The sequence below is a fragment of the Brugia malayi genome, assembly GCF_000002995.4.
Source record: "Brugia malayi strain FR3 genome assembly, contig: Bm_v4_Chr4_scaffold_001, whole genome shotgun sequence".
Taxonomy (NCBI): domain Eukaryota; kingdom Metazoa; phylum Nematoda; class Chromadorea; order Rhabditida; family Onchocercidae; genus Brugia; species Brugia malayi.
The window spans coordinates 2,492,479-2,624,540 of NW_025062478.1; the positions used below are offsets into that span (position 1 = coordinate 2,492,479).

The 132,062-nt window shown below is 24.9% G+C and overlaps 16 protein-coding genes across 16 annotated transcripts; 7 read left to right on the forward strand and 9 right to left on the reverse strand.

Moving 5' to 3' along the window:
- Window positions 1–13,987: 13,987 nt before the first annotated feature.
- On the forward strand, window positions 13,988–35,878 carry Bma-mig-6 (protein C37C3.6a, putative; the record flags this gene model as incomplete). Its single annotated transcript, XM_043081392.1, has 40 exons — window positions 13,988–14,080; window positions 14,619–14,842; window positions 15,176–15,392; window positions 15,708–15,801; window positions 15,951–16,124; window positions 16,375–16,574; window positions 17,087–17,189; window positions 17,478–17,610; window positions 18,274–18,438; window positions 18,747–18,972; window positions 19,475–19,615; window positions 20,017–20,130; window positions 20,925–21,043; window positions 21,210–21,337; window positions 21,537–21,750; window positions 22,069–22,331; window positions 22,668–22,823; window positions 23,005–23,175; window positions 23,473–23,628; window positions 23,817–23,916; window positions 24,005–24,120; window positions 24,274–24,456; window positions 24,708–24,916; window positions 25,085–25,304; window positions 25,728–25,925; window positions 26,500–26,592; window positions 26,851–27,108; window positions 27,288–27,482; window positions 28,091–28,264; window positions 30,455–30,524; window positions 30,649–30,790; window positions 31,246–31,308; window positions 31,412–31,619; window positions 31,732–31,908; window positions 32,189–32,380; window positions 33,091–33,300; window positions 34,216–34,372; window positions 34,569–34,752; window positions 35,410–35,530; window positions 35,739–35,878. 40 exons carry the CDS (start codon window positions 13,988–13,990, stop codon window positions 35,876–35,878), a joined length of 6,501 nt encoding a protein of 2,166 aa, XP_042937326.1.
- Window positions 35,879–37,934: 2,056 nt separating this feature from the next.
- Window positions 37,935–41,554, reverse strand: Bm3912 (PH domain containing protein; the record flags this gene model as incomplete). Its single annotated transcript, XM_001893356.2, has 7 exons — window positions 37,935–38,243; window positions 38,503–38,733; window positions 39,426–39,586; window positions 40,271–40,389; window positions 40,500–40,614; window positions 40,962–41,046; window positions 41,423–41,554. The coding sequence occupies 7 exons, from the start codon at window positions 41,552–41,554 to the stop codon at window positions 37,935–37,937; spliced, it is 1,152 nt and encodes a 383-aa protein (XP_001893391.2).
- Window positions 41,555–45,553: 3,999 nt separating this feature from the next.
- Window positions 45,554–45,750, forward strand: Bm13345 (Uncharacterized protein; the record flags this gene model as incomplete). Its single annotated transcript, XM_043081393.1, has 2 exons — window positions 45,554–45,584; window positions 45,662–45,750. 2 exons carry the CDS (start codon window positions 45,554–45,556, stop codon window positions 45,748–45,750), a joined length of 120 nt encoding a protein of 39 aa, XP_042937327.1.
- A 5,836-nt stretch (window positions 45,751–51,586) lies between these two features.
- Window positions 51,587–52,080, forward strand: Bm17725 (Uncharacterized protein; the record flags this gene model as incomplete). Its single annotated transcript, XM_043081394.1, has 3 exons — window positions 51,587–51,638; window positions 51,716–51,790; window positions 51,968–52,080. 3 exons carry the CDS (start codon window positions 51,587–51,589, stop codon window positions 52,078–52,080), a joined length of 240 nt encoding a protein of 79 aa, XP_042937328.1.
- Window positions 52,081–57,008: 4,928 nt separating this feature from the next.
- On the reverse strand, window positions 57,009–59,109 carry Bm13591 (Uncharacterized protein; the record flags this gene model as incomplete). Its single annotated transcript, XM_043081395.1, has 5 exons — window positions 57,009–57,144; window positions 57,614–57,774; window positions 58,212–58,331; window positions 58,459–58,584; window positions 59,035–59,109. 5 exons carry the CDS (start codon window positions 59,107–59,109, stop codon window positions 57,009–57,011), a joined length of 618 nt encoding a protein of 205 aa, XP_042937329.1.
- A 1,499-nt stretch (window positions 59,110–60,608) lies between these two features.
- Window positions 60,609–64,239, reverse strand: Bm13619 (Uncharacterized protein; the record flags this gene model as incomplete). Its single annotated transcript, XM_043081396.1, has 8 exons — window positions 60,609–60,971; window positions 61,350–61,514; window positions 62,029–62,130; window positions 62,548–62,758; window positions 62,863–63,005; window positions 63,395–63,468; window positions 63,814–63,919; window positions 64,192–64,239. The coding sequence occupies 8 exons, from the start codon at window positions 64,237–64,239 to the stop codon at window positions 60,609–60,611; spliced, it is 1,212 nt and encodes a 403-aa protein (XP_042937330.1).
- A 4,984-nt stretch (window positions 64,240–69,223) lies between these two features.
- On the forward strand, window positions 69,224–77,430 carry Bma-ego-2 (uncharacterized protein; the record flags this gene model as incomplete). Its single annotated transcript, XM_043081397.1, has 25 exons — window positions 69,224–69,316; window positions 69,676–69,750; window positions 69,990–70,117; window positions 70,396–70,528; window positions 70,662–70,799; window positions 70,917–71,075; window positions 71,174–71,274; window positions 71,367–71,486; window positions 71,764–71,842; window positions 72,201–72,382; window positions 72,699–72,844; window positions 72,934–73,016; window positions 73,207–73,277; window positions 73,350–73,468; window positions 73,531–73,685; window positions 73,769–73,920; window positions 74,074–74,222; window positions 74,350–74,511; window positions 74,687–75,576; window positions 75,694–75,792; window positions 75,931–76,020; window positions 76,179–76,308; window positions 76,614–76,834; window positions 77,073–77,175; window positions 77,288–77,430. The coding sequence occupies 25 exons, from the start codon at window positions 69,224–69,226 to the stop codon at window positions 77,428–77,430; spliced, it is 3,921 nt and encodes a 1,306-aa protein (XP_042937331.1).
- Window positions 77,431–78,281: 851 nt separating this feature from the next.
- Bm5885 (enhancer of rudimentary homolog, putative) lies at window positions 78,282–78,834 on the reverse strand (the record flags this gene model as incomplete). Its single annotated transcript, XM_001892990.1, has 2 exons — window positions 78,282–78,496; window positions 78,741–78,834. 2 exons carry the CDS (start codon window positions 78,832–78,834, stop codon window positions 78,282–78,284), a joined length of 309 nt encoding a protein of 102 aa, XP_001893025.1.
- A 2,967-nt stretch (window positions 78,835–81,801) lies between these two features.
- Window positions 81,802–82,754, forward strand: Bm7564 (immunogenic protein 3, putative; the record flags this gene model as incomplete). Its single annotated transcript, XM_043081398.1, has 3 exons — window positions 81,802–81,908; window positions 82,244–82,355; window positions 82,599–82,754. The coding sequence occupies 3 exons, from the start codon at window positions 81,802–81,804 to the stop codon at window positions 82,752–82,754; spliced, it is 375 nt and encodes a 124-aa protein (XP_042937332.1).
- A 1,876-nt stretch (window positions 82,755–84,630) lies between these two features.
- Bm17726 (Uncharacterized protein) lies at window positions 84,631–85,128 on the reverse strand (the record flags this gene model as incomplete). The annotated part of the gene is made up of 2 exons (XM_043081399.1): window positions 84,631–84,659; window positions 85,008–85,128. 2 exons carry the CDS (start codon window positions 85,126–85,128, stop codon window positions 84,631–84,633), a joined length of 150 nt encoding a protein of 49 aa, XP_042937333.1.
- Window positions 85,129–88,521: 3,393 nt separating this feature from the next.
- Window positions 88,522–97,530, reverse strand: Bm3829 (mucin, putative; the record flags this gene model as incomplete). The annotated part of the gene is made up of 14 exons (XM_043081400.1): window positions 88,522–88,642; window positions 89,477–89,622; window positions 90,376–90,449; window positions 90,693–90,855; window positions 91,071–91,219; window positions 91,426–91,500; window positions 91,679–91,841; window positions 92,266–92,408; window positions 92,587–92,631; window positions 93,005–93,167; window positions 93,665–93,813; window positions 95,254–96,366; window positions 96,470–96,485; window positions 97,474–97,530. 14 exons carry the CDS (start codon window positions 97,528–97,530, stop codon window positions 88,522–88,524), a joined length of 2,577 nt encoding a protein of 858 aa, XP_042937334.1.
- Window positions 97,531–100,570: 3,040 nt separating this feature from the next.
- Window positions 100,571–102,536, reverse strand: Bm3091 (EF hand family protein; the record flags this gene model as incomplete). Its single annotated transcript, XM_001897363.2, has 5 exons — window positions 100,571–100,771; window positions 101,137–101,250; window positions 101,384–101,490; window positions 101,701–101,833; window positions 102,426–102,536. The coding sequence occupies 5 exons, from the start codon at window positions 102,534–102,536 to the stop codon at window positions 100,571–100,573; spliced, it is 666 nt and encodes a 221-aa protein (XP_001897398.1).
- Window positions 102,537–106,364: 3,828 nt separating this feature from the next.
- On the reverse strand, window positions 106,365–110,202 carry Bm10465 (F-box domain containing protein; the record flags this gene model as incomplete). The annotated part of the gene is made up of 13 exons (XM_001897362.2): window positions 106,365–106,476; window positions 106,644–106,849; window positions 107,053–107,170; window positions 107,522–107,605; window positions 107,790–107,983; window positions 108,226–108,394; window positions 108,583–108,785; window positions 108,894–108,973; window positions 109,118–109,241; window positions 109,439–109,639; window positions 109,724–109,783; window positions 109,870–109,969; window positions 110,114–110,202. The coding sequence occupies 13 exons, from the start codon at window positions 110,200–110,202 to the stop codon at window positions 106,365–106,367; spliced, it is 1,740 nt and encodes a 579-aa protein (XP_001897397.2).
- A 4,849-nt stretch (window positions 110,203–115,051) lies between these two features.
- Bm17727 (Uncharacterized protein) lies at window positions 115,052–116,746 on the reverse strand (the record flags this gene model as incomplete). The annotated part of the gene is made up of 2 exons (XM_043081401.1): window positions 115,052–116,164; window positions 116,675–116,746. The coding sequence occupies 2 exons, from the start codon at window positions 116,744–116,746 to the stop codon at window positions 115,052–115,054; spliced, it is 1,185 nt and encodes a 394-aa protein (XP_042937335.1).
- A 4,120-nt stretch (window positions 116,747–120,866) lies between these two features.
- On the forward strand, window positions 120,867–121,580 carry Bm579 (Uncharacterized protein; the record flags this gene model as incomplete). The annotated part of the gene is made up of 2 exons (XM_043081402.1): window positions 120,867–120,929; window positions 121,095–121,580. The coding sequence occupies 2 exons, from the start codon at window positions 120,867–120,869 to the stop codon at window positions 121,578–121,580; spliced, it is 549 nt and encodes a 182-aa protein (XP_042937336.1).
- A 5,979-nt stretch (window positions 121,581–127,559) lies between these two features.
- On the forward strand, window positions 127,560–129,518 carry Bm17728 (Uncharacterized protein; the record flags this gene model as incomplete). Its single annotated transcript, XM_043081403.1, has 2 exons — window positions 127,560–127,661; window positions 128,295–129,518. 2 exons carry the CDS (start codon window positions 127,560–127,562, stop codon window positions 129,516–129,518), a joined length of 1,326 nt encoding a protein of 441 aa, XP_042937337.1.
- Between the last annotated feature and the right edge of the window lie 2,544 nt (window positions 129,519–132,062).

Consider the following 132,062-nt stretch of genomic DNA (forward strand, 5'->3'; position numbering starts at 1 on the left):
CGATTGAAATAAAAGCAATGTTTTATTATTTAAATATAATTTTGAAGCAAAAAAAAAAAAGAAAAGCAAAATTGGTTCTGTGAGAATATTTCATTAAATTGATAAAATGTCCTTTTTCAATTGCACTGTAATTTGATTAAACTTTTTAAATTTGAATTTGATTTTTTAAATTTTACAATGAAGGGTAAATTTTAGAAAAATTAATGTATTCATTAATAAGATTGAAATACATAATGATTCTTTATTATTTAACTATAATGGCTAAGCAAGAAAAAAAGTATTATCGTTTGTTTCAAAAAAAAAGCAAAATTGATTCTTTGAGAATATTTCACTAAATTGATATATTCTAACGACAAAGAAGTTATCAATAATCAATACTGATACTTTATCATATAATGATAAATTTAGAGAACTTAAAACTGTTAAAATATTTAGCTATCATTAATTAAATTTTCACAAATCTGTAATTTTTAATTAACACTGAACAATTAATTAAGCATTAAGTGATACAAACTATTGATAGTGTGTGTAAATTATAAGTTTTATTTGATTATTCTTCGATTATTGTTTTATACTTGATACTATCACAAAAAATATAGTAAGTAAAATAATGTAAATATGAATAAAGTAACTACAATTTATTGATATTGTCAATTTAACTGAATGGAATAATGGGCGCATTTCGATAAGTATTTGAAACGTGGACAAATCCGCTTTATTCGTACTGTCAATTTAATTGAATGGAATAATGGGCGCATTTCGATAAATATTTGGAGCGTGGACAAATCCGCCTTTTTTTTATTAGGATTATTTCAGTAATTCATTTTAGCGGCGCTAAATGCACATATATTACATTTTGAAGTGATATATTGATTTCGTGATGTGTTGTGACATTTGGATATTTCATTAATTCTGCGCAATTGTTATAATCTTATAATTGTAAAAGATTTTATCTTTTAATTAATAATGGTCGAATAGTTTTGATTATTATCACTTCAAAAGTACGATGAAAATTTGATTTGGACTTTTTAAACTTTAGCAATACGCAGTCTATATGATAATAAATCAAATATGATAAAATGTAAACGATGAAAATTTTAGTATAGCAATTCATTGTAGTGATAAAATGATGATAAAGTTATCATGAAATTTTGATGAAAGATATACATTCACAGTTTGACATTGAGCAAAAGAAAAAAAGACAAAACCTGATAAATTTGATAAAATGTTTTTAATTTTGATAAAAAGGTTTTTTTTGAAAAAGCTAATCAATCCTTCGCATTTTTTCCTTTTTTTTTTTGATTCTGAACTGATTTGTTAACTTTTAATTTACAATATGTGAATCCTTTCATTAATTAGTCATTCATACCTAAAGAAAAGAAAAGGTATTAAAAAATTTTGATAATAACCATTGAATAGTGATGATAGTAATGATAAGATTGATAAGTATAATGATAGGAACTAAAAGGAATTGAGAAAAATCGATAAAATGATAATTACCATAGGATAGTGATGATAAAAATGATAAGGTAAAGAAAAAAAAAAACAAAAAACAGGAAAGTCTCGGAGACTTGATAATTACCACTGAATGATGATAATGATTATGATATGATAAACTGAAAAAAGAGGTGAAATTGAGAAAAATCTCGAAAACTTGATAATCAACAGTGATTAGTGATGATAACAGTGATAAGATAAACTGAAAGATCAAATAATAAAGAATGAATTGTCGAAGAAAACATTTTTTTGCTTTTAGCTATTAGTGCGACAATTGCTCTCTGTCCCCTAATATATAGACGCAAATATTTCTTGAAATTATCTTTTTTGCAAACTTTATTATTACATTAAATATTTTTCTTCTGACACTGTAAGACAAGCGCAAAAGGAAAATGAACTTTTTCCGCCCAAACAGAAATTGTATTTGTGCAGGGAGAAAAGAAGAATTGTCGCATAGAAATATTTTCATTTTCTAGCATTTTCATCTTAAGTATATTTTATATATATTTAAGTGTATATTTAATTAATTAAACTTTGTTTATTTTAGTTAATTAGTGTAAGTTTTCAAATGTAAAGAAAATTAGTCAATTTTTTCAGAACATTTGATACGTTTTTTAAAATTTCAATCATAAATTTTGCAAAGTTCTCTTTTTATTTAAACGAAACTCAAAGAGAAATGTTATAACACTTTTTTGCGTATTTACTATTATTATTATCAATTATTAATTATTGTCATCATTACCATTATTATTACTGTTATTATTATTATTATTATTATTATTATTATTATTGTTATTATTATTATTATTATTATTATTATTATTATTATTATTATTATTATTGCTATTATTAATTGTTATTATTTTAATCGACATAAGATTGAAATTAAAAATGTTATTCAATTTTTCATTTTCTATATTAATTTTACTTCTACCAGTCAATTTTCTAAAAAAAAAAAGTAGCTATCCATTATAAAATCTTAAAATTCAAAATTGAGAAAATAAAAAAAAGACGAAAGAATGAAATAACTAAAATAAATGGAATATTAGAAATCAATTAATTGGATCAAATTATCAGATTAATTAAATTACATTCTAGAAAAAAGGGCAAAATGCGCAAACTTAAAAATATTTGATATAATTTTAGCGGTAAATGATAGGTAAGCATTAATTCATAGTTGTTTATTATTTTGAAATAATTTATAAAGCATTTAAATTTTAGTATGATTTTGTACAAAAAAATCAAATTACTCTTTATTAAGAATAAAAAAGTATAACAATTAATTTTTATCTTTTATTTTGTTTTTTTTTTTTTTGAAAAAAATTTTAATAAATATTCATTGTATTGCTGAGGTCAATCGATCGATTAAATTGATCAACCAGACAGACTGATTGAAAATCTTTTCAGATTTTAATTTGAGTGTGAATTAATTATAGCATTAAAATGGACAATGAATACCAGAGCTAATTTGCATAATTATTTATAAGTTTGATTATGAGCTTGAAATTATGATTAATTGAGTAATTTAAATATAAATTTTGAAATGGAAGAAATTTGCATCCATTGATTTATCACATATTTTAGAATGTTGAAAATTTTTCATCAAAAATTAAATAAATAACTTAAATAACTGAAATTAAAGGAACTTGCATATGAATTAGATATATAATTTAAGTGCAAAAAAAAAAAGAAAACTTTTACACTAATAGTATTTTAATTACTATAACATATTTATTTAGGGAAATATTTATATTTTGATTTACCCAACAAACAAATAAAATATTTCGATTTACCTGGCAAACAAAATATTTTGATTTACCCAACAAACAAATAAAATATTTCGATTTACCCCACAAACAAATAAAATATTTTGATGTATCTGACAAACAAATAAAATTTGTTATTGTCATCCTATAATTACCCTAATATCTTAATTTACCCAACAAACGTGAAATCTTAACGTGAAATCCGTATCGTAATGAACTGTTTTGCTCATCGTACTTTCACAAATAATAAACGTACTTAACAAACGTTTCCAAATATTCGTTTGAAAATTTGAAAATGTTTACATTTTATTAAACTAATTTAATGCTTAATCAGTATTAGTCTCTTTCTATCATCAAATCTTCAAAAAAAAAAAAAAATGAAATTCAACAAAACTTAGTGTATTATGATGAGAAGATGGAAATGATATTGATCGGAAATTTTCAATCGATCTGTTAAATTAATCAATATCAATCAGTATCTGTTAAGTTAATCAATATCTATTCAATCGATATCTATCAACGTACCGGTCTACTTAATCAATATCAATCAATAAACCAATCAACATTTGTTAAATTAATCAGCATCTGCTCAAACCACTATTGATCAATATACCAATCAACAACTGCTCGAATCAATATCAATTTAAAAACAATGAATGAAATAAAGAATCAATCCTTTGCTTAGTAATTTGATTTATTTATTTGTAAAAGAAAATGTAAACAAAATAGTAAACAACTGTAATAGTTGAAATAAATTAAAACTAATGAAATATGAGAAATTTTTGAATGTTTAATAGTTCAAATAGATCAAACACTCCTCTATTATCATTTTTGTTATCTTTTATCATTTCAGTTGCTATATAGTACTATTATTTATTAATTAGTTGTTTACCTTATTTATTTCTTATATTATTTACTAATTATTTATTTATTATATTATTTACTAATTATTTATTTATTATATTATTTACTAATTATTTAGCACATCAATAATATCAATATGAAAAAAATCATTTATTATTATTTGTTACAACGCATCTATCATTCTTATAATTCACCGTAATGTAATCATAAATCGTTCATCCGGAAGGAAATACACCAAAATAAAACCATGAATCGTTCATCCGGAAGCGAATGCATCGAATACGGAAATCAAATCATTCATTCATGAATATTTCTTCTTTTTTCAGACGATCAAAAATGTCTCGTTATCATGCTGGAACATCATTGATTATCACTATTTCCATTCTCTCTCTCTCTGATAAGATCCTTAAATATTCAACTTTAACAAACATTAATCAATAACTCAATTTTCGAAATTAATAACTCAATGTAAACATTTAAAATTATTACTGTAAATATTAAAAGTAATAAAATTAAGAAAGAATTAAATTAATAATTCGATATGATAATATTTCTTACTACAAATAATTTATATTAATTCATATATACCAGTAACCAAGAGTAAAGAGTAATTTTTTTTAATTAAAAATAAATTTTAATTACTATTATGGCATACAAAACTTACAAAAACTTTTTTTTCATTAATTAATTTCTTTTTATTACAAAGAAATATTTATTAAAAAAAAAAAAAAAATTAATCAATAACTTTAATAATTTCTTTTTTGTTAGAATTTCTTCTTTTTTTAACATTTTTTTTTTATAATTCAAAATTTTTAAATTAATTTTATACATAGCTAAATGATACGGTCATTTTACTGAATAATGCCGGAAATGAGTGATTTATTTGATTGATTACTTTTTTCTTTTAACTAAAATTCAAAATTTAGTTACAAATTTTTTTTTTCTTTTTTTTTGCAAATTAGAGAAAAAGAATAAAATTTGCGATTTTTTTTTTTTTTTTTTGAAAAAAAGCAAGAAAAAAATTAAAGAAAACAGTGTTTCTTATTTGATATATGTAAAAAAAAAAGAAAATTAAATATAAAAAAAAAAATTCGTTTTCGTTTTTTTTTTTTTTTTTCGAAATTAAAAGAAAATATTAAATATATAAAATTTAAATCAAAAGAGCAACTTAACATTTCTTAATATAATGCAAAATTAGTAGATGTGAATCACATTGTTTGTAAATTATTTTCTTTTTTTATGCATATCATGCATGAGCATGCATGCATGCATGCAAGTATGCAAGTATGCATGCTTGAAATGAATGATAAATTGATAGAATATTTTGAATTCAATCTTATCAGTATGATTTATCAATAAATTATTTGATTAATTGATAATTATTTAAGGGAGCTATTAAGTGATATCACTAATAACTTAATAATATATGCAAATAAAAATGATTTATGATTAATCTTTAAAAAAAAAAAGACAAAAAAATTTTTTGTTCACATTGCGCATGCGCAATTGGTTAAGTAAGCGCATAAATTATCAGAGAAAAAGTTATTACTTCAATTTTAATTCTCTTTTTTTTCTAACAAATAAAATTGTAGAAATAGTAATAAGAAAAATATTAAAATGTACTTTTTGAAAAAGACAATTTGAAAAATTAACTAAAATAAAAAGATGGAAAAAATTTTTTTTTCAAATTTTACAAAACAGAAAGCAATTATTTCATTTTTTTTTTTTTTAATTTGATGTATATTAATTAGTATAAAGAAATTTAAACGATCATTTAATTTGTGACATTTAACAACAACTGACTTTTAATCTTATCACAGTAAATTTAAATGAATTTATGATAGCAAACGATTTCATTTCAGATTGATATTTCTAGCTGTCAGCAAATTAACTTTTACTTTTTTCCCATACCAGAAAATGATGAAAACGAAAAAATGATTTATTAATTCTTACATTATCGTTGTAAATGTTATTTTGTAGTATTTCATTTTTTAATATTAAAAAAAAAGAATTAATTATACAAATAATATTTAATTAAAAATATTCTGAATTTAAGGTGCAATTAAACAAAATATTCAGAATTAAATATATAATATTCAGATATTTAAGTAATACAATCATTAATAAATAACTTAGAAAATAGCTTATTATGATATTTTTTTTTTACAATTATTATCACAAATACTAATAATTCATTTAATCATTATAGCTTGCAATTAATTTAATTAAGTATTAATTCAAAACAGTTTTAACAAATTGAAATTTTTTATCAATACTAACTAACTATAATTATTAATTTGATAATAAAGGTAAGTTTTATATGCAACATACAAATTTAGTGTTGAATTTTATATATTATATATTTGAATATATTTTATTTGATTTTGTATTTTTAGGATAATTCCGGAAAAGCATAAAAATTCAGAATCAACCGGATTACATACTACCTATATTAGCTTATCATATATCATCAAATAATCATCATATCATCATTACTTCGTAATTTTATACCAGGAAATGAAAAAAAAAAAAAAAAAAAACAATGTGTTATCAAATAAATCAAATTTTTACATTTTTTAATTTTATTAAGAGAGAAAAGAAAAAAGAGAGGGAGAGAGAGAGAAAGAGAGAGAATGAAAAGAATAGAAATTAAAAAGCTAATTCACTAATAACATAAATATGTATTGTTTGGATTTTAAGTATTTCTATTCTTTTTAAATTATTAATAAATCTTTTTTCTTTTTTTGATTTCTGATTATTTACACAGATTTTATGAAATTATTGACAAATGTTTTATTTTTCCTGATAATTTCTTAATTAATTACATGGAATTTATAAAATTATTAATAAATTTTTTCCGATAATTTACATAAAATTCGTAGAATTATTGATGAATGATTTTTTTTTTTTTTTTTTTTTGATAATTTAAATAGAATTTCAAAAATTATGGATAAATTTTTTTTTGATAATTTAAACAAATTTTATAAAATTATTGATAGTTTTTTTTGGGGGGGGAATTTATACAGAATTTATAAAATTATTGATAACACTTTTTTTGGATAATTTATACAAAATTTATAAAATTATTAACAATTTTTTTTTCTTTCACAATTTAGTACATTTTCTAAAATTATTGTTAACTTTTTTTTCTGATAATTTGTGAAAAATTGATAAAATTATTGATAAATATCATTTCTCTGATAATTTACGCACAATTTATAAAATTATTGATAACTTTTTTTTGGATAGTTTAAATGGAATTTATAAAATTATTAACAATTTTCTTTTTTTTTTCACAGTTTAGTGCAATTTCTAAAATTATTGTTAACTTTTTTTTCTGATAATTTACACAAAATTGATAAAATTATCGATAAATAAATCTGATAATTTAGACAAAATTGATAAAATTATTGATAAATAAATCTGATAATTTAGACAAAATTGATAAAATTATTGATAAATAAATCTGATAATTTATGCAAAATTGATAAAATTATTGATAAATAAATCTGATAATTTTGACAAAATTGATAAAATTATTAATAAATAAATCTGATAATTTAGACAAAATTGATAAAATTATTGATAAATAAAATTTCTTTGATAATTTACAGAGAATTTCTAGAATGGTATTGATTTGCAATTAGAAATAGCATTGAAAGATACTTTACCCGCAACACCAACTAATCAAACTCACAATTTGGTGCTGTAAACAATGCAGCATATGGTTATTTGTTAGTTTATCAATAAATAAATATGTCATAGTGATATTTCATTTTGTTAAATATCACTAAATTTATTATATTGTTTACTTTTCCTTTTAAAAAAATGAAATTAATAAGTAAACAAATTGTTATAATTAATAATCAAATATTGATAATTAAATTTAAAAAAAATAATAAATAAATATGTTAAAATATAAATAAATAAATATGTCATAGTGATATTTCATTTTGTTAAATATCACTAAATTTATTATATTGTTTACTTTTCCTTTTAAAAAAAATGAAATTAATAAGTAAACAAATTGTTATAATTCTTAATCAAATATTAATAATTAAATTTATACATGTGCTTTCTTTATTATTATTAATAAATTTAGTAAAATCAATTAATATAGCATTTGATAAATGACTTTTTTCTTTTTAAGAATTATATTTAAGAATTATTAAGACTTATAATTCTTAAATTAAAAAACATCGACTTTTTTTTTTAATTTAATTGTTTGTTTGATTATATTTTTTTTTAAATTATTATTTACAATAATTTTGAAAATTGTCCATTTTTTTTTTCCATTTTTATTTTTGCTCTTTAAATATATATAAAAGGAAAAAAAAAGTGTTCCATCGTTAAATTTTGATTTCATCAATTTGTTAAATTTTAATATATTTGAAATTACACAGTTATTAAAAATGAAATTGCTAACATTTTAGTTTTAATAATTATCATAACAATTTCATTTCAACATACGAATGAAATATGAATATTTCATAAATTTAAATTGATAAAAAATAAACTGTATTGCAAATTAAAATTTTTTTAAATTAACAAAAAAAATAAATTTGATTTTTAATTTTTTAAAAAATTAAAAAAGATATATTTTACGAATACCAATTTACGAACGATTATTATAAATATAAAAATAGCTGATATAATAATATATTTATCTTTTTTATTTCTTTATCAAACTTTTTTTTTTCTTTTTTCTTTTTTTTGTGTTTCAAAATAGAAAATATTTTATGGTACCAAAAAAAAAAAAAAAAAAAAAGCGATTAAAGAATAAATACTAACAATATAAGGGTCATTTTATTTTGGATTAGTCATAATGGAACATCTGGACGATAAACAAAAAAAAAATATTACTTTTGCCTGAATTACCGTTTAAGAGATTTCCGGAATTATTCTATTGCATAATAATGCAATGTTATTGCAACAAATTTTTTTTATTTTTTTTTTTAAATTTTTAAAATTTAATACAAAATTTAAAAAATAAGAAAAACTAATCTTTAAAACTATCAAAAATATTCTTTCGCTTTTTTTTTTGTTTTGTTTTTCTTTTTTGTTACAAAAATTATGGTCGATTATTGAGTGTGTAAAAATTTAAACTGAATAAAATTTGTTTTTAGTAAGCAAAACCATCTGCTTTCTATTGTTTTTGTATTATTATAATTACATTGTATAATGATTATTGAATAATTAATGGAATGGATAATTGTTATGCAACTAAAAGAATGACATATGTTCAATTGTTTAATTGTTTATTTGTTGAGTAAAATGTTGTATTCAAATAAAATCACTCATAAATTCTGATCGAACACTAAACCATTAGCATAAGTAATGTATTTCGAAGAATTATTTATTTTTGTTTTATTGGTGCTCAGATGTTTATTGATATGATATGATATGATATGATATTATTTCCAAATTTGAATACAGCTAATAAATTAAACCAAAGGCAAGAAATTTTTTAATTTAATTTAGCAAGCTAAAAAGATTAAAATGTAATTATTATTAATTTAAAAAAAAAAAAAATGATATGATATAGTATAATATAATCTCGTATGATGTATAATGATATGATATGATTACCATCTCAAAATAAATATAAATAATAGTTAAATTTTCAACAAAAAATTTCATTTAATTTAGATAACTAAATTATTAATAATGTCAACAAAAAAAAAAAAAAAAGATTTCGTCAAAATTAAAATTAAATTTAAATTTTTCATTTGAATATAAAATTTAATTTTAATATGCTTATATAGAAAGAAAATTGATTGATAGATAGATGAAAGGTTGATTATTTGAGATGGTAGTAGTTGTAAGTAGAATTTAATAGCTAAATGGTCAAAGATCAATCAGGTCATTAACTTTGGTTACTTTTGTTACAAAGTGAAAATGATGAATTAATTCTAGCTATTCCACTTTTAGCTTACAATCACTATAGGATATAACAACCTGTTGCAAACGATCCAAGTTCAAACCGATTCGATCATCCAAACAATTTATCTTTCTTTCCTCTTTCCTTCCTTCTTTCCTTCCTTTCATTCAAAATTTCAATGGGATAATGTTGCTTCCATCTTCTTATCTGTACATTTTAACTTAATTTGAATTTATCACATTCTGATATTTCATTATCAATAAAAGTTATACTTTTATCTTTAATGTTGTTATATTATCAATATCGAATTTATAGTAACTATAAATTTATCACATTCTGATATTTCATTATCAATAAAAGTTATACTTTTATCTTTAATGTTGTTCTATTATCAATATCAAATTTATAGTAACTATGAATTTATCACATTCTGATATTCCATTATCAATAAAACTTATACTTTTATCTTTAATGTTGTTATATTATCAATATCGCTTTAATTGATTATCATTGTATTATTTGATTAATTCTGATATTTCATTATCATTAAAATTTATACTTTTTTAAAAGTTAATAGGTTATCATTGCATTATTTGGTTAATTAATGTGAAATATTAATCAGCACTACTTTCATTATCATTAAAATTTGTACTTTTATCTTATCACAACTTTTTTTCGATGAAATTATTGATGAATAAAAGTATATGCGTTAATATTGTTATATTATCAATATCGCCTTAATTGATTATCTTTTTATTATTTTATTAATTAATGTAAAAGATTAATTGGTGCTACTTACTGTTAAAGTTTATGTGATCCTAAAATTATCACTGTTTTATTTCTCATCTAGTACCTAGCAAAATATTAAATGTGAACTGATATAGTCTGGGAAATTTTGATAAGCTGAAGTAGTTTATCAGATTGGATGCTGTTCTAAACACTTCTATCAATGAGAAAAACTAAAAGAAATAATTTGATGATTTGTTATCACTTTTGACAAAATGATAAGACTACACTTGATGCATTGTCATTATGTGAAGTATTTTGTTGAATTTCTCAAAGAATCTAATAATTATGATAATTTAATTAATTAATTAATTAATTAAATATTTCATTGAATGGAAAGTATTAGAACTATTATTCAATATAGCAATTTAACTTCTCCATTTTCACTTTATCTTTTCATTTTTGCATATTATTATTTTTTTTTCATGATTAGTTTCATTTTAAATTATTGAAATGTTTATTGCAATTATGTGCTACTGATAATGTGATGGAATTTTTGCACCTTATCATATCTATTTGTTTCATTTCATATAAAAAATGATATATGTCGTTTAAATGATAAAAGTAAAAAGTACTGATATCATCCGATTACTGATAACTTTAATTTTTAAAGTGTTAAAGTTTAGCGATTAATAGTTTTGTTAACTGATAGTGTTAAAGATTAGTAGTTATCACTATCAGTAGGTATCATTGATTATCATTGTTAGCAGATATCACTAAAAATGGTAGTCCACTGATATCATCAGATTATTGATAAGTTTAAGGATAGCAATTAGGTCAAAAATTAACAGTTATCATTGTTGGTAGATAACATTAAGATTACCAGTCTACTGGTATCATCAAATTATCAGTAGCTTATTGGAAATAAATAATGTCAAAGGTTAATAATTATCAATACTAGTAGATATGATTGAGATTAGTAGTCTACTGATATCATCAAATTACTGATAACTTTAAGGAGTTTGATAATGTCTAAGATTATTAATTATCATTATTAGTGTATATGTATCATTAAAATTAGTAATTGTATGCAAATTAATTTTTTACATTTAACTAAAAAATTATGGAATTGTTTTTTCTTTTTTTTTTTTTTTTTAAATTTCAATTATTATTATTTTCATTAGTATTGTAGAATGCAGTAGCGTAATTAAATAAAGTTAGTTAATTAGTTTGTTAGTTAGTTAGCTGTTAACGGATGCCATTGGTTTAAAATTACGAAAAGACGATTCTTCCGTTTTAACAGTGCGGCAATTAATCTTCGCACTTTTTCCGGTTGTTAAGCTTTATTTTATTTTATTTTTTTTTTTTTCATTCTCTTTTTTCTTTTTTTTTTTTTCAAACAATTTTCTTCATTTTTTTGTTAACTTTTTGTAATTTTCTATTCTATTGATTTCTTGTTTAAATTCTATGAAAGAGAATTTAGTGTTTAAATTTCAAACATTTTCAGAGTTAAAATAATACAACAATTTGCTTTAATGCATTTCTATACTTTATTCTCCTTTAATTAGTACAATAAGCAAAATTAGTTAGTAAATATTAATAATATCTGTATTCAATGATTAATTTAACAAAATGATAAGCTATCAGTACTACTATATAACTTATAAATTTTAATCATTTATTATATGTAAGCATAAATTTTCGAATTTTTTCTTTTTTCATTAAATTTTATCTCTTAATTATTAATTAAACTTTAACAGATAAATACTTGTCTGTTTAAGTTATTAGTTAAATAATATCACTGATAAATTTATCATTAAAAATTTTTGGAAGCTAAAATTAAAATTATGATTTAAATTACAATTATTTATTAAATTTTTAATACTGAAATTATACAAATAAAAGTAATATGCAACGAAAAAAGAGAATTATTTATCAAATATAAGCTTATTTAGTTGCTTATCAAAACTGATAACATTGTAAATTAGCAAATTTTGTTTACAAATTCTTTTTTTCTTTTTTTTTTTTTTTTTTCATTTTTGCAACTATTTCTATGTTTTGCTTTTTTTCTTTCAGACGAAAAATGAATTTTATTTTTATCAACCAACAAAAGTGAATGATATGTTTAACATTGAAATATTTTTAACTAAACAAAACGAATACATAAACTAATCTTTCTCTCTCTTTCCCTCTCTCTCTCTCTCTCTCTTGTTACCATTTATCATTACAACTATAAATAAATATTAGCTACGATATCATAATCATTTTTCCAGCATCTAAACAAATAATTAATCTATTTTTTACAATTTTTTATCATTTTATTTATAAAATTGATTTCAAAAATTTAAATTATAACAAACATTGATTATAAAAGGAAGAAAAAATCTGTTAAAATTCTCTTTATTTTTCCTATTTCAAAAATTAAACATTTATGCAACTTTAATTAAAATAATTTTGAAAAATTTTCAAATCAAAGCATTTTTTTTTTATTGTTAAATTAACAGGTACTTTTTTCATGTGTTATCGAAAAAAAAAAGTGAAAATGAAACTTTTCATACATAATGAAAAAAAATTTTCATACAACTATTAACAATTTCATTACTACAAAAATTAATTAATTAATTAAAAAGAATTATAAACTAATGAGAATTGAGTAAAACATTTGCTATTAATAATATATTAACTTTTAAAATTTTTTATGATATTAAACTTAATATTTGAGAAAAATTTGCATTTTATAACTAATCAATAATTTCACTCAGAAAAATTCCCGAGTAATCCTTTTAAAAAGTTTTATCTTGTTTAAAAAAATAAGTTGCATCAATATGCTATACTATTTTAAATCAATTATGCATTTAAATGATTTTATAATTTGGTAAATGAATATCGCTGAATTAGGTAACTTAGAAATATCCCACCATCCCATTAATCCGCTATTCCGTTATTCCGCTATTCCGCTATTCCGCTAACTTGACATTCCCGCCATCCTCGTTATACACATGCATTTCCCACCCTTATTTCTTTTTTATTGTTGTATTATTCCTCATTGATTTAACGATTATTAAAATGTTATCAATTTTATCGATTGATCAAAACTGTTGTATCAATGTATTTTACTTTTTTTTTTTTTACCGAATAGATAGATTTCATCGTTAATTCATCATTGCTAAATGAAATATGAAAAGATTTTAAGTTAAATAATTCAATTAATTTTTAATGAAATAATTTATAGTACGAAAAATTAGGAAGAAAAATGCGGCTGCTATATTGGTTAGCAGCCGTTATTTGCTGTATTCCGGTTGGAATTCGAGCATGGAATATATTTACATTCTTTTCTACAAATCAGGTTTACCTCATTAATTAATTTTTTTTGTAAATACTTTTAAAGTGTCAATTATTTATCCAATTAAATCCTACTTCCCTTATTTGTTAGTAGTAAAATGACAGTTTGAATTATTATTTGGCTAAAAAAAAAAGAAAGAATATGTAAATTTATTATTATAAAAAGCTTCGATTTGAACTTCAAAATAATTGATAGTAAAATATAGCTATTCTAGCTTTAATTTTGCTAGTAAATTATTTCTTATTTTATAACTAATTCGCTAAGAATTCATCAAATGTTAAAATAATAAAATTTTTATTTTTTAAAATATAATAAATTTTATTTGAAATGAAATTTTCAAGATATAACAATGATAAATTAAAATAATAAAACTATAAAAAAAAAAAAAATTATATCAGATAAAAATATTTGTCTCAAAGAAGTACAAAAAAAGAAGGGAAAGAAAAGCTAATTAACATTTAATTAATTAATCAAAAATTAAATCTATTTATTTTTTTTGTTATTTTTTTCGTCTAACAATTTAAACTTAACTTTCTTTTAGGAGGCCAATCAAATACAACTCTATCCAGGTTCACCATTAGAAGCAGATCCAGCACTGTTAAGAAATAGACGACAAGCTTATCAAATTTATCAGGGTGGTGATAAATCAATTACAATGGATAAAACAGGACGTATTGAAAGTGGACCATGGGGTCCATGGATAATTGAAAAACAATGCTCTAAAACATGTGGTGGTGGTGTATTAATGGAACGACGAATTTGCAAGTATAATATTTTTTCAAAAAAAATTACCAAAATTTTAAAATATTAAATCTTTTTTTCATAAAAGAGATGAAATTATTTATGTATGTATTTTTTTTAAGTGATAAATGTTTTGTATTATTGTAATGAATAATTTGCAAATGTATTTTAAAAAAAAAAAAAAATACTAAATTTCAAATAAATTTTTTATCATAAAAAAGAAGAAATAATTTATATTTAATATTTAAAGTGATGAATGCACTGTATAATAGAATGAAGAATTTGCAAGTATAATATTTTTTTTTTTTAAAAAAAAAAAATTGCTAAATTTAATTATTTATAATTTATATTTTTAAGCGGTGAATGCATTGGACCGTCAACACGTTACGTGTCCTGTAATATTGATGAATGTATGGGTAATATTAAAGATTTTCGGGCTATTCAATGTTCAAAATATGATGATACACCATTAGACGGACATTACTATAAATGGTTACCGTATCCGGGAAAGAATAAATGTGAGCTAACATGTAAACCGGATAATGCTAATTTCTACTATAAATGGGCTGATAAAGTAATTTCTTTCTTTTTGTTTTTCTCTTTAAGAATTTTTTTGTTTAATAATTTAATAGTTTTAGAAGAGAAAGATTATACATTTATTAATTTTAAAATTAATTAATTAATGATAACGATAAGTTAAATAAATAATTAACGATATAATAAGTTTAACTACTTATTAATGATAAAACATGTTTGATCAATTAATGATTATTTGAGTTAATTAAGTTAAATTACTAATTAATGATAGAGAATAATGATAAATTAATTAATGAAAACATAAAATTTATTAACTTAATTAGTGATAGCTAATTATTCATGTAAATTTTAGGTAATAGATGGTACAAAATGTAATCATCGTAGCAATGATATTTGTGTGGAAGGTGTTTGCTTACCGGTTGGATGTGATAATAAACTTGGATCGGGTTTTGTTAATTTTTAATTATTTTATTATAAATTTTCTCTCCCTTTCTCTTTTTCTCTCTCTCTCTCTTTCTTCCTCTCTCGAAAATATTATATCAATTGAATATGAATATATGAAATATCAATAGTAATTAATTTTAATATATTTTAGCAATGAAAAATGATAAATGTGGCAAATGTGGTGGTGATGGATCAACATGTAAAACTGTCGAAGGATATTTTGATGAACGCAACTTATCACCTGGTTATCATAATATTATTCGATTACCAATTGGTGCTACATCAATTTTGATTGAGGAATTACACTCAACAACTAATTCACTTGGTAAATTTATTTAAATTAAAAATGCAAATATATATAATTATCAGAAATAATCTATCTTATCACTTAATGCAAACATATATATATTATATATATATGTATCAGTAGTAATTTAGCTTATCACCTAATTCAAATATATACATATATAATCATCACAAATAATCTATCTTATCATCTAACTTATTAAAATAACCTATTAATTAAAATATATTAATATTAATTAAATCATACCTTAATATTAGACATTTTTCAGCAATCAAGAATACCACAGGTCATTATTATCTAAATGGCAATTATCAAATTCAGCTGACTGATAAAGATTTGGAAATTGGTGGAACATTATTCGAATATGATACACGCAAAAATTTAGACCATCCTTTTGAGAAATTAACTGCTAAAGGACCAATAACAGAAGAACTTATCATTGCACTACTTTTTCAACGAGGAAATAGGGTTTCTATCTTTTTTTTTTTTTTATTAATTTATTAATGAATTGATAAGAATTCATTTTTTATTTTCTTAATCATAAAAAGTTTTTTTTTTTTTGACAACAAATACGAATACTTCATTTTTTATTTTATTTTCAAATCATGTTTTAAGTTGAAAAAAAATAAAACAGATTAATCGGTGATAAATGATAATAGCTTGCGATAAGAAAGAATAATTAATATGAAATAACTTTAAGAATGTAGAATGATTAATATATGCGAACAAAATTTACTATATAAATTTATTATTGTATTAGCAAATTAACACTGCTAACATTATTTACCAATATGGATAGCACTTGCTAACATTTATTATTGTATTAGCAAATTTACGCTGTTAACAATAGCTATTTATTGCTATTTATTATTGAAAATTATTTTAGTCGTATTTTGTTATTGCATAAAATTATGTCAAACAATATGGAATTACCAAAAAAAAAAAATTTATACTATTTTATGATTTTAAAATATTTCCAGGATAGCGCTATTAAATATGAATTTTCGGTACCATTAGAGGAAGAAATTCCATATGTCTACAAAGCTGACCGGTGGTTACCATGTTCGGTCACATGTGGAAAAGGTAGGCAAACTCTGAAATATCATTTTTTTTCCTCCCTTTTCCTTTTTTTTTTTTGACTATTCAATGTAATTTATAAAATTTAAATTTTACTTTTGCATAAATTCTATAAATAATGTAAATTTATTTATTTAGAGAGAGAGAAAAAAAAAAAAGAAAACAGTATGAAATATTTGAATGTTTTTATTATTCTTTCGACATATTTTTGAGGTGAAAAAAAAAAGTAAATAAAAGACAAACAAATAATATTTAAAAATTTTATTACTCTTTGGTCTTTTTTTTTTTTTATAGGTATTCAAACTCGAATTCCATATTGCATTGAGAACGCATCAGGTCAACGTGTATCAGATGAAATTTGTGAGGAAAATAATGTCACCAAACCTCTCTCTGAGAAAGTTTGCGAGACAGTTGATTGTGATGCACAGTATGCATTTGTTTTTTTTTTTTTAAATTTTAATTATTCATTTAAAATAAAATCAAAATTGAGAAAAAAATTTGCATAATATTAGAGGAAAACATTTGAGGAGCAGAATTGTATTACTTTTAATATCGATGATAATGATAATGATATTAGCTAATCTATTACTAGTATTACTTTTAATATTAATAATAATAACAATAATAATGATAACGATATATACTCTATTATTAGCATTTCTTTTAATATCAATAATAATGGTATAATGATAATAATACCTAATATATTATTAGTAATACTTCTAGTATCAATAATAATAAGGATAGTGATAATAATACCTAGTATTTAATTAGTCTTACTTCCAATATCAACAATAATAATGATGATAATAACACCTAATCTATTGTTAGTAATATTTTTAATGATAGTCATAATAATAATGATAATATTATCTAATCAATTCTGTAACTTTACTTTGATACAATAGCTATATGATAAATGCAAATATACAAATCATTTCTTCTAAATAAACTTATCATATAATAAACAATTATATTTCAAATTAGTTTTATTTCCTAATTTAGTAATTAATTTAACTTAGTAAAAAAAAAAGTTTTTTAAAAAATTTGAAGAAAATTATTTTTACAATTTTACATTTTATACTTATAGATGGTATGAAGGAGAGTGGGAGCCATGTAGTGTCACATGTGGAGAAAGTGGTACACAATATCGTGTCGTCTACTGTCACCAGGTATTCTTGGATGGTAGACGGATGACCATTGATGATAGTAATTGTAGTGTGGAACGTCCATCAGTACAACGACCATGTAATAGGTAATTTATGAAAAAAAAAAAAAAATTATAAATAAGCTGTTAAATTTAATTTTTCAATTTTTTTTTTTAAATTATTTTTTTTTATTTCTATTTTTACATTTTTTATTTGACATTATTTTTATATAACATTTGAAATCATTGTCTAATATATTTCTTATATTTCTTCAATATAAATATTAAATATTATGTAAAAAAAAAAAAAAAAAAATGAAAAGAAAAAAAAAAAACGAATGAAATTTTTTTTAAAGTTATATGTAAAATTCAAAAAAAAAAAGAAAGTGTGATGAAAACATTTTTACAAATATTAGATTTTCGTGTCCGGAATGGCAAGCAGGACCGTGGAGTGCATGTTCGGAAAAATGTGGTGATGCATTCCAGTATCGTTCGGTAACATGCCGAAGTGCAAAAGAAGGTGAAGAAGGTAAATTGCTACCTGCAGAGGCATGCAGTGATGATGAAACGATGGAAATACAACGAAATTGTAATTTGGGTCCATGTCAAGGACTTAATTTTGTTACCACAGATTGGAAATTGGTTAATAAATATTATTTTTTCTTCTCCTTAATTAATTAATTAAGTAATTAATTAATTAATCTATCATGTTAATGCTATGAGAGTTTTATACAGTATGAAAAGAAAAAAAGCTAAGATAAAATTTTAAATTAATCCAAAAATGAATTACTTAGTCATAAATGATTAGAAATATTATACATTACTGTACAAAAACTCTCATAATTATCATTTTTTTTCTTCTCCTTAATTAATCAGTTAATTAATTATCGTTTTTTCTTTTCAATTAATTAACCTGTCATCATTCCAAAAGAAGACATTTCAAACTTTTAATTTCAAAATCTTCTAAGATTCTTATTGTTTCAATTATAAAGTTACAAATAGTTTTAATTCGCTTTTTCAAAAAAAAAAAAAAAAAGCCCAATCTCAACTTGGTTCAAATTTTTGCAAATATTAAAATCTATTCAAAAAATAGAAAAAGAAAATTTGAAATTAAATTTTGTCTGAAATATGAAAATATATTTAGTGTGAAAAATGCAATGACACGGAAGAAAGTCGAAATGTCACATGCGAAGATATTAATGGCCGTGCATATCCATTAGAGAAATGTTTAAATGAAAATTCTACTGGAATTCCCATCGATACTCGGCCATGTTCTTCACCACAGGTAAATAATCTTTAATTACCTGTATTACCTGTAATTATAATTCAAAATAATATCAAAGAGCTTTCCGAAAATTTTTTATTTATATGTTCAAATTATGATAATTAGAGAAAAATAGCTTTTAAAAAAAGTTTTATTTAAATTTTCAAATGATATTAAGTAGTTTAATAAAAATTTATTTATATATTTAAACAATATTAAATATCTTTCAAAAAAAAAAAAAAAAAAAGAACTTTATTTATATATTCAAATAATATTAAGTGGTTTAATAAAAATTTATTTATATATTCAAATAATATCAAATAATTTTAAAAAGATTTATATATATATATTCAAATAATATTAAATAGTTTAAAAAAAAAAATTTTATTTATAAAAAAAATTTTTGCATAAAATAATTTTAGCCTTGTAATTATGAATGGCACACATCGGAATGGTCAAAATGTAGTACAGAATGTGGCCATGGCCATAATACACGACGAGTAGTATGCGCTATTCATCAATTAGATGACCTTATGGTAAATTTAATTTAAAAATTTTTTTTTTTTCTTTAAGTAAATGATAAAATGAAAATTATTAATTAATTTTATTAATTAGTTAAGTGTATTCTAATTGTTTTGTTATAAATTTTTTTTTCTTTCAATAAATGAAATAATAGAAATTATTAATTAGTTAAGCATAATTAGTCTTTTTTCTATGCTAGTTATTCTATTAGAAAATATTAAAGAACGAATTTATTTTTAACTCTTTTAATTATAGCAATCATTTCTTTTTTTTTTTTTGACTAAATTTCTTATAATAATTTTTTGAAAATAAATGAAATTCTTCGTGCTTTTTTAATTCTTATCTTAATTACAGGTAGTTAATGATGAATATTTATAGGTAATTAATGATGTTTACTTACGGGTAGTTAATGATCTATACTTACAGGTAGTTAATGAGGTGTACTTACAGGTAGTTAACGATGTATGCTTACAGGTGGTTAATGAATACAGGTAATGAGACATACTTATAGGTAGTAGTTACATACTTACAGATGGTTAATGATGGATGCTTATAGGTAGTTAATAATATATACTTACTGGTATGCGTAATGATTCATACTTACAAGTAATTAATAACCTACTGGTAATGACTCATACTTACAGGTAATTAATATACTTACTGGTAATGACTCATAGGTGGTTGTAATATATACTTACTGGTAATGACTCATACTTACAGGTAGTTAATAATATATACTTACTGGTATGTTTAATGACTCATACTTACAGGTAATTAATAACCTACTGGTAATGACTCATACTTGCAGGTGGTTAATGATGCACATTGTATTTGGGAGAATAAGCCAGAATCAACTAAAAATTGCACAAATGAAGAGAAATGCAATGGAACCTACTATACAGGTCCATGGAGCAAATGCTCAGCTGAGTTAGTTTTTTAAAAAAAAAAGAATTATGCACAATACCTTATAAATAATAAAATTTCCGGATAAGAGTTTTCGTTTTTTTTTTTTTCAAAAAAATATAATTCACCAAAAATAAATTACTAAATGAATGTTTTTAATATTGTAAATATTCTAAAGCAAATAATTTAGATGTGGTGGTGGAACACAAAATCGGATGATTGTTTGCTTAAATTACGATAAAAAACCTGTTCCGGAATGGTGTGATGAAGCAGAAAAGCCATCGGAAGAACAGGAATGTAATGTAGAAGCTTGTCCAAGTATGATCTTCTTTTTTCTTTCTTTGCTTAATATAATTCCATCTTTAGCGGTTGCAATCATTTATTTAATAGTTATTACCGGAATGTATACTGGATTGTATAAACGAATTGTTTTGCTACCGTCATAATCATAGTTTAAATTATTTAGGTAAACAGAAGTATATTTTATAATTGATATTTTGATTGTAGTAATTTTCAGCATGTGATGACAGTGAATTTGGATGCTGTCCGGATAATGTAACGATTGCAACTGGACCATATCTAGCCGGTTGTTCGAACTGTTCCGGTTCGCCATTTGGCTGTTGTAATGATAATGTAACGGAAGCACAAGGTATTGCCGGAGAAGGTTGTGCCGAATTCATTGCTGCAATGGAAGGAAGTGGTGAAGAAAGCGAACAATCTATCAGTTCCAGGTTTTTCTTTTCCTTCTTTTCGGTTTAATATTCATTCAACCGGATAACATATCCAAAAATTCACTGTAATAAATGCAAATCAAAAATAGTATGCAATTTAAAATTATATAATTTTAATTTCAATCATAATAATAACAAACAAAAAAAAAAGGAATATAAGAAAAAAATGAATTAATTGAAAATATAATTCAACTAAAAATGAATTTATTTACTATAAAATATTTTATGGTATCGTCTGGAAAAAAAAGGTGGAATAAGATAATATAAAATTAAAATTTAATTCTTTTTACTATTAAAATGGAAAAGAAAATGTTACAGTGAGGAAAAGCTTTGTGAAGTGATAAATGATGAAACTGGTGATAAAGCACTGATTGCATGTGGTAATGATACTATCACTGATAACACAAATATCACGATAACAATGTTACTGGATGATGAAGATGATTTATTCCTAAATGGCACTTCCGGCAATGCTACTACGACTACCAAACATTGCTCTAAAACAGAATTTGGTTGTTGTCCTGATTGGATTACAATTGCGAGCGGAAAAAACAATGAAGGCTGTCCGGAATTTGTGCTTGGTGCATATATTAATATCATTTTCTGATATTATGATTAACAATTCGATTGATTTCATAATTAATTAGATATAATTATTTATATGACATTAATAAACACTACTGTTTTTTTCATGTATTTATTTAATTAATATTCTTATAAATAGGAGATATTATAAACTAATTAAATTTTTAAATATTTAATTAATAATTACATCAATAAGATATTTTTTATTTAACTACTTGACAGGATTAATTACCGGAATTGACGAAATAGGATGATAGGAGTAAAAAAGAAATAATATTTACATATATGATGATTAATAGTAATAAAGAAAATAATAATTAATAAATTTGAAGGTGCATGTAATGAAACAAAGTTTGGTTGTTGTCCGGATGAAGTAACTTTGGCTCGAGGCTCAAATTATGAAGGTTGTGGTGAGCCAACTTGCGCCGCATCGTTGTATGGTTGTTGCAAAGATCGCAAAACGATTGCTTTTGGACCGCACTATGCAGGTTAATTAATTTTATTGTTTTGTTTTTGTTTTTTTTTTTTTCAGTTTATATTTCTTTTTCTTTTCAAAAAAATTCGATTGTTATTTATTTATTTTTTATTTTTTTTATTGTTGTAATTAATTAATTAATCACATTTTTCCTGTTTGTGTTATCAGTTATATAAATATTATTTTATTTAAAGGTTGCGAACGATCATCATTTCCGTGTGAACTGTCAACGTATGGTTGTTGTCCGGATGGTGAAACAGCAGCATTAGGCCGGAATGGTACAGGTTGTAGTGAAAATTGTTTGACTACTAAATTTGGTTGTTGTCCAGATGGTAAAACAACTGCAAAAGGGGTGGAAAATGAAGGTAAACCTGAACCGGAATTCACTTATATAAATATGATAAAATTAAATTTTGTAATAGTTAAAAATAGAAAAAACTTTAGCAAACCGATATCCTTTAATTTAATTTAAGCTAAAGAAAGGTGGATAAAATTTTTTTCCGGATTTTTATCTAATCAATGCTATAAAGATTTGTTATATAACACATTAAGGATTTTTTCCTGATTAGTTGAAAATTTTATAAACCGGAATAATTTCTTTTTTTATATAAATATGAGAATAATTAAAATGAAATATTTCATTTCAGTAGAATATTTTTTAGGATGTGGTTGCGAATATGCTCAATATGGATGTTGTCCGGATGGTAAGACAACAGCGAAAGGACTTAAGAATTACGGTTGTCCTGTATCATGTGCTCAAAGTCAGTACGGTTGCTGTCCGGATGGTAAGACAAGTGCTCATGGACTAAACAAAGAAGGTCTGTTTTATTTTTCAGGATAAACCTATTTCAGGATAAGCCTATTTTTTTTCAGGAATAACACAATCATCACCTAAATTTTATTTACTAAAAGTTTATTTGCAAACATTAGCTAAATTAATCGAATTTTTTTAAACTTTTAAAAACAACTAATTAAAAAGAGCAAATTAATTACGTTAATTTTACAGGTTGTCCATGCCAGTATACTCAGTACGGTTGTTGTCCAGATGGTGAGACAAGCGCTCTTGGCCCAAAAAATGAAGGATGCGATGATTGTCGATACTCGAAGTTTGCGCTCTTTTTTTTTTTTTTTTATTTCATAGCCTTTTTTTTTTATTAATTTTATAATCATAAATAAAAAGGTAAAAAAATTAAGGTATGGTTGTTGTCCTGATGGTGAAAATCGCGCTAATGGACCAGAATATGCTGGTTGTCCATCTACCACATTAGCGCCATTCATTATAGGCGGTTCTATAGCACCAGAAAAAATTAGTAATATTTGTTTGATTAATTTATTATCATTAAAAAAATTTATTGATAAACTGATAAAAGTATGATTAAAATGTTGATAAAATGACGCTAAAAGGAATAAATGGTTTTTTTTTTTTTTTTGACAAATGAATTTCTTAAATTTAAAAATTTCAGTTTCATGTTCATTGTCACAGGATCAGGGTACAATATGTCATCCAGGTTATAAACTATTATGGTACTATGACACCTCAGAAGGTCGTTGTAAACAATTTTGGTATGGTGGTTGTGATGGTAATGATAATCGTTTTGCAACTAAAGAACAATGCGAAACGATTTGTGTGAAACCACCAGCAACTGGTTTATTTTTATTTTTTTTTTATTTATTTATTTAATTTATTTGTTCATTTGTTTATTTGTTTATTTATTTTTTATTTAATTTATTTGTTTCTTTATTCATTTTAGTTATTTGTTTATTTATTTACTTAATTAATTTTTTTGTTTATTTTTATTGTTTCTATTGTTATTCTCGTTTTTTCCTAACTAACTAAATTGTATTATTCAATTGATTTTTCTACTTCAAATTATTATTAGTAATACTTTTTTTCCAGGTCGTTGTTATTTACCTAAAGTAGAAGGACCATTACGATGTAATCAATTATCAGCACGTTATTGGTATGATTATACAACCAAACAATGTGGTGCATTTTGGTGGCGTGGTTGTTTGGGTAATGATAATAATTTTGAAAGTTGGGAAGAATGTCAAAACTTTTGCGCTAATATTGGTCCAATCGAAATAGAAACACAATCAATATTAAAGGTATAAATAGATACAATCTAAGATATAATAATTTTTGTAAATTTATCTTTCATTATTTAATTTATTTTTCAAAAAAGAAAAGAGATGAAGAGAGAGAGAGAGAGAGAGAGAAAGAGAGAAGAAAGATGAAATATAAAAGAATTTTAAAGTTAAAATTTGTATTTTTAGGCAAATCAAATTATAACAAGTGTGTCACCATTTCAATATACACCGTTTGGTGCTTCATCTAAACAATCCAACGAAATTGATGACACATTTATTTCAATTGAACGAAAACAACCACTGCCAGTATTTATTCCAAATGATCGACAGTTAGGCTTAGCACAAGAACCTATTCAAGTACCACTACCACAATCACAACAACCTTCCTCATCATCTCAAAAACGAGGTAAATATACGATAGAATCTTTGCCTGTGTTACGTGTATGACACGTTTATACGTGTTTATGCTTATTTATATTGTGATAACGTGTACATAGTGATACACTGATAACGTGTACATACTAATGCTATGATGCATACATACTGACAATAAGATAATGTACTGATACATATGATAATGTATGCATATAGTATGATAACGTGTACATACTGATACTAAATGTATATATTGATATATTGATACTGTAATAATTTATATGCACTGATACTGTGATTGTACGTACTGATACCATGATAATGTATACATACTGTGATAATGTATGCATATACTGTGATAACGTATACATACTGATAATGTGATAACGCATGCGTACTGATACTATGATAACGTATATTCTGTTACTGAGATAAAAAAACGAAAATTTTGCAGTAACAATTGAAGAAATATGTCAATCAACCGCTGATAGTGGGCCATGTGGTAATTACGAGGATATGTACTATTATGATTTATTCTCCGGTAGATGTCATCTTTTCATCTATGGTGGATGTGGTGGTAATTTAAATCGATTTAAAACACGAGAGGAGTGTGAAGCTCGATGTTCACATATTGGTATTGATAGAAGAAATTGTAAGTTGTGTTGTTTGATAATCACTGCTTTTAGTTGTTTTTTTTTTTTTTTTTTTAAATAATTTAATTAATTTGAATCATTTTGAAAAGAGAAATGAATATGATAACACTTTATGTAAATATGAATAGTTAGTAAAATGATTGTAATTTATAACAAGTATAAATGAAATTGTATTAAATAATTAATTATTTATTTTTATGATAAGTGTCATATATTATCGAATGATAACATGTCATTCAAATGGTATTTGTCGAGAATTAAGTTAATATCATATATTATCAAATAATATTGATCGAGAAAACAAATAACTATAAAATTAATTTTTAAGAAATTACCATGCAAAAAAATAATTGTAACATTAGGACTTTTATCATGGTACTGGTTGTAATTCTTATCAGAATGATTAGTATCATATTATATTCTTATCAGAATGATTAGTATCATATAAAAAAAACTCGATAATCTTTTTTTTTGGTGGAATTAAATTTAAATGATGGAATTAAATTGGGATGGTAAATAAACAATGAAATAATTCTCCAATAATGATAATAACTAAGTAAAAATGAATTTCAGTAGGACGAACACAACCACTTTCAACAGTGCAACGAAATGAATTAATACCTATTACATTGCCTAAGACAGGATCATTTGGTATTCCAGTAACAGGTAAATACATTGATAATGACGGGTAAATCATTGATAATGACAGGCAAATATTGATAATAACAGGTAAATCACTGATAATGGCAGTTAAATCATTGATAATAACAAGTAAATCATTAACGACTAGTGAGAGAGAGAGAGGGGGAGAAGAGAGAGAGAGAGAGAGAGAGAGAGAGAGAGAGAGAGGAAATAACAGAAAAGATATTCTGAAATTTAATCTATCATTTATTCATTTTCTAATTTAATTATTAAATTATATAGGTCGTTCTCGTGATGCATGCAATGAACGAATGGATGTTGGTCGTTGTAATGGTGCATTTCAAAGTTATTACTTTGAACGTGCAACTGGTACCTGTGAACCATTCCGTTATTCCGGATGCGGTGGTAATGCTAATCGTTTTCAAACTAAAGAGCAATGTGAAGAATTATGTGTGCAACGTGCTTCCGGTGTTAAATCAGGAACACTTCCATCTTCTATTCCTGATCAAGCATTCAATCAACTTATACCAATATCGGATGGTAAAAAAAAAAAAAAAAATTATCTTATTTATATATATTTTTTTATTACAGTTTTTAAAAATAGGCAAAAAGAAACAGACAAAATTATTTATTACATTTTAATCATAAATTAAATTATAATTATCATTTTAAATATTTTAATTTAATAAATGCATTCTTATATTTCATTTTTTCTGCAGTTTCTGAGAAAACAGAATTAACATCAAAATGTGAACTTCCAAAAGATAGTGGTCCATGTAATCGTTTTGTTACAAAATGGTACTACAATAAAAGTGATGGTACCTGTGCACGATTTCATTATGGTGGTTGTGGTGGCACTGATAATCGTTTTGATAACGAACAACAATGCAAAAATGAATGTGGTAATTTTATTGGTTAGTTTTAATTTTGCCTCTTTGTTTCTTTTTTTTTTGTTAAGTGGAAAAAGTAGAGAAAATTTTAATGTAATAAAAAAAAAGATAGTAAGTAGTTAATAATTTAAAATATATACAAAATATGATAGTTATGAATAAATTAGCATAAGTTCAATTGATTTTTATCATATCATTTCATTTTAATTTTTTGTTTTTTTTTTTCCATTGTTTTCGTTCTTTATTCTCTTTTACTTATCTCAATTATTATTTTTATTTTTTGTTAAAATTATATATGAATTACTGAAATTAACTAAAAGCTTTTTATTTTTTAAAAAAAAAAAAAAAGAAAAGAAAATAGAAAAAAGAAAACAAATAGAATAAACAAAAAGAAGAAAAAAGATGTATAATAAATCTTTTTTCGTTTTTTGTTAATAACTATGTATGAATTACCACTAAAATTAACTAAAAATTTCCTTCTTTAACAAAATGTAAAATTTAAAAATAGAAAAAATAAAATAGATAAAATGAACGAAAAGAAGAAAGAAAGAAAGAAAGCAAATAACGTATGAAATGTAACTTTAAAAAAAAAAAAATTTTTTTTTTTTAAAATTAAAATTACAAATTTATAGATCCATGTAAATTACCGAAAGTAAATGGTCCGTGTTCCGGTCGACATAAGCGATACTATTTCAATGCTAAAACCGGTCAATGTGAACGTTTCGAATATGGTGGATGTTTAGGCAATTCCAATAATTTTTTGCATCTTACTGATTGTGAAGCTAAATGTTTATCATTCGATGAACGTTAGTGATTATAATTATCAATCAATTTTTTCTTTTTTCTTTCTTTTTTTTTTTTTTGTTCTAATAAAATTATATTAGAATTAATTATTATTAATTATTATTTTTCTCTTGTTAATTATATTCATTTCATAATGAATTATCACTGTTATCAATATAAATTTGCTATTATATTATAATAGATATATTAAATATTGTTATTAATTTAATTACATATTTCATAAATTGATAATTTTTCTTTTTTCTTTTTTTTCATTTTAAAATGTGAAATTATCAAAACAACATTACAGATTATGTTAAAATAAAGATGAAAATTATAAATGAATAAATAGTTTTCTTTTTTTTTAAAAAAAATTTTCAAAGTTTTCAACTTTTAAGTTGCATATCAATCAGATTTGTCTGTATTTGTTGTTGTATCTTGTTTTGTTTTCATATTTTTTTCTTTTTTTGATAAAATTAAAATTAATTCTTTTATGAAAAATATATTTTTATCATTTTTTATTTTCTTTTTTCTTTCTTTTCTCTTCAGGAATTTTTTTTTCAATTTAAAAATTCAAAATTTAAAACATTTTACCGTGAAAAGAATTATAAATAACAATTATCAAATCATTAATTTTAATATTTTTTTCATTTTTATCTGTTATTTGTTTTTGATAATAATTATTTCATTACATTACTTTGTCATAATGATTTTTTTTTTTTTTTTTTGCTTTTTTAAAAACTTTTTAAATTCTATTTTTTTCTTTCTTTTTTCATTCTTATAACAAATATTTATTTTTTTTTTCTTTAATTCAATGGAAATATGTTAATTTTGATGCTAGTAAAATAAAAATTTTTTTTTTTTTTTGATTTTTGCTAGTTTAATACTAATAAAAATAATAGAAGAAGTTGGATTCATTTCATCAATGAATCTTTTCTATGAATTTTTTTTTTTCTTTAATTTTTAAAATTTTGACTTTTCTTTATTTCCATAACTTATTTTTTCTTGAAAATTTTCAACTTTTAACTCTAATCACTTTCTTTTCCACTTTCTGATACAATTATAAATGATATGATATTATCATATTCCAATGAATCAACTCTGTATGCCATCTATATTTATTTCTTATGGAATAAAATTCAAAATAATTATTATCTATTATTTATGCAACATTTCGACAACTATTCGGTAAATTTCTTTTTTCTTTTTTCTCTGTTTTTTTTTTTTTCTTTTTCTTACTTAATTTAGTTATTTTATTTGTTAATGTTTGAATTTTGCATCAAATTTAAAAAAATTTTTAAACTAATTGAAATTCTTTTATTCTCTTTTTGCATGGTGTGTTTTCCTTCCTTTTCTTTCCTTTTTTGCATGCTATTATGCATTATTCTTTTATTTTTTCTAATAAAATTTGTTTTCCTTTCTAATTAATTGTTAATTTCTAAAAAAAAAAAAAAAAAAAAAAAAAAAAAAATTGAAAATTGATTATATAAAATAATTATTTATAATTCTTTTAGAAAAATAAAATATATTATAATTTTTGAAATATTTATTTTTTAACAAGCATTCTTGTAACAACAACAACAATTTAGCTGATATTAAAAAATTCACTAATAGATAGCATTGCTTTAAAAATTTTTAATATCAATTGAAATAAATTTTTGTATTCAACAATATTTTAATTAGTATCAGATGAATTAGTTTTTAAAATATTTGTTAGATAACATTGTGATAAAACTTATAATAAACATTAATTCAATTTATTCTATTAATTCATTAGATTTATTTAAGAATTAAAAAAAAATTAGCATATACATATATATTATCCAACTGAAACATCCAAATTTTGTTATGGAAAAAGAAAAATTATAAAGTATTTTCAAAATTTTATTTATACTAAAATATGTCTGCGCAAATGATTATTTTTAATTTTTGATTGAAATGCATTTTGAAGAATTTATAAGCTTATCCTAATTAATATAATAATTTTATAATTGATATGATTAATTTTGTTGCAGTGAATAATATTATTAATATTTTGAAATTAATTAAATTAAAATTAATTACTTTTAACTATTTTTTTTTATCATCAAACCATGCATTTATTTAATGTATAATTAATGTTTTGAAGTGATAATTATTAATTATATTAATTCATTCATTATACAAATGACTGAATGTTATTTGCAGTTGCTAAATTAAATTTTTATTTACAGATTTTAATTGGAAAAATTCATCAATAATACAACAACAATGTTTGTTACCTAAAATTAATGAATTATGCAGGTAAAGTTATGTATAGCAAATGTTTTTTAATGATTTAATTATTATAACTTTGATAAGTTTTTTTTTTTTTATTTTTATTATTAATTTGATTTACTTAATTTTATTATAATATTAGTAATTTTAGATCAACTATAAAACGATATTATTATGATGAATCACTTAATAAATGTTTGTCATTTTTTTATGGTAATTGTATTGGAAATGAAAATGGTTTCGATAATATGAATGATTGCATAAGTAATTGTACTATGCAAACCAACCTTCAAGTATCTTTTTTTTTTTTTTTTTCTAAAATTAATTTAATTTTCTTTTTAAATTTACAAAATTTTTATCGATGAAAAAAATATTAATCAATTTTACTTTATTTTTTCCCCTTTTCTTTTACTTTAAAACACATCATGGTTGCAATTTTTGCAAATTATCAATTAATTAATTAATTAAATATAGAAGAATCGGTAAAGATTAGCTATCTAATCAAAGCGAATAATGATAATATTATCAAAATAGTGCAAAAAATAATACTGATAATAAATACAATAATTAATTAAAGAAGATGCAATTTTGAAATTTAATTTAAAAAAAATTTTTTTTTCTTAAAAATATATGAAATATTAGATAGCAAAACTATTATTCATTAGCATACAGATTAAATTGTGATATATTTTAACAGGATTTTGAAATAAATGCTATATCATTTGATAGATATGTAAATCAATTTTAGAAAAATATTCGACATAATGCTTACGCTGCGCTTAATCTTCACGTTTCAAATGAAAACTATTTGGTATTTTGTTTACGTATGTTTAAGTAAAAATTATTTATTTTATTTTTTTACAATATATTCGTATAAAATAAATAAATGATAATCTACTGTTTTGTTGTTGTAGAGTGATAATTTCGAAAAAATTTCAATGTCTGAAACAAGTAGCGCTATCACAATTACTACTACAATCACAACAACAGTGATAACAAGTGCTGATGCTTCTTCTACTGCAACAAAATTCAACCTGAATAATATATCAAACAAGGAGACTAATGATAAAATGATAATGATTGATAATATTCAAGGAATGGAATCGTTTGTTACTCTACCTGGTATTTTAATCTTTTATAATATTTCTTATTTTTTTTTTTTTTTTGTTTGTTTCATAAAATATAGGATTTAATAATTGGTAATATTAATTAATTGTTATTTAAAAATTTACAGAGCTATGTTTATTACCACAAGATGCTGGGCCATGTTTTGGTGAAATATTAAGATGGTGGTATAATTCCGAGACAAATCATTGTGAAACATTTATTTACACTGGTTGTGGACATAATGCTAATTATTTTACTTCAGAAGAAGCTTGTTTAAGAGCTTGTGGCCAATATCGCAATAGTGGTATTTAATAATTAATTAAATATTTGAATAAAGTAATAAAAATTAGCATAATATCTTTGAAAGTAATTTTCTCATTAACATTTGTAATGTAACTTATGAATCTTTTGAAATGCTATCATTTACTGTAACTTTTGATTAAATGTTCTTATTGTGAGAGGATAAAAAGTAACTTTTTTTCTTTCTTTTTTGAATTTTTTTAAAAATTCTCTTTAATACTTTAATTCTTATTGAAAGCGTTTCTTTTTTGTTATTGATTAGGCGAATACTTTTAATTTTGAAGATGTATGTACGATGAAAATGGACCGCGGTCATTGTGAATTAGGTATAGCTAAGTGGTACTATGATATAAATGCTGGTCAATGTCATATGTTTATCTATACTGGTTGTGGCGGTAATGGTAATCGATTTTCCTCAAAAGCTGAATGTGAACATTTGTGTACCACAGAGATACAATTTTATAGTAATAATGATGGTTAGTTAAAATTTATTATTTATGAAAGGTTTGTCGTTTGATACTCGAATAATTGTAATACAACAGTAAGATTAATAAACCTTTATTTTTACGAAAACGTATTATTAAAAATTTGAGCAATAAAAAGAGAATCAATAAAGAACCGGAGGAAATTGAAGTTGGTTATGAGGACAATAGTTGACAAATAATGACAATGATAATTTTGTTTATTAGGCTTGAATTTATATAAGTGGGAATTGGGCTGTCTATGATAAAAATCACACTTGTTAAGAATTGGAAGTTTTACAAAAAATTGATAAATTACAATTTTATTTAAAATCACGTAATAAATCTTAAAAAACTAGATTTAAGGAGAGATTGTTTATGATATTATGGGATTGTTTATAATTAAAAAATGACTAATTAGTCTTTATTAGCTTTAAATCTTGAGAAACTAGTTTTATGAGGAGTTAGTTTATGATATTATGAAATTAGTTACAATTGAAAAATGATTAAATAGTTTTTATTAATTTTCCTTTTTCTTATTATTTTAGATAGAAGTTTTCGTGAAATTATAATTCGCGACAATTTATAAATGAAATTAAAAAACATATATATATATAAAAACATATAAAAAAAATATATATATATATATATATATGTATATATATGTGATTATGTGATATTTATATAATTTATAATTTTATTTTAAATTATTTTAGTTATTTTAGAGAAAGATATTTGTCAATTAGATCGACAAAGTGGTCCATGCGATGATCCAGTAACGCAGTGGTATTTTGATTCACATATGTCACAGTGTATGCCATTTACATATGGTGGTTGTCGCGGTAATGGTAATCGATTTAATAGTCAAAAACTTTGTGAACAAAGATGTTTACAAAAAATTGGAATAGAAGTAATAACGAATGAACGAACAGAAGGTAAATTTTTAAATAAATAAATTATGAGCAATAATTTGAGTAATTTATCCATATTATCTGCTAGGTTAAAGAAACGAAATTGTTTGATAAAGTAATATTATAAGTTTCTCAATTGGTTTGCAGCTAATTTATTCATTCATTTAATTTCACGCAAAAAGAATTGTTTGAAATAAGTGATTGATATTACTGTTAGCTGATATGATGTGATATGACCCATATGGTGTGATATATGATATGGCACAGTATGATATGATATGATATGACACATATGATATGGTTTGATATATGATATGGCATGGTATGATATGATGTGATATGACAGTTGATATATGATATGATATCATGTAACATGATATTATATGTTGTGGTTTAGTATGATATGGTGATATGATATGATGTGATCATCATTATATAATATCATGATACGATGATTATGATGTGACAAGATATGATATATGATGTATGATATGATATGACATATGATATGATGTAGTATGATGTGATAGGTGATATATGATATGATATCATGTAACATGATATTATATGTTGTGGTTTAGTATGATATGGCGATATGATATGATGTGATCATCATTATATAATATCATGATACGATGATTATGATGTGACAAGATATGATATATGATGTATGATATGATATGACATATGATATGATGTAGTATGATGTGATAGGTGATTATATGATATGTAGTATATGACATGATGATATGGTATGATGACATACATGGTGTGATATACGGTATATATATATAGTGATATGATAATATATGATACGAGACGATATGGTATGATGATATGATATGACATATAGTATACATGATGTGATATAATATGAAATGTGAAAAATTGCTTAACAGTTAAATTTCTTTTTATACTCCAAGTATGTATCAGTTGCAGACAGTTGTTTACTGCCATTCGAAATTGGTCCATGCCAAGATAATCAACAACTATGGTATTTTGATAAATCACTTGGATACTGTAAAACATTTATGTACGGTGGTTGTGAAGGCAATCAAAATCGTTTCTTCACCGAAGATGAATGCATGCATTATTGGTAATTATTACTAATTATAAGATTGTTCTAATGAATGTTTGATAAAATTAGAATAATTTATGAGAAAATGGCATTCTTATTTGATAAGAAAAAAATAAATTTATTTCAAAATATAGTCTTTTTTTTTTTTTTTTATTTTATTTTGTTCTTGTTTTTTCAACTAAACAAATATTATGAAGTATTTATTTGTTTATAGCTCAATTCATGTTTATAAGAAACAAATGGAAATAAGCCATCCAGTGCTTATACTTGTTGGCTATAACCCAGTACCACTAGGATCAACAATAACATTAAGATGTAAAACTAATGGACAGTATCCCATACAATGGCATAAAAATGGTGTATTATTTCAAGTAACCAATGATGATCAAAGAATATATGTAAGTACTATTTTTTTTTTGTTAAATTTTTAAATTTTACAGAATTTTCAAAATTTCCCATTTCATTTCAGACAGTTTATTCTATTTAAGTATCTTATCAATATTGAACACTGTTACACTGTTGTTACTCCTTCATTTGACATTTTTTTTGCATACTTGAAAAAATTTATTCATTTTTATTTGAAATATTAAAATTATACTAGCTAAAAAGTTATTTCCACTATTCAATCTTTTCTGAATTCAATGATTTTAAGGTTTTAAGAATAACAGGAATGATTTCAAAGTTTCAAAATTTTAAGTTATCTAACATAAATGGAAAAATTTTGGCATCCATTTGTAAAATTTATTTGCAAAAAAATTAGTCTTTATGATAATGCTAAGCATCATTAACCATTAATCATACTGACCTTTATTATCATCGTCATCTAAATACTACAAAAAAGTTAAATTACGATGACTTTTTATGTTAAGAATGACCTTCGAATTAGTTTATATAGAAATACTTAGAATGAATATGGGATAGTTTATTATTTATTATGACTTATTAGTTCTAATATTTTTTTTTTAATAAATTTTTTAATAACTTAAAAAAAAAAAAAAAAAAACTTTTAATAAATTTATTTCATTAATGCATATAAATTAATATAAAATTTGCAGATGAATGATGATCATAGTGAGTTACATATTACTAAAATACAACAATCAGATGTTGCTGATTATTTATGTTCGGTTGGATTAAATGCTATTTTATCCAATTCTATTCATTTAAATGTTAAAGGTATTAAATTTGATTTAATCTAAATTATGGTCTACTATTTTTGAAAGGTATGTTTTGATGGAAGAAAAAAAAAATAAAAGAAAATGCTAAATATTTTTTTTTCCATTGATTTATAATATAATCATTTCTAATGTTTGTTTTTTAATTTCTTATTTTTTTTCTAATTTCTTGTTTAATCTGTTAAAATTTAAAAAATGATGCATTTCAGATGTAGAAATGATAGAATCATGCATTGATAAAGGTAATCAGGTAACATGTAAACTGATTAATAAAATTGGATTATGTTCTAATCCACGATATAGTAGTTTTTGTTGTCATACTTGTTTTGTAACCAATAAATTTACCTAGATTAATGCTTACACTCTATAGGTATTCATTGTATCAATATTAAGATAAGTGATAGGAGTAATTTTAATTAATATTAGTAATATATTAATTATAATTACATTTCATTATAATTTTATTATAATTTTAATTTTTTTAATTTTTTTTTTAATTATAATTTTTATTATAATAATTATACTTATGATATGCAAAATTAGTTAGAAAATTACAATTTTTATCACTGAAATTATCATTTATTAACTAAATTATTTTTTGCATTTTGTCATGTTTTATTATTTAAATCATTTTCAGCGTAAATATTTATAAACTTCTAATAATCAAATACACAGTAAATTAATTTTTTTTGCATATCTGATAAAACTATTTATTTACCTACTACTTATTTACCTTCACAATTTGATTAGACCTATGCAATTATTGTTCTCCTTGAAATAAGTTACATTGAAATTTAATTGTTTTAAATACTGCCATCAATCAAAAATTTGTTCCATTATTTCTTTCTTTTCTTTGCTTTATTATTTACAATTTGAATATATCATTTGAAATATTTAATTTTATGATCCAATTATAATATCGTAAATGTAAATGTATATAATTTAATGATTAAAATGAAATGAATTATCCAATATATCAGACAATTCTGATATTTTCAATACGTATAAAAAAAAAAAAAATAAAATGCAAATCCATCTATTATAATTTCTTATTAATATTAGTGTGGATAATTTATTATGAATTGTGAATAAATTATTGAAATTTATTTCAAATAAAATACTATGCTAGCAATATACAACTAATAAGTAAGTAAATTAAGTAAAATTCGCTTTGTTGTTTTGAAATTTATCATCCATCAGTGGATAAAATGTTATGTTTTTGCTTTGGAAACTGGTTGTTAATAAAAGAAATTTTATTTGTTTAAGTATTAAATGGAACATTTCATCTTATCTTATTAAATATATCTTCGGAATCTGAAATTTACAATTCATGAAGCATTAAAGAAAATGAAGCTAACATTGAAAATAAAATAAAATAAAAAACAGAAAAACCTCGTATTCACCAAATTCTTTTTATCAATTCACAGAAAGCAAAAATATCCAGTGAAATTATTTAATTATCATAGACAATTCTTATCATTTACTTACTGATGCATTATTTTTTATCAAATAATTAAAAATACCAAAATGAGTGAGAAATTATCTGCTGGAAAAATTACCAATTGATTTATTTCATTTAATCTAACTGTTAACCAAAATGTCAGGAATAAAATGGAAAAAGCCTATCTAAAATCGTAATTAAATTATTAAAATTTTAGGAAAAAAAATACTCCAATATTTGTACGACGAGATCAATTAATAATTAGTCAATTAATTAGCAGTAATTGAATGAAAGAAGTTGAATAATTTCAAAAGAAGAAAGAAACAACAGACTAATCTAAGAAAATTTGAAGTGATTAAAGGATTAAAAAAAAAAAAAAAATAAAACAACAAAGTTTAGTGTCATCTTATCAATTGATATAAGGAATGAACTTTAGCTTTGCAGCAATTAGTCTTAATTTTTAAAAAAATTAATTTTAATTTCTTTAAAAATAAATTTTATATACAACAATGTTGCATTTTTCATTCTATCCGTTCATTTTTTTTTTCTTTTTTTGTTAAATTTCAAACAAAATATTCATTGTCCTTATAAAGTAGCAATCATTTTACACACAAAAAAAAAAAAAACGAAAACGAAAATCATTGTCACATTTACAAATGACAATATTATATTTCGAGTTCTTCTATTACAGAAACAAAATAATGGTAATGTAAAATGATTACCTATGAGCAAACAATTTCGAATACTTTCAAAAAAAAAAAAAAAAAAAAAAAAAAACGAAGAAATGATAGCAAAATTCAAAAATGACTGAAATGGGTTAAATTAATTAATTTTACAAAGAATTAAATGTACAATTTAATTAAATACATTAGACAGCTTAGAAGATATTAAGTAATGAAAATAAAAATCATTGAAAAAAAAAAAAAATAATATAATTCAATTTTTTTTTTTTTTTTCGCAAGATTTACCAATCTCCTCCACCAAAATCACCACCATCAAAATCACCGCCACCAAAATCGTCACCACCTATATCATAACCACCTGAATCATCATAATCATCTCCTATGTCATAACCGCCACCATCACCGTCATAATTATCACGATTGCCTCCGCTTACATCATAACCACCGTAATAATCTTGCATTGTATCCTGATTATTTGTTGAATTTGTTGTATCAACAACAGTTGATGATTCCGTATTATGTTCACCAATTGCATCTCTATTTCCGGAATCACCGACATAATAATTGTTTGTAATATATGTATCGTTATCCTAAAAATTTTCATCATACAGTCAGTTCATTTTTCTCACAAGTTTTTTAAATTCTTTTCTGCTAGAAATTTTGTTAACAAACATTTCAATAAATTAATTTCGTTTTTTTTTTTTTATATTTCTTTATATAATTCGTCATAATTTTTTTTCTTTGATAAAAACAAAAGTATTATTTTTAATTTTTTGATTTCAAGCAAAAATAGCTCTTCATTTCCTTTTTTTTTTATTAATAAAACAGAATTATGTTTTAATTTTTTACCTGCACATATCCTCCACCAAAACCACTGCCCATTCCTAGATGTGATGGATAGCAATGACCACCAAAACCAAATCCAGAATGTAAACCACCACCCCACATACTTCCTAAGCCAAAGCCCAGTAATGAACCCATTAACATGCCAGTTCCAAGACCAGGACCACTGCTACCACCACCGCCACCGCCACCGCCACCACCACCATATCGTGGTCCATAACCACCTCCATTTCTATCCTATAAAAGAGACAAATGATTGTCGGAAAACCGAAAAAAAAAATTATTATACATTAAATATTTAAAATATTTCTAATGATTCATTACTCTTCACTAATTCGTTATTCATTTATTATTTCCCATTTATGAACCAATGAATCCGCTATCTAAACCTTAGATCGTAAATGTACAGATGCCTAAATGTAAGTGTACATCTATCTTTATGTAAATATACATCCGCTAAGCAAAGCCCACTTTCTACATTTTTTAATTTAAAAAAAAATTTTTAAAAACCCTCTCTCAGAGTTACTGTGTATAGTGTTCCTTTCTCATCTCATTTCGACTATTACCATACATTAATTATCTTAGCGTCTTATTCAGTAATTCAACTTTCATCCCAAAAGAGTAAATGTAAATGTGCCATTCCCGGAGGTAGGTACAATACCGGGTCGACCCGCGGTAGGTGAGGAGCAAGCCCCTTGGCTTGGATTTCTATTGTTCAACTGTATGTTGTGTTGATTCATTATTTGAAAAAAAATAAACGATAATAATTTAAGTTCCAGAACCTTAAAGTAAATCATCATCTAATTCTTCTGATCAAAATAAAATCATCACAATTAGTAAAAAAAGTTCTCACTTCTGAAAAAAACTTTTAAATCTTAAAAAAAGTGTAATAATAAAAGCATACAGATTCATACAATAATTTAACTTACAATAATAACTGTGGTACCACCAGCACCACCACCATAATTTGGAACGGTTGATGGATATATTGGAGGTTGCGCTGCTGGATTTGTTGCTGGATTATAAACCGGTTGACTAGGATACGTATTGGTCATTTGAGGTGGACTACTGGGATATACCGGAGGAGGATCTAAATTTAATGAGTTATAATATATATCAGTAAAGATTATAACTTAACAGTTTTATAATACTAGTTGAAAAAGAAAAAAAAATTAATTTAAAATTAGACAAATTAATTCTAGAAAGAAAGAATTTAGGATTTCCAATATTTTAAATTTATCAAATGATATCATTTTCAACTAATTTCGACAACGGGATTGATAAAAAAAATTGAGTCTTAATTAAATTATAAAAATATTTTGAACTTATTCAGTATTTCGCATTTTGTAATGTTTTCAGGCGATATGATCCCGTTTCCCAGGAAAATTTTTTTATAGTATTATTATAAATTGATTGAAATATCAATTTCAAATGATAAAATAATAATAATAATAATAAAGTGATGTTTTCCAATTTATTTTTTAACCTAATTAAAGCGATAAATCGATGAAATTCCATATAATTCTAATGCAATAATGAAATTTCTTATTAATTTAATTTAGTTTTAGTGATATCATTTAATCTTGATTCACTTGATATCATTTTCAACTAATTTTGACTATTGATGTTAATAGAAATATAAATTTAAGTTAAATTCTTATTAAACTATAAAAATATTTTGAAGTTTGTTCAGCATTTTGTTCAGGATGATATTATCCGTCTAGAAAGTACTCTAAGAAAAAAAAAAAATAACAAAACAAAAAAAAAAACATACTATAAGTGGGTGGCGGTACATTAGGTCCAGCTGTTGGCAATTGTTGAGCATTATTAGCTGGCGGTGGTGGCGGTGGATTTGGTTTCGGTAAAGTTTTCATAATTTCCGTAAACCATGACCTGAAATTGAGAGTAAATATAAAATTATAGATTAAAAATTGAAAAAAAGATTTAAACATTATATATGTAATAAATGAGTTAATATTATAATTTAAATAAATAAAAATTACTCTAAATCGGAATCGGAAGAGAAAAGAAGCCAATGAACTTTGCTTGCTTGTGCATCCATTCCAATACCCACTAAATGATACAACGAATATCGTTGTGGTAATTCTGGTCGACGTACTATAAATTGAAAAATTTAATCAAAAACTTTAAAATTATTTCAATTATCTCAAATATTTGCATTAAAATATTTATGAATTTTGAAGCAAATTAAAGTATACAAAAATTTGCTCAAATTTTTGCTATAAATTATTAAATCTTAAAATACTTAATCAATACATTAATATAAATTCATTTTTCCGTTTAACTTATTTAATCTTCTATTTGTATAATATTCAACTTATAAGTTATTTCTACTCGTTTTTTTTTTTTTTTTTTTTTTTTTTTAATTTATTAATTTATGCTAAATTAAAATGGGATAGCATGATTTGATATGATTGAATAAGGGAAAATTTTAGGGAAAAAACCTGGCATTCGATCACACATTGGTCCGACACAAGTGTATGGTACAACATCCTTCAGGAAAACTGAACCGGAGGGCTTTGAATCACCCTGAAATTAGAAACAAAATATGAGATAAGACAGAAGATTAGTAATTAAACTTATGAAATGAATTTTAAATGCAGAATTGAATGAAATGCCCATATACATTCAGAACTTCCATTTTTTTTTTTCTTTTTTTACTGAAGCAATCGGAAAAAGTTGAAAATAAATTATCTAAAAGGAATACAAATTTATCATCATTATCAATGAAATTATCAATGATTACAGAACCTAAAATAATTATATTATTAACATTCATCTAAATATTGATATCCTTATTTTTTTTTAAATAAAAAAGAAAAAATTCATTCACATAAGAACGTTAAACATTTATATTTCAAGATTAATTAAAAATGAAAATGAAAATATTACCGTAAACACTAACCTTTTTATCATACCATACCAATTCGGAATCACTGTATAACACAGCCCAACATTCTTTCCATTTTTTGCCCAGAAAACCTGATTTATAGCGTAATATTTCGCCTTCTTTTAGTTTACGTTGAAAATCGCCCATTTCTGAATAAAAAAAAAAAAAAAAAAAGAAAACGAATTTTATTTTTGATAAAAAACAAATAGGAATGATTACAAATAATAAAATGAATATAAATGATAAGAAATGATAAAAATGCTAACGTTATAATATTAATTTTTGATCAGAAATTTTAATCATTCAAATATAGTTTTTAAAATTATTGTTTTAATCATTCAAGAAAGAAACGACCATAGATGATAAATTAATGATAACAATGATAATATGAAACATAATAGAAATGATAAAGATAAGATTATATATTGAAAAAGTTTTTTCGTTAATTTTATACAATTAAACAATCTTATAATTTAATCATATTATTTCTTAAAATAATAAAAATATCAAACAGATATGAAAATTAGAAATTTTTCAGATCAAACAAAGTATTCCGGAAAAGAAGCGCTAATAGCAGTAAAAAGGTGTAAAATAAAGTTTTGCAATCAATTGTGTTATGTTTTCAACAAATATTTCTAATGCTTCTTCTACTCACTCTGTCACCATATCCGGTTGCTTGGAGAATCCGATCGATTTTTAAATTTTCCAGCATTTTGCGCTGACTGAAGAGAAACAGAGGGACAGAGAGAGAGAGAAAGGGGGACAGTGGTGGGGAGAGAGGAGAAAGAGAGAGGACAGGAAGAGACATGTCCTAAAATTCTATCCAGCAACATTAGTGATAAGAAGATGAGGAAATTTAATTGATTAATTGATCGATTGACTGATTGACTGATTGATTGATTAAATGATAAGTTAATAATCAATAACTGAATTTGCACTGACAAGGTCTCAACAACAATTCATATTCATGTTACAATTAATAAAATTAAAATTGTTTGTGATCTTTATTGCATAATTAACAGTGCATCAATTAATTAAGTTATTAATGAAATGAAAAAGATTAGTGATATGGGATATGATAAAGATATTTGAAAGAGAAACTTAAGCTTAATTAAGCCTAAGCTAAGCTGTAGCCGTAAACCTAAGCATAAACTCGAAATGAAGAAATTTACATAAATTGAAAAGATAATATGATAATAATAATGATAACACTTACAATATGAATTTTTAAAGTAAAATGAGGTAGAAATTTTGCAATCGTCCGCCAAACGAACGATAAAACGACTGATTATTTTGTAAATATGAGTTGAACAGAAGTAGAAAACAAATGTTGCACTAATCTTTCTCCACTCTCTCTCTCTCTCTCTTTTATTTTCTTTTAATTTTGGATGATTTCATCACAATTCCAGAAATAATTAGTCATCCATTGATAAATGACGATGACTCATCCTTTCAAATATTTATCATCATATGACGTCATCATATTACAACATTCAATAGCTAAAGTTTATTTACTTTTTTTTTTGAATATTATATAAAATTATCAATGATCTGATGAGCATATGCATGATATTGCAGTGCATGCTATCATATGCATGATATTGCAGTGCATGCTATCATATGCATGATATTGCAGTGCATGCTATCATATGCATGATATTGCAGTGCATGCTATCATATGCATGATATTGCAGTGCATGCTATCATATGCATGATATTGCAATGCATGCTATCATATGCATGATATTGCAGTGTATGCTATCATATGCATGATATTGCAGTGCATGCTATCATATGCATGACACTACAGTGCACATCGGAAAACCGAAAAATTTTTATTACACACTAAGTGTTTAGAATAATGTTAACTCATTGCTATAAACCAATTCGTTATTCCTTTGTTGTATCCCATTCTTTTATCTAAACCTCAAATAGTAAATGTACATTTGTCTTCATTGTAAATGTCAATCTGCTAAGCAAGCCCAACCCACTTTCTACCCTTAAAAATCTTCTCCAATCAATTAATAACAAAGAAACGATCAATGACACAGTCTTCTCTTCCTCCTACTCAACAGTACCACTTATTCCTTCGCTGTTTCAATTATTCTCCTAATGTATCGAATAATCATATTTGGGTCGATCTCGCTTGCAAATAAGAAGCAAAAGGTTCAGTTCAAGTTTCCACAAACTTAAAGTAATTCAAGTGAACTTAACTGATCGAAATCAATTACTCTTCTGACCAAAAAGTTGATTCAAATTCATGACAGTGCATGCTATCATAATTTATCATTGTATTTCTTCATGCACAGATTAATTACATGAAGATAAGTTAATTATTGATAGATTTTTACAATAATTAACTGCAATGATTTGCATTAAATCCGCTAAATAATGAATTGATTGATTATCAGAAATTATTAGAAATCGAAGTACAAATAATTGTGAGCAAATTCTTTCATAACTAATATTAATTGTTAAATAGCACAAAGTATTGTTGATTGCTGAACATTTAAAATAAATCTAAGAATGAAATGATATCAGTAATTAAATTACTCATTTAAAAAAAAAAAAAAAAAAAAAATTATTCAAATCTTCCTTCCATTCAATGTCAATCAATGAACAATTCCCTGAATGGATTGTCTCTGCATCTGATTGAAAAAGTTAAATCAAAATAAATAAACAAAAAATTAAAAAATGAATAACTGATAACAAAATCAGATATCACTATAGCTTTTTGTTGTTACAACTGAATGAGATATAACGGAATAAGAAAAAAAAGACATTATCTTCAGCTAAATATTAATCAAAACAAAAATGCGCAATTCTTTGAGAGACAATAACGCCTCATATCAATTTAATTACAAATTTAACAAAAAATCATTGCCTCATTCGTCATATCATCTAATTATTTCAATTTTTCAGTTTTTTTTTTTTTTTCGCAGAAAACAATAAAGGAAATTTCTTTATTTTTTCAATTCTCAAATATTAAAAGTATGATGAATTTTCATATGGAATGTAAACATTTGTGAAGAAATTTGTTACTTTAAAATGCACACCTGCAATCGCTATTATAATTTCATATATTTTTGATTTATGTGTTTTTGAAATTTCTTTTATTCATCCTAATTTGATTTTATTTCTAAATTTTTTATGCAAGCATTTTTTTTTTCCAATTACCTACGTCAAAAGCTAGGAGAAAAAGTTACTGGTTAATAAACCCAATTATATTTTCTTGGAATCTAATACTGATTTGTAAAATCTACAAATTTTATAAAGATTTACAAATTTTCAGTTGTTTAATTGCAAAGTAAAATTCATGTAAAAATGATATTGAGAATTTAAATTTCACCATGAATGAAGAAAAGCTTGGAATTAATTATTTAAAAAAAAAAAAAAAGAAATTATGAAATGAGATGGTAATTAAATTATTTAAGATCTGTTAACATAAAAACGTATTTTTCAATTTTTCAAAATCTCTTTTACAATTTAATAAAGATATCTCAATTTCAGTTCTTCAATATTCATTGCACGTGTTTTTTACTAATTGTAAAATTAAAATATTCACTGAAAACAATTCATTATAAGATTGTTGACAAACAGTTGTCACACGAAAATCAAATCACCCACTTAATGAATCTCGTTTTTTTTTTCCGTATCCGTTTATAATACTTTTCCTTCCACCCTAATTGCCTTTCTGTTATTCCATTATAGGAATGCAGTCAAATAATTAAATTAAAATAAAAAAAAAAAAGCATGAATAGTTCAATATAAAATTTCAGTATAAAAAGGAATGATTTTTAACTGTTTGATATTTTACAAATTTCATTATTTCCATATTCCTTTCATGTTTTATAACATTTCCGGAAACTTCTTCGCCAGATTCCGTTCAGAAATATCCTTTTTGCTCCACTTTTTCTTATGATCCTTTCCTGACCAAATGTTTCTGTACAAACGGAAATTCGTTAAATATATCCTTTAAAACCCGAAGATTCTGTTCAAGGAAAATCGTTAGGAATTATTTTTTTTTACGAATATAATTGATCAAATACTGAATACGAAGCGACTAATCGATGTTGTAAAATGTAATTTCAGAATTCAACAGAATTTCACTTATTGATTTCAAATATGGCTAACGGATTCCTATATATGTTCCTTATATTGTGTGGTGCTGGTGTCGGTATGTTTCTTTTGTTCTTCACTTCAACCCTTTGCAATTTTTGTAGATCAAACAAATTGAATTGGTATTAATTTCAGTTAGAGCCTCTAACGTAGAGTGCAAATTTTCTGATTCAGTTGCAACTGAAATGGCCAAAGCACAAACACACGAATGTATGTTAATATAATGATAAGTTGATTAATTAATAAAGCTTGATTTTAATTAATTACTTACTCAAAAAAATAAATAAAATTGTTAATGTAAAATAGTTTTAAAAATATTTCTTAGCTTTATTTGTGATAAAATTTGATAAAATTATTATCACAATCACATTGCAGCAACACTAACAAATTGTGGCGCAAGCGCAATGTGCAACGAAGGACTAACTACTTTGAAAGAGAATTCGATGCTTTTCATGAGAAACTCTCTTCATTTCATGAAACATATTTAAATATCAGTGATATTTATGTTATCAATTCTAAGGATTGCTAATCATTTTGAATGTGAAATAATAATAAATTTTAATAATTATATTTAATCTTTGTGTAACATTTTTAAATTGTCCATCTAACACTGATAATTTGATAAGTGTTGCTGGATATAGTATTGAAAAGAAGAAATAGTTTTCAGATCAAATGAGCAAATATTAAAAGATTGATTAATTCAAAATATAAAGAGCAAAATCGATTGCATAGTTTTGAAATAGTAATTTAAAAGAAAAAAAATAGTAACTAGAAGTTATTTAAAGTTTTAATAAAGCGTACTTTAGTATTCTGTAAACTATAATTGCTTACAAATTATGCAAATTATCGTTTACAATAAATTTACAATATGCCAATTACAAATTTGATAAATATGAAATAACTGTTGTGAAATGATAATTCATTTGATTGTTCTAAATTGAATAAGAAAATCAAAAAGTTATGAAAAGGTGCCAACCATCAGAGTAACTTAACTGTATTTTTTTGAAATTTAATATTATTTTATAAATTTAATTTACGATTTAGTGCATATTTGTTAGATATCAGATTTCTCATTTTGAAATGTCCACGAAAAAATACAAAATGAATTTGAATGTCCAATGCTTACCTAAAATTTTTTGATAGAATTGAAAAATCTTTTCGTACTTGAAATAAAAAGACTTTCACTCATGACGGATTATTCGTTTTTCACAGATGTCGCATAGTAAAATTCAACGATTGACATTTATGACCTCAAAAATTCCTTCTTTATCAAAATCAAAAAAAAAAAAAAAAATGAAATTCAATAATTTGCATAAAAATCAATATAAAATAAATATTAGTAACACAAGAAGCGAAAAAAGAAACACTTGAAAGTTATCAAAATTTCGCTTTAATTTCAAATTTAAACTAGTTAAAAAACAAAACTGTTGACAATTTAAATAATCATTTTTTTTCAGGGATTAATTATTATTGAATGTAAAATTATTCAATAAAAATTATTCATTATAAGATTGCTGATAAATAGCTCTCACAGGAAAATAAAATCACCCACTTAATAAAATCTCGTTTTTTTTTTCTTTGTTTTATTATTTTCTTTCAACTAGTCCTATTCTATTCGCTTTTCTTCTTTTCCATTTTAAGAATACAATCAATTAATTTAATTCTAAGACAAAAAACATAAATATTTTACTATAAAAAGGAATAATTTTTTTGATATTTTACAAATTTCATTTTCGGAAATTTCTTCGTTAAATTCCGTTTACAAATATCCTTTGCGCCACTTCTTATGATCCTTTCCTGACCACACCAAATGCTTTCGTACAAACGATGCGGAAATTCGTTAAGTAAATCCTTTACAACCCGAAAATTCTGTCCAAGGAAAATCGTTAGGAATTATTTTATTTTACGAATATAATTGATCAAATACTGAATACGAAGCGACTAATCGATGTTGTAAAATGTAATTTCAGAATTCAACAAAATTTCACTTATTGATTTCAAATATGGCTAAGGGATTCCTATATATTTCCCTCATATTGTGCGCTCCTAACGGTATGTTGGAATTAATTTCAGCTGCAGGCTCCAACATAGATGGCAAATTTGACCTTTTGTGGGACAATGATCGACCAATTTCCGATTTAGTTGCAACTGAAATGGCCAAAGCACAAACACACGAATGTATGTTAATATAATGATAAGTTGATTAATTAATAAAGCTTGATTTTAATAAATTACTTACTCAAAAAAATAAACAAAATTGTTAATGTAAAATAGTTTTAAAAATATTTCTTAGCTTTATTTGTGATAAAATTTGATAAAATTATTATCACAATCACATTGCAGCAACACTAACAAATTGTGGCGCAAGCGCAATGTGCAACGAAGGACTAACTACTTTGGAAGAGAATTCGATGCTTTTCATGAGAAACTCTCTTCATTTCATGAAACATATTTAAATATCAGTGATATTTATGTTATCAATTCTAAGGATTGTTAATCATTTTGAATGTGAAATAATAATAAATTTTAATAATTATGTTTAATTTTTGTGTAACATTTTTAAATTGTCCATCTAACACTGATAATTTGATAAGTGTTGCTGGATATAGTATTGAAAAGAAGAAATAGTTTTCAGATCAAATGAGCAAATATTAAAAGATTGATTAATTCAAAATATAAAGAGCAAAATCGATTGCATAGTTTTGAAATAGTAATTTAAAAGAAAAAAAATAGTAACTAGAAGTTATTTAAAGTTTTAATAAAGCGTACTTTAGTATTCTGTAAACTATAATTGCTTACAAATTATGCAAATTATCGTTTACAATAAATTTACAATATGCCAATTACAAATTTGATAAATATGAAATAACTGTTGTGAAATGATAATTCATTTGATTGTTCTAAATTGAATAAGAAAATCAAAAAGTTATGAAAAGGTGCCAACCATCAGAGTAACTTAACTGTATTTTTTTGAAATTTAATATTATTTTATAAATTTAATTTACGATTTAGTGCATATTTGTTAGATATCAGATTTCTCATTTTGAAATGTCCACGAAAAAATACAAAATGAATTTGAATGTCCAATGCTTACCTAAAATTTTTTGATAGAATTGAAAAATCTTTTCGTACTTGAAATAAAAAGACTTTCACTCATGACGGATTATTCGTTTTTCACAGATGTCGCATAGTAAAATTCAACGATTGACATTTATGACCTCAAAAATTCCTTCTTTATCAAAATCAAAAAAAAAAAAAAAAATGAAATTCAATAATTTGCATAAAACTCAATATAAAATAAATATTAGTAACACAAGAAGCGAAAAAAGAAACACTTGAAAGTTATCAAAATTTCGCTTTAATTTCAAATTTAAATTAGTTAAAAAACAAAACTGTTGACAATTTAAATAATCATTTTTTTTCAGGGATTAATTATTATTGAATGTAAAATTATTCAATAAAAATTATTCATTATAAGATTGCTGATAAATAGCTCTCACAGGAAAATAAAATCACCCACTTAATAAAATCTCGTTTTTTTTTTCTTTGTTTTATTATTTTCTTTCAACTAGTCCTATTCTATTCGCTTTTCTTCTTTTCCATTTTAAGAATACAATCAATTAATTTAATTCTAAAACAAAAAACATAAATATTTTACTATAAAAAGGAATAATTTTTTTGATATTTTACAAATTTCATTTTCGGAAACTTCTTCGTTAGATTCCGTTTACAATATACTTTGCGCCACTTCGTATGATTCTTTCCTGACCACACCAAATGCTTTCGTACAAACGATGCGGAAATTCGTTAAGTAAATCCTTTACAACCCGAAAATTCTGTCCAAGGAAAATCGTTAGGAATTATTTTATTTTACGAATATAATTGATCAAATACTGAATACGAAGCGACTAATCGATGTTGTAAAATGTAATTTCAGAATTCAACAAAATTTCACTTATTGATTTCAAATATGGCTAAGGGATTCCTATATATTTCCCTCATATTGTGCGCTCCTAACGGTATGTTGGAATTAATTTCAGCTGCAGGCTCCAACATAGATGGCAAATTTGACCTTTTGTGGGACAATGATCGACCAATTTCCGATTTAGTTGCAACTGAAATGGCCAAAGCACAAACACACGAATGTATGTTAATATAATGATAAGTTGATTAATTAATAAAGCTTGATTTTAATTAATTACTTACTCAAAAAAATAAACAAAATTGTTAATGTAAAATAGTTTTAAAAATATTTCTTAGCTTTATTTGTGATAAAATTTGATAAAATTATTATCACAATCACATTGCAGCAACACTAACAAATTGTGGCGCAAGCGCAATGTGCAACGAAGGACTAACTACTTTGGAAGAGAATTCGATGCTTTTCATGAGAAACTCTCTTCATTTCATGAAACATATTTAAATATCAGTGATATTTATGTTATCAATTCTAAGGATTGTTAATCATTTTGAATGTGAAATAATAATAAATTTTAATAATTATGTTTAATTTTTGTGTAACATTTTTAAATTGTCCATCTAACACTGATAATTTGATAAGTGTTGTTGGATATAGTATTGAAAAGAAGAAATAGTTTTCAGATCAAATGAGCAAATATTAAAAGATTGATTAATTCAACTCAAAAAAATAGTAATTAGAATTTAAAGTAATTAGAAAACTAGTAAATAGAATTTAAATTAATTCAATTTAAAAAAAAATAGTAATTAGAAATAATTTAAAGTTTTAATAAAGCTTATCATTATAAAATGAATTAATTCAAATCAAAGATCGCTTTCTCAGTATTCTGTAAACTATAACTTACTTATAAATTATGTAACTTATCGTTTACTATGAATTTACAATATGTTAATTACAAGTTTAGTTTTCATATAAAAAATTTTTATACAAGAAAAAGTTTGATAAATATGATAATAACTGTTGTGAAATGGTAATTTATCTGATTGTCCTAAATTGAATAAGAAAGTCAGTAGAATTTTAAATCAGAAAATTATGAGAAAGCTCTATCTATTAGTTCAATTTAACTGTATTTTTTTGAAATTCAATATTAATTTATAAATTACATTTACGATTTAGTTCATATTTGTTAGATATCAGATTTCTCATTTTGAAATGTCCACGAAAAATTATAAAATGAATTTGAATGTCCAATGCTTTTCTAAAAATTTTTTTGACAGAATTGAAAAATCTTTTCGTACTTAAATAAAAAAACTTTCACTCATGACCCATTTTTTTTTCCACAGATGTCCCATAGTAATATTCAATGACTTATGACCTCAAAAATTCCTTCGTTGTCAAAATCAAAAATTCAATAATTTCAAAAATTGCATAAAACTCTATATAAGCATTAGTAGTACAAAAAGCAAGAAAAGAATCATTTGAAAATTATCAAAATTTCTTTAAAAAAGAAAACTGTTGACATTTCAAATATTTATTTTTTTTTTCTGGATTTAATTTTCATTGAATTTAAAATTAAATATTACCAAAAATTTTCCATTATAAGATTGTTGACAAACAGTTGTCACACGAAAATCAAGTCACCCACTTAATGAATCTCGTTTTTTTTTCCGTATCCGTTTATAATACTTTTCCTTCCACCCTAATTGCCTTTCTGTTATTCCATTATAGGAATGCAGTCAAATAATTAAATTAAAATAAAAAAAAAAAGCATGAATAGTTCAATATAAAATTTCAGTATAAAAAGGAATGATTTTTAACTGTTTGATATTTTACAAATTTCATTATTTCCATATTCCTTTCATGTTTTATAACATTTCCGGAAACTTCTTCGCCAGATTCCGTTCAGAAATATCCTTTTTGCTCCACTTTTTCTTATGATCCTTTCCTGACCAAATGTTTCTGTACAAACGGAAATTCGTTAAATATATCCTTTAAAACCCGAAGATTCTGTTCAAGGAAAATCGTTAGGAATTATTTTATTTTACGAATATAATTGATCAAATACTGAATACGAAGCGACTAATCGATGTTGTAAAATGTAATTTCAGAATTCAACAAAATTTCACTTATTGATTTCAAATATGGCTAACGGATTCCTATATATGTTCCTTATATTGTGTGGTGCTGGTGTCGGTATGTTTCTTTTGTTCTTCACTTCAACCCTTTGCAATTTTTGTAGATCAAACAAATTGATTTGGTATTAATTTCAGTTAGAGCCTCTAACGTAGACTGCAAATTTTCCGATTCAGTTGCAACTGAAATGGCCAAAGCACAAACACACGAATGTATGTTAATATAATGATAAGTTGATTAATTAATAAAGCTTGATTTTAATTAATTACTTAATCAAAAAAATAAATAAAATTGTTAATGTAAAATAGCGTTAAAAATATTTTTCCAACTTTCCATTAGCTTTATTTGTGATAAAATTTGATAAAATTATTATCACAATGACATTGCAGCAACACTAACAAATTGTGGCGCAAGCGCAATGTGCAACGAAGGACTAACTACTTTGGAAGAGAATTCGATGCTTTTCATGAGAAACTCTCTTCATTTCATGAAACATATTTAAATATCAGTGATATTTATGTTATCAATTCTAAGGATTGTTAATCATTTTGAATGTGAAATAATAATAAATTTTAATAATTATGTTTAATTTTTGTGTAACATTTTTAAATTGTCCATCTAACACTGATAATTTGATAAGTGTTGCTGGATATAGTATTGAAAAGAAGAAATAGTTTTCAGATCAAATGAGCAAACATTAAAAGATTGATTAATTCAATTAATTCAATTTAAAAAAAATAATTAGAAGTAATTTAAAGTTGTAATAAAGTATATCATTATAAAATGAAATAATTCAAGTCAGAATTGATGTCGTTTTTTAGCATTCTGTAAACTATAACTTACTTATAAATTATGCAACTTATCGTTTACTATGAATTTACAATATGTCAATTACAAGTTTATTTTCATATAAAAAATTTTTATATGGGAAAAAATCTGTGAATATGAAAATAACTGTTGTGAAATGATAATTCATTTGATTGTTCTAAATTGAATAAGAAAGTCAGTAAATTTTTAAATCAAAAAATTATGAAAAGGTGCTGACCATCAGTGTAATTTAACTGTATTTTTTTGAAATTTAATACCAATTTATAAATTGAATTTACAGTTTAGTGCATATTTGCTAGTTTTTAGATTTCTCTTTGAAATTTATTAGTTAAAAAAAAAAAAAAAAAAACTACTCACAATTTTCCAAATTCTCTATCGTACTTGGATAAAAAAAACTTTCGCTTATGAATCAAATGACCTTTTTTCTTTACAAAGACTATCACTTACGACCTTAAAAATTCCTTCGCTATCAGAAAAAAAAAAAATAGAAATTCCAATGTTTTGCATAAATTTCAATATAGAATAAAAAGTTATAGAAAAATAAGTAAAAAAAGAATAATTTGAAATTTTTCAAAATTTTGCTTCAACTTCAATTTTAATCTTTTAACAAAAAGAAGATGCTGTTGAAATTTTCACTTAATTTATCTATTTTTGGATTATCCAAAATTTTATCCAAAATTTTTATTGATTATAAAACTAAATATTTACTAAAAAAATATTTGATTAGAAAATTGTTGACAAATGACTGTCGCTGGAAAATCAAATCACCCATTTAATGAAATCTCGTTTTTTTTTTTCCGTTTCCGTTTATAATACTTTTTTTTTTTTTTCAACTGGTCATTCAATTCTATTCGCTCTCTTCTTTTCCATTATAGGAATGCAATCAAATAATTAAATTTAAAGACAAAAGACATGAATGATTCACTGTAAAATGTTAACTATAAAAAGAAATGATTTTTAACTTTTTGATATTTTACAAATTTCATTATTTTCATTTTTCCTTCCATGTTTTATAACATTTCCGGAAACTTTTTCGTTAGATTCCGTTTACAAATATCCTTTGCGCCACTTTTTCTTATGATCCTTTCCTGACCACACCAAATGCTTTCGTACAAACGATCCGGAAATTCGTTAATTAAATCCTTTAAAACCCTAAGATTCTGTTCAAGGAAAATCTTCAAAAATTAATTTTTTTTTTTTTTTTTTACGAATATAATTGAACAAATAAAGAGACTAATCGATATTATAAAATGTAATTTCAGAATTCAACAAAATTTCACTTATTGATTTCAAATATGGCAAAGGGATTTCTATATATTTTCCTTTTATTATGTGGTTTTGCTGCTGGTCGTATGTTTTTGATCTCCTTCACTTCAATTATTGTTATTTTTGCAATGAGAAGTGCAATAAAATTGAATTGGAATCAATTTCAGGTATGGCTTTATCACAAATTGTTAATTCGACAAATTGTAAGGTAATTGGCGACTAATTATCGATCTAATTGGCTATTTAAATTGCAGAAGCACAAATAGAAGGTTGTATATTTGCATAATAATAAATTAATTTAGTAGTTATACTAATACTAATTAATTACTTACTTAAAAGAAAAAAGAGAAAAGGAAAAATTTAGTTTGTAATTTTAAACTTTATGGTATTAAATAGGGTTGGAAACGTTATTTTCTTTAAACTTTTTTTTTTCTGTTAGCTGTCTTTTTAAGCAAAGAAGTAAATTTGTATTATCATTTCTATTCATTGATAAAAATTAAAATTATCACAATGACTGCAGCAACATTAGCAAATTGTGACGCAAACGAAATTTGAAACGGAAGAATAACTGATTGATTGATTGATTGATTTGGATGAGAATTGGATGCTTTTCGTACGAAACATTTTTCACTTCATAAAACATTTTTAAATATCAGTGATATTTATGTTAGTAATACTAAAGTTGTTAATCATTTAGAATGTGAAGTAATAATATGAAATAAATTTTAATAATTTTGTGTGTAACATTTTTAAATTATCTATCTAACACTGATAAATTGATAAGTGTTGTTGGATGGAATAATGAAAAGAAGAAATAGTTTTCAAATCAAATGAGCAAATATTAAAAGATTGATTAATTCAAAATATAAAGAGCAAAATTGATTGCATAGCTTTGAAATGATTTTAAGTATTGGAAAAGTGATTAGAACTGGCTATATTTTATTTAAATTAAAATGTTTAAAGTTATAACAATTTAATTAATTGATTGATCGGAGCTAAATTTCTCATAACTGCATGAGAACGTCGAGAAATTAAATATTAATTATGTTACAATTTTTTAATATTTGAAGGTGTGAAAATTGAAATCAATTGGGATAAGTAAATAAAATGATTATGGAAAGAAAAAAAAAAGTATTTCATTTGAAATAATATGAATTGTTAATTTAGAATTGAGAAAATGAAATACCTCTGAAAAATGCCTTTCCGTTTATTTGAAATAATAACAACTCAATTAAATCATATGTGATAATTTGCAGAACTCTTTTTTTTTAAAAAAAAAAAAAACTAAACTTTCGTAGAAATTGTCTCGCATTCTATTTTATTTGCAAGATAATATTCTTTTGAATTTCACTTCTTCTAGAGATATTTTTTTATTTATTAAAAATTTTTTTTAAATTAGTTTGAAAGTAAAAGTTGAGTTTGCACTACAGTTGAGTAGGAATTTAACACATTTTTTGCTCTCTTTTGCGTTTTTCATATTTTGTATGCGACTATGACAATACCGTGAATAGTCTTTGACGTATTCAGACGTGAATGACGTAATATTGCTTAAGTCAACCATTCATTCAGGTTGTTTTCAACTTCCTGTTGAAGTGGTATACGTGATCGTAAGCTGTGAACTGTGCGCAAAAGTCCAGCAAAAGACGTTTGCCATTATTTTAGTCTTATCAATGTTTATCTAATGCTACTTTCCAGACTACATGATGATCTTGTCATCCACACAATTTTTGTCAATCAAATGTCAAAGGTCAAGATATAATTTGTCTTTTTCAGGGTGAACTTAGAGAGCTGACGCATATATAATGAAAAAAATAGCATATTGATTTGCAGAATATTGTGATCAGAATGACCTCTTAACAAATTTATTAGTTTGGAAGCGGTGAATTTCTAATGATGAAATCAATTCATGAATGATAACTTTGGGTTTTGAATTTACCTGGTCCTTTTACCTGGTAGAGTATGTAACCTGGTTATGACTGTATCTCAATGCTTTGTCACAGAGATGAATTTCAGTGAGGTCAACAAAATCAATGTTTAATTATAATAATTAATAGGTGAATTATGATGCTTGGGATATCAAATATTTGTAGAATCAAGCATGATTCCCGATATTTCAAAATATCTAAACCTACTTTTGGAGGTAAGTTTTTGTCTTTGTTTATTTATTTTATTTTTTTTTTTAATTCTTTATTTTGTTTTTATTCGATCGTAGCAGACGATAGTAGTTACTAGCAGTAGCTAATCAACTAGATAAAAATGTGAAAAAGGGCTTTGTTTTTTTTTTAGGCCACTTTTTTTTAGGTCTCTTATCGTATGGAACAGTTACATATATTGGCCATAACTTTCAATTTACCTTTTCACTCGTTATTTTGCTTCTTGTCTCCTAATAAAAGGCCTAGGAAAAGCAAATATATCCTTCTGGCCTGCACAACTCTTTCTTAGATAAGACACAGTTAGTCTCATATTTTATTCATGAAGCTAATTCATCAAGTCTAGCTAGCCTAAAAAGCCTAGTAAACATAGGCCTGTTTGAAATATCATTCATTTGGATTTTTTTTTTTCTCAGTTAAATGAATTTCATCGTTATATTTAGAGCTATTAGAGAATTATCTTTCGTCTCCTCGGATGGCTTTTCGAAGAAAGGCTAATCTCCCTAAATATACTTTGTTTATTTTTTTAATTGAGCCTATCTAGCATAAAAGACTTTTATCAATAACAAAAATATTTGTAAACAACAAATATGTTATTAAAAAAAAAAAAAAAAAAAATTTTAATACGATATTATTAAAATTGCATTTTGTGCAAATAATTTAATTAAATAAATAAAATGGTCGAAGATAGAAATGTTAAAATTATTGGTATTTAAATGAAATAAAATCAAATCTTTTGTCAAATTTTTAATTTATTTCATTAAAAAAAGCAAAACAATATTAATATTTAGTGTTTTATTATAGAAGTAAATTTAATTACTTTTTCTTTTTCTTTTTTCTTGACTTTCATGAATTGTAGTAATTAATGATAATTAATTTATAAGAATAACATGAATCATTCCTCGCATTAATAATATATATACGAACATTTTTTTTTTTTTTTAAAAAAAAAAGAAGCAATCATTAATTGTAGTCATTAAAATATATTCTAATAACAATAACAATAATAAATAGCAACAACAATAACAATAACACTATTAGTAGTGAAACATACAAAAAATTAGTGTGATTAATTATTATTATGTAATTATAAACTCAAATGGATAATTTGTTTGTTAATTATAAATTAGTATAAACAAATTTTAAAAAAATTTTAATACAAATTTAAATTTAAATTTTAAAATCATTATTCTTCGTATTGTTTGATCGATGATCGAATATCTTTGAATGTTACCGTTTTTGCACTTCGCAATATTTTTTGTAATGCTTCTCGACGATCAGATACATATCGATGAGTCAATACAAGGAGATATAAATTTGTTCTATAATCAGAAATAATTAGAAATTAATTTTTTTTTTCTTTTAAAGATACTATAATATACTTTAAATACGATAATTTTTTTTTTTAATTTAATTCTTAAAAAAATGATTTGCTAACAAAGTAAAAAAGCATCAAAAAAAGCCTGGTGATAATATAATATTAATTTAAATCGAAAAGTATTAATTAAAATCAAAAAAAAAATATTAATTAAAATCAAAAACATTAATTTAAATCGAAAAATTCAAATAAAAAAAAAAAAAAAAACGAAAAATGATCGAATTACAAGAATAATATTATGACAAAGAGATCCATTTCCATTTTTTTTTTTTACTAAGCAAATTTGATTTATTTATTGTAATTTCGAATAATCAACAGCGCATTTCTTTGATTTTTTTTTTTATTTGACAGTTTTGAAATTTTAATTTTTTTTTTAAAAAAAAAAAAAGAAAGAAAATAAATGATTTGCTAACGAAGTAAAAAAGCAGAAAAATGAAGCAACAAGTGGTGCTATCCAGATGACATTTGAACCGATAAAATTCATTGTTATAATGCATAACAGACTAAATGTGTAGAATCCCACTGATATGATAAGTATGATAAGCTGAGGGTATAGCAATTCTGGTCGAATAAACTAAAATGACAATAGGAGTTTAAAATTTTTGAGTTTAAAAAATAAAACTTTTAGTTTAAAATTTACAAATTGACTTTTAGTTTAAAATTTACTCGAAAACTTATCGGATCACACTTCAATTTGATAAATTTATTCTTAGGATTGTATTTAAAAAAGTATGCTTGTTATATATAGTGAAAAATAATAATAAATCAAAATTTATGTTTGACTAAAAATTGGACTAAAAAAAAAACTAAAATTGTTAAAGTCAAAGGATTTATGCATTATCTATCAATTTAGGAATGAATTGAAAGAAAAAAATACTCTAAAAAAATTTCTTTTTCAAATTAATTATATTGAATTGATTTTGCTTTTTTTTTTTTTTTTTTTAAATGAATTGTTTGTGAGTAATATTAATTATATGTCAATAAATTTGCATAAATAAAAAGTAAGCTTACTTGTGTAGCTAAAATGCTAGTAATAATGGTAATTATATGGATAATATGTATAGCAATCCATAAAGCTATAGCTATTCGATAAAGTAATAAGTAATGATTAGCTCTTACTCGTGCATAATGCTAAAAAGAAAAGTTTTAAAATGAAAGAAATTAATTATTTTTCATTAGTATTATATTTATGTTACAATCAAAAAAGAGTGCAATTTACTGTTAAAAATTTTAATTTAAATTAACTAATAAAATTTACATGAAAAAACTGATTGTATAATGAAGTTTTACGATGAAGGCTTGGATTAATTAATAAAATAACACCAATTAAAATTGCTGCTACAGTGATAAGTCCAGTGATCGGTTCATGGCATAACAATAATGTCTACAATTAATTTCTTATAATCATTTCAAATTAATTCTTTCATTTTTCTTATCAATTAATTTATTGACATTCTTTTTGTCAATTAAATAAAAATATATTTGATAAAATTTTGCTTTATTTATTTCTAATTAATTAAGTAAATAAAAGTGATTACTAGTAAAATGCAAGCAAATAAATTGTTAAAATATATTAATAGTATTCATTTAATTTCAATTTAATCTTTTATTTTTCTTGAAATAAATCATTTAATTTGAGTTTAATCGTTTTTAAAATAAACCATTTAATTTGAATTTTAATCTTTTTTTTAAAAAATAAATCATTACTGAAAATTTTGAGTTGCATTATTAATTCATTCTTTATTAAAGTAGTAAATAAACAAACAAACAAACAAATGAAATGAATGATAAAATGATAAAAATGATAAGAAAAAAAAAAAAAAAGAAAAAAAACCTGAACATGAATTCCGCAACGTCTATGATAATTAGCATCAGTAAAATGAGCTGGCAATATAGTATAACTACACATTATTCATAATAACATTTAACAAATAAAAGATGAAATTGAAGAAAGAGAATGATGAAAATAGATGTAAAAGCTAATATTTCAATTGCTCTGAACAACTGTTTCAAATGTTTAAATTTTCTTCAATATTTTCTTTTCAAAAAAAAAAAAAAAAAAATATTACAATCAATAAAAAAAAATAAAATAATACAAAATTTCTTTTTTCTCTTTTCTTATCAATATTTCAATTACTGTTACTTTGTGAATATTTTAAAATGTAACAATTTTTACAAAAAAAAAAAAAAAAGGAACAAAAAATTTTTTAAACAATTTTTATTTTATACGATATAAAGCAATTAGCTATGTTCTATGTTTATTGTATTCTAATTTATCAACTAAATTAGAATTGTATTTTAGATTATCAAAATTGCATACTTTTATCAACAAAATTTACAAAATGAATTTTGTTGATTTATTTTTAGAATAATTGCTAATAAAAAGTAGAAAGAGTAAAATAAATAATAACAATTAGAAAGTATAAAATTCTAAAACTTTGTTTTTTTTTTTTTTATTTTTTGTTTTATTTTTATAAAAGATTAGAATAATTTGTTGTTTGTGGAAAATTTGATTGAAATGATCTAATTATGGTACCATGTAGTAGGACAAAAAAGATTTATTATTGATGAATTCTGCATTTGATGAGATGCATTTAGTTCTGCAAGTAGTATAATTATTAAAATTATCAAAATGTGATTAAAAAAGCAAATATCATTTTGATTATTATATTTTAAACTACTAATTGTAAATTTTGGAAATTAGAAGAATGATTATATAATATCGTAAGATCTTTTTATTTATTAAATAAACGATAAATTATCAATTATATGTACAAATAAAAATATTTTTAACTGATAAAATACAAACAATCAAAGTATGATAAGAAAAATGAATAGAAAGCACATTAATTATCAGATATATCACTGTAGTAGCACTTTAAAAAAGAAAAAATAAAGTTTATCAGAATTCTTTGATTTCTGAAATTGTTTCATTATCCATTTCCTTTTTTTTTTTTTCTTTTTTAAACTAAAATGAAAATTAATGAATTCAATTATTATATGTAAAAGTTTAGAGATTTAATTCAATTTATTAAAATTTGAGAAAAAAAAAATAAAAGACATGGCAGTTAAGCATAATTATTAATAATACAATTAAAGATTTAATACAAACATTCTTTATATAAAGTATCTCGGAATAAATGATCTAATTAAAAAAAATTTTTTTTTTTGTTTGTGTGTGTGTGTGTGATCCATCATTGTCAAATATAACAATAAATATTTCAAAAATTTTGATTTGAATTAAAAATTTAGAATCAATTTTGATAGATATATATCATGAAAAGATATTAAAATTAGTAACTAATTATTATCAATAAACTAATTATTAACTGTTATCACTAACAATGTATTTGTTTATTAGATATCACAGATCAGAATAAATTCATAAATTATTTATTAATCATTTTGTTAAACAACTACGAATGCTATCATTTGCTCTGATAATACGGATGGAAATTTTTGGCTTATTGTTGCATGATTTGACTTTTTTTTCATTGCAAATTCTATTTCAATTTTAGTTGCTTCAGTAAAGAAAACATTCGAAGTGATAAATTGTTTACAATTCATTTGTTTATTTATATTTTCTGTACGATTATTCTCCATAAAATTAGTATTTATACTTTTTGCTGTTGTTATATTTGTTAAATTTAAATATTTTTCCTCGTTCTTGCTTAAATCAGATTTTCCAGCAAAACGAACACTTTGTTTACGAATAACTTTTGTTGTTACACATGAATCTGACATTATGTTTTCCGGAATGGATAAAGTTTTCTGAAATATTATCACTGATAAATGTTATATTTATAAAGAGATGAAAAAAAAAAAAAATTAAAGATTGTTAATTCAAAGAAAAAATTATTTTTTCCTCTCTTTTTTTCTGCTTTGAAATTCTAAAATTTGTTTCAATTCACAGTTCAGATAATTAATTTTTGATGTATTGTTTAAAAACAAAAAAAAAAAACAAACAAACAAACAAACAAACAAATAAAAATTTATGGTTGTTTTCAAATTAATAAGAAATAACTGAACTATAATAAATGAATCATAAATTTTTTTACGGAAAATTTCTTAAATTTTTTTTTGCGGCAAATTTCTTATATTTCTTACTTTCATCAATTAACAATTTTGACAAATATCATTTATACTTACGCTTAATTTGACGTTTTTTAAATCATCATTTTTCATTTTTAAACTTCTAAAACTACTTCGCGGTGTTTCAATGTTGCTTTTTGATAGAAAACTGGAACGAGTAGAACAAGTAGATTTTCGTCTTTGATAAAACAAATCAATTATATGATTTTCCAATCGTACTGTCTAAAAAAAAAAGTAAAATATTAGTAAAATATTAATTTTATCTTTGAATTTAAGAAAAAAAAGACTATCAATTACCTTGGCCAAGTTACTCATCAAATAAGGAGTAATTAAATTATAATAGGAATAAAAATTAAACCATAAAAATATTACTGATTGATAGAAGTAATTAAAAGTAATTAATTAAATATATTTCATTTTCATCATTGTATTCACTTCTTTTCACTTTTGATGAACTTACTTCATTTTATTTCAGTTTTTTTTTTTTTTTTTTTGAAATTACGTTTGCTTCTTTTTTTTTTTTTTCTAATTACTTTATAAAGTATTGTATTTTGGTATTTAGAACTTATACTACAGGTAAATAACTTATAAATCAATTACTAAATTCTTCAATAAAATCAATACTAATATATAAATTAAAATTTAGTGAGAAAAAAAAAAGAAATAAAAAAATACGAAAATCTTTATTAAATACATTTCCGTTGATGAAAGTGATATGAAGAAAAAAAAAACATACCTTATCAATAGATTGTGCATATTCAATCTCATTTAGTACTTCAAAATTGAAATTATCACTATCATCTAGTAAATCACGAAATAGTATCACTGTTTCATCATTCTAAAAATGAAAAACAAAGTAATTTATTTGATTAAATATATTAACCAATTAAACATTAAAAAAAACAAACTAACAAAAAAAAAAAAAAAAAAGAAAATTTAATTATCTCTAAAAAATCACTTAACTATAAATGCATTCAATTTAACATTCATTCATTTTTAACATTTCTATTCTAAATTAAATTTAATTTTCCTAATTAATTGATTCACTTTGTTTACACTTTTCAATAATTATGATAGAATTAAAAAATTTGATGTTTATATCATAAATACTGACTAATTTTATCAATCTATTAGTTCATTCATTAGCCAAATTTGAAATTCCATTTATTAATACTAAAATTACTTTGAAATTAATAAAATCAAAAATTAATATTAAATATTTTTAAGGTTTTTTTTATTCTTTTAAATAACTTACAGGTATATCATTGAAAAGAATACATAGCATTGCTAAATCATAAAGAATACGAAGTCTATTTGGATGAGTGGGTCTACGCCATATACGTCGACCCATTAGGAATATTTCCGCATATTCACGTTTAACGTCAATCCATATTCGCTTCTTCTCATCTTTATCACTAATTAACGGTGCTAATCGATAATAGCAAGTGTAAATTGCTGATGCATACCTAAAAAAAAAAAAAAAAAGAAAAAAACTTAAAATTAAAATAAAATAGAAAACTTTCAAATTAATATTAAAAATTTAAAATATAAATGTGAAAAAAAATTGAACCATGCAAGACAATAATATTTTTTGGTAATATTGTTAAGCCGTCGAAGCCATTCCATACAAATTGCTCGTTTCTCATCTGTATCATAATGATCCAAATTTCCATGTTGAAATTTAAATAAATCATTAGCTGACCAATTATTACCCTTTAAATTTTATTAATATTTAGCAAATATTAAATTAATAAAATTTGCATAAATTTGCCAGTTTTGTGAATGAAATAAATTCAATTTTAGTAATTTAGATGATTATTATGAATTATTTCAATTTTTTTTTTTTTTTTTTATTTATCATTAAACTAAATTCAAAAATTTTGTTAACTTCTGTAAATCTGATATATTCTTTCTTTTTTTTTTCTTTTTTAAATTTCCATTACTTTCTTTTTTTTTATATATAAAGGAATTGAGTAAATTGAATAATTTAAAGTAAGTAGCAGAAGTTAGAGTTGTAGTATAAATCTGTAAATGATTTAATACTGAAAAGTGTTAGTTATATTAAAACTGCAATATTATTTTAATTATTTATTAAAATTTACTTTTCGTTTCATTCGTTCTAACTCATTCGTTGCTTTTCTGTTTAATTTCGATATTAGATGTTTTATTGGTTTAGCTGAAACATATTTACTCTTTCTTCTTTTTTTCTATCAAAATTATTTGTTAATTCATTAAATAATTGATAATTTATATTTATGATTATAAAGCCAATCACTATTAAATTAAATTTATGATATTTTATATTCAATTTGTCATTATATGAAAATTTTTTTTCTTAATTTTAGTATTATTTTTAAACAAATTATAATATTAATCATACAATTATCTATTTTGATTTTTTCTAGACACTAATCCTAAATATTATATTGTTTCCTTTTTTTTTTTTTTTTCATCCTTTCTATGAATTATTTAAATATATTTCATATGAGAATGATAACTGATTAGAATTTAAAAAATAAACCTGAATCAGGTGATGATTTTATTCTTAAACGACAAATTTTTTTAGCTTCAGGTATTACACGTAGTAATGGTGTGCATAAGCATTGTTTTATTGAAATTTCATATTTCTAAAATTATAATCATACATTCTTTTATTATCTCTAATAATTTAAAATAAATATAGAAAATGAAATGACAATAATACTTCACTTATCATTTCAATTTTATCTAACATTTCAATTAATTCTTTTTTTTTATTTTTAAGAAATATCTCACACATAGTAAAATGTACAATTTTTTCAAAAAGAAAAAAATTATTTTTTGTTTAAAAGTAAAAACGAAAATATATAATAAAAGAAAAAATAAATAAACAAGTAAACAAATAAATAAATAAACTGACACGCAATCTACGGAAGCATAATCCGCATAATGTACAATGAACTTTCATCCAACCTCTAACAATTTTCTTATGAAAAGTACGAATTTTACTTGTGCGATAAGTGGAATTCATCAGTCTAAAATTTTACAATCATATTTGTGAAGAGAAAAAAAAATAAATAAACAAACAAAAACATCAATACAAGACAGAGAGAGAGAAGAAAGAGGAGAGGAAGACATAAAGTTGATAAAATATGCAATCATTTTTGATAAACTTCCTCAATATCATATTAATATTTCATGATGTGATAATTTTTCATTTTCTTTTTATAATAAATGATAAATAAATTAACAAAATATTTGATTTCAAAAAAGAAAAAATAAATAAATAAATATTTGGAAGCTTTCTTAAAATTATAAATGATAATAGTAAAAAGAGAAGTAGAAAATGGCATATGTTTGCTCCTTTGTGATTCAATCTGAATGAGTGTAACATAAATTAACTGTTTCATTTCAAATTGTACAAATTCACATAAAAATTCGCTGATTAAAAAGAGAAAAATGAATTTTATACATCTGAAATGAAATAACTCAATCAATCAATCAATCAACCAATCAATCGATCAATCGATAAACAAATCAATGAATCAATCATTTGGTTAATGAGTAGGAAAAGAATAATTAAAACTCTTTCATAAAATGTAAAATATCATTGATCACAAAATTTTGTGCATTAAATCAATCAAAAATCTATAACCTATCTTTTTTCTAAAAACAAAAAATAAAGAGAGAGAGAGAGAGAGAGAGAGAGAGAGAGAGAGAGGGAAAAGAAAAATTAATTTGTTTTCTACCAAATACACACCCAAAAATAAAAAAAAAACAAAAAAAACAAAAAATTTAATTAATGAATAAATTTAAAAAAGCGAAAAAAAAAGTAATTAAAATAATCAAATAATTTTCTGCTATTCATTTTTTTTTTTTTTTTTGTCAAACATTAATTATTCATTTAAAAGAATTAATACAGTATTATATTAATATATCAATAATTTAGATTGAATACAACTTACAATTAAGCTGTGAATTAAAATAATAATTAATTCTTTTTCATTTGAGATGAAAAGAAGAAAAAAAAAAAAAGAGGAAAAGTGTGATATTATGGGTATGGCAAAGAGATAGGGAATAGTCACAAAATGCTTATAACTAAAGTTATTCAAAAAAAAAAAAAATTAGACAAAGATTGATTGCTATTGAAGATATGAAATTATTCAATTGGATGAGTGTAGTGAAGAGGAAAAAAAAAATTGAAGAATCTTTTTTTTTTTTTTTTTTTGCATTATTTTTTACCTCAAAAAACTTTATGAAAATCATTATAGTATAACAAAAATTGAGATAGTATGTAATTAAGTTTTTTTTTTTTTTAATTTATATAATTTTTTATATAATTAAGATAATTAAACATTAAATTTATATAAATTTTTTAAAATGTATAATTAAGGTATTTATATAAATTAAGATTATTTTTTTTTTATATACACAATTAAATTTTTTTCTTGTTTTTATAATTAGGATAAATTAAGCATTTTTGTTAATTTTTTTTATAATTAAGATAATTAAGCACTAAATTTGTATAATTTTCTTTAAATATATAATTAAGCTATTTGTACAAAATTAAGATAATTTTTTGTACACATAATTAAGCTTTTTTTTACTTTATAATTAAAATAAATTAAGCATTTTTATTTATTTATTTTTCATAATTAAGATAATTAAGCATTAAATTTTATATAACTAAAATAATAAAGCATTGAATGTGCTAAAAGATACATGTGATAAACTTTTTTTTTTCTTTTTCGAAAAATTTAATAATAAAGTGATAATAATTCTTTATGATATATTTCTTCCACTTTTTTTTCGTTTTTTCTTTGCATTCTTTAAATAAATGATAGAATTTTGAAATTTGAAGAAAAAATTAGCTTTAGAATTATAAATAGTAAATAGACAATGTAAATAAAAGACAAAATGTAGTGATGTTATCAGTTTTAATTACGATAATAATGATAAGTAGATTAATAAATAAGAGAATGGCAAGTTAAGTAGGATTATAAATTCATTAAAAATATAATAATTCATTGAAGAATTAATTAAAATTATAAAATCTACTTCATATTATTTCATATTAATATTCAATTGCTTACCACTCGAAATTTTGAAGAATTCATTGAATTTAGATCGAATTGAATGATCATTGATTTTAGAAAAATAAAATACAAAAATTTTATCATTAAATTAGCTAAGCACACAGAGATCAATCAATAATTTCACCAATGATACTACAATTATCTGTTGAAATATTTCTTATAATGGTGAAAGAGAAAAAGTTTAAAAAAATCAAACAGCATTTTGTTATCGAATTAATTTAGATCAAATTTTTTCCCAAATTTAATCAACGATCTAAACTTAGCAAATGCAGTAATCAATGATCTATTTGACAATTATAATACGAAATGATCTGTTTAGTAACCATAATATAAAATGATCTGTCTGATAATCAAAAGACAAAATGATCTGTCTGATATGAAACTATGGAATGATTTGTCTGATAATCATAATACGAAATGATCCATCTGATAATCACAATATAAAATGATTAGTCTGATAAGCACAATAAGAAGTGATCTGTCCGATAATCATAAGACAAAATGATCTGTCTGATAATCATAATATAAAATGATCAATCTGATAACCATGATACAAAATATGATCTGTCTGATAATCAAAATATGAAATGATTTGCCTAATAATCATAATACGAAATGATTTGTTCAATGTTCTAGCAAAATATCTAACAACGATATTATCAGTAATATATACTAAATAAAAAAGTATATCGATTGATTTCGATTGATCAATTATGAATGTATAATTTAGTGAAGCATAATCAGTACTTTACTAAAGACTAAGATAAAACAATAAGATTGCAAGGAAATTTAAGAAAATAGAAATTGCTGAACTATGAATCCATGAAGGATAACAACTTACCTCTTTCTCTCTCTCTCTCTCTCTGTCTTTCCCTCTCCCTTCCCCTCTCTCTTTTTTTCCTTCTTCAAATTTCTCTTTAAAAAAAAAAAAAAAAAAAAAAAAAAAACAAGCATTAAAGTAGTGAAGTTTAGCTTAGGATGAATTCTAAAAATTACTTAATCCTCAATCATCATTGAGAATAGAACTGATAAAATATGACACTGTTAAGTGAGATCAAATTTAATCGTACAACAAATTTCATCTCAACTAAATTTTTAACTTTTATGACGTCAATGGATGTGATTGAATTGATAAGTTGAAGAAAAGTGAGAGAGAGAGAGAGAGGGAGAGAGAGAGAGAAAAAAAGCAAGGAAAAGGGAAAAAATTAAAACAAATATTTTCTTTTCGTTTATTCTAAATTTAACTGAAACAATATGGCTAATACTTTTGGTTACCTACGAGAAAAATATTATTACAATGTAATTTTAACTAAGAAAAATTTTCTCTTTCATTTTTCATTGCTTTTTTTTTTCATTTTTTCTCTCTCTCTCTCTTTCTCTCTTTATCTTTTTATTATAGCATCATATAAACACATTTGAAAAATGGATTGGCTTTGGTTATTTCAAGTACTAACTATTTAGTTCAAAAAAAAAACAAAAAAAAAAAAAATATTTTCATTTCAAGAAACACTCTTTTTAAAAAATATTACTTCAAAAAAAAAAAAAAAAAATACGACTTGAAAAATAATCACATCAAAAAATTGCAATTTATAAAATTATCATTTTAGATTCTGTTCTTAAATATTTCAAAATTACCTCCTTAGTTTAATAATTAATTTTTATTTATTTTTATTTGAGAGTATTATGAATTTTTTTTTGGTATAAATTATAAAGGACATAAAATGTGTCATTAAATCAATGAATCAATTATTAAATTTTTTTTAAGCCAGAAAAAGAAAAATGAAGATTAATTAGTCATCAATAGATAACAAAATTTTAAACTTGAGAAAAGAAAATCTATAATGGAACTCCGCAATTTAAGCATTCTATTAGAGCTCCAAAACTGGATCCGGAAAATGTACCTACAAATTCAATCATTTCCGTTATTTTACACCAATATTGTCATACCGGAATATCGGAATGTTAGAATTTAAAAACGTTAATTGTCCGTGAAATACCACGCATGCATCGCAATTCCTTTTTTTCTTTCTATAAATTGCGTGATATGCCCAGAGGTTGGGTAATTGTTGGGTTTCATTCTAGTTGTGATCGGTTAGTCTGATTTGGTATTTTGTTGGGTGAAAATTGTTATAAATACAGTCATCGTTTGTATACAAATCTTTGAAACTTCAAGAATATTGATAAGGTGATACTGATAAATGCTGATTGTTATTGATAATTATTTGACTTTTTGAGGTCAAATACTTTTGATTATATTCCAAAAAGACATAATTACTGAATGTTGACCAATTATAAAATTTAAGTTATGCATTCTTCTAGTTCTGATTAAATTAGTTAGAGTTAAACTGAATTTTTTCTCCGATAAATACTGTCTCACAAATTGCAATCAAACTGATATGAGAACTGTATTAGTACGTCTGTAGTTACACCCTTGATTACGTACCTTAAAAAAAAAATCTTAATTTTGGCTTATTATTAGAAAAATGTTAGTTTTACTATATTACTATTACTGCATTATTATTGTTATTATTATTATTATTACTTTATTACATTACCATTATTATTATTATTTAATATTGTCACATTATTATTATCACTATTATTATTATGATTATCGTTATTATTATTATATTATCACTATTATTATTGTTACTATTACTACGTTGTTGTTGTTATTATTAGTACTAAAAATATATCCGCTGCATGTGAAAGCATAAGAATGAATGTTAGATGGTAGTGAAAAAAAGAAATAAAATGAAATTTTCTATGTCAAAAGTTATACAACAAATAATATCGACTATATGACTTTTTTTTAAATCAGTTTTTTTTTTTTTTTTTTCAGAAATTTAGTCAACTATGGAGGGTATGCCACGTGTACCGATGCTTACGCCAGATTTAAAATTTTGTTTGGCATCATTACCAACCAATTTTTCATCGCAAATTAAAGAAGTTAGTTTTTTTTTTTTTAAATAATTTATTATAATTCTGATTACTGTGATAAGGTTACTCTGTCATAATTTTGAGCAGTTTCAATAATTTTTTTTTTATCCTAGCCTGTTTAGTTGATTCATATTAATTTTTCTTTGTTAATATATTTTCTTTTTATCTTGGGGTAGGCTGGCTGATTCATTCCAATTCTTTTAAATGAATTTTTTTTTTTCTTTTTCTTTTTTTATATACGGTTAGTAAAAAATTAGTACAAACAAAAATTTTAGCATTTGCGGTTGATATGTATGTGCATTTAATCAAATTTAATTGTTGTGTTATTCTGAACATAATGTACATTTTGATATAATCATTCATTTCAGTATATCCTATTGCACTATCAAGATGATCCAATGAAGTATGAAAGTGCTATTGGTGAAATTGAAAATATGCGTTCGGTACCTTTTCCATTCTTTTAATTGTTCAACATCTTTTTGTAGTTTCTAGTTTTTTTTAGCAATAATATCAATATTAATTTAGATAATTTTCATAGAAGTAGTGCCAGTAGCAAACTGAATTCAAATATTCCTACATAAAATTAGTTTACTACTGGTATTATTAATTTTGAGAAAATATGAATTGGCGAAGATATATTTTCAGTTAATAAATTGTTGTGCATTAGACTATAATATTCTAGAAATTGAGTCGACTTTTGCCTGATTTGGAAACGTTGAGCATATTGAAACGATATTACGCGCAGTTATGCTTGATGAAAAATAGATTTCCAATGGAAAAAGGTGATACTATCAATGTGGCATTTTCCTGGTATCATTTTCTCATTTTCTTATCCTTTGTTTACAAAGTTTAAAATTATGATTTGTGATATTATGATGAATAAAGATAATAATAGAAATGGTTTTCTCAGATGACTATTAGTATTAGTACTACTTTTACTGCGATTATTTAATAAAGAACTATGTAGTTCTGTTCCAAAATATATTAATAAAATATAATAAATTAATCCAGGTCTTAATGTTAGAAGTAGTGCTAGTTCCATATATTTTGTGAATGGATACGGAGGTAAACAAAAATATGAATTTTAGGATGGATAAGAATAGTGATACATCAAATGCAGTTGTATTTGAAGATATTAATTATGAGCTTGCATGTATAATGTACAATATTGGTGCTGTACATGCAGCAATTGCTGCTAATGAAACACGCACTGATTTAGACGTTAGTCTCTTGTTTGTTTTTTTTTCGTTTTTTCTTTTTTTTTATCTGTTAAAAAAGCAAAAAGAAAAAAGAAAACAAAAAAACTCTGTCTTGCAGCATTTATTTGAATTCTTTGATAATAAATTTCTTTCAGTCAATTAAAAACGCTTTTACACATTTTCAATGCGCGGCATATCCTTTCGAACAAATACGAGATTCGATGAATGCTGTGAAGTATTCTGCTGTCGATTTTGATCCTTCTATTCTAACATTTTATATCACTATACTATTGGTATTCTCTTTTGTTTTTACATTCTTTTTTTTTCACCTCTTTCATCAGATGATACAATCATCTAGAATTTTATTATTTTTCACTGGTATTGAATGACTATTTATATTAATTTCATAGGCGCAAGCACAAGAATGCTTACTGGAAAAAAGTATCATTGATCATCGCAAAAATACAGTGATAGCAAAGTTAGCAATTCATCTAAGGGATGTATATATGCAATGTCGTGAACATTTTGATTTCACTGGCTTAAATGATGTCCTCTCTTCGAGATGCAAGGTAAATTTTTTCCACAATTAGTGATGTCCTCTCTCGATCTTCGAGATAAGTAAGATAAGAAAACTTTTAGTGTTGTAATATCAGCTAGAATGTTGCAGGAATGGTTAAGAACATGCACTGTAAAATCAGAAATGTATGGAGCGATAGCAATGCTTCATCTTGGCTTGCAAGCAGAAGAAGATAACAAAATGGGTTTTAGGTTCTAATTTTTGTAGAATAACTATTTTAATATAGCAATTATGTTTTTGATTTACCAATGCTCGATTTAATTTTAACGATTATTTGTTGCAGAGTTTCTTATTTTGACTTTGCTTTGGAACATGTAACTGCAGCTATGAAACAGGTTGAGAAGGATAAGCGAGAAAGTTTGAAGGAAGCTGTCATTTTTTTGAATGATGTTATTCTTGGAAAGTTCGTTTTCTTTCATTCATTTGATTTAGACATCCATTAAATCATCATTAGCTATCATTAATAGGTGTTATTATTTTTTTAAAAAATTATTTTTCCTATAAACAATCTTGATTGTGTCGTAAGGAATTTGATGCTAATCGCCGTAAAATGGATTGAACAGAGAATCCTTTTTCATGAAAGACTTAAACTTTTAAAGTAATTATGAAATGCGTTATTTGAATATAAGAGATCGGTGATAAGAATGGAACGAAACAGTAGTTTATATAATTGTATTTAGACAGCGAAATGCTAAGAAAGAAAACGACTTTATTTATCATGATCGAATGCCGAAATCAGAAGAATTGGCTGTTATAGAGGTACAAATTTATTGGTGTGCATTTATTGGTGTATATTGGCTTATTGGTGTATACAAATTTATTGGTGTATATTGGCTTAATATTTTATTCAGATATGGCAATAATTTTAAAGAAATGTTTCAATAGTCTGTAAATATGATAATATAGCACAATCAAGTTTGGATAGATGATTTGCTGTTTGCTGTTGTTTACCTTTTGTAATACAGTGTAAGACATGCATTTTTGCACTTTAGGAAAATTTTTGTAATAGGAATGAACCAGTAGGAAAGTTCAGTGCAATAACGAGAAAAATTTTAATTGCTGGTTTTATGAAATTTTTTTAGCTAATTTTTTTTTTATGCTGAATTATGTTATACAGGGTGTTAATATGGTAAAAGCAGTTGGATTTGATCCAACCGATAAATCAGTCTCTGGTCCTGATCTCTTTGCTGCATTGCTACCAGGCAATGTGCTCAAATCACTTTCTGTTTATAGTGAAGAAAAAGCAAAATTCAAACGTGCGCTATTAGAAGAAATTGAAGAAAAAGATAAGGAATTAGAGTAAGTGTATTCTAATAAGTTGCTTATTATATTTGTGATTTTGAAAAGTTGCTTATTGTAATTTTAATTTTCATAATTTACCATCTTTACATTTACAGTTTGGTTTTTCATTCATAGTTTTTTACATTCGCTTCAGTAATCGGCTAAGCATTATCATTTAGTTTCTTATTGAATGCTACTTCGAAATACCGATCCTATAATGCAAAAAATTTTGTATTTCATCCTCGTGAAAAGCATATGTTGTCACTCGAATATATTATAGATGAATATGTTTTATACTTTCTAGGCACTCCAATAATGTCACTTTTTTTTTCAGAGACTATATTAAATCTTTGCAACTTGAAGAAATTAATTTTAATGATGGGTCAGGAATGGAGGAACTTCCAGAAATGTTATTAGAAAGAAGTGCTGCATTCAACTCACAACCGGATGCTTTTCCTGAATTATTGGACAAATTACATCGTACTTTTTTTTGTTCATCCAGCAGCACAATAATTACTGATAGATAATTGAATATTAGATTTTTATCAGTAGAGAATAAAACATTTCAGGAGTTGGAGATTGTGCGATAGAAGCAGACCATAAAATTTGCAATCTTCATAATAGATTAGATGCTATTAACTCTCTTCAACTGGTTACTTTTGAAATATTGTAAAGTAGATATCTGACTATCTAGTTAAATGTTAAACAATGTTACGGTATCTCAGATTAAACCAAATACTGGTTGTAACATTGTTTATCATTTAAACCTATCGAATCGTCTTTTAAAACTAAAGCAGTTAATTGTTTAATGTATGTATATTTGACATTGCATATCATTGTAGAGAGCTGACGAAGGATTTAGTGCTATCATGAAAGAACTTAATCGTGTCAACGATCATCATATGAAAGCGCGGTAAATGTAGTTGCAAAATTCGAAATTTGAACTGATTTCAATTAAGATTTCTAAGTTTAATATGATTTAAAGGGCAAACAATGCGGAGCTACAACGTGCATTAGCTGCTCATTCAGAAAGTCTAAAAATTTTGGCAATGCCATTGAATGAATTACGTAAACGACTAACAGATAATAGTGAAACAAAACCAGGTATATCTTTTATTTATTTATTTATTTTTTCAATCACACGAAGATAAAATCATTATTTGCAGCAGATAGCACAGAGGGATTACTACTGAAGAAGATGCTGGATAAGGCAAATGAAATGAGCACTCAGAGACGTACTTTACTTTCGAAATTAAATGAAGATTTACAAAATGATGATATTACAGCAAAATGTTTGACAGAGAAGAATGAAGATAATTGGGTTAGTTGACCTGATAATAGTTCATTTATTGAGAAGTATGATAAATGTAAGTATGGGTGAAGAAAAAAAAAGATGACTTGCAGGGATTGTATGAAAATGAACTTAAAAAGCATGAGGAAACTGCTACACTGATTCGTATGAATCTTGCTGCACAAAATAATATACTTGCTGCATTGACTGATGCGAATGCTAGTTTTGGTGATTATCGTAAAAAGATTATCGATGTAAATAAAAAGTAAGTTCTTTTTTTGGTAAGTTTTTTCTTAAATGAATATCTGAAATTTTGATATTATAGCTTCTCTGGCAATCGATATTTCATCATTGATTGTTATTGATGTTCTGATAATGTCTTTTTTCATATCACTGAGGCATATAATTATCATTGCAGTCGTATGGATCAGGTACTTGCTCTTACTGCAGCTTATGATGTGTATGTTGATGTTTCACAGAAGACAGAAGAAGGCTTAAAATTCTATTCAACTTTATTCTCAATGATAAAAGGTTTAGGAAATGCTGTTGAAGCAATCGAAACTGCTTGTGAGTTTTGTTTCAACTAATTTTAATTAGGATGAAAAAATGGATTTTAAAAAAAAAAAAGGAAAAACTTTGTTTAAAATTTGATGAAACTTTGAAATCTAGCGTGAATTTACATACTTTGTTATAGTTGAAGAGGAAAAGAAAGAGAAAGAGAAAGAAATGCTGAGAGGATTGGAAGAGCATGCAAATGGTATGAAGTGGATTACTTCCGCACAAAATATCAAGAAGGACACAGATCATATTTCAGTAGGCTCCGAAAACGTCAGCAGTGATAATAAGCTAGAAATGGGTTTGTCGTTTTCATTTTCACTTTTTTTCGAAGAAATATACAGAGATTTCAAATTCTATTGAGAGAGAATAATTTAAAGATCAGAAAATTTTTAAAGGAAAGAGAAAGGAGAAAACTTTGACTTATTAGTTGTTTTGTCTTTTTTTTTGCTTTGAAAATTAACAATTAATTTCAGGTTTTAAAAGACTAAGACTGAAAGACTGTTTGGAATACTATCGCAATAATATTGCTAAAGATGTCCATCATGGCACACAACAATCTCATCCCGTTGATATCTTATCATCTGTATCACACAGAGATGAGATACAATCTAATCATCAGACCATGCCTACCTCTGATACTGCTCATCATTCCCAGTATCAGAGTTCAGCATCGTTGCATTCTCAATTTGCAACAATGTCTAATTCATCAATACCAAATACTTCATTAAGCAGTACCGCAAAGATGATTCCGCAACCATATATATTTTCTAATAATGTGGCATTATCACAAGCATCAAAGCCACTATTAAATCCTCAATTACAACCTATGGTGTCGTTAACACCGCAACACACCGTAACGTCACCGTATCATTTTTCCGCAGATCAGCGTACTTTCACTATTCAAAATCCTAATGCTATAAATGCAACATTACCAGTTGCTAATACCCAACAGGTGAACACTTCAGTTCTTCAACCACCGACCTCTGTCATTCATGGCATTTCTGAACCAATTTTGACTGCAGTTACAACAGTTAAAGGATCATCAATGACAGCACTGAAAAATGTTGTTACTTCCTCCACTACGTTGTCCACGTCAACTGCTTTGAATTATACGCCTAACATTTCTTGTGCATCGAATCCAGCACTATTGGAGAAGCCAGCTTTAAGATCAGATGCAGCATTGAATACGATAGCACCGGTTAAGATCGAGAAACCAATTGACAGAACTGTGTTACATTCTCAAGTATATGCTTCTCCATTTGCCTCAAATAAGCTAAATTCCACTTTTGCTCGAAATACGATACCAACTGCTGGCGTATCGACACTAGTCAAACCAGAAGTTTTTCCTGCTCATCACTTCACTGTTAGTTTTTTTATTTATTATTATTATTATATGCTAATTTTTATTTCCATTAATATTTTCTCTTAATAAAGGATTGTATTTGGGTTTGAAATTTATCGCATTCTTTCTTTTTTTCAGTATCCCCAAGATGCCACATTCTATACAGGAATATCACCGTGGCATCAACCTCTCAGAAACATTAATGATTTAAGTGGACGGGCAGTTGTTGAGAGTACAGTGAGTTTTTTTTTTTTTTTATCTCATATTTAGCATCACTTCGCAGAATTTGTTGAAATAAAAAAAAATCGTATGTTATGATAAATGGTAATTGTTTCGAAATTGTCTAAAATATTTAATATTCTTGTTATGTTCTAGAAAGTGGTTTCCGTTTCACCGCCAACTACGAGTTTACAATCATTTATTCCAAATAATCAAGCTACACCGACAAGAAGTACTGCAGTTATGGTAAGCATTTTATCATTTAAATTTTCACTAACCAATTTATTATTATTAAGTTAGATTGTTGTAGAAAAGTTGAAAATATTATTTGTTCAAGAATGATGATAATTGCCCTAAATGGAATAAAAGTGCTATCTTATTTAAACAATCCATTTTATTTGCAGGATATAATGAATACTCCATTAGATGTAATGTTACCAGCACCTTTGGTTCCCACTCATCTAATTAGTGAAGTTGAGAGAAACAATTCAAACATTCGAATGGTTCATCCAGTGTCATCCATTGAGGCAACAAGTATTCATTTCTTTTTCTTTTATAGCTGCAAAGTTATATTATGGTCATAATTTTTTTGCCTGTTTGCCTAGAGAGAGGGGAAAAAAGCAGAATATTGTATATAAATTAATGGGGCAAGGATAGAAGGATAAATTGATGAGAATTGTCCTTTTTTCGATCTAAAATCCCGGAATTTTCCTACTAAAACAATGTTACGAGAGTTCTTCAATCGAATTAAGAACTATGTTGGAACTGTAATTAGTAGGAAACAAATATAAGCATATTTCTTGTTTCCATTTATGCTTTTAAAAAAAAAAAAATTGAAGGAATAGAAGAAATAAACTTGGTGCAGACGCCACAACTGTCGGAAAGCGGGGGATCAACGCCAGTTAGCTCCATTGTTGTGCAGACACCACGACCTGCAGCTGCAGTAGCACCAATCATGCAAACTGATTGCAATACCACATCATCATATGACTCCACACTTTCAATCACAAATGTTACCTCAATGAGTTATTCTGCGCCATTGCCTCAGCCAAAGACAATGGTTCCATTTGCTTTTAGCTTAACTTTTTTTGATTAGAATAATGCATAAAAATCAACAATTTTATAAAGTAATTAATTTACATATAAAGTTGGTAACGAATTTAATCGAAGTAGACTAACCAATTTGCATTAGATAAGAAAAATCTTGCTAATCAAATAACTGTATGACAGGCTTTTTTTCTTTTTCTTTTTTTTTAAACGAAATTTCTCAAAATTGAATTAAAAGAAAATTACTTTAGCCATCACATATTTCGTCATGTACAAAAAAGGAAAATGGTGCCGATAATGAAGGATGTAGTAGTAGTGTAAAGGAAGTGATGAATCCTCAAACATTCACTATTGGTATGTTTGTATGCTGTTTTTTTTGATTCGTAGCATAGGATTTTGCATACGTTATAGATTTAATCGCGATTTTAATAATTTCAAACTATTATCCTTCAAGTAAAAAATCCAGGAAATACTGATCCAATCCGCTTGGAAAAACGTCATATGCGAGAACAATTCAAAACAGAAGGAATTGATGCGCAATTGCCACCTTTGGATCCTACAGATCCCATAAACTGCATAGATGCCCATTACTGGCTGAATAAATCATAATTTCATAATTTCCAGTTGTTTGCTTGCGAAATGACTGATTCTAAAGAAATGGCATTGGTGTTTTAATAGTGTTAAGTAATTTTTATTTATCCTCTATCTTGTATTATAGCTCATTTTACATTTTATTACACATCTCTGCTATCTAGCTACAATGTAACCTTTTTCCTTTTTTGAGATAAGATAGCTAAATATATTTTGATACAGCAAATTTTTGCAATTTCCCATCATCAGCTCGTGTACAGCGGACTGCTTCGACCAAAACCAACTAGATTTGTGACACTACTCAATGATAAATAATTTACTTTAGGGAAAGTAATAAGCAATACTAAACAGGATAGCATTTCTCATCCGAGTATATCTTTTCTCCTTTTCTTAGCAACTTATTTAATCCCCCATATTACTTTTCGATTTATTTTTTAATTCACGTTTTGCGTATTCCCATTACTTTTCTGCTGTGATATCTGTACACACAATTTTGTCCCGTGAGATGTATGCATAATTCTTCATATAAAACTATAACTTAATACATGCTGGTAGAAACTGAGATGCGTGAAGTTCAACATTTCACAAAGATTTCGAATGCCGATGAATCAGAATAATAAATAATCAAACAGCTAATTTACGCTTCTAAATAGTACAAAAAATTACGACTATGTATTGATATGATAGTAAAAAGAAATCATTTAAGATCGAAAAATATAATTATATTGGACGGAGATCATTCAATAACATATATTTTGATGAAAAACAACTGGTAACAAATAATAGAAAATGGATAAAAGGATGAATATGGGAGTGGGCTTTTACATCATTCATCCATTCTTACATACATAAAATGATAATACTCTAAATTATTTAGCTGCTTGTCTTCGTAATAAGGTGTAAATCTGTTCCTTGATCCAATCTTTGTTATGTGGTGCATAGGCTTTCAGTGTATTTTCCCATACTAAACATGACAAATCGGCTAAACGATCGATGAATTCAAATAAATTCTGCACATCATAAGTAATGGATGCCGAATTTGGATTTAATTTCTTCAGATGTTCCTCAAAAATTTTACATATTCCTGAAATAAACCTTTCAATCTTCAATATCTTTCAACAGTAACTAAAGTATAACATGTTTGATAGTTAATTCCCTCCAACATATGAATCATTAAACAAATCAGACAAATCATAAATTCTTTCTTTACCATTTGAAAAAAAATAATTGAATATAATCAATAACAAAGAAAAGTACTTTAATTTATTACACGTATAATGTCGAACAGTTACGATCACTCTAACATCACGCAAAGATGAAGCATATACCTTCCATACAATCGGTTGTTGTCTCATAATCGGACCACGTACGTGACTCTACACGCACCACAGGTTGAATTAAAAGAATTGTATGCGACGACATCGCTTCTATCACACTTCTACAATACACTTATATCACGTTTATCATAGATATATTCTCCGTAGAATTAATTACAGTTACGATGTCCAACACGCATTAAACGTATTCTATATGAATTTCATATGCGAATATAAAAAAAAACTCGTAACTCCTTACGTCACCTTAATTCATATCACTTAAGTAAATTAATCCCACCGAAAAAAGGAAAAGGAAACCCTTCCAAGCAGATACTTCAGCCGTATTCATTCTCACGCACCCACAGTGAAAACAGACATCCCACCGTGGTAATTTAAATTTACGTAAGGACCTCATCATTTAGAGATTGTAAACGTAACATTTTAACAGTATTACTTTCATTTTTTTATGTCATTGAATAAATTTTTTTTTTGTGCAAACGAAGAAAATGCGAATTAAAAAGAAAATAGGAATGAGAAAAAAATAAGATAAAATGAATTTGATGAATAGAATTAGTTTAATTATTGTTAACTAATTTAATTGAACTAAACTGATGGTTAAATGATACAAATTTTTGAATACAAACTTTAAATCATTCATTTATGAAGCAGAATTTAAATTGATCTTAGTCATTAATTCCATCATTACCAATTAATTACTCTATTTCCAATTTTTGGATTTATTATGCCTATTTTAATTACAAATCTATTTACTAGTAATAACATTTTTTTTTTCTTTTTTCAACTGCAAATCATTCATTTATGAAGCAAACACTAAATCCTCATTAATTCCATCATTATCAATTAATTACTCTATTTACAATTTTTTGGATTTACCCATTTTAATTACAAATCTATTTATTAGTAATAACATTTTTTTTTCTTTTTTCAACTGCAAATCATTCATTTATGAAGCAAACACTAAATCCTCATTAATTCCATCATTATCAATTAATTACTCTATTTACAATTTTTTGGATTTACCCATTTTAATTACAAATCTATCAATAATAATAACATTTTTTTTTTTCTTTTATTTCTCTTCCATCATTTCTTCCTTTTTTTTCCGCAAAATTATCAGACAAAACGAGATTGAAAACAATTAAAAAACGATTATTTTGTAGGAAAAAACAACTTTTTTTTTTTTTTTAATTGAGGAAGAAGAGAGAATTGGTATAAATTATTGGGTAGCAAATTTCACATTCAACAATAACAGCAACGATAACAGCTGCAAATTAATTCCAATGATATTAATTCTTTCAATTTTTTTTCTTTTAAACTAACATTTATCTAAAAAAAAAAAAAAAAAAAAAGAAAGAAAGAAAAAACATTTTGCTTAATAATAAATTATTTTTGCTTTAAAATAAATTATTTTCTATTTCCATTCTCTTTCTTCGCTTCTTTCTTTCTTTCTTTTTTTGTTTTGTTTTGTTGAATTTTATTAAATTTTTATTGATAAAATCATTATTTTGCATTTTGCGATCATTTTATGATAGCAATGAAAAATTTTTAATTATTTCTTTCGTTTTGTTTTTTTTCATCAAAATTTTAATCATTGTTGAATTTTTATTTTATCTTTTTTTTTCTTTCTTATAACATATAAATTTTCATTATTCATTTATCAATTTTCATATCTGTTAAATTATATTTAGAAAGAAAAAGAAAATTAGAAGTAGCAATGATTTTAGTTCACTATTGTCATTATTTCAATTAATTTCTATCAATGAAATCTTTTTTAACATAGTGTTTTTTCCCATTCTTTTTTTTTCTGTTTCTCTTTTAATTAAATCTAATTGAATACTAATTAACTGATTTCATCTATACTTTATTATCAGTCAAAAATAATATCAAAATTTGTCATATTATTATTAATATTAGTATTTGAATTTCAGCCTTATCAAAACTTAAGATCACATTATGATTAGTAATAATATTTGAATTTCAGCCATATCAAAATTTAAGATCACATTATGGATAAAAATAATATTTGAATTTTAGCCATATTAAAACTTAAATTAGTATTAATATTTGAATATTAGCCATATCAAAACTTAAGATCACATTATGATTAGCATTAATATTTGATTTTTAGCCATATCAAAATTTGAGATCACATTATGAATAAAATTAATATTTGAATTTTAGCTATATCAAGTTTTGATGATCATTCTGGAATCGATATGATCGTCAAAACTGATATGATCAGTTGTTATTAGATATGCTAGGATCAGTTTATCAGAAGAAAACACAAGTGTAAAAGCATTAAATAGAAATGATTTATGTATTTGTGCATGTTTGTATGTGTATGTGTGTGCATGTGTATGTCATCTGTCTTCTTATATATTAAGTATGCTATCTCTCCTTGAATTTCATTTTAAATTTAAAAAGTTAAGAATATTACAGTTTCAATTTACTACTTTCAAAGAAAAGCAACCACGAATTGTTAACTTTTTCTTTAGCTTTTATTCCTTCCAATAAATATTTGCTATTTTTCATTCATAAAAACAAAAAAAAAAAAACAAAAATGAAATACAAAAACGATTATCTTTGTAATTTTTTTTAAGCAAAAAGACTGAAAAGATTTTATTTATTGTTGCTACAATTCTTTAAATAAAACAATTCATCATTATTCTTTCTATTCATTCGTAGCAAAAAAAAAAAAAAGCTAAATTTTTTTTTAGCATTACTTTTTCTCTTTTCCTTAAAGATATTATTATTATCATTATCATCATCATCATCATCATCATCATCATCAATTATTACACTTTATTTTATTTCATACCAACAGATAATGATCTTTTCACTTCATATCATCTGCCCCGTTAAGATTAATAATTAAGAGAGATAAGAATCTAATTATTCGTAACAATTATTTTCTTCGAGATCTATTCGAGTACCATTTAATTAATACATATCATCACTTTTTGCTATAATCTAACTTCATTAAATTATCATATCATATTTTAGTAAAATGATACTATCACTAGTGTTTTGCATGAGTTTGCTATCTTTTTCAATGTTTGAAACAACAACTGCATGTAATATTATTATACGTGTAAAATCACTTACACGTACGCCATTTCATGCACAAGTTATTGCTCCAGATGGTAACACTAGTGAAAAGTTAGTCGTTTTTTTTTTTTCTCTAAATATTTAAATTTCTTTCTTATTTTTTTTAAACTATATATCAATCATTATATTTTATATTTATAATAACTAAAAAAAGAAAAAAATGTACCTTTCTATTAACAATGCTTGTTTAGTTTAAAGATAAAATTTCCCTTTCATTTAAAGTAATTTTCATTCAACATAATAATAATAATAATTATTATTATATTTTCTGTTATTGTTAAATAATAGATTTTGATGATAGCGAATAGATGTAATCAAATTCATACATTCAATTCAATTTTTCAACATTTCATTGAAATAATCATTAATCATCAGTGAAATTACAGAAAGCTTCTAAACAAGAATGAACGATTAATTTTTCAAGAGAAAGCTGATAAATGTGGCTTGGGACCATTTCAAATAAAAACATTCTCTGATAAGAAAGAAGAAAGTGTAAAGGTAAATTTTTTCATTCATATAAATCTTTTATGCATATAATAATTCTATTTAATTATATAAGTCGATTAGTTGAAATTTAATTTTTGTTCTAATTAATACTAATATTTATTTCAGTGATAATTGAAATAATATAAAATGATTCGCCAATTCCTTTTTTTTTGTGCTATTTATTTAATTATTTATGTAAAAATAATTTCATTTCTATTATTGTTAGCTTTACATTTATTAAATGAAATTATATAGGTAACATTAAATGGTATTGGTGCTGTAAACTATGAAGTTGGTGATGATCTAATACCAAAACAAATATTTCGACAAGGAGCTGAATGCAAGGGACAATGTGCGCCATTAGGCGATGTTGTCCAACCACGTAAAGCAACAACAACTGTCAAAGTATGAAGAAAATTTATTTACATTTGCACTGTTTACTTATTAAATAATGTTTTCAATGTGTTTATGATAAAACATCAAATTAAAAATAACAATAATAGTAGCGAAAGAAAAACAAAAATACAAAATTAAAAAAAAAAAAAAATATTTAGCAAAATTTTTTTTTCCTTAAATTCTAAATAATTTATGCTATCAAAATATGAAAAATTAAATTTACATTTGCATTGTTTACTTATTGAATAATATTTGCTAGGTGTTTATAATAAGCATCAAATTAAAATTAGCAATAGTAGTAGTAGCAAAAGAAAAACAAAAGTGTAAAATAAAAATAACCAAAAATATTTTCACATATTTAGCAATTTTTTTTTTCTTCGTAAAATTTAAATAATAAACAAGTAAATTTATGCTTGCAAACTTAGTAACCACTACTAAATTAATTTGAAAAGTTTAACAAATGTTTTTTTTCTTCTTTTTTTTTGAATGTAAATCAATTAATTAAACTGTAAAATTTTTTTCCCACAAATTATTAACATTATTTCATATTAATCAAAAATATTGGAACAATTTTTTTTTTTTGTTTTTTTGTATCTTTTTTTATTGGTAATAAATAAAGCAAAAATATAAAAATTATTATTTTGTATTTTGTATCTTTTTTTTTACTGATAATAAACAATGCAAAAATATAAAAGTTATTACTATCACCGGTAGGAATAACTACCAGTTAAAAATAAAAAAAAATTCTCCAAAGTTTAAAATTAAAATATTGAGCAGATTTTTGTTAAACTTGTAACAATACAAATGTAATAGTAATGATTATAATATTGGATTCAATTTGATTATTTAAAATACAAATGGTTTTTCTCATATTTGATAACATATAAATGTTTCAGTATTAATCATTAAGTCTTAAATCTATTATATGTTATACCTATACCTTACCTATAAATCTGTTATAGATAAGTTATAGGTAAAACTTAAAAAAAAATTAATAATGTGAAATAATAGTAAGTAAATTGTTTAGCATTAAATAAACTTCCATCAATCTTTCATCACAACAAGTTTAAATTATTAAATTTAATTATTTGTAGATTAAGATTGATTATAGATTTATCAGTTTATGATTGATTATGTTGATATGAGCAAGAAAATGATGATTGATGATGATATTAAACGAATGAATAAATGTCTAAATAATAATTAAACCTCATCTGATAAGAAAGAAACTGAAACAGAGGAAAGAGGGGAAAAAAAAAACGATCGAAAATTTTAAAAATTAAATTTATATTTTGATAAAATTAATAGAATTTGATTACAACATTCGAAGAATTTATTTTTATTTCCTATTTTTTTGTGTATTGCAATAAGACATATTGAAAATATTGAAATAATTTGAAATGATAGCTTTTTTTTATCGATCAATTATATATAAAGGGTAAAAAAAAAAAAAACTATCTAAAATAAATTTTAGGTAGAAAATTTAAAATCCTCCATCAAAGAATGTCACAAATCATTGGTAATTGCCTTGGGAAAAAAAAAAAGATATTACAAAATAAAGAATATCAGAAATTTAAAATGATAGAATGAATATAAAAAAAATAATCGCACATCAATTTTTTTTTTTTGTCCTTTCTCCTCTATTCCACACTTTTCGAGTATTTTTCAAAAAAAAAAAGAAGAAAAAAAAAAACCCCAAACATAAATCAAACAATTTACAGAGTAAATCAAACAAAAACAAACATTTTTGTAAATTAAAAGATGTAAACAATCAAAAATCATTTTGATAATCGTATAAAATTGATTATAATTAAATGCATCAGTTAATGATTTGATAATTATAGTGATAATGTCGATGATAAGTAGTAGCAGTTGCGCACTATCATATTATTCATATTTCCTGTGGTATGGGATAATTCTCTGAAATAAACATGAAAAAAAAAAGAATAATGTAAATATGTAAACAAAAATGTAAACAACAAATAAAATAAGCATTAATCAAATTAAATGTTAATAATTAAAGAAATTATGTAATTTTTTTTTTTTTTTTTCATTTTCCATATATCATTCATATTTGTTAGATTAAATGATAAAATTTAGCAAATAATACAAGAAAATACGATTGAAATAATAAAATATTTATACTGAAATTTTTTATTGATAAAAAAATGAATTAAAAATTGAAAATTTTTAAGCATAGAATTTCTTTTTTTATATAAATATGACAAAAATATTTAAAAAGAAAAACAAACAAACAAACGAACAAACCTTTTAACATTGTTCGTCTTTTACTATCAATCCTAAAATAAAGTATAGCGACGAGAATGCTAACGATAATCATAAGACAAGCAATGATAACAAATATGATTAGCCATGGTGACCAAGTCATTTGCCTTTTTTGGTTTTGTTTGTTTGTTTGTTTCTTCTACAGCTTGTCAAATTCAACAAACATATGCTAAAATGTTAGTTTCATCTTTACTACAAAAATGATTAAATTGAAATTATTGATAATAACATAGCATAAAATTTAAATTTCATACAATTATTTATAAAAATTGTTTGGCAATGAGTAAAAGTTGCAAATAGTTTAGCAATTATTTTTATTTTTTTATTTTATTCGTATTATTTTATGCTAAAATCTTTGATCAATACAACAGATTTAGCTAACTTATTTAAAGTATTCAAAATGTAAATATCAAATTGATTTATTATTTTCTTATTTCCATCAAATATTTACATAATGAATCATTCGTAATCATTGATCATTGAGCATAACTGTTGTTAAATTATGATAAATTTCATTTTTGTATATGAGAGAAATAAAAGAAAATTTCATCCAATCATTCATTTAATTATAACAAATATTTTAATTATTGAAATTTCTCTTAAAATTTATTAATTTTCATCTTTTTTTTTTTTTTTGTATTTAATATGTGATATTAATTTAAAAAGAAAAAATTACACAATAAAACTCACATTTACTTGTTAAAATCTGATATTCATGTATATATTGCAATAAAAATGACAGCAATAAAAATAACAACAAATAATTATTATTTTATAGTTATAATAGTAATAATAATAATTATTATATAATAATAATTTCTACAATACTAGTAATTAATTACAAATAAATAAGTACAATTATAATTTTATTATTAATAAGTTTGCCATATACATATTACTAATTATTTGATAAAATATAATGAAATAACATTAATACAAGTCGTAATAGCATACATAATAAAATATTATAAAGCAATGGTGAAAAATATTTGTTTGTTAAATGGAAAAAATAAAATAAAATAAACAAATAAATAAATGGATGGAATGAATGAATGAATAAGCTTTAAAGAAGAAATAGTTCACATCGTTGCAGCTTTTCGTGCTCAAACAAAATAAAGAAATGAAATAATGCCTAAATCATTTTCATTCTTTCTATTTCTATTTATTTCATTCATTCATTCATTCATTCATATACAACAACAACAACAACAACAAAAAACGATTATAATTTCATTGAAACCGTTAAAGGCTATAAATTGATCACATAATTTCATCCATTAAACAAACAATGAATCAAACAACAGTTTCAATTCAATAAAAATTCTTTTCAATAATTTTGATAACAAAAAAGAAAACGAAAAGAAAAAAAAAGGATGGAAAAATGTAATGACACATCTCAAACAAATAATATTTCTTTCCATATTTGTCCTTCTTTTTTTTTTTTTTTCCCTCCTCTTTTCAATTTTTTTTTTCCGCCTTTTTACGCTTCCATCAATGGAATAATAATTTGGAATGCATATTAATGATGAATGACGAATTACTGATAGTTAGATTTTCAAAAAAATTTGAAAAAAAAAAAAAAGAAATTGAACTATTTTAAGAATTTAAAATATTTTTTTATTGCTTAGAAAAAAAAAATGCATTAGTTGTATAAATTGTACAAATAATTTCTTTTCTTTTTGCCTTTTGCTTTTTTTTTTTTATTTCTCTTTTAAATTTCCATATTTAATATTATTTGCTATGCAAATTAATTGCTCATTGATTATTCCTTTTTTACGGATATTTTCTTTTCCGAAAAGTAATACAAATAGAAAGAGAAAAGATACAATAAAATGAAAAATATTTATTAAATGATAAGCCATTTTTATCAGTTGCTGTCACTGTTTTATTGATTAATTGATTTTAAAATGATTGTGTACAGCTAAATAAATGTTAAAATGTTAGGCAAACATTGATTGCATTTTTTAGCATATTCTGATAATCAAACATTTACATTTTTTTTTTTTAATTTTTGATCATATTGCAATTAAATTTTTTTAATCTGATATCTGTTAAAAAAAATTTTAATTAAATTTTCATTAATATTCATTTCTTGATACTAACTTTCCTTTTTAATTTGTTACACTTTTTTTTTCCTTTCATTTCATTTATTTTTGTTTTTTATTTTTATTTTGCATAATATTTTCAATCTATTACATATTTCTAGTATTGTCACATATTTTCGTAATTTTTTAAAATAAAATTCATGTTTTTTTTTTAATTTCAAAGTTACGAGTTTTTTTTTTTTGGGGTAGAAACTTTTGTTTTGAACTTTATAGTGAGACTTTTGCTTTTGGATTTATTGCACATTTTATTTTATTTTTTTTCAATTTTTTGTAATATATTTTAATAATTTTTTAATTTCATAAATTTTAAAATTTGCTACTTTTTTCTTTATAAAATGTTGAAATTTTATTAAATGGTAAATAATTTTTTTTTTCACTATGAAATTGGCAAAAAGTTGACATTTCATCTTTTTTTTATATCAGATAATTACGATACTGCATCCATAGATAATGTTATTATTAGGCAGCAGCCATATGTTCGATGATTTTTCGACTCTATAAAATTGACCATGAACTAATATTTAATTACTTTCATTAAATAATTAATTGGCTTCCTGCATTTTGTATTTTCTTTCTAAATAATTCTCAGTGCTGTAATTTTGAAATGTTTTAGTTAATATTAATGATATTTTAATTTAATTTCCACTATTATTACTATTATTAATTATAAATAGTATTAATTATGCATAAGTAATAAATTAAAAAGAAATTACTCGAATGAGTAGATAAAAACTTAGTTAAAGGTAAAAAGAAAAAATGGCAAATACCAAATATCAATGATTGCTTCTTAGCAATTTGCATACAAATTGCTAAGAAAAAAATCAATGGAAATGAGAAAAAGTTGTGCAAACTTCAAAAAAATTTTTTAGGGTTTCATTTAAAAGAGTTTTTTTTAATTTGTATTATTAAAATTTATGAAATAAGATTTGATTTATTCAAATTAATGAAGAAATGCTTAATTAAATTTAGAAAAAAATATCTTCAAAATTTAAATCATTTATTATTATACATTTAAATTCATATCAATCAATGCATTGATTATCATATCATTACATTGCATCAATTATTATCAAATATCATAGAATGTTGTAATATATTTAATGTATAATTATTTCTGTTTATTGAATTAAAAAGAAACGAATAATTGAATTTTAATTAAAACAACTTTTTAAACTTGTTTCATTTTTATGCAATAAGAATAAATTTGATTGATTTAAATTAAAGTAAAACGAATAATTGAATTTTAATTAAAACAACTCTTATAATTTGTTTTATTTATTTGTTTTTTTGTTTGTTTGTTTATTAAATGCAATGAGAATAAATTTGATTAATTTCAATTAATGATATATTCATGAAAGTATGTCTTAATTATTAATTTAATTATGATTAATTCATTGAATTGGAACACAAACAAATTTCTGATTTACTGAAGTGACCATATAATTTTGTCGACATGCTGCACGTGGATATAAACATGGTTGTAGATTGCAAAATTCCGTATCACTTACACTCCTTAAGAATTAATTAATTAATTAATTAATTATAATATTTTTATATTTGACTTTAATAAAAGTCTTAGATAATTAGAAACTTTTAATAATAATCAATGAATATGATGAAATTTCATTGTAATTCATTTAAAAATTCGAATAATTTTACTTATTTTATTACTATCTAATTCATATCACTCATCCATTTTAATTATGTATGATCAAATAATGGATAGCAAATTATAGGTAAAATGTGCAAAATACATAAATACTAAATATAAATAATCAAAAATACTCAAAAATTTTAATTCATTAAACTTTTATTATTATGCTTTTTTCCATTATTGATTTTCTGGAAGATTTTCTGGAAGAAAATTAATAATGCAAAAATGCATAATTCTTTCAAACACTTAAATTTTAAATGCTTATCAGTTAAATTCTGAGTATATAAAAAGAGACAGAGAGAGAGAGAGGGAGGTAGAGAGAGAGAGGAATAAGTATATTTTAATGATGAAAATATGATAGAAAATGAAATGCATAGCAAAATTCTGGCTATAATTGAGTTTATATTATTATTTAATAATTATATTAATTTAAATATATAATATAATTGTTTGTCTAATAATCTATTTTAACTCTAAGCTAGCTTAACTAGCTGAAAATTTTTTGCAATGATAATAATATGCAAGCAAATGTTAGCTAACTATTGATCAAATTTTTTATATAAAAATTTTTTATATAAAATTATTCTTAGATTGACAAAAAATTTATTAATTATTCTTAGATTGACAAAAAATTTATTATTTCAAAAAATTACTCAAAAAAAAGAAAAAAAAAAAAAGGCAGAAGAAATTACCCGGGACAAAAACAAGTCTCAGTACTTCGTTGACAACCACGAAAACGTTGTCGACTTCCGTATGCGCCACATACGTCTGTACAAAGTGACCATGATTCCCATACTGACCACTGAGCTTGACATCCTGGTGTTGTTACTATTGGAATCTATTAAAAAAAAAAAGTAACAAACTTGAAATTTATAAAAAAAATTTTAATTTTAAAAGTATAAAGTTAATGAAGACTTAGGATTACTAATATTAATATAAGAAATTTTAATTTATTGGTTTCAAATAATAATTTTAATGATTTTAACCAAATTTAAATTATACAAAATAACATTAAATTATTTTTAACCTTTAACCTTATCATTTCCCATCAGAATCCACTTATTTTTTTACCTACATTCAAGCTTCCTTAAATATTGTACTCTTTCCATCTGTTATCGTTGTTACGTCAAATTATGCCACGTACGTAAATAAACGTATTGCACAGATGAATAATTTACTTTATTACCTTCTTGAATCAACTATTTAATACAAAATTAATTGATGTTAATTTCAAATTCGCAATATTTTTCAAAATATTTCAATAAATGGAATTCTTTTTTTTTTTTCCTTTTAGTCATTTATAAATAAGATAAATGTCTTTCAGTTAGAATTATAAACCTATGAATGAATGCCGAATGTTTTATAGACGAGAAAATGGCAAACTCAATTTAAATTCGAAAATGAACAGAGCTTTTTAAGCTCTTAAGCTAAGCTCGGGTCTGAATCAATTTTTTTTTTTCAAAAATTTAAAATTAATGCTCACATTGCATTATGGAATAAGTCTGAAAAGTAAATGAGAAATCAATTCTTTTTTTCGAATTTAAATTACAAGTTTAAATTAACTCTATAATTATAAATGAGTAAAGCTTACAATTGGTGCTGTTGTTACTATAATTGGCGGTTTTGGTTTCGGTGTAGTTGGTATAGGCGTAACTGGAGTCGTATCTAAAATAATCTATATACTTATTCTAGAAAATAATGATAATTTAGGATTAACCTAGAATTACTAATATAAAAAATGATAATAATAAAAATAAAAAAAAGTAATAATTTAGGATTGCTAATATCTTTACATTATTAATGTAAACAATTTAAACATTAGTTCCAAACAATAATTTTAATAATTTTAATCAAAGTTCAAATTATTTTTAACCTTTAACCTCATCATTTTCTATCAGATTTATTTACCTATTACAAGACAAGAAACGCTTGCTACATTAATTCTTGACTCAAATGCTCGCCATCGAGAATTACTTCCACATAACAATTCCAATTTTGCTTGACCAGTTATATCCGATATAAATGGCAAATTTACTTCATCATTGAAATATATCCTTGCAGTAGTTCCTTTCTATTTATTTCAAAGACTTTTTTTTTGACTTGTTTAATTATTTGTTGTTCAATTTATCAAAATTTTCAATTTCTTTCCAAAAATAATTATTTAAGTATAAAATTTAGCAGTTAAGAGTTATAATTAAAAGAAAGATTTCTTCTTCAAAAAATTAATTAATTAAAATTTGACATCAAAAAAAAAGAAAGAAGGAATATTTAAAATCATTATTAAACCTTGACATCACCACATATAATATTTGCTCTACGACAGCCATCAAGTCCTCTTGAATATTCAATTGTCAATGCACCGTTAATTTCATTTGGTTTTAGCACCAATATTGGCTTAGTTTTAATGTTTTCGCAATTTGCGCAAAGTAATGGCGCTTAAATTGAAAATTGAAAATTAAAAAATAATTGTAAATTAAATAGGAAAATTTGCTAACAATGTATATTGGCCAGAAAATAAAATTTTTTATAAGTATATATGTATTTTAAAATCTTTACTTAACTAAGATAATAATATTATGTAACTTTTCTCATATTTAAATTACACCAAAGATATTTAATTACAAAAAAAAAAATTTTTCACCTTTCGCTGTTGTTGTTAGTACAGGTACTGTCACTGGTAATTTCGTAGTTATTGGAGGCATTGTTGGAATAATATCTAAAATTTATAAATTTGTTATTTTTATATTTGTTTCAAAAATTTGAAAATTATGACAAAAAATTTTCTAAAGTATTCAAATGAGAATATATAAAATAATTTTTTTTCTTAAGAAAAGATTATTGTCAATATAAACGTTATGAATAATAATAATATCAAAAAAAAAAAAAAAAAAAACCTCGTGAAAGACAGGTGACACTTTCAACGTTAACACGTGAACCTTCAGCTCTAAAACGTAAATTATCCGAGCACACCAATAAAATCATTGCTGCACCATTTACATTTGAAACGATTGGTAAATTTTTCATTCCATTGAAATAGATTATAGCTTCCGCAAGTCCCTGATAAATTATTACTTTAATTAAAGTATATGAAATTAATGTACAAATAGTATTACTAATATTAATATACTCTAAATAAATATAATTACATGTAAATTTTTATATTTTTAGTATTATTGCAATGAATTGAGTAATTTTAATATTTCACGAGAATTTTTATAAAATAAAATTATTATTGATCGTTTCATTTATTATTTTCTTCTCTTTCTTTTAGAAAACAAGAGTATATTCTTGAAATTAAAAGCACATTCTTGAGTGCACTCTCGAGAGCTATGAAAGAGATTTATATGTTTTGGTTTACGCACATATATATTCCAATTTTGGGGAAACTACTGATAACTAAAGTAATTATATTTATGCATTTAAAGTTAACAGAATTGATCGAAATTTAAAATTTTCAGGCAAAGTGATCTAATCCACTTACAACACTAGCATTACAGAGAATTTGAGCCACACGGCAACCAAGTTGGTTTTGCATATATGTAATGACAAGTTTTCCATCACCTTCAGTTAATGATGGATTTTTCACCCGTTCAGCTCTGATATTTAAGCATGTGCTACATGGTACTGTAAATCTTATTAAAATTAAACATTCATTAATTTGAAATGTAATGCACTCATATAAAATATCGTATGACTGAAATATCAGATAAAAAATTTGTATTCTAAATAATTCAAACTTCATTTCATATTAAAAATTATTCGATTGAAGTTAAAAATATAAGGAATATGAGATAAAACATACTTGGTGTTGTGATTGGTGGTAACGGTGTCGTTGGTATTGGAATATCTATAAACAATTATGAAATTATATCTTGAGAAATTTTTGCTTAGAATTTAAGAATGCTTGAAACATCATTCGAAGATACATTAAAAATAAAATCCCTCAAATGATTGTTTTTTTTTTTTAATTTTATAATGATTTATGACATTTAATTATTTCAAATTAAAATTATGGAAAAATCATTCTGTCTTTGTTTCAAAAAATAAAATTGATTAATTTTTAAGTGCTACAAAATTCATCAGAGAATGTTTTATCAATTATGTGCAAGATTTTTTCATTTCAAAAGAGACTCTGTATATTTAAAATATGTTACTGATACAATTTGATTTATTTTTTAAAATGAATTAAAGTTCGTTTCAAAATTAAGAAAAAAAGAAACCTCTAAGAAGACATGTCACATTCCAAACATTTGCCATTGATTTGGATACTTTCCAATGTATATTATCGTCACAGGTTAAGGTAAGTTGAACCATTCCAGTTGGTGACATTGCCAGTAGATTAGTTTTAATTCCATTTGCATAGATTATTGCAGTTTGCATAACCTAATATTAATAATATTAAAATTATCATATATTATCAATGATAAGATTTGATTTAATTCATAGAATATCAGATGTCAAAGAATTCAAATTCAAATTGATAATTGAAATAGCAGTTGAAATATTCAGCGGGTTTCTAGATGATTTTACAAATTGTAAGAAGTAGTTCACAATAGCATGTACATAAATTTCATTTAACTTATCACTTAACAATAAACTAATCACTAGCTCAAATTCAATGATAACAGCCGATTATGCATTTAGTAATATCTTCTTGTTTTGTTTAAAAAAAATTTTTGTTGCCATAATTTTTATACTATCTGCATTTATCAGATAGTCCACATATTTCTTGATAATGAATGTAAAATACTGATTACAAAATTTATCTACAGTCTATTTTTTAAAAAATCAAAGTTTATTTATGTTTAGTGAAAGAAAAAAGTTTTATGCTTGCAAGAATTTTGTTTTATCATAATTTATGAATTTCATGAAAGACATACCAAAGGACTAGAATCACAAACAAGGTTAGCTGTACGACAACCTCGAACATCTACACCATAAACAATAGCTAATTGACCGTTTCTTTCACCATTAATTAAAGGTGCAGCACCTATTCCCAGTATATTGTCACAAGCACGGCATATTTCCACTAAAATTTTACAAAAAATTACAAAAAACAAAATCAAAATCTTTGTTAGATTTTTGAGATGTTATAAAGCAAGCAAAAAGTATTATAAAGTTAAATAACATGCAGCAATCTTAGGTTGCAAATTTACAAAATTAAAATAAAATTTGACAATACAAAAGTTTGTTTTCTCATTGCAAATAATTTATGGAAAATAGAAGTTGAAAATATGAATTATAATCAAATTTATAATGTAATTTTATCAGCAATTTTAGTATTGATATTTGTGATTTGTTTAATCTTATTTGTATTACAAATTTCAACTTAATAAATTTATTCAACTTACCTTTCTTGCTAATTTTAACAAAAAATTACAAATTATTATTTATCACATAGCTTATCAGTCACATTAAAATTATTATCATATATTGCATATTTGCAAAAAGAAAAGAAAAGGAACAAAAAAAGAAAAAAAAAAAAAAAAAAAAAGGAAAATTGCAAGAAACCATGCAGTGTTATTTCAATCAAAATTATTGCTATTACAAATAAAATATTAAAGTATAGAAAAATGTGCTCAGTGTTTGTGTTTATTACCAACATTGTCGTTTTGTTCGTATTTTGCTCATTTGAGGTATGAATTGTTCATTCAAATTCTCGGATACGTATTGTTGACGAAATTGTAAATCTGAATGGAAAGTGAAAATTTTTATATTCTATCATTTTACATATTGTTTTGTTGTTTTTTTTTTTTTTTTTTTTTTGTGTGTGTGTTAAAAATATGCATTTGATTTATTTTTGATAATCTTGATAAAATTCGGAGTTATTCGTTGGCTTTAGGAGTAAATTATTTTTTAATGATGATTATTGTTTTGTTCATTTTTTTTTACAACTATATGCAAATATACATTATCTTCAAATTTGATCACTTAACTACAATTGTATAAATGAATTAAGTATAGCAAATTTTTAAGGGTTAAAAGTTGCATTGAACTGTTCGTTTCTTTCTTTCTTTTTTTTTTTTTTAATTTGATCATTTCATTATACTTCTTTCTACGTTGGGAGAATAATTTGATTTTTTTTGTTTCCTCCTTTTTTTTCTAATTCTGATGAATAATCTTGTAGAATAGCCAAGTATAACACTTTGTGGTCAAAATTTAGTCATTTAAACAAAATGGCTTTCAATCCCTTACCATTAATATATTTATTGTATAGTCGTTTTTGAATAATGACCAGTAGAACAGGTTTACTATTCATGCTTGGTCACCTTTAAGTAACCAGTTAAACAGGTTTACTATCAAATTGGCTACCTTTAAGTAACCAGTTAAACAGGTTTACTATCAAATTGGCTACCTTTAAGTAACCAGTTAAACAGGTTTACACCACTCGATCATGCTTTATTCACGGAAAAAACACGATAGTAAAGTTGCATGCTACACTCGCATTACCTTCATGCATTTTACTAACTCGTTGTTTGTGGTACCGCAGGACGAGTAACCGTAACAGCGACGGTAACAGCTTTGACAGTGAGAGCTGAGGTTTTGGCAATGGGTAAAGTAGAAGCAGTAATAGGTATAGCAGCTGCAGTGATAGATGCAGCAGCTGTAGTAGCAGATTTGGCAGGTTTAGCAGTTACGGTGGGGGGTACAGCAGCTGCAGAAGTAGGTTTAGCAGCTACGGTGGTAGGTACTGTAGCTGCGAGAGTTGGTTTGGCGGTAGTTGTGGGAATTGGTTTGGCAGTAGTTGCAGGAATAGGTTTGCTGGCTACGCTGGTAGGTACGGCAGCTACGGTAGTAGGTTTGGCAGCTACGGTAGTAGGTTTGGCAGCTACGGTGGTAGGTACTGTAGCTGCGAGAGTTGGTTTGGCGGTAGTTGTGGGAATTGGTTTGGCAGTAGTTGCAGGAATAGGTTTGCTGGCTACGCTGGTAGGTACAGCAGCTACGGTAGTAGGTTTGGCAGCTACGGTGGTAGGTACTGTAGCTGCGAGAGTTGGTTTGGCGGTAGTTGTGGGAATTGGTTTGGCAGTAGTTGCAGGAATAGGTTTGCTAGCTACGCTGGTAGGTACAGCAGCTGCGGTAGTAGGTTTGGCGGCTACGGTGGTAGGTATAGCAACTGTATCAACGATAGGTACTTCACAACAAATAAGCATAGAATCTGCGGTAGTTCTGGTAGCAATTGTAGCAATCGCTGTGGTAAGTATAGCAGCTGCAGTAGTTCTGGTAATGAAGGTAGCAGCTGCTGTAGTAGTAAGTACATCAACAGCCATGGCTACAGTAGCAGATGTAGTAGAATTAGGTATGGTAGTTGGAAATATTGCAGCTGTAGTGGATGGTTCAACTGTTATAGCACTACATGTGACAATTGCGGCATTAGGTGTGACAGTTACGGTATTAGGTCTAGCAGCTGTTGCAGTAACTATACCGGTTACGGTACAGGACTGTACAGTAACGGTCTTAGTAATAGGTATGAAAATTTTAGTGAAAGTAGGTGTGGTTATTGTAGGTATAGCAGTTGTAGTGATCAGAAGTGTTTTCATGATATTCACGGTACTTCCTGTTGTTTTGACCATTGTTGTTGATTCTGATGATAAACAAAATTCTCTAATAAGTTTATCGGAAATTGATAAACTTGTTTTAACTATATCTAAAATAGTTTAAAACAGAAAAAAAAAAGTAAAACTAACCATATACTGCTGATTCCTGAAAATTAATTTTCATTAAAATTTCAATTATTAGTAAAATTACTGTGTAAATATTTGAATTAGTAATCAAAAATGAATTGTATTGATCGCAAAGATACTTAGCTTATTTATTTTCATTTTAGTATTTTCATACCTTTCTTTTTTTCATTGTTGCAAACAACTTAAATAAAAATATATCATTTATGATGAATGAAAACATCATTTGATAATAATGATTTTATCAATTTCTGATAATTATCCATCTAAACACTAATTATAAATTGAGTCGTTTAAAACAAAAAATTTGAGGAAGGTAACTTACATTGGGACAGTGAAGCGAGAAATTTGCAACAGTTCCACATAGTCTTACTTCTGCATTAAATGAACTAAAAATATATTGTCATTTCTAATTTACCTGGCAAAATACCTATTTATTGCTCTGCTAAGAATTGATTATACAATTATAAATTCATTATATTATTTCCATAAGCAATTTTCTTCTTAGCTGCAAAAGTATTTTTGATTGCAAATTTTTTGTAATGAAAAACAAAAATGAAATTGAAATTCACTTGCAAGACAATTTTTTTGTCGTAGTACAATTCGGTGGATTTTTTCGACAAAACCTAAATTATTATGCTGTTAAATAATTTAAATTCTTTTTTTAAAATATATATTAATGATGAGATGAAACTGAAGAATCGTATTCCTTTTTTTATTTTGAAATAATCGTTAAATTTTCTTTAAAAAATAATATCAAATTTGTTTTTTCATTTAGCACATAATTTTAGGCATGTTTAGAGCAAATAAAAATTTCCGGTTGATAAAATCCGAAAAGGTAATAGTTTTTCTTTTTGTCCTTTTTTTCTCTCTCTCTCCGTTTCTTAGCATCACTTATTTTTTTTTATTTTCAGGTAATTTTCCAGGTAAAAAAAAATATTTTCGTTGCCCAAATAGCTTGGAAGAATTTTTTTGCAATGATTTTTTTTTTTTTGTTTTATTTTATTTACCTTCTCCGTAACTGCGAATATAATCCGTAGTGACCACTGGGCACTACATTTTGCCATGCTGACCAACTACTCCAAATTCCTACATTGTTGCAATTAATTAAATCTTCAGCATAGCTTGAATTGTAGAAGTATATTGTAATTAGAAACATAAACCAAGTATGCATCTCTGCTAAAATTAATTAGCAATTGAAATAAGCAAAAAATTTATTTTCAAATCATTGGCACAATTTTTTTTTTTAAAAGAAAAATTTTTGATCGAAATTTTACCAAAAATTACAAGTGTTTTTTTTTTTTTTTTTAAAGGTAGAACAATATCATATATTTGATAGAATTTGTTTCATCAGTGTTATTTTAGCTTGATAGTGACAGAATTAACGTAAACGCAATCAGCTTTAACACATTGACATTTATCATAAACAAAAAGAAAAAAAATTTTTTTTTTTTTTAAATTAAAATTTATCCAAAATATTAACTAATCAATTAGTATAATATTTGTTATCAAATTTTTTACTTTTAATCTTTGTTGAATAATATTTATAATTGCAATGTATATTGTAAACATAAACGTATTATATGTATCGTATCATATTTAAAAAAAAAAAAAAAATAAAATAAAATAAAAAATATAAAAGGAACTCTTTAACAGTATTCAAGAAAAGAGAAAACTAATTACAATAAAGTCCATGAAAATGTCTATTTCTACCTTTCAAATTAGAAAAAGTTGAATAAAATGAATTTAACCAAAGCAATGTCTTTTTTAAATAGATATTAAGCGATTGCTTTAGTAGTGCTCAAGAACTTTTATTAGATTTGAATTAAAGATCCAAGTTCTATTTCCTTTTTTTTTTTTCTCGAAAAGTGTAATTTAGTACACAACACAATTATTTCTTTTTTTTTTCATTTTTCTTTAATGATTAAATTTAGATTTTTTTTTGAAAAAATTCTATCAGTTGTTTAGGAATTTGTTAAATGTCAAATATCATATTTTGCATTAGTAAAGGAAATGTTGAATTATGAATAGAATTATGTAATAAAGAATGTTTGAAATAACTTAAAAAAGATATCACCGTGTTATCAGTTTGATTTTAATTATTGGTTAATTAAAGAAATAACCTATTAACCATTTTTTCTAGAATATTTGACTGAATATTATAAACGAAATTTTTTTTATGATATAGAAATATGTCCAAATTTTGTTTAGTGAAAGCAAATTTAAAATGTAAAGAATTTTTAATGTTAGCGTTGTTTTTATCAAGTACAATAAATATTTTTGTTGCTTAAAGTAATACATTATTATTCATCTCTGATCTTTCAGTTTTAATAAAACTTTTTATGTAATGTTTTAAAATATAGCAAATATTTTTTCTTTTTAAATTTGATTCATAACATTTTTGCATATCATACATTTTGATTGTTAAATTTATTTTCAATTATAAAATTATTTTTAAACAATATCATATTATATAAGACAACATATAACTTTCGTATTATTATCATTGCCTTTTCTTGTATTCAACTTACAATTATAGTTTTATCAATTTAATTTAATTTATCTGATTAATCTATACCAAACGATAATCTTATTAAATTTCTATCAAATTTCTTGAAAGGATACAAACAAAAAAAAAGAGAAAAAAAAGGAACAATCAAATGATCGAATCTATCCAATGATATTTTCTGATAATTATCTGTTAATATATATAAAGAACAAATCCTTATCACAACTATTCGTCTATGCCAAATAACATTTAAAAAAAAAAAACTATTTTGCCGTCAAGAAAATATTAACGAAAGAAAAATATTCATAAAATTAAAATCCGGTTACTGATATTTTTAATATTTCTTTTCTTTTCTTTTTCTTCACCGGTAAAGAATGCAAAGATTTTCAATTGTTTAACTTATACTTTATTTTTTTCTATTCTTACTTGTTCATTTGCTTGATCATCAAAGAGAAAATTATATTTGTTGAATTTTAATGTTCATTTTTATCAGTTGTAATAATTTTTTGCTTACTGTTGAAAAGATAACATTATCATTTATCATAGCATAGTGAAATGATCAATTGCAAGAGTTAAATTAGTTTGAAAAAAATCCAAATTTCATTAAATAAAATATTTCAAATGGTTAATTGAAAAAAAAAAAAGAGTGAAAATGACATAGAAAGAAATGATCATGCACGAAATTACTAATAAAAATTTTTATTCAAATGAGGACAAAAATCAGGAAAATGCTATTTAATCTGATAGAAAAGAACTAGTTTATTGAAAGTTGACAGTGACAATAACAACAACAACAACAACAAGAATAAACAACAACAACAACAATAATAATAATAATAATAATTTACAATGAATTAAGCCAATAAATATTCAAGAATTGTAATAAATTTGTCTCTTATGGATAAATTACTTTAGAAAATTCATAAGTTAATCGGATAGATTGTAAATGTGAGAAATCAAAATAGATTGAATAATTTGAAGACTGGATTCATTCTGTTGTAGAAAATTTTCAACCATCATTCACTAATTGATACTTGATGTATTATTATAATTGTAATAGAATTTGAAATTTGAATGCAAAGATTGTATTAAATAAAATGAAATTTTGGTAATGTAACAGTGATATGATGATGATGATGAATTTATCTAGAAAGATAATTATGACAAGAAATAAATAATAATTGCTAAATAATTTATTTCTAAAATAAATAAAAATAAACAAAATATACGCAAAATAGATGTTTCTTTTTTTTTTCCCTTTCTCTCTCTCTTTCTTCTAATATATATATATATTTTTTTTTTGAATGTTATCAAATTATCATATTTTATAATTCAACAAAAATAATTTACATTTTAAATAAACAAAATTAATTACACTTTTAATTTTATAATATTCTTTTTTTCTTTTTATCTTTTGTTCATTATATCAAACTTTCTTTTTTCATTTACTAAACAAACATATTAACATATTTGTAATTAAATAGAAATAATTACAATTTTAATTTTTTTTTTTAAATATCCTTTTTTGTTTTTCATCTTTTATTTATTATATTAAATTTTCGTTTTATATTTACTAAACAAACATTAATTATTCCTCTTCAATGACATTTACATGTAACCAAATCTTCATCAATCATATAATTTCGTACCATAAATGAAAATTCATCATAATCGAGAACACCGTCACCGTCAACATCTGCTTCTGCGAATATTTCATCGATTACTGCTTTATCATGAATATCACCTAACTCACTGAGAATATATTGGAAATCTTTTTTTGATACCACACCACCTTCACCCTGAAATAATTAAAATATATGAGTTGTCAAGAAATTTTAGCAAAAATAAAATTCAATTAAAAGTACATCCCAGCTAATAAATGAATTTATACTTTAAAATATGGTATATTTTTGCATTAATGTTTGCTTATTTCTTAACAAATTTTTAAAAAAAAAAAAAAAAAATGAAATTATTGATGGAAAAAATAACGAAATTACTAATGGAAATTTGATTAGTAAGAGAGGTAAATATGATATAAATCAAAAAATTTTATTTAAATTATCTATTAAGTTAAGCATTTATTTTGTTTATTTATTTCTAGCATATATAATCCTAACATTTTAATTTTCCATTTTTCAATCATTTTTTTTTTTCATTTACTTACTCTATCAAAAACAGCAAAACATTCTCGTGTCACATCATTCCAACTATTTTGTTTGTCACTCAATCGTTTCATCACATCACAAAATTCATGAAAATCAATTTCATGATTACCCATCTATAAAATAATTAATTAGAATTGTAAATAATCAAGAAATTATTGTAGTTAATTTCAAAGAATTTTTTGATTTGATAATTGTAAAAGATATAAACTACAGGTTGAAGTTTTTATTTGAACAGGTGTATCATACCTGATCAACTTCCTCAATTATTTGTTCAAGCTCATTCTTCTGTGGTTCCAAACCTAAATTTCTCATCGCACTTTCTAATTCATCTATACCAATTGCGCCACTGCCATCTGCAATTACCATTTCATAATGCTTTATTTGCGCTTAATGTTAACTTTTATCATAATATCTTCCAGAATTACATCCAATCATTCAATAAAAAACTATAAAATCCTTTCAAAATTTCACATATGTTTTAATTTTTTTTTTAAATTTCAATTATATCTCTTAATTTTAAATTTTAAAACATTTAATAATTTATAGCTTTTGAATAAGTAAACCGGTATCAAAGACATTGAACACTTGACGATATTCTTCTAACTCTTCCTGTGAATATCCAGCAAGTTTTGCTTTCAATAACGGAGCATTTGTACCAGGATTTTGACGTTGATTAAAATCATGATGAAATTTATGCTGTAATTTAATTCTTAAAAAATTTTGCATCTTTTTTTAATTTTGAATTTTTAAAATTTTCCTATGCTAATAAAGGCTTGGAAAATGTATTAAATTGATGATTTTAATTTCAATTTCTAAGTATTAAATGCTTTTTAATCTGATTTTGCAATATTTTTATAAAATTATAAATATTTGTTAATTACTCCATCAATATATTTCATAGCAATATCTGATGATTAATTTATAGTAATTTAAAAGAAAAAAATATTTTGATGAAATAAAATGGTAACGTTTCATTTTCCTAAAGTTTTGTCATCAAACTGCTCTATTCGAAAAATTTTTCGATTTCACAGTCTAAATGTATTAATTTTTGATTGATTATAATTTCATACCAATGCATTAATTAATTAATCAACCAATTAATTATTTAATTAATAATTAAGTTGGATATTGAAATCGTGCTGAATTACTTAAATTCAAAATACCTTTGATGCCTTTGAAAATTGTAGAAAATAAAATATCTTAACTAATTCGAGTATTGGAATCATATTAAATTCCTTAAATTCAAAATACCATTGAAAATTCTCGAAAAGAAAATAGAATATAATACCTTGATAGCACCAGCAATTATTGATGCCCGACTGCTTGGCGGATTTGATAAAAAAGATTTCTGTCGACTCGAGAATCTCTTATTGCTATTACATGGTGTTACACTTGTCATAGCTTTCTGACTTTTTTCTCCTAAACAATTTTCAGGTAACAAATAATTTCACATAATTATTATTAATTTTACACTACATTTATTCATTTTCAGATTAGCAAATAGAAAAGAAAAAGCAAAAAGTAAAAAGTAAAAAATGGAAGTAAATTTGGCATTTGAAATTGAAAATAATTGTGGTAGAAGTAATAATGAAATATGTAAAGAAAAAAAAAAAAAGGCAAATTACAATTTATGATGGCAAATTCAATTCAAATAGTTATGCGTTATGCTTAGCAATAAGAGAGAAAAGAATGACAGAGAAAAAGCTTAAAATATCAATAATTGAGGAAGAAAAGTTTTTGACAAACAATGTCAACACAATATCGCTACACAATTTAATCTTTTATAATAGTTTTTAAACGCCTTTGGACAATAATAATAATAATAATAATAATAATAATAATAATAATAATAATAATAATAATAATAATAATAATAATAATAATAATAATAATAATAATAATAATAATAATAATAATAATAATAATAATGATAATAATGAAATATCGATAACAAGTAATAACTGTTGAGAATAAAATGAAAAATTAATATATAATTTAATTTGTACTCTTTTCGACATGAATTTGTTAATATATGCATAAGATTAGCAGACAATGCTAATCGTAGCACCTTCTCTCCCTCTCTCTCTCTCTTCCCCTCTCCCTCTCTCTCTTTATACCACACTTCTCCCTGTCCCTTCAAATTTCTAGGAATCAATAATTTTCTTTTCAAGTTCCATAATAAAATATTTTTATAGTCTTTTTTCAACTTTCATTGTTACTTATATTATTGTTGTTGACCATGAATGTAATAATTAATTAATTAATTGTTAATATTACTGAAATATTTTTTCAAACAATGAATTAAAATTATTAAAAATAAACAATGTTATATTTAATTTAAAAGATTTGTTTTTAATAAGTTAATTAGACTGAAATTATTATAAGAATGATTGCAAATATTTCTGATATATAAATATACAAATAATTATTTAACCAATTAATTAATAATTATATAAATGATAATAATAGCAATAATATATAATAAATTGTAATAATAATATTTTTCAAATTCGAATAATAGCAAAAATTATTTCTGCTTCATTATTTTTCGTTACATGCAGTATTTTTAGAGTTATTAAATATAATATTTATCCGAAATGCAAGATTTTTTCACTTTTTTTCTTTTTTTGAACTTTTTTTATCAAAAAACAAAAATTTCCTATTAATAATTGAAACCATTAATGAGCATTAATTAAGAATAAAATATAAATAAAATTTCTAATTGCTAATAATTATTACAAATTAATTCTTTATAACATTTATATGTTTAATCCTTAATCATTTCCATATGAAATTTTTTAACAAAATTTTTATGAAAAATTTATTACTATTAAAACAAAAGGAAAAAAAGTAGAAACTCTCGAAGTAAAATTTTTCTTGAGACTGAAATGGATGGTGAAAAAATATTTTGTCGTAACTGAGCTCCCCATAACTACCTGCAGGCTAAATCCAAGCTTACATACCCTACTGGCGGGTAAATAATCCAGTGCTTGGCGAATTCTACTTTAGCAAATGATAGATAATATCGATATTGAGAGAATTAAAAAAGTAATGTCGCCATGAATGCTTGACAACAAAAATTTCGTAGAAAGTTTCTAGCAAGAGGGAAAGTTACCCAATTATTTAGGTTAGTTTATTTTGGCAGATGAGTTGCTTTAATTTCAAATTTTCATAATTTTTAACTTTCAATTGAACAATAGTACTAATTAAATATATAGTTAGAAATAAAAAATAAATGTATGACTAAAAAATGCAATTAAAAAACAAATATAAAAAAAATAAATAATTTGAATAAGAAAATAAATAAAATATGAGAAATTTTTGTAAAACAAATATGCATTTTTTTTTTTTTTAATTTTACTTTATTTTCAAATCAATAACAATATAAGAATATATTAAAAGCCAAACCTTAATAAAAAACATTTTTTATATTAAAATATTAATCCTTCAGAAATAATTTTAGTCTCTCGGTAAAAAAGATGAAAAATAAAAAATGAAAAATAAAAAATAGGCTGAAAGAAATCAATAAAAGGAAACAAAAAATATAAAGTAATTATACTTTATATTACTATGTGCAATAATATTATGAAAAATAAACACAAATCTTGAGGAATTTATTAAGAATAATATACATGTTTATCAGATTTGCTGTTAAATTCATAATTAATAATTCATAAAATTAATTATTTTTGAAAGATAAACAAAAAAGAAAAGAAAAGAAAAAACAAATTGAGATAAAAAATTAATCATTTTAAGTTAATTTCATATTCATAAATCAATCAATCATTTAAAAAGTAACAACATTGAATAAATTGACAAAATTAATTAAGCTTACGTTAAAATTAGTTATATTTAATTATCATCATTATATAAGAGAAAATGATAAACAAAAATTGTCAATAATATTAAAAGTAACACATTCATCTATATTACCTGGGCAACCAAAATCTTTTACTTTAATTATAAAAAAGCTTTGTGTTAAATCAAATGAAAGATATCAGAATGTAATTAGATATATACTACTTTAGAAAATAAAAATCTTTGCTCGAAAAAATTTCTGAAAGATATTTTTAATATTTAACAAGTATTATTTTTAAATAATAATTTATCTGCTGTAAAAATTTAATCGAGCTATATGTATTAAAAGTAATCTTTCATAAATATTTCATAAACAATGAATTAATACAATTTTTTTACTACATTATCATTATTCACTTATTTTTACTACGCACTGATTATTAATCTTATCAGCAAATGATAACAGTTAGACAATATTATAAGTTCGCTTATACAAAATAGCAATCGTTTGCAAACTATAATTAAAGAATAATTTATTTTCGAATTTATTTGAAAGATGTTGCAAAATGTTAAATTAGCTAGCATATAGAATAAATTTAAACAAAGATAATTTTATTAGACCAGGAATGCTCTACTAATTTTTACTGTGAACTGTCTTTGAGTAGTTCAAAAAAAAAAAAAGAATGAAATTTTCTAGTTTAACTAGGAAGAGTGCATCAAAAATCGATAAACAATTATTTACACAACAATACTTACCTTATTTTTCAAATATTCTTATTTAGTAACAAAGAAGACAGACTTTTATTTGTAATTAATTGCATGTTTAGTGCAAACAATTTTTAGAATTTAAAAATTAAATGACTAATCCAAGCACTTATTCACTTTCAGCAAAATACTAACAAGTCTTTTCACATTTTTACACTTTCTAAAACAATATTTCATTCATTTTTACCATCTGAAGTTGACTATTTTAAATGAGTTCTTTTATGAAGTGTTATTTACAAACAAATGTTGAAAATATAAAACAAACTTTTATCTTTCATTATAAATCATTTAATGACATTCTTCGCAATAACACTCCAACAAAATCAGAATACTTTGAACAGTATGCAAAGGAAGCATTCCTTTTTCGGTATTAGTATATTACACCTTATTGATTCAGAACACTTCACAATACATCGTAACATTTAAAATAGAAAACATAAATGCATAAACAAACAAAACGTTGTTAAAAAACTAAAAAACAAGGAACAAAGAACAGTAGAGAGTAGAGTTATGGAATACAGTGATTTATTCAACACAGATGAAAATTTTTTTTTTCATTACTTTTATATCATTTTAAGTCATAACAGGGAATAATAATTAACTGTAAGGTAAGCTAATCCGTAATTGTGTTAATTAATGAAAATTTTTATATATTTATATACAATTATACAGAATGATCATGAATGGAAATTTCAAATGGTTCCTTTTCCTTAAACGCAAAAGGATAACTACGAAACGATGATGTGCGAGCCACAGATCCATGTCGTCTATTATAACTAAAATATAAATCGTTAATAATAAAACACAAAAAGATAATCAAAATGATAGAAGAAATGAAAGAGAGAGAATAAGCAAATGCACAGTAAAAATTGAAATTGTTAAAAATGAAATTTTAAGATCATTTCAATATATTAGAGTGCAATCAAAAGTTTTTTTAACTAACATGAATGAGGGTGAAGTTATTCTGATATCACAAAAACCATCGATTTGGCGCAAATCGTTCTCTATGGCTCTGATATCACCATCAAAGGTATCGTGAAAAATATAACCATTATCTGTTTCAGTCCAGTTAACCAAATAATTCCATTTGGTTGAAATTAATAGTTTAGGTCGTTTCACATTTAGACTTTGAAAAGTTTCGATATTAACCTTAAAAATAACTGTATTATTTCCAGAACGATTTACGGTTATGGTTGAATATGTTACTCTCAACTATGCATAAAAAAATATTAGGAAAGTAGAGCTAATTTTGCATACTTCAAACTCTATTCTCCATCTCCATTGCAATTCGAACAGAATACCTCTTGTTATGAACAATACACCTAAGAATCCTATTCATTTTTTGATAATACCTGATTTCCATGAAGTTTGAGAAAGAATAAATTTGGCAAATCATCATCGTCCAGATTATTCCAGTCTTCATTTTTATAGCAATCCCCAAGTCTACTTAAATTCAAATGAACTAAATGCCTGAAATAAATGAACTTTTTATCCTATTACAATAAATACAGCTATACAAGCATTTCATGTCACATTTCCTTCGAAATGATTAGCACTAATCTAATCATCTCAGACTGCTCATTCGCTCTGATAAGAGTGACCTTTGAGAAATATCTTTTCTAGCTATGAGAAAAAAAAAATTTAGTATATCAAAGTGACATACTGTGAAGTATGAACTGAACCTCACTCCCTAATTAGTTCTAGCAAAAGAGTGTAAAAATTAAGCTTATCTAAAAATATGTAAAAAGGATAAAATTTTCGGAAGCAAATGAACAGTTAAGATATGATATTGAAATATAGAGTAAAACAAAGTTTATTCACTTGAAATGACTAATAATAAATGGTACAGCTGCATCGTCCATATATTTATTGTATGGCAAACCAAGTGATCTCAATTCTGGGCAACTACAATAATTAATATTTAATTCAATTCTGGGCAACTACAATAATATTTATTTTCTAGCAATATATTTTGTCTCTAACAAATAAATTAACTCAAAAATGCTTTCAATTGACTCAACTTATAGCTTCCTTCACTCATTGCAATCCAAAATTTGTCTTAACTGAACGACAGTAATAATCAGCATACTTCCGGTTAATAGTTTCTAAAAGATTAGTTCTGCAGGCATGGAAATCGGCAAGTTCTAAATGTTTGAGTTTATACGGGAATGATTTTTCGGGATGTTTGCATGGTAAAGTAAATAAAGCAATCATCCCATCGTTGGTAAGATCACAATCTTCGCCGCCACAATTTATCCGTAGTTCTTCCAAATTGTATAAATTCTGCAACATCAAAAGATTAACAAAAGTTAATGAATTCTGAAACAGAAGAGCTTCCATGCTAAAACAATCGGTTACATCGCTACAAAAGAAGCATAATGAATTACTTAAATCTCCAAGTTTCAAAAATTTGATTAAAATTATTAAAAATTATTTCACCATTCTCCTAAAACGTTCAAATTAACACTATTTTCATATAATGAGAAGGTTTTAAATCACGTTTTTCATAAATAATCGCTGTTTACCTTTAGAGGAGCGATGAATTCATCAGGGACATAAATACAAATACCCAATGAGAATACTTTCAAATTATGCAAGTCAGCAATATATTGAAAGTCCTCATTTTCAATGTAATATCCGAGATGAAGTTCAGTAAGTGTAGATTTCCATGAAGAAGTTCCGATCCCGACAAAACTGAAAACCAGTAGTACACTGAGAATACATTAGTAATGTTAATGAGCATAAGTAACAGCTAAAAAGATTTTAATAAAGCTAGCAAATTAGAGAAACAGTTTCAAAATAAAGTCATAAAACTGTTTTTAAAGGTCAACAACAGCCAATAAACCCTATTTAGGATAACACAGGAAGAAAAAAAGATTTACTTCAATTTAATTGCTCCATTATTAACACGCAATAAGTTTAATGGACGTTTGCAAGCCCATAACTTTTCATCGGCTTTCACGCAGTACTGACTTACATCACCCATGAAGAAATTCCGCATTTTCGGGAAAATGTTCTCATTTTTAAATAACATTTCCAGCACTTCATTCCATTCCTCCTCACATTCATCATCATAAGCGGAACACTAAAAAATAACACTTAGAACATTACAACGGTTAAAATTAACTCTAACAAATACTATTCAAAATTATGGGAAGATATTGAGAATAATTAAATGTTTAATAAATTATACTCGCTCCACTGCATCCATATGTAATATTTCAACATTGGGGAAGCAATATGATAATTTTTTCAACAGTGAAATATTCATTTCTGCAAGAAAAAAAAATCATTCCTTAGATACTTAGAAAAGCTTTTGAATTCCAAAAAAATAAACTCTAACTCAAATCCGTAATTTATATCATTTTCTCTTTGCATCTGAACTTTTATGTCAAGTAAGGTGATTTTAATTTCTACCCTTAAAAGAGCCAATATCGAGATGGATTACATTAGGAAAACAAATTTCGAATAATGCGTACACTTCGGCGGATGGCAATGGTACAGAACAATCAATACACAATTTCCGAAGATAATGCGAAGTCTGAAAACATATAAAAAACGAATATAACATACTAACTCATTAATTAGCAAAAATAAAGGGAAACAGAAGGAAACGAAAATAAATCAAGGTGATAAGACTGTCCTCAGAGTTTGATTAATTACGGTCAATAAACTACAAATACTTTCTTCACTGATTATCATACATCATTTGACATAAATTCATTCGCCAAAACTTACCCTATGGAAAAACTTTTTCACACTGCCATATTTCAACGAAATATCGTTAACTAATACCCGAACTTCGGTGAAAAAAGCAGAATGATTCGCCAAATAATTCCAACGGTGACAAACCAAAGAGAAACAGTGGATCAAATCAATCGGATGACAATAAGCAAATATTGTCAATAATATATCATTCGACAAGTCATTAATTGTTACCTTAATAAATTACTTACAATTGAAAAACTTTTCACTGGAATCGTTTGCAATGGATCGTAATAATGAAAACTTCCAAATATTCACCGCCGCGCTATCTGAATCAGCTGTAAATTGATTGATATCCACTTCACTTCCGGTCGAAGCCTGGAAATTTTCTATTTCATATTTTATTAAAGAGAGAAACAAAAAGAAAGCAGAAATTCGTTACACTGATAAGTAAAATGGATCACTTGGGACTTCAGATTGGTAGTCTTGTGTCGCGTAGATGAGTAAGAGGAACGACCAAGTTGTATCAACGGATAATATGTTTGCATCCGATGAGCACGAGTCCTAAAATTGACTGAGAACCCAATAAAACTGTCTTGTAGAGTCTAATATTCGATGAGAGTGGATTTTATGGCAGATCTGGGATAACAATCTTAAAACTTCTTAAAACTCTTTCCAACACTTTTAATATAACACAAGAAAACTTACGCCTCAAAAAACTTATATCTTTTGTCTATCGTATCATATTTGCGCGACACAGGGCGATATCGTCCAGGCGATTCTGTTATCGCATCCATTCTAAAATAATTATTGTCTAAAGCAAGCAGAAATTGATTCATTAAGAAATTTTCATTGCAATTCCAAATCTCAAAAGCAAAACACTGTCATTTTGCGCTCAAAATTGAGCAATTATATTTCAATCAAATAAAAAATCAATAAAAAGCAAATAAATCAAAAATTTAAATACGTCCGAGCAGCGCGAATTCATCATAATGTGTGAATGACAGAAATGACACATTTGATGTCCGCATGTGATCACAGTGACTCATCAAAGGTGCACAAAGGTGAAGCAGTAAATAATTTTTGAAATTCAAAAACGAAATTAATAAAAGGAATAAAATGAGGAAAGGAAATTAAAAATGGAATGAATTTGTGGGAGAAAATGGTTTATAAATAAAAAAGAAAAAAAAAAAAACAAATCAAAGATGCAAAGAAATAAAATTAGCCACAAACACTCCTTAACATTACATACACATATATAACACAAATGAATTGTTGAATAACAAATCTTACAAAAAAAAGTAATGAAATCATGAAATCATCAATGAATGGTAAAACTATAATTAATAATAGCTGAAAGGAATTATTTATAACAGTTGATGGATTATTTATTTTAAAAATATTTCAAATATTAAATCTTTCATCCATTCATACATCAACAAATTTGCACTCAGAAAATAACAAAATTTTCACTATGACATAACTTTTATGAATTATTGATGGTCATAATTTATAGCATATTAATTCTGAAAGGAAGCAACAAAAAGACATTAACTGTCAGTTTGTAAGTTTATTGATTAATTGTTGTAAAATGATTTATTGATTAATCATTGTAAATTTATTTATTGACTAATCATTGGAAGATAAAACTAATTATGATCATTACAAGAACTGCTAACATATAAAACATACAAAAGCAATAAAATATTAAAATTATTTTAATGAAAATAGTATGAATGCAAATTTCACGTAATGTTCACGTATAGTAGCTCACGTAATGTCACAAATTATGAGATGGAAACATACTTTAGTGTAACTTTATCATATCATTCAGCATTTGTAAATGCTATAGTCAAATAGTCAAAATTGAAAAACTTCCGAGAAAATTCTTTTCCTTTTTTGCTGTTACAAAATTTGATCGTAATTTATTTGAAATTAAAAATCAAATCATTTTAAAATTTATTACTAACTTCATTTTGAACATGTAACTTTCATTAAAACATATTGCTACAATCTAATTTTCCTTTCATATATCGTTAATTTTTTTCTAATGGCCACAAAGGCTGATAAAATTGTTTCTACCTCTTTAGTTCTTTTTTTAATGAAATCTCAAATTTGATTAATTAAAATTTTTATTCTAATAAAATGGTTGACACAACAATGAATTAGCAATAAGATATTCCAGTGATTGTATCAGTAACAACAAGGAAAAGCGCAAATTGTATCAGATATTCCAAGTCGATAATCAATCTAGCTCAAAGGATTTTATAAAATGAATTTCATGGATGGCACTGTACAGCTACCAAAAAAAACCAGAAAATCGATATATCCCAGTTGTAACAAATATAGTTGACAAATGTATGGGATTAATAATTATGGTGAAAAGCAGGAATGGATGCCTTCAATAATAAAAACTGATAAAATCATTAATGTTCAAAAATCTCGAAATGAAAGTAAAACTATAAAATGTGCAAAAAAGTTACACAATACAATGAGTCATTCAAAGTAATCATCGATTTTAATTACTACAAAAGTACAATAATTCCACCTGTCAATTCTTTATATTAATTATGAGTTTATTTCCATATGAAATCATTTCTCTGCCTAATCCATTTTATCTGTTCATCAAATTTTTACTTTTTAACTATATTTGTAGTTAATTAGAATTAAAATAACTGATAAAATCTTCACTGTCAAGTCATTTATTTTTGCCAACGAAAATTGCTTAAACTTTTTACACTTTTTCTATTTTAATTTTTAAATCTTTTTTTTTTTTTTGTAAAATTTTTTTGTTTGTGCAGTATTTCATCAAACAGCCTATGACATTATAGTGAAAGTAATATATGCAAGCAATTTTTTAAGAGAAATTTTAAAGAAATCTTTGCGACAGTAAATGACTTCCTATTAGCTAGCGATTGCTTAAGCTTTAATGATAAAGCGGAAAGAAATTAATGATAAGTTCATTTGAATGTGATAAAAACATAAATAAACCATTTGGTTTGCTCCAGTTTGTTTAAATGAAAAATGATTGCAATTAATTTTTTTGATATGAATTTAATTTAATTCAATTTTTTTTAATTTTTTAACTTAATTTAAAAATAAAAAAATTTCGTGATGAAAAATTTTTGTTACAAATCCAACAAACAACCATTTCCTCATTATTTATAGTTTGCGTGAATTCCATTTTGCTTTTCGAATGTGATTCAAATTAGTTACCATCAACTGAAAGTAACTTTTTGCACTGAAGAAAAGTAACTTTTTGAAAGTAACTTTTTTCACTGAAGAATAATAAGTTTCCGAGTCATTATTTGATGGGGATTGATTTAAATTAATTAATTAATCAATGATAACGATGCATAACATTTGTTTACTTTTCATTGATTATTCTTTGCTAAATTATACTATCAGTTGTTGCTCATAATTTACCAAATCTCACCTTTTTTTCTTTTAAATGAAAAAAAATTTAATTTTTGACAAGCAGAATTTTTTTTTTTTAATTCTTTTTTAGCAAAGCTACGGAATACGACGAAAGTAAAAAGTCAGATGGAGATATGAGCAAAATTCAATCGCCGATGGAGTAAATTCTCTATTAATAGTGCATTCCGGAAAATATTTATTAAATTAGACCCTCAAGTTGCTATTATCAAAATTTCTATTATTATGCCACTGCTTGAATTACTATTATTATTTTTTTTTTTTTTTTTTTTTGTAACATCGAAAACGTAAAATAAAAATATTTCAGTAAATTGTGAGGTTTTGCACAAAAACCAATTCATACATATATAAAATTATGAAAAGAATGAAAAGCAGAAAAAGTAACAATAATAAATGAAATAGAAAGTAGAAAAACGGAATTTTTTTAAAATAGAACTTGAAGAAAAAAAAATAATTTTTAACTTTGCATAAAATAATTTTATTTATTCTATTTATAGCAATGCTTCAATTATTCATTCTCTGATGTTATACGTACAAAATTCACATACATTTCATATTTTTGGCCAACTGTCAATGACAAGAAGCTGTGAATGAATTTTCAAGATGAAAATGGCAATCAGTAAAATAACGAAGTTTGAAAGAAAGATTAGGAGAATGAAGAGAATCATGATAACTCAGTGAACTAATAGAAAGAAAAGTGTAAACTAGAGATTATTGCAATCGAAGAATTGATGACAAGACAGAGAGAAGTACTGAATGCTTTCAAAGGTTTATACTATAACTAAAGATGAAAAAGTCGTAAGTTGGTCTTAGAAAAATAAAGATGTTGTCCCGTGTCAGCAAAACGATATAGCTTAACTCAAGAAAGGTTGAAACGACAGTGAAAATAAGTCTAACTGATTACGATGAATATTTGAATGATTTATTTCAAGATGAAGTTATTGAAAAGATGAAGAAAGAATCTGCATTAGACTGTGATAAGCCCATCAGAAAACCACCTGCGAGTTATATTTGATACTTTAGCAAAGACATACATTAATTATTGGTAGGAATAATATTACGTATAGAGAAGTATTCCTAGAAGTAGTCTCTCTATAAGAATAATATGGTCATTCTTAGAGTATTCCATCAATGCATTAGGATTCATTGAAGTTTAAAAGTGTTTGGTATTATTCATGGCACAAATTAGAATGAACAATTGTTGGTCATTAGCATGTACACTTCTATCTTATAGAATTAAACTAATTGTTTGAAATCGCTTTTGTTTTTCCTTTAGTATTTGTTTGCCATCTAAGTTACGCACAGTTACTGAATATGAATATGAATACTAGATATATACGATTTTTATATCTTTAAAAGAAAATATTTCCAACTATTCCCTACCATTTTATTAATTAGTTGTGCTATTTTAACTCTGTTGCAGAAAGAAGCAACTTTTGCATTATTTAATGATGAAAATGATTAAAGTATTAAACAAAAAACACTCATTTCTTGCTTTTATGACCGAACTACTTACTTTTCAATATTTTCATATTTTTAAGATTAAACTGAATATTCATATTATTAGGATTAAACCGATTTTTAGTTGGTTTACTCATAGTCAAAGTTTCTTATCAATTATATAAGCTCGAGATACTGTGATATTAGATAAAATTATTGTGCTGATATATTAAATAGTGATATATAAAAATGATATTAAATAAACAAATTAAATTCTACAAATGATATCTTTGCAGTTATATAATAAAACTGTCAGTTAATGTTAATTGTCGCATCAAAGTTTATTGCTTAGCTCCAATAGCATAAACTTAAATTGAAAGTAAAACAACACACTGAAAATCACATTCAAATGTAATTTTGCTTTCATCATAATTTCTACATCGGAAAAAATTCCATATTTACACACCTTGCTTATTTCTTTTCATTGTAAAATATAGTTTCTGTTGCAGAAACATTAGTGGTTGTTTACATCAGTTTGATACTATGGTTAGGAATAGATGAAGCATGAAATCATTGATTAAGTTTATATGAAAATTTTGAAAAAGAAATTATAAATTGCCGCGTGTTGACATGCTGATAAAGAGAAAATGAAAACATAGAAATCATCAAAAGAAAAAAAATCTCACAAGAACAAGAAATCATTTATTGTAGATGCTGTGATTGTTTGAGAAACATTCATTTCTGGTGCTGGAGCAAATCCAGTTATGGCTTTCAATTTTGGAGAAGAATTCTGTTGCTTTTCAAAAGTTTTTCAAACATAGACTGCTGTTTTTGGAGATTCTGCTGAAGTGAAGGTTGCTTCTGCTTTAGTTGTTGGAGAAGTTGTTGTTGTTGTTGCATAAGTTGTTGGAATTGAGGTTGTTGTTGCTGAAGATGTTGAAGGAGAGTTTGTTTTTGCGGAGGTTCTAGAAACATTTGTACAACAAGTTGTTTTTGCTGCTCCATAAGATCCACAAGTTGTTGTTGTTGTTGGAGGAGCTGCTGAATAAGTGGTTGTTGCTGTTGATATTCTTGAAGAAGTTGTTGAAGAAGAGTTTGTTGTTCTTGAAGTAATTTCTGATCATAACGCGGCTGTTTCTGTAGCTGAATCAGTTGCACTATAATTTGAAGCTGTTGAAGAAGTTGTAGACTCTGTTGTTGAACTTTTGTAGATACATTACTGTGTTGCTTAAGCAGTTGAAGACGTTGTTCTTGCTGTTGGATTTGATTATTAAGATTACTTTGATCTTGACGTCGAGATTGCTCGTGATTTCGTTCCATTTGTTTTTGAAGTTCAAACGCTTCTTGCTGCACAGTCAATGGCTGCATTGTTTGTTTTAGAGAATTCAGTTGCTGCTGCAAAATTTGCTGATCAGGTAGTTGCTGCAGTAGAGTTTGAACAGTCTGTTGTCGTTGAAGAAGTTTCTGAAGAATAACTCCTTGTTGTTCTTGAAGTTGATTCATAAATGGTTGTTGTTGTTGAAGTTTTTGAAGAGTAATCTGCTGGTTATGAAGAAATTGTTGCATAATTTCACAGTTGTGCTGCCGAAGTTGCTGACGAAGATTCTCTTGCTGTTGAAGACGATTTTGAATGTGCGAGTGGTTTTGTTGTAGTTGTTCGAGTAGCTGTTGAAGTTGAAGTTGGTGAGGCACAGGGTTTTGTTGTTCCAGTTCTTGGAGAAGAGACTGTTTTTTTTCTATTTGTTGGACAAGCAGTTGAGATTTTTCCTTATTTTCGGTTGACAATGCTGTCATTGTTGTTGAAAAAGAAACTGTTCTTGCTGTTATTGTCTGAGCTAATGTGAAAAAGGCTATTGTTACCACCGTAATTCCTGGAGTTGTCGCCTAAAAAAAATAGAAAATAAAAATTACAAAATTTGTGAAAGTGGAAATGCTCATTTAAAGAAGCTCACAAAAAGGCAGTTTGATCTCCTACGGAACGTGAAACCAGAGCCTATTTCAGATTGTTTTTCAAAAAATTGAAACAAATTTAATACCTTTGTACAAGATGAAAAAGCAATGATAAGAAGGAAAATGATTCCTTTCTTCATTTTCATCATCTCGATTAATCAAATTTGAACTAAAAGAAAGTAATGGACTTTGAATCAAAACAGTAAATGCATGCATTTTTAAAGTTTTCAATTGAGTATAGAATTTTAAGCACTAATTAACAATCATTCAAATCAACAATACTAGTATACTACTTGGATTAGCAAGCACCAAGCAGTTTATGATTCGAGAAATCTCGGTCAAATTCTTTCCCTAATTTCCATGGCAGTGAAATCCTCCCTCTAGAATTGCATAATATTTCTAAAAGGGTTTTGATTTATAAAAGAACCTTCTCCTTTAAGAAACCTTTGAGAAACTATGAAGAAGCATTAAGTATTTAACTTTTGCCCAGCAGGAAAGCCCTGGAATTGTTGCCATACTGAACAGTTTGAGTTGTGCTGCAAAATTTAAAGACATTTATGTGTTACTTGTTTCATTCTGCTTCTACAGAATTTTCCAGTTGAAATGGGTTCAATTGAATTGAATTGAAAGCATTGTGTTCCGAAATTGTATTTCTCATCCAAAACTTGGGGACAACATGCATTGCTTTGAAATATATATGTATATAACAAATGTATTATAACAAATCTTTCTATTTAAATGGATGAATTTTGTTACAATAAAATGAATTAAAAGAATGGTTTGATTTCTTAATTTGTTATAATACAAACTTTTCTGATATTGAAAAACGGTTTTTGTCCTTACTCAATGCTTCTGCCTCTTTCTTTTCTTTAAAGATTAGACGGGTCGCTCACCAATTTTGGCACTTCAGCGACCGACTGTTAAAGGTGGAATAAGGTTGCTAATTTTGAAATAGTGTTGCACATACACATTACATTAGCATTACATAGGTGTTTGCATACTTGCATGCAGTTGAATATTTAAAATTTATTATGGGCAGTTGGGATTTATCAAACTGTGCGTAAGTCACTAATAATTTGGAAATGAAATGGGCGATGTGCTCTACACAAATTGAAAGTTTGAAATCAGTTCTGAACTTTTTCATTTCTTAATGTACTGTCATTTGAAACATCTTTTTCCGATTCATTTGCTGCAACGACCGATACTTACTACTTGCTGAACCATTCCACTGATTAATATGTTGATAGAGAGGAGATGAATTACTTATTGACTTAATTACTTAGATCCTCTAAATTAATGCTCGTGCATGCTTAATTATTAAATCTAACAAATGATTTTAGTTCTTCAAGCAGCTTATGACATTATAGTTATGGTAAGCAATTTCCTCTTTATCCAAGCAATTTTTTAAGAGAAATTCTGAAGAATTCTTTGCGACACTAAATGAATCCCCTATTAGCTGGTGATTGCTTAACTTTTTAATGATAAAAAGGAAAGAAATTAATGGTCAGTTCATTTGAATGTAAAAAAAAAAAAAAAAAAAAAAAAAAAACACCAGATAAATTATTTGGCTTGCTTCAGTTTGTTTAAATGAAAAATGATTTTAATTAAAAATTTCCTGATGAAAAATTTTCGTATAAATCCAACAAACAACCATATAGTTTGTTTTAATTCAATTTTCTTTTTCGAATGATGGCAAAAAGAAGGTAGCTTGATTGAACTAATTTTCATCAAATGAAAGTAACTTTTTGCACTGAAGAATAATAAGTTTCCGAGTTATTATCTGATATGGATTGATTCAAATTAATTAATTAGTGATAACGATGCATAACATTTGTTAACTTTTCATTGACTATTCTTTGCTAAATTCTGTTATCAGTTGTCGTTTATTTTTAATTTACCAATCTTCACCTTTTTTTTTCTTTTAAATGAAAAAATTTAATTATACGAAATATGACCAAAATAAAAAATCAGATGGAGATATAAACAAAATTAAATCGCCGATGGAGCAAAAGTGTAAAAAGTTTGAGCAATTTTCATTGGCAAAAATAAATGACTTGACAGTGAAGATTTTATCATTATTTTAATTCTAATTAACTACAAATATAGTTAAAAAGTAGAAATTTGATGAACAGATAAAATGGATTAGGCAGAGAAATGATTTCATATGGAAATAAACTCGTAATTAATATAAAGAATTGATAAGTGGAATTAATTTAATTAAAATCAATGATTACTTTGAATGATTCGTTGTTTTGTGTAATTTTTCTGCACATTTTATAGTTTTACTTTCATTTCGAGATTTTTGAACATTAATGATTTTATCAGTTGTTATTATTGAAGGCATCCTTTCCTGCTTTTCACCATAATTATACCTTTCACATTTTTGGCCAACTGTCAATGACAAGAAGCTGTGAATGAATTTTCAAGATGAAAATGGCAATCAGTAAAATAACGAAGTCCGAAAGAAAGATTGGGAGAATGAAGAGAATCATGATAACTCAGTGAACTAATAAAAAGAAAAGTGTAAACTAGAGATTATTGGAATCGAAGAATTGATGACAAGACAGAGAGAAGTACTGAATGCTTTCAAAGGTTTATACTATAACTAAAGATGTGTCGTCGTAAGTTGGTCGTAGAAAGCGGTTGCAAGTGGTTAAAGTAAAAAGTGGTTACGGTAGCAGATGGTTACAAGTGGTTGGAGGAACAGGTGGTTCCAAAAGAAAGGAAAACAAATGATACGGAAAGGTTAATAAGCAGGTGCTGTAAATTTTTACTGTGGTTGCAAGTGGTTCCAACTACAAATATTTACAAGTAGCAACGAGTAGTTGCAAATAATTGGAAATGGAAGCAAGGATCAATAATATTTTTACTAATTTTATGTTTGTTAACATTAATCGTGCTTTGGAGTACGCAGTTATAGTGTCGTTGTTCAATTTTGGTTTTTTTTTTTTTGAAATTTGGTTATATAAAAATGTCACACTTGGAAAGAAGTAATAAGAAACATGGGTCATGAGAAAAAATTGAACATCAGCGAAGAGACATGTTTTAAAATGAATTAAAATTTAATCAACAAGAAACATGAAATAAGTGAGCTTTATAAAAAACATAAAAAAAAGATTTTGCAAAATGACAAATATAATAAACAAATGTAAAATGGCATGGAAAAAAGAATTTTTCCAGGAATAAAGGTCACTGATAAAAAGAAAAAAAGTTGTAAACAAGAATTGAGTTGTAAACAAGAATTATATTAGTAGTGTACAAAAAAAAAAGTAAAAAGAAAAAACAAAAAGTAGATAATAAATGGATTCCATAGACTATTTTGCCACTAATATGCCATGGCACTGAAATATAAATACTAAGGAAAAATTTTAGGTAAATAAGAATACGTTTAAATAATTGCCTTATAGCTTTAATTAAAACTTAATTAAAATTTAAATATTATAGATAAAAATATCGATATAAAAGTTAGAAAATAGCAAAACATGCAAAGCATCAAAATCCCCGTCGAATGTTTATTCAGTCGATATACATGAATGTTTATTCAGCCTATGAACGATTTCACAATAAGTAGAACAAAGGAATTTTCCAAAAGTATTTGATGAGATCAAAGTATCAATAATATTTCAAGCGATCACCAATAATCACTCTTTTACTTTTGTCATTAAAATAATATTCTCTATATTCTCTCTAAATGTAATACTTTTGTCGTTCATATATTTAAGTAAAGTTAATTTCGCATGTGAGATTTCCTTATTACCAGCACCCACTTTAATCGCATAGCATTTTAAGTTTTTAGGTACGAAATGAGGTACTCAATTTCCAACATTTTCTGCTTCTTGAAGTTTTAGTCGATTAATCAGGGTTGTTGAGATGAATATTCGTTGAAACAGTTATGTGTGATCATCCTATATCGAATCATGGTGCTAATTTTTCGCTTCAATTTTCGGAACTTCTGGATTTATGATGCTAATTTTTTTCACAAAAGTAAAACTCTTTTATCTTTTGATCATTTTATATCAAACATTCTTCTAATTTATTTTATTGCAACAAAATTCATCTATCTAAACAGATAGAACAATAATACGGTGAATTTTCTCACAGCAATGCATGCTGTCCCCAAGTTTTGGATGAGAAATGCAATTTTGGGACACAAAGCCTTCAATTCAATTCAACTAATTTCAACTGGAAAATTCTGCAAAAGCAGAATGAAACAAATAGCATATAAATGTCTTTAAATTTTGCAGCACAACTCAAATTTTCAGTGTGACAATGCAGTGAAATCCAGGGCTTTCCTATGGGCAAAAATTAGAAAACTTAATGCTTCTTCATAGTTTCTCAAAGGTTGCATAAGGAGAAGGTTCTTTTGCAAAATGAAACCCTTTTAGAAATATTATGCGATTCTGGAGGGAGGATTTCACTGCCATGGAAAGTAAGAAAAGAATTTGACCGAGATTTCTCGAATCATAAATTTCTTGGTACTTGGCTAGTCCAAGTATTATACTAGTATTGTTGATTCGAATGATTGTTAATTAGTGCTTAAAATTCTATACTCAATTGAAAACTTTAAAAATGCAAGCATTTACTGTTTTGATTCACAGTCCATTACTTTCTTTTAGTTCAAATTTGATTAATCGAGATGGTGAAAATGAAGAAAGAAATCATTTTCCTTCTTATCATTGCTTTTTCATCCTGTACAAAGGTATTAAATTTATTTCAATTTTTTGGGAAACAATCTGTTTCCGCTGAAATAGGCTCTAGTTTCATGCGTTCCATAGAAGATTAAGGTATCTTTTTGTGAGTTTCTATAAATCAATATTTTCACTTTCACTAATTTTGTAATTTCTATTTTCTAGTTTTTTTTTAGGCAACAATTCCAGGAATTACGGTAGTAACAACCTTTTTCACATTAACTCAGACAGTAGCAGCAAGAACAGTTTCTTCTTCAACAACAATGACAGCATTGTCAACCGAAAATAAGAAAAAATCACCTTCTCAACTACTTCTCACACAAAAGCAACTTGTCGAACAAATAGAAAATGAACAGTCTCTTCTCCAGGAACTTCTAAAAAAACAAAACCCTGCACCTCACCAACAACTTCAACAGCTACTCGAACAACTACAACAAAACCATTCGCACTTTGAGGAGCGTCTTCAACGGCAGCAGGAATTTAGTAAGAAACTTGAACATCAGTATGGCTGTGAAAATATACAACAACTTCTTCATAAACAGCAGATTATCCTTCAACAACTTCAATATCATCAACCATTTCTGAACCAACTTCAACACCAGCAGCGTGTTATTCTTCAGAAACTTCTTCAACGACAACAAACTGTCCAATCTTTACTGTAACAACTACCTGATCAGCAAAAATTACTCGAAGAACAAAAGCCTATTCTTCAACAATTATTGCTGCAGCAATTGCGTGCTCCAAAACAAACACTGCAGCCATCGACTTTGGTTCAACAAGCGCTTAACCTTCAAAAACAAATGGAACAAAATCACGAGCAATCTCGAAATCAAGATCAAAATGATTATAATCAACAAATTCAAAGGCTTGACCAACGTCTTCAACTGCTTCAGCAACACGGTGATTTATCTGCAAAACTTCGACAACAGGGACAACAACTTACTCAACAATTTCAACATCTAGTGCAACTACTTCAGCTTCTACTGCAGCCGCCTTCTGATCAGAAACTTCAAAAACAACAATCTCTTCTTCAACAATTTCTACTGTTACAACAACAACTTCTTGAACATTACCAACAGCAACAACCACTCATTCAGCAGTTCCTCCAACAACAACAACAACTTGTGAAGCTTATGGAGCAACAAGAACAACTTGTTGTGCAAATACTTTTAGAACCTCAGCAAATTTCTAATCTCCTTGAACAACTTCGCCAGCTAGAAGTCAAATTCCAACAACTTATGCAACAACAACAAGAACTTCTCCAACAACTACAGCAGAAGCAGCCTTCACTTCAGCAACTTCTCCAAAGACAACAGCCTGTCGTTGAAGAACTTCTGAAAAGCAAACAACAATTGGATTCTCTTCTCAAAATTTTAAAACAACACGAGAAATAATCATTTCTCAAACAATCACAGTATCAAAAATAAGTGATTTCGTTTTCTTATGGGATATCTGTTTTATTTTTTTATTTTCTCTAAATCAACACGTTGCAATTTACAATTTATTTTTCAAAATTTCCACATAAAATTGTTCAGTGATTTCCTGCTTCATTAATTTCGAATCAAAGTATTGAACTAATCTAAACAACTACCAACTTCTTTGTAGCAAAAATTATATTTTACAGTGGAAAAAGAAGTAACTTGTGGAACTACTATGTAAATTACAAAAGTATGAAAAATATCCGCGCGAAAAATTTTTCGATATGTAAATTTTAATGAATAAAAATTACATTTCAATATGACTTTTATGTGTGTTGTTTTACTTATAACTTCAGTTTATGCTATTGGAGCTAAGCAATAAACTTTGATGCCAAAATTAACAATAATTGGCAGTTTTATTCTAAACTGCAAAGATATCATTTGTACAATTTAATTTGTTTATTTAATATCATTTTTGGTTCAGCAATTTCAGCACAATAATTTTATGTAATATCACAGTATCTCGAGCTGATATAATTGATGAGAAACTTTGACTATGAGTAAACCAACTAAAAATCGGTTTAATCCTAATAATATATTCAGTTTAATCTCAAAAATATGAAAATATTGAAAACTAAGTAGTTCGGTCATAAAAGCAAGAAATGAGTGTTTTTTGTTTAATACTTTAATCATTTTCATCATTAAATAATGCAGAAGTTATTAAATAGTACAATAAATTAATAAATTAGCAAGGAAGAGTTGGAAATAATTACTGGTTAGGAAGACAAAACATGAAGAAACGTTGTTAGTTATTCCATGCGAACGAGGAAAATTCGAGAGGACATTAATGATTTTGGATATGAGAAGCGATTGCAAATTGGTCACTGAAATAATGGCCAACAAATTAGGTCTGTTGTTAGAGAAATCTAGTAATTAAGTAAAGATTACAGGTATTGTTAGTAACATTAGGAACTAGAACATCATCGGGAACTATAAAGAATACTCAAACATATACTACAGAATTGATTATATTGGTAGAATAAGGTTAGAGGAGATGGAAATGGGTTAAGATGAAAATGGCAATCAGTAAAATAACGAAGTCCGAAAGAAAGATTAGGAGAATGAAGAGAATCATGATAACTCAGTGAACTAATAAAAAGAAAAGTGTAAACTAGAGATTATTGCAATCGAAGAATTGATGACAAGACAGAGAGAAGTACTGAATGCTTTTCAAAAGTTTATACTATAACTAAAGATGAAAAAGTCGTAAGTTGGTCTTAGAAAAATAAAGATGTTGTCCCGTGTCAGCAAAACGATATAGCTTAACTCAAGAAAGGTTGAAACGACAGTGAAAATAAGTCTAACTGATTACGATGAATATTTGAATGATTTATTTCAAGATGAAGTTATTGAAAAGATGAAGAAAGAATCTGCATTAGACTGTGATAAGCCCATCAGAAAACCACCTGCGAGTTTTATTTGATACTTTAGCAAAGACATACATAGATTATTGGTAGGAATAATATTACGTATAGAGAAGTATTCCTAGAAGTAGTCTCTCTATAAGAATAATATGGTCATTCTTAGAGTATTCCATCAATGCATTAGGATTCATTGAAGTTTAAAAGTGTTTGGTATTATTCATGGCACAAATTAGAATGAACAATTGTTGGTCATTAGCATGTACACTTCTATCTTATAGAATTAAACTAATTGTTTGAAATCGCTTTTGTTTTTCCTTTAGTATTTATTTGCCATCTAAGTTACGCAGAGTTATTAAAGATGAATATGAATACTCAATATATATGATTTTAAAAGAAATTCTTTAAAGGTTCCAACTATTCCTTGCTAATTTATTAATTTATTGTACTATTTAATAACTTTTGCATTATTTGATGCTGAAAATGATTAACTAAAGAGTAATAAACAAAAAACTCTCTTTTTTGCTTTTATGATCAAACTACTTAGTATATTTCCAATATTCATATTGTTAGGATCAAACCGATTTTTAGTTGGTTTGCTCATAGTCAAAGTTTCTCATCAATTATATCAGCTCGAGATACTGTGATATTGCATAAAATTATTGTGCTGAAATTGCTGAACCAAAAATGATATTAAATAAACAAATTAAATTGTACAAATGATATCTTTGCAGTTGTAGAATAAAACTGTCAGTTATTGTTAATTGTGGTATCAAAGTTTATTGCTTAGCTCCAATAGCATAAACTTAAATTGAAAGTAAAACAACACACTGAAAATCACATTCAAATGTAATTTTGCTTTAACTACTGCAGCAAAGAACAAAAAAAGAAAAAAAAATAATTGGCTTATATCCATAATTAAAACGTTAGTTAAACATAAATATTAAAAACAAAAATATCGATATAAAAGTTGAGAATACTTCATTTTTCCTTTATTTAAGTTTTGGGTGATAATACTGGTATCGTTATTAAAATTATTTTTGAAATTCCTGGATTCGTTGTTGCAACAAACATTTCATAAATGAAGGTTTAATTACCTGCATTTGAGATATTAAGGGAAGAACAAAAGAAGCAAAAACAGCCTTCTATCTTTGTTACTATCAGAAAGAAACTGGCAACACCTCTGACTGTAAACTAATCATTTTAGTTTAGACTTGTTACGAATATTTAGAAAAATGGCCATACATTTCAAAAAAAAAAATAAGCTGAGCATTTAAATTGGCTGTTATTAGTGATAATTGGGTATTAGTAAGCTCAACAACAAGTCCTTCGCTAAATTGTCGTTTGGCATCGCCAATTGCGTGGAATTTGAGTTTGTCGGTGCTTTTTTGAAAAATTTTTCTTAATTAGCAGCGAAAATTCTACAGGTTAATATCCGGAATATTCTCCATTATTATTCATTCGGAAAGAACGACTGTAAGCAATGAATAATGGTTTGTTGAATTTCTCTGAAAGGTGCATGGATCGGTGGTAAAACGATTGTTGGAGTAGCGGTATTTTTCACTGGTATAATGCGGATATCTTTTTTTAAACTATTCACTGATCATTTCAACTTTACGATATGATAACATAATGATAAGAGAATTTATGTTATTGAATTTCATTTAACTCTCGCTCTGCTTTGTTGATTTAACTCATTGCTCTTCTCTACTTTACTTTTCCTTTGAAATTAACTTATACGTTTTGGTACTAAAATTTTTTGAATTTAAAATTTCAACATCTTATTGGCATTTAATTTCTGAGCACAAATCGTATTGCTGATCAAAAATTGTTTTCATATAAAAACAACATCTAGTGCTATAATTCATTCATAGCTTCTTGTCATTACAGTTGGTCAAAAATATGAAATGTATGTGAATTTTGTACGTATAACATCAGAGAATGAATAATTGAAGCATTGCTATAAATAGAATAAATAAAATTATTTTATACAAAGTTAAAAATTATTACTTTTTCTTCAAGCTCTATTTTAAAAAAATTCCGTTTTTCTACTTTCTATTTCATTTATTATTGTTACTTTTTCTGCTTTTCATTCTTTTCATAATTTTATATATGTATGAAATCATTTTTATACAAAACCTCACAATTTACTGAAATAATTTTATTTTACGTTTCCGATGTTACAAAATAAAAATAGTAATAATAGTAGTTCAAGCAGTGGCATAATAATAGAAATTTTGATAATAACAAGTTGAGGGTCTAATTTAATAAATATTTTCCGGAATGCACTATTAATAGAGGATTTGCTCCATCGGCGATTGAATTTTGTTTATATCTCCATCTGATTTTTTACTTTGGTCATATTTCGCAGCTTTGATGGAGAAGAATTAAAAAAAAAAAATTCTGCTTGTCAAAAATTAAATTTTTTTTCATTTAAAAGAAAAAAAAAGGTGAGAATTGGTAAATTATAAGCGACAATTGATAGCTTAATTTAGCAAAAAATATCATCGAAAATTTAGGAAATGTCATCTGTCGTCATCACTGATTAATTAATTAAACACCAAATAATGACTCGGAAACTTATTATTCTTCAGTGCAAAAAATTACTTTCATTTGATGAAAATTAGTTCAATCAAGCTACCTGCTTTTTGCCATCATTCGAAAAAGAAATTTGAATTAAAACAAACTATAAATAATGACGAAATGGTTGTTTGTTGGATTTATACAAAAATTTTTCATTAGGAAATTTTTAATTAAAGTCATTTTTCATTTAAACAAACTGAAGCAAGCCAAATAATTTATCTGGTGTTTTTTTTTTTTTTTTTTTTTTTTTTTACATTAAAATGAACTGACCATTAATTTCTTTCCTTTTTATCATTAAAAAGTTAAGCAATCACCAGCTAATAGGGGATTCATTTAGTGTCGCAAAGAATTCTTCAGAATTTCTCTTAAAAAATTGCTTGGATAAAGAGGAAATTGCTTACCTTAACTATAATGTCATAAGCTGCTTGAAGAACTAAAATCATTTGTTAGATTTAATAATTAAGCATGCACGAGCATTAATTTAGAGAATCAAAGTAATTAAGTCAATAAGTAATTCATCTCCTCTCTATCAACATATTAACCAGTGGAATGGTTCAGCAAGTAGTAAGTATCGGTCGTTGCAGCAAATGAATCGGAAAAAGATGTTTCAAATGACAGTACATTAAGAAATGAAAAAGTTCAGAACTGATTTCAAACTTTCAATTTGTGTAGAGCACATCGCCCATTTCATTTCCAAATTATTAGTGACTTACGCACACTTTGATAAATCCCAACTGCCCATAATAAATTTTAAATATTCAACTGCATGCAAGTATGCAAACACCTATGTAATGCTAATGTAATGTGTATGTGCAACACTATTTCAAAATTAGCAACCTTATTCCACCTTTAACAGTCTGTCACCGATATGCCAAAATTGATGGGCGACCCGTTTAATCGTTTTTGGTAATACCTTTAAAGTAAAGAAAGAGGCAGAAGCATTGAGTAAAGACAAAAACCGTTTTTCAGTATCAGAAAAGTTTGTAATATAACAAAATAAGAAAACAACCCATTCTTTTAATTTATTTTATTGTAACAAAATTCTTCTATCTAAACAGATAGAACAATAATATGGTGAATTTTCTCACAGCAATGCATGTTGTCCCCAAGTTTTGGATGAGAAATATAATTTCGGAACACAATGCTTTCAATTCAATTCAATTGAATCCATTTCAACTGGAAAATTCTGTAGAAGCAGAATGAAACAAGTAACACATAAATGTCTTTAAATTTTGCAGCACAACTCAAACTGTTCAGTGTGACAACAATTCCAGGGCTTTCCAACTGGACAAAAGTTAGAAAACTTAATGCTTCTTCAAAGGTTGCATAAGGAGAAGGTTCTTTTGTAGAATGAAACCTTTTTAGAAATATTATGTGATTCTGGAGGGAGGATTTCACTGCCATGGAAAGAAAGAAAAGAATTTGACCGAGATTTCTCGAATCATAAATTGCTTGATGCTTGGTAATCCATATAGTACACTAGTATTGTTGATTTGAATGATTGTTAGTCAATGTTTAAAATTGCTACACTCAGTTGAAAACATCAAAGATGCAAGTTTTTACTGTTTTGATTCAAAGTCCATTTCCTTTTTTTAGTTCAAATTTGATTAATCGAGATGGTGAAAATGAAGAAAGAAATTATTTTCCTTTTTATCATTGCTTTTTCATCTTGCACAAAGGTATTAAAATTTTTTCAATTTGATATCACTCTATGTCTTCAGTAGAATAGTAATTTCTTGAAATAGCTTGATTCAATCAGTAAAACTTCTAGTAAACTCACATCTGAATAAGAATGATTTTTTTGAATGAAATATTTCTTTATGATCTTTTTCCACTGAGATAGGCTCTAGTTTCAATCCTTCCACAGGAGATCAAACTGCATTTTTGTGAGTTTCTGTAAATTAACATTTTCACTATCACAAATTTTGTAATTTTTATTTTCTAGTTTTTTTAGGCAACAACTCCAGGAATTACGGTAGTAACAACAACCTTTTTCACATTAGCTCAGATAATAGTAGCAGTTTCTTCTTCAACAACAATGACGGCATTGTTAACCGAAAATGAGAAAAAATCCCCTCCTCAACTACTTCTCACACAAAAGCAACTTGTCGAACAAATAGAAAAAGAAAAGTCTCTTCTCCAGGAACTTCTAAAAAAACAAAACCCTGCTCCTCACCAACAACTTCAACAGCTACTCGAACAACTACAAAAAAACCATTCACACTTTCCTGATCGTCTTCAACGGCAACAGCAACTTCGTAAGGAACTTGGACAGAATTATAGCTGTGAAATTAAACAACAACTTCTTCATAAACAGCATAGTATCCTTCAACTACTTCAAAAACAACAACCATTTCTGGATCAACTTCAGCACCAACAAGGAGTTATTTTTCAGCAACTTCTTCAGCGACAACAGACTCTCGAATCTCTACTACAACAATTGCCTCATCAACAACAATTATTTCAAAAACAACAACCTATTCTTCAACAATTTTTGCAGCAGCAACTGAATTCTCTAAAACAAACAATGCAGCCATCGACTGTGCATCAACAAGCGCTTGACCTTCAAAAACAAATGCAACAAAATCACGAGCAATCTCGAAATCAAGATCAAAATAATCTTAGTAATCAAATTCAGAAGCACGAACAACATCTTCAACTGCTCCAGCAACACCATACTGTATTAAAGCAACTTCAGCAAGAGAGGCAACTACTTTCCCAGCAATTTCAACATCAAGTGAAGCTATTCCAGCAGCTTCTACTACTAAAACAACAGTCTTCTCAGTTATATCTATCATTTCTTAAGCAACTTCTACAGCTACAACAACAACTTCTTGAACAATACAAACAGCAACAACCACTTATTCAGCAGTTCCTCCAACAACAACAACAACTTGTGGAGCTTATGGAGCAACAAGAACAACTTGTTGTGCAAATACTTCTAGAACCTCAGCAAATACATAATCTCCTTCAACAACTTCAGCAACTAGAAGTCCAATTCCAACAACTTATGCAACAACAACAACAACTCCTCCAACAACTCCAGCAGAGGCAGTCTTCATTTCAGCAGCTTCTCCAAAAACAACAGTCCATCTTTGAAGAACTTCTGAAAAGCAAACAGACTCTTCTCAAAAATTTAAAACAACAATTGGATTATTTGCTTCAGTTCCAGAAATAATCATTTCTCAAACAACTACAGCATCTACAATAAATGATTTCCTTTTCTTGTGAGAATCTGATTCTGTTTTCATTTTCTCTAAATCAACATGTCAACACGCCGCAATTTATAATTTCTTTTTCAAAATATTCATATGAACTTAATCAATAATTTCCTGTTTCACTAATTCCTAACATAGTATCACACTGATCTAAACAATAATTAATGTTTCTGTAACAGAAACTATAATTTACAATGGAAAAAATAAGCAATCTGTAAAAATATGGAGTTTTTTTCGATGCGAAAATTTTGATAAAAGCAAAATTACTTTTTAAATGTGATTTTTCAGTGTGCTTTTCTACTTTAAATTTAAGTTTATGCTATTGGAGCTAAGCAATAAACTTTGATGCGACAATTAACATTAACTGACAGTTTTATTATATAACTGCAAAGATATCGTTTGTACAATTTAATTTGTTTGCTTAATATCATTTTTGGTTCAGCAATTTCAGCACAATAATTTTATCTAATATCACAGTATCTCGAGCTTATATAATTGATGAGAAACTTTGACTATGAGTAAACCAACTAAAAACCGGTTTAATCCTAAAAACAAGAAAATCTTCAATTAATTATTTTCAGCATTAAGCAGTGCAAAAGCTGCTTTGTTTCTATAACAGACCTAAAATAGCACTACAAATTAATAAAATAGTAAGGAATAGTTAGAAGTAATTTCTTTTAAAGATATAAAAATCGTATATATCTAATATTCATATTCATCTTCAGTAACTCTGCGTAACTTAAATGGCAAACAGAAACTAAAGGAAAAACAAAAGCGATTTCAATATATGAAAACAGTTAGTTTAATTCTATAAGATAGAAGTGTACATGCTAATGACCAACAATTGTTCATTCTAATTTGTGCCATGAATAATACCAAACACTTTTAAACTTCAATGAATCCTATTGCATTGATGGAATACTCTAAGAATGTCATTATGATCAATAATCTATCATCTAAAGATCTGTTCGAACCACACAGTCTACAGTCAGTCTTTAATCTTTTAAGATATAATTTGATACTATGTAATAATCCTAACATCCATCTATTACCTACGCAATAATGAATGGTTCAGACATCAATTGAGAATCAATTCAGAGATTCAGCGAGTTATTGAAAACAGTTGACTATCTTATTGGTGCTGATTACTTCTTTAAACCTATTCGTTTAAATCTGATGAACCAATGTAAGCTACAAAAGTTAGAAAGTCAGAAGCCCAAATTTCACAAAAAAATTATTGGTGTCCGAAGTGAGGTACGTCTGACACTTTGTTGTAAGGAGCCGAAATACCAAAGTCAAAGATTCGAAAACTTCTCAATGAAATAAATAAATTTATCTAACCCAACGGGAATGAGCTTATCCACGAAAATAATAAGTCAAACTACGGATCATCAAAGGAAATGATTGGACGTCTTGATTATTATGCTAGTTGCTTAAATAGGTTCTAATTGAGAATTCGACAAACTTATCCTGGGCATCTTAAAGTTAATAGAATGACCCAAGAAAAGCTATCATTACTTTAAACATTCATATTGAGAACTATGAAATACTTTTTCTTACTGTTTATATCCATATGCCATGGTCTATTAGTAGCAAAATAGTCTACGAAATCCGTTCCAATTTTATTATCTACTTTTCGTTTTTTCTTTTCACTCTTTTTTTTTGTACTGCTAAGTTTCTTTTTATCATTGAACTTTATTCCTCGAAAAAAAAAATTTTTTTTTCATGCCATTTTACATTTGTTTATTATATTTGTCATTTTGCAAAATATCTTTTTTATAGTTTTTATAAAGCTCACTTACTTTATGCTTCTTGTTGATTAAATTTTGATTTGTGGAAGTTTTTTTCTAAATATTACTTCATTTCACTTTTTCAATCTTTTTTAATTTATTTTAAAACATGTCGCCTTGCTAATGTCCAATCTTTCCTCATAGCTCGCGTTTTTTTTTTTTTATTATTTCTGTTCAATGTGTGACATTTTTGGTCTTTTTGCTTCTGCGCGCTTTTTAGTCAACTCCATTTTTTTTTGTTATTTATGAATTAAATTATTTTTATTTTCTCTTTTGCAACATCTTTCCATTAATTGTAGTTGTTTTATGTTTTTCATGATTGTTTTAAACTTATGTATGTTCTTTTGCACTAAACATATTGCATCTATTTTTGGTGAAATTTAAAACCGAAAATATTGATGATTAGATATAAAAACTGTTACAGAGGTCACCAGACGTCATTCGGTATGACTAGTGCACTGAAATGTATTCAACGAGATGCCGGTGCTTAGACCGAGAATGCATCCAGTTATTTCCGGACCGGATTTATGTGAAGAATCATCGTGTGCTACTCTGTGTTAAACTCCTACAGGAGACGCTTGTTGTCATTGTAGTTTTCAACATTATGCTTACCTTGTATTCATCCCAGACCTTAGTTCTTTCCCTATAGGAACTCTTTAGATGAGCGTATGTTGAAAGTACAATAGTTGAATCACCTGTCAAATTAACAAATTT